This window comes from Hippopotamus amphibius, chromosome 4 (assembly GCF_030028045.1).
Source record: "Hippopotamus amphibius kiboko isolate mHipAmp2 chromosome 4, mHipAmp2.hap2, whole genome shotgun sequence".
Taxonomy (NCBI): Eukaryota; Metazoa; Chordata; class Mammalia; order Artiodactyla; family Hippopotamidae; genus Hippopotamus; species Hippopotamus amphibius.
In genome coordinates this window covers 24,012,488-24,128,423 of record NC_080189.1, presented here as the reverse complement: position 1 = coordinate 24,128,423, position 115,936 = coordinate 24,012,488, and the positions used below count along the sequence as shown (strand labels likewise).

Here is a 115,936-nt window from a genome sequence, read left to right as displayed (position 1 = left end):
CAAAGAAGTAAGCTGAGTAACTTGTTCAGGTTTGCAAGGTTAGCAAGTAACTCAGCTCGCTTCTCTGTAAATGGGGATATGTACGAATGATGCCCGCCTCATGGTGGCTGGTTGTGACAGTTAAATTCAATAATGTATGAAAAGTGCTCAGCAGTGTCCTGCATGTCTTGAGGGCTCATTAGTATTACCTGCTTGTATTTGCCCCTGCAGCCAGCCCAGCGTGTGGCCTGCCCTCTCCAGAACACTGCGTCCCTTTCCAACAGGGCCTTCACCAGCCTGGTGGTGCTTCTCCTGTCTCTTTTCCATAGCTGGAGATGCGCTGTCCCTCTGCAAGAGGCCCGTAGCCTCTTTCCTGACCCCCGAGCCCGGAACTGCAGTGAGAACGCAAGATTAAGCACGGTTGCTCTCTAGATGGCCAAGTTCCAGGTGGACCCAGGATCCCTGGGCTCACTACCCTCTTGCCCGGTCCTCTTGGTCACTCCCGAACATGCTACTGCATAGCAAAGCCTTTGCAGTGAGTTGGGAGGTAATGAGGAAGTCCCTCGAAGCTCCTTCCTACCTGAGCAAGAGTCTCTTTCTTCTTCCTGTCTTGCGCCAACCTCCACCCTTGTTGACGGCCCCTGGACAAGCTGTCAGGCCATGTCAGCCTCCCTGCCGCTTTGGAAGTGCTGCTCCTGGAGAAAGGGAGGAGGATAAGCTGAAGGAAATAGGGGAGACTGGTCCTCAGACTGGCACAGAGACCTGGGTCCTGCATGCCCACCAGCACCCTTATGGCCCCAGTCTGCCCAGCACAGGGGGCCTGGGTGGTCATCAGAGCTCCAGCTGGCTCCTGGCTTGGAAAACTGTGGAACACTGAGATTCCAGGACACGGGCCTGGTAAGAACTCCCTCCGGGCTCCCCTCTAGTGAGGCCTGACACCCCCCTTCTCTGGGAGGGCCAAGAGAACAGAGTGGTCCTCCTCTAGGAGCTCTGCGCCCCCACCGGGGTCCTTCAGCCCTCAGGGTTCTCTGCTTTCTTAACTTTCTGCCCCCAGCATCAGAAGCACAGAAGCAGCAGAGAAGCCTGGGGGGGGTGCCCCATTTAGGGCCCCCAGGCCTGACTCCTATAGAGTGGTAGCCCTGGCCCAGGGGTACCGGGCTGGCAAGAACCAAACACCTCTCCCTACAGCTCTGTTGGCTCCTGGCACCCAAGGGCTCTTTCCCCTGTGTCTACCACACACATGACATGCTCAGGCCACAAGCCCCAGCCAGACCGCCTGTTAGGAGGCCAGAGAAGGGCAGCTGGGACAACCCCTCCCATGGTGAAGTGTTGAGAGGCCACATGGGACGAACATCATGCCCCCTGCCCCCTCCCATAACCTCACACCTCAGCTACTCCAGGCCAGGCAGCGCCTCCTCTGGACTCCCAGAGCCACTTCCGGAGTCCCCTCGCATCCAGGGTGGCTCTGTCACCTTTCCATCATCCTGATGTCCAGATAAAAGCTGAGCAGAGCCCCACCGTGCTCTTGGGCTGACCCTGCCATCCTGGACACAACTGAGTCCCCCCTCTTTTCCCACCTTAGAGGGACAACAGTCCTGCCCCAGGGAGATCCCGAGCCCTGGTTCTAAGCTGCAGGGGCTTGAGATGAATCTGGCTGATAAGCCACGGGGCCCCATGCATCCCACATCAAGGGTGGGTGGTCCTCGTGCATCTGGATGGGACCCCTCTCCCTGGAGGGGACACCTATGGACTCTGGGCTTCAACAAGTCTTGTTTGGGACAAGAGAGGACACTGAAGTCCACAGCTGGTTCTTGTGGGACTGGGGTGGCCTCTGTCCCCACAAAGCAGGGGCTCAGCCTTTCCCATTGCTTGGAAGGCTGCGGTTTCCAGGTTGGACTTCCTCCTCATTCTTTTCCTACTTGTCCAAGTGCTGCATGCTCTCAATGAGTCCTCCAGACAAGGAGGAAGGAGGGAGGCCCTGGCCCAGGCCCCTTCCTTGACACAGCCCAGCAGTGGTGAGGGAAGTGGTTTAGGTGAAACACTGAGCTAAGCAGATTTTAGCAATGTCTGAATCAGACCAAGGGCAGTTGAGGGGCAGGGTGGGAAGATATGGATCTTGGCGAGAGGTATCCTGGTGTCTAGGTGGAAGATACAAGTGGGGGAAGAATCAACCAAAGGACCAATGATGGTTGCACTGAAAGGCAGGGCAGGGGTGAGGCAGCGCGGGGTCGGGGAGGATGCTAAGATACCAAGCTGAGCTAGCAGTGGAATTCCATGGCATTTATTTACAGGGGATGGTGAGAAACCGAGGCAACAGTGAAACCTCGGGATCTGAGAGTTTAAGTGAGAAAGAGGTGCAGAGATGGGCCTTTCTGAGGTGTACCTGAGGGTTCCAGGGACTGCTGGAACTGTGGGTCCCAGGTCCAGAGTAGAATTCATGGCAAAGGATGGGAACCAGATTGCAGAGAATTAGGGAGAGGAGAGGGACTGACCACGAAGGAAAAGGGAAGCAGCATTTGTTCTCAGCAGGGTCAAGGGGGCACAGAGCCAGGGCCTGGGATGGACAAGGGTGGCCACATAGCTTCCTGGGACTCAGACCATTTGAAGAGACAGAAAGAGTGCACATTTGGGGATGGGGTGGGGGGGTGGGGTGGGGACGTGAGGTCGAGAGGCATCTGTGTGAGAGTGTTGGCCAAGTGGGGGACTTCCAGCTCACACCTCAGAATGCTCTAAGGAGGTAGAATTTAGTAAGAAAGGGGAAGGAAGCCCTAGCTGTGGCATCCTAGGCATCGGTAATAATAAAGCTGCCACTTTCGTGTGTCAGGTGTGGTATGAAGTACTTTACAGACAGGAGCCAGAGTGGCCACGTAAAACCCTAAGGCAGATCGTGTGGCGCCTCTGCTCAGCCTGAGCAATGACCCACAAAGCGCCCCTACGCCAATTTTGTTACTGAAGCATTTACTGTCTAGCTCACACCATAGTATGGATGCTCCAGGAGGGCAGGGTGTTTAGACAAAGCAGACTTTGGTTCACCACTTTCTCCTGGCATGCAAGAGGCGCTCACTGAGCATTGGTTAAATTTAGGCCTCACAGTCAATCTGTGACAGTGATGTTCTCATTCACACACCACAGGCAGGAAATGGGGGTTTCAAGAGAGTCCAAGCTTTGCTCAAAGTCACACAATTCCTGAGGGGTAGAGCCAGAGTGTAACTCAGCCCTGTTGGAGTCCAGAGCCCAGCGTCTAGCCAACAAGCTCCCAGAAACAGGGGGGCATCCGAGGACCAGGCCAGCCTGGGGAAGCCCAACAGCCCAGACTGAGGGGATGGGTCTCCTGGAGGGGAGGTCCTGGGGGCAAAGCCAGCTGTCCTCTGCCCAGACCTGTGTTGAGGGGGGCAGGTCCAGAGTTGGGAGGGGGTCTTGTCCAGCTACCAGCTGGGTCTGCATCTTCTCTCCCCACCACTCACACCGGGCTTCTTTCGGTTCCCTTTGGTGATGTGGCTCCCCCACCCACACACACATATATACATACGCACGGTGGCTTCCACCCGAATCAGGCATCTCACCACACCTTCAATCTGATGCCCCAGCCAGGCGAAGGGGGGCAGGGGCTGTCTCACCATTGGGAATAAGAGGCCTGGACACACATCTCTGCTGAGGCTCCTGGGGCTGTGGAGGCCAAGTCTCCTTGTTCCCTGTGTGCCCTGGTCCCACTGCGGGGAACTGGGAGTGATCACATGGGGGTCACTGGTGTAGTCTCACTTCCCCTTTGCTTGCGCTTCACCATAAGACAACATCCGGAAGCAAGGGGACTCTTCAATTTTGGAGGAGCTCTAGTGATGCTCTCTGTCCCCACCCCCCTTCCTCCTTATGCCATGAGCGGTTCTTTGTTCAGGTTCCCCTGGTCCGGGGAAGGCAGGACCCAAGCTGAGCAGAGCCCCTGCATAGACTCTACCCCTGGAGCCTCATGCCAATGCTGTGATCTCGATAACATCACCCTCCTTTTACCACAGGGAATGACAGTCACAGGACCTACCTAATGTTGTTGAGCTTGAACGCAGCAGAGGTGGATGTAAGCTCAAGTGCAGTGCCCCTTCTTCTACACACAGCCCCTGAATGGTTCTGGACAAACTTCAGAGACCCTAAGCATGGGGGGCCTCGCCTGAGGACAGGGGATAATTGGGACGCAGCGTGCAGAATCCTAGTCTTGTGCTCCCTTAGACTGTGTGGGGCATTTAACAATAAAAGAAGGCTCTTCTTGATAACTGCTTCAGGTACATTTTCTAGTCCAACATAAAATACTTTCTATTAAACACAGTTGACCTCCAAGAAGAAAGGTTCGTATTTGGGGGGTGGACCCATTTTCAATTAAATAGCAGTTTCACTTTTAAAGAAAGATATATAAAACAATCTCCCTAGCCTCACTTTCTGCATCCACACTTTACATTTTAAAAATATAAAATGGTGAAATATTCAGCAGATGCAAATAATGAAATACATATAATTATATTTCCATTTTATATTAGGGCTACAAAAGTCAGGGAGAGGGAGCGAGATGCAGGAGAGAAGGAAAAAGACAACACATAATGAGTGATGATACAGATCAGGGGTAAAGACCAACCCAGGTTTTCCTATGGAGATGGAGACGGGAGGGCAAGGTCAAAGTTCTGATTCATCAACTAATACGCCTGTATTTGTTAAAAATACAGGCTCTAGGGACTTCCCTGGTGGCACAGTGGTTGGGAATCCGCCTGCCAATGCAGGGGACACATTTTGAGCCCTGGTCTGGGAAGATCCCACGTGCTTTGGAGTAACTAAGCCCGTGTGCCACAACTACCAAGCCTGTGCTCTAGAGCCTGTCAACCACAACTACTGAGCCCGCGTGCTGCAACTACTGAACTCCAAGCGCCTAGAGCCCATGCTCTGCAACAAGAGAAGCCATGGCAATGAGAAGCCGGCGCACCACAACGAAGAGCAGCCACCGCTCACTAGAGAAAGCCCTCGCACAGCAACAAAGACCCCACGCAGCCAATAAATAAATTAATTTTAAAAAAAGAAAAGAAAAAAATACAGGCTTTAAAGAGCAGACAGTACTTTCTAGAATGTATATATTTTAGTTTCTATCTAAAATTTAATCAATTGACATAAATTTCCTTCCTTTAAAAATATTTTTATTAACCATTACTATAGAAAATAGAAGAGTGATCCCTGAGTAGGCTGATTCTAGTGGAAATCAGACATTAAATCCTAAGTGAAAACCAGCGAAGACTAGCCTCAGAGCCCGCGAACCCGACCTAGGAAGAGAAGTCAAGGCAAGCTTTCCAGAGGAGGTGATGCTGAAACAAAATTTGAAGCCGAGCAGGATTTCCCAAGCGAAGAATGCTCCAGGAGAGGGAACAGGATGTGTGAAGGCTGAGGTCGGCGAGGGAGGCCCACCTGTGGAGCCGAAAAACATTGATAACGGCAGATGGATGGCCACGGTATCGGGAGGTGGGACAAGTGACCAAGGCGCTGACTCTGAGAGGCACTCCCCCCCCCCCCCCGAAAACGATCGGGGAGGGGGAGCTGGGGCAAGCAGGTGCCAAGGGGGCGAATTAGAAAGAAACAGAGTAGCCTGAGGATCCCTGTCTACAGGCGCGTCGTGGACGGGGATGGGGTGGGGTCTGAGTCTGGGTGCCAGCAGCTGGGCGCGGGGCGAGCCTCGGAAGCGTTCGCTGGCGGGCGAGGCGAGGGCCGGGGGCTGTCTATCCGTCTGCCCCACCGCGCTCGTACTTGGCTCAGTTGATCGCCAGTGCCTGCATACATGTGTAGCTCCGGGAGGGACAGGCCGGGAAGCTCCCGGGCCCAGCCGAGCACTGCGGCAGAGTGGGGCGGGGGACTGGGGCTGTCGAACGACTATTTTGTGCTTCCAGATTGCTGAAGGAGCCCAGGGGTCCGTCCAGGCCACCTCGCTGCCGGATGTCTCCTCCAAGGCCCTGGGCTGCAGGGGGGCCGGCCTGGCCCGAGGCTCAGCCCGGTCCCTCGGTCGCTTGGTCTGCGCGGGGACCCCAAGGTGGCTCAGCGGGCAGGGCGGGGCGGTGTCCGCGCACGGAGGCTCAGCGGCCGCGGCCCAGGGGCGGGGGCGGGTGATGCGGAAGTGCCTGGCGGGCGGGCGGGCGGGCGGACAAGCGCAGCGCCAGGAGGGCGCAGCTCGGCCCCACCGCCTGGCCCCTGCTCCAGGGCGCAGCTACGCGGGCGCACCTCAGGCAGGTAGGTCGCGGCTGCCGCGCGCTCCTCTCCGCGCCGCGGGGCACCTGCCGGCGGCGGGCGAGGGACTGGAGCGCGGCGGGCGGGCGGGAGGGGTCAGCCTCCGGCTCCTCCTGGCGCCCAAGCTCGGTGGGAGGCGGGGAGGGACGCCTAAGGCAGGGCGCGCCCCGCCGTTCCGGCGGCCTCCAAGATGCCTCCTCTGTCCTGATGAGCGTGGCGTGCCCCACACCACCAGCCTTCGTCCCTAAGGTGCCCGGGGAGCCCAGAAGAGCGGGCGGCGGAGTCAGCACTGCTGCCAGCGGCGCCAGCTCTGCTGCTCCTCTCCCTTCCTCTCGCCATCGCCAAGGATGGGCAGCGCCCGGGCGCCCGGCTTGGGCCATGGAGGGGCAAGCCCCGATTACCCCCTTCTGTGCGCTTGGATACCTCTTCCCCGGGCACCCCTAATCCTTTCCACGAAGAGAATGAAGCTTAAACGGTTCATCCTCCGTGGATCTTAAGGCCAATGGCAAGAATTCGGGCAGAGTGTGTAGGAAGATGGTGTCAGGCACAGGCGCCGGTCATCCTTCGATTCGCGGCCGAGAAAAGAAGGCACTGACCCTCCTAACAGAGAAGAACCACGGGCGCGATGCTTCTTAGACTAGTTTCTTTACGGCCTTCCCCCGAACTTAAAAACGAAACTAGAGCCTAAAAGTGGAGAGAAAGTGAGACCAGTGTGGCCGTGATGCGGGATAGGAGATGGCGAACACCTGCGCCGGCCACCGGAGCAGTTGTCTCCAAGACGCCGGAGGGGCCGGATCCGGCACTCGGGAGCGGGGGCGGGGGTGGGGGTGAGGGATGGGGAACTTTCCTGGCCTTGCCGCCACCCTGGGCACATCAGAGCGGGAAGGAGGGCGGGGGCGCCACCAGCCGTAGAAGCGGTCCAAGAGGCAGACCCTAAGCCAGCGCCCCGGGCGGGGTAGAGGGATGGTTCCGTGGGCTGGCCCAGGGAGGCACCTGCAAGGGCGGTCCCGAGGGCAGGGCCGGGCCTGGGCTCCCCAAGCGCCCAGAGCTGGGATGAGTGACCAGGACCAGTAAGGACGAGGGCGGGGCCGATGGTGGAAGCTAGAGGCCTCGGGAGGGGCAGCCGGGCCGGCTCCCAGCAAGCCAAGGGAAGCTACGGGAAACCACTCTTTTTACCTAAAGGCCCTACCTTGGGGATTTTCCCCCTGTGCCTTGGCCTTACCCCATCGTGCCCCGGAAAGGAAGCCGAGAGGAGCTCCTTCCCGCCGCATCTGCTGCCCCAGAGCCTCAGCTATTCTCAGGGTGTGGTCGATTCACCTGGAGGGAGCGGGGCTTAATGTCGCCCCGGGCACAGGGAACCCCTCGCTTTCTCCAGAAGCTTGGTGTGGAGTTTGCGAGGAGACGTCTGAATCAGACAAACTCGGGAGGTGCAAGGGTTTGCTGATCCGCCCACTCTTAGGGGCTGCAGAGCTTCCTCCCCTAGGGTCCCCACATACCCACAGTGTTCCAGGCTCCTCTGGTGGCTGGCTCCTGGGACTCCAGGAGCTGTGGCGCCTCCCCATCTCAGGAGGAGCTCCTGGGCTGCCCTTTCACCTATGGGGGCTTCCTCAGGTCCTCAGCAGGCCACACCTCCTTTGATGTTTCCATGGAAGCTGATGCATGCGCTTCTGGCTTTCCCTGCTTTCCAGGGCTCAAATCCACAAGGCTAGGTCTGCGGGCTGCAGACCTGCTCAGCTGTCAAGGAATCAGGGCAGACCCCCTGACCAGCCTGCCCTCTGATGGAATGTCAAGTCCTCCTCCCAGCAGCGGGTAGAGGGTGTAGGATGGACTTTCTCAGGACTGTGTTATAGCTTCTGGGACACCCTGCGAATCTGGGTGCCTGCTTCTATCTGGAGGGAATGTAGGGATGTGGCACAAAGGCACTGAAATGCGAAACTCCTGGCATTGGGATAGTCTGAATCAGATCTAAGCCTATCTCCGGGTGGGAGAAAGCCTCCCTGGGGAGCTGCCGCTTATCCTGGTCTTGGTGCTGTGCTGGACAGACACTCTCTTGGCCCTGGTCAGGCTTGTCATAGGAGGCCCTCTCCAGAGCCCCTCCCTGTGTTGCTTGAAGGGGCTGCACCTTGCTGCCAACAGGTCAGAGTTATACTTTCAAAACCTTTGTGTTGAAGAGCAGTGCTGTCCTGGGCCAGGCAGTGGGACTCGCCCTGACTTCCTCCTTGCCCTGGGCAGAGGAGTCGGCCTTTCTGGCTTCCCAGTTGCACCACCTTTGGCACAGCTGCGGGCCTGACCATGTGTGCAGGGTCATCTGGGAAGCTTGCCTTGCCATCTGTGTCAACAGAGCTTTCCTCTGTCCACCTTCTCTTAGCCAGAATGGCCTGCTACTGGTGACTGTCACCCCTCTGTTGCAGGACCCAGGCCTTGGGGAGGTATGAGGATTGGGTGAGGCCCTCTGATGCTGTGAGCCACAGCGTACGGTGACCACCAGCAGGCTTGGGGGTTGAGGGATGAGTTACAGGGTGAGAGATGGAGAGTTGGTCTGGGGGACCCACATGTGATTTTCTCCACATCCTTTCCCTCCCCCAGCTCACAGTGAGTCAGTTTTCCGAGTTGTCCGGTCTGGCCACTTTCATTTCCCCTGGGGCTGGGTGGAGGCTAGTGCAGAAAGGGGAACCGAGCCACCCATCTTCTGAGGCCTGGGGGCAGGGCTGGGTGCTCTCCCACCCTTCTGGTCCAAGCCCAGCGCTGGGCGCTGCTCTGAGAGGCCTGCACACGAGATTCCTTAGCAGCGTGGAGGTGGTACTTAGCTGCCACAACCCAAAAAGGTACTGGGCAGGGAATTTCAGGGGAAATTCCAAAGCAGGCCTTGCATGATGGGGGGTGTGTATGTGTGTGTGTGTGTGTCCCAGTGCAGGCCAGGAAGCCCACCAGGGCTTGTGTACTCCCAGAAGCCGTTGCGCCTTGCCACAGTCCAGCCTGTGGTTGGGTGGCGTCAGCTGTTAGAAAGTTCTTCAACCCGGGTCTAGTCCGTTTCAGTGGAAGTTGTCCTGGTATTGATTTCAACCCTAGTCTCTTTGTCACATGGTGGTACCTCTCATCCCCACCCCACTGAGTGTTCACTTCACCCACCCAGATGCCCCATTTCCTTCAGTCATTCCTTCCCTGACAGGCCTGCCCTCCTCAGATCCTCACCTGCATCACAGCCCCGGCGGCCTTCCTCTTGGGTCTGGTCTCACCCTCTTTGAGTCAGAGGAGGGTCCTGGGGAAAGCAGGGCTGGCTGGAGGAGGGGAGTCATAAACAGCTGGAGGAAAGATGCTTCCAACATCTGGCTGACATTTCTTAAGTCCTACTTTGGTTCAGTGAATGGCAGGGTGCCCAGGAGGGGGGACGGGAGGTGAGGAAGAAGAAAGAGCCGGAGGCGCTCCTGCCCTTGAAGAGGTTGCCCGCCCATCTGGAAAGGAAACAAGATGGGGAGGAGGCAGTCAAAGGCAGAGTAAGAGCCCCAAACCACTCATCTCAGTGGAGAAGAGCTCAGGGCCGCCCATGGCACTCTGGAGAGGGGCCCACCCCAGGGAGCAAGTGTTGGCACCCTTGTTCCTGGAAGCATGGCCTCTGGGAATGACCCAGGCCCACCCCAACCCTATGCCACCCTCATCACCACCACTCCCTCTCCATTACTTGTGGAGCATCTTCTGTGGTGGACAGAGGTACCAAGGAAGCAGGAGAGGCCGGGGCAGCGTGTGCCCTCTTACACGCACGCTTGCATGCCCACCTAACTCACATGTGCTCAGAAACTAGAGCCCTGGGTGGGAGGCAGCCTGATTTCTCATCGCGGCTCAGCCCTTTGTTCCTTCCTTGCTCAGCAACAGAGTCCCCTCTGAGTCTCAGGACAGGGGTCTGTGACGCCTCGGTCCTTTCTGTCTCTGACCCTGGACTCACAGGTTAAGGGCAAGGGCAAGGGCAGGGAAGAAACCACCCAGGATTGGAGCAGGGCAGGAGGGGGCTCAGGACAGTGAAGAGAAGTTTCAGTCCTGGGTCTGGAGAGGGGCTTGCAGGTGGAGGAGAGGAGGCAGGGGCTCTGTGTGGCCAGCTGGCCTCTGACCAGGGAAGCAGAGACTGTGGCCCAGGAGTGTGGCACTCACTCCAGGAGACCCTGCCTTTGTGGATCCCACAGCACAGGGCCTGCAAACATAAGGTGCTTACTAGGTGCTGCTGAATGAATGCATGGCTGGTGGGAGTAGCCAGAATCTAGAAATTGATGGCTTTAAAAGGGTAAGTTCTAGGTTTGGTGGCCGCGGTCCTTGCCAGTGATGCAGGCGGTAGATGGAGTTGGCTGATGGGATTTCTGTCAGTCAAGATGTCCAGGTCAAGAGAGGGTGGGATGCTTCATCCCTGAGGGAAACTAAGAAAGGAAGCTCTGAGGACTGGGTATGGAAACCTCCCTGACGCACAGGTTCTGCCTTTGTCTTAGCTGAGTTTCCTAGAAGGTGGTTTGGTGAGGGGGTTCTCCGGAGGAGAGGGAGGGGAGCATGGTCGGGAGGGGGGGTGGGGCAGGAAGGAAGATAAGCAAGGATGTGGACTCAGCTGGAGACCCATGAGGAGCCTGGAGCACATGTTTGCTCCACCTGAAGCAAGGGGACCAGCCTTTGGTCCCCGTACGTCCGTCACCCACTGGCTGTGGGCTGTCTCCCCAGAGTGGGAGGGTGGGCCTGGCCCTGGAGTGAGGCAGCTGAGGGCGGTTCTCTGGCAATGGGCAGCTCTGTGCTGTGCCGGCCTCACAACAGCTGGGGAATTGATGCCCCGCCTGGCACAGGGTGTCTGGGTGGGGCACCCACAGCATCTACTCGAGCTGTACATTCCCTCCTTCATTTCTCTCAAACACAAAGCCCAGATGCAGGGACCCTGTGACAGGAAAGCTGATGGTTGGAGAGGAAAACTGACTTGAGCACCTGGATGGACAGGAGTGACTCCAGCTCCCCGCCCCCCCAGCCCCCGCGCACGCTGCCCCGTGCTGGGAGGAAGGGAAAGCCCTAATGGCCCACATCCTCTGCTGCAGGGAGCGCCCAAATGCACATCTGCTGATGTGCTCCCCTCTGCTCTCTCCAGCAGACGTCTTTGCCATGAACCAGCCTCCCCCTGCTGCCCTTCCTCCGCCCCGCCGAGTGCGGCTAAAGCCCTGGCTGGTGGCCCAGGTGAACAGCTGCCAGTACCCAGGGCTTCAGTGGGTCAACGGGGAAAAGAAATTCTTTTATATCCCCTGGCGCCATGCCACGCGGCATGGTCCCAGCCAGGATGGAGATAACACCATCTTCAAGGTAAGCCCTGGACAGGGGTACCGCCTGGACCTCTCAGGCCCCCCTCTCTAGAAGAGAACTCCCTCTATATCTCAGACTGGCCACTCTCCTAACTGCCTCGCTGCAGGGGACCCCAGGCCTGGGCCAAGGGGCCGCAGGCATCATCACAGGGCACATCCTTCTAACCTGGTCCCCAGAGCAAGATGAGGACTGAGGGGCCCCCAGGAGACCTTCCTGTAACTCCTTCTCTTCCTCTTTGTTCTTGTGTCATTTTCCTTACACGTGAATGTCCAGGGTGCACGTTTGGTGTACACATACACTAAAAGAAGACCACAGAATTCCTCTGTAATCTTAATACTAGGAGGTAACTTCTATGAATATTTTTTGCTTATATTTTTAGTTTTCTGCATCTGTGTGTATATGAAGTGCAAACATGAAGTCAAACCATAGATTCCATTTTATAATCTGTATTTTTCACCCAACATCAGGACTAGCTTTCCTCTCCAACAAATGCCACAACACCTTTAGTGACCACTGAACATTCCACAGGAGGGGTTAGCACACTTTAGTCACCTAGTCCCAGTTTTTGGACACCTCAGTTTGCTTTTATGTCTCTGTGTTGAAGACCACATTGCCATGGACGCCCTCTAAACTCTCACCCTCGACACAAATGATTTTCCTTTAGGATTAGTTCCTAGAGTTAAACATTTCTGGGTCAAATGGAATGCTTATTTTCAAAGCTTTGGCTGCGTATTTCTTAGTCTTTATACTTGGTATTTACCTTTGCAAGGTTCCTTTCAAATCCATTTCTTATTTTTGAATAGGTAACATGGTCACACAGTTCAACATTTAAAAAGTGTAAAATGGTTAACAGCAAAAAGTGTCCCTGATGGGAGACTGTCCCTCAGCCACCCAACCTTCTCCTTTGGGGCAATTAGTATTATCAGTTTCTTGTTTATCCTTCCTGAGAGATGTTTTGAGCATACACAAGCAAATACGTACCTATCCTTTCCCCAACTTTTGACAAAAATTGTAGATGTTTACATACTCTTCTGCACCTCATTTCTTGAAGATTACAGCATGTCATATATCAAAAACTTCCTCTTTTTTTTTTTTTCTTGCTGCCTGGGATTCCATTCTATGGGTTGGCCATAATTTAACCAGCTCCCATTGATGGACATTTAGATTATTTGGGGTCTTTTTCTTTTATAAACAGAGCTGCAATGAGTAACTTCGTATGTGCAAACTTTTGTGTGGAAGCTTCTGCATCTGTAAAAGGATAAATACCCAGAAGTCAAATTGCTGGGTTAAAGGGCAGAAACATTTGTAATCCTGATATTAACCAAATTGCCCTCCAAAATAATACCAGGAGTTCCCTGATAGTCTAGTGGTTAGGATTCAGCGCTTTCACTGCCATGGCCTGGGTCCAATCCCTGGTCGGGGAACTGAGATGCCACAAGCCCGAGCAATGAGGTCAAAAATAATAATAATAATAATAATAATAATAATAATAATAATAATACCAACAGCTGAAGTGACTCCAACCCAAGTGCAGACACAGTTCAGAGAGCTTTATGGACATTAGCCCTGAGTCTTCACCACCACACTGTGAGGTAGGCACTGTGTTGGGGGAGATCAAAGCAAAGAGAGGCAAAGTGACATGCCCGGGCACACAGCAGATTCCGGATTCAAACCCAGGTCTGCTCCAGATCCCATGCTCTAAGCCACCATGTTACTCCATCCTGCTTAGAGGCTGTACCTATTTGCCACCTTAGGGCCAGTGAATATGATGCCTTTCAAAGCACCTAGATTTCCTTTAGCTTGTTGGAGCCCCAAGGAACTGGCCTCCTATCTCCCACCTTGCAAACTGGACACCTGGGCTCAGCCAACGTGCTAAAGGTCTCACCGCACAGCAGCAACTCCCACTGGCCAGGAGGGGCTTTGGTGAGGGGTGAGGTTCTCTGTGGTCACCTGTCTTGTCTTCCTGCCCTAGGCCTGGGCCAAGGAGACGGGAAAGTACACCGAGGGGGTGGACGAGGCCGATCCGGCCAAGTGGAAGGCCAACCTGCGCTGTGCCCTTAACAAGAGCCGTGACTTTCGCCTCTTCTATGATGGGCCCCGGGACATGCCGCCTCAGCCCTACAAGATCTATGAGGTCTGCTCCAACGGCCCCGCTCCTGCAGGTATCCTGCCTGGCCCTGTGTGGGCTGTCTAGAAGGCTGTGCAGGAAAGCCCAGGGCCCCTCCAGACAGCAGTGGTTGGGGGCATGCTGCTAGGTCATAACACCCAAGGCTCCCAGGAGTGGATCATTTACGAGGCCAGGAATGGCTTGGTATGGACCAGGCCCCCACGTTTGTCTTCCTCAACCCATCCTGGTTCTTGGCTCTTGGCTCCAGTGAATGTAGGTCGGGTGGCCCAGGGAGCAGAGTGCTGTGGGGTCGGAGGCGTCCCTAGTGATGCCCAGTGGCTGTGCAGCCCTTCACTCACTTTGTTTGGGCAGCACTGGGCAGGGGAGGAGCCACAGAAGGAGCTGCCACATGGAGTCCTGGTGGCCTTCCTCCCCCTCCCCCACTGACTCTCTTCCTGTCTTTCTTTTCTCTCCCTCGCTCTGCAGAGTCACAGCCTAGTGACGATTACACTTTGGAGGAGGAGGAGGAAGAGGAAGAGGTGAGCTCAGGGTCGCTGGGCTGATGCGGTGGGCCTTGCTAGGGTGTTTCTGCTGTCCTACTCTGCTGTAGGATTGAGCAGTTCCTTTCCTCTGGAGCCCTGCTGCTGTTTCTGCAGCTCTTCTCTGAGTTTCTTCTCTCGGGATTCTGGGGACAGGAACAAAGTCACCACCTTGAACCTCCCTGGGACTTTGTTGGTATAAAACATGCTCACACATGGTCTCACCCTCAGCAGGTGGGGCTTAGTAGATATTACCACCTGTAGAAGGTGGAAACTGGGGCACAGAGAGCTTCGTGACTTGCCTGGGATGGCAGAGCTGGGCCTGGAGGTAGGGTCTGGCCTCGCCTAAGCTGAAGACCAGGGAATTGCCTTGTGGGTCTCATTCTTTAGCATCGGATCAATTTAATAACCTGTCCACCCTTCCCTCTCTCTGACCTCCTCCCTCCTGCTTTGCCTGTGTCTTCCCTTCAGCTCCAGAGGATGTTACCAGGCCTGAGCCTCACAGGTGGGGCTGGGAGGTGGTGTGGTTGGGGGTTTAGTATAAGGAGGAGCTGCAGGTACCACAGGTACCTGGGAGGGGGCTGAAGGGAGGCTGGGGGGGCGGCCCAGGGCTGGGAGTAGGCGGGTCTGGGAGGCTGTTCCTAAAAGTGGCATTAAAGCTTTGTCCACTCCCACCTTCTGTAGAAGCAGTGCAGCCCGGCCCCGCCATGGCACCCTATTCTTTACCCAAAGAGGATGTCAAGTGGCCACCCGCTCTCCAGCCACCTGTGGTGCTGGGCCCGCCTGCTCCAGACCCCAGCCTCCTGGGCCCTGCCCCTGGCAACCCTGCTAACTTTGGGGAGCTGCTTTCTGAGGTCCTGCCGAGCTCGCAGCCTGGGCCCCTGGATAACAGCCTGCCCCCCACAGGCGAACAACTCCTGCCTGACCTGCTGATCAGCCCCCACATGCTGCCTCGTAAGGACCCACCCCACGGGTGGGCTGGGCAGGGAAAAGCAGCACAGGGAGGGTGGAGGAAGATGAAGAACAAAAGTGCCCATGCCAGTCCCTGCTTGGGTGGGGGAAGGAAGTGGGAGAGCCGGTGATGGCCTGGCTGCGGGGCAGAGAGGGCAGCCAGCCAGTGGACTGCAGGATGGGGAGGCGTGGGGCTCACGGGCGGGGTGGGTCTGCCCCTCTGCCCTGCAGTGACTGACCTGGAGATCAAGTTCCAGTACCGGGGTCGGCCACCCCGGGCCCTCACCATCAGCAACCCCCATGGCTGCCGGCTCTTCTACAGCCAGCTGGAGGCCACCCAGGAGCAGGTGGAGCTCTTTGGCCCTGTGAGCCTGGAGCAAGTGCGCTTCCCCAGCCCTGAGGACATCCCCAGCGACAAGCAGCGCTTTTATACCAATCAGCTGCTGGATGTCCTGGACCGTGGGCTCATCCTCCAGCTACAAGGCCAGGATCTGTATGCCATCCGCCTGTGCCAGTGCAAGGTATTCTGGAGTGGGCCCTGCGCCTCAGCGCATGGCTCACACCCCAACCCCATCCAGCGGGAGGTCAAGACCAAGCTCTTCAGCCTGGAGCACTTTCTCAATGGTGAGGGCCCCACATTGTGCTCTTCTTGGCCTCCTTTCACCCAGAGGCATGGTGCCAGCCTAAGGGTCTCGATCTCTATGCAGAGCTCATCCTGTTCCAGAAGGGCCAGACCAACACCCCACCACCGTTTGAGATCTTCTTCTGCTTTGGGGAGGAGTGGCCTGACCGCAAACCCCGAGAGAAGAAGCTCATCACTGTACAGGTATACCCCCACTGCCTACCCCCCAACACTGCTCTGGTTTGAATATTGGGGAATCTTTTGCCCCAGGGTGGAGGTACAGGGCTCTCTGGGTAGTGTGAACTCAGTGGTCAGAGTTAAGGACCAGTGCTGCCCACACATAAGCAGCCTTTTTATGAAGTAGAAATCGGTGCCCCTTCTTCCTGGTGGATGCAGTCCACCACCTGCCCCCTGGAGCATACCCTCACGCACAACTGGATTGGACGGCCCTGCCAAGACTCTCCCTGTCCTGTTTCCTCTTTGCCCCCTCAGGTGGTGCCTGTAGCAGCTCGGCTGCTGCTGGAGATGTTCTCAGGGGAGCTTTCTTGGTCGGCGGATAGCATCCGGCTACAGATCTCAAACCCAGACCTCAAAGACCGTATGGTGGAACAGTTCAAGGAGCTCCACCACATCTGGCAGTCCCAGCAGCAGCTGCAGCCTGTGGCCCAAGCCCCTCCTGTGCCAGGCCTCAGTGCTGGCCAGGGATCCTGGCCCATGCACCCAGTTGGCATGCAGTAACAAGGCTGCAAACAGTGATTGGCCCAGGCTCCCTGGGTGGCTGTGCGGACTGATGTGGAGGTGCGATGGCCCCAGTAGGCATCTGACGGGTGGCAGGGTCCTATCTCTGGATCTCCTGGAAGTGGATCTGAGCCACAAAGAAGAGGAAAGAGAGGCCCGTGTCCCAGGTTCTCCTCAGAAGCTGAGGGAAGCTGGAAGCCGGTTTTGCTTTGAGGACTCTGCCTTCCTGCACATGCCTCTCCTGGGCTGGCTGTGCAGGAACTGGGGGAATTCGGCCATCAGCACCAGTGAGGAGGGCAGGAACTCCCCCGACTCCAGGGGGCCTAGCTGTACAGAGAGAGTCGCCTCAGAGTGGCCCATTCTTGTGGTTGCCCCCATTTCTTCTGGCAAAAGGAGCCAGGTGTTGTGGGTCAGGTGTCCCTGGCAGGTCCTCTGCAGGGCATGGGCCTGATTTTGGGGTTCCCTAGCTTAAGCCTCACTTCCTCATCTTTCTCCCTCTAGAGAGAAAGATGAGCACTTAGCTATTATACCAGATACTTAAGGCTGCCAGCTACCTCCCTTCAGAGTCCAAGAACCTGGGGTAGAAAGTGGAATTTTATGTATTTTTGGATTAATAAATATTAAAAAACAGACTCAGCTATTATTTTCCAGTACCAGTTGCTCCCATGCTGTTCTACTAGACTGTATGTCTCAGGGCACCTGCCCTCCTGTTCTGGGGGCATCGACACAGGGAAGGCCTGCTTTCCAGGCTGATGAGTCAGGGGGCCTTCATAAGCACTCAGCTGGCTGGCTCTGCTTTCCAGGAGGAAGCTGGCTGAAGTAAGGGTGCAGACCTTTAAAATGTGTGCAAAGCCTAAAATCCTGTCCACATCAGTTTTCCCTAAGAAATGGTGAAAAAGGAAGGGCTGAATTTCAACTAATGGCCATTACAATGTTATCCTCATGTATATTCATATGCTATGAAATATATTAGGACAATGCATACAAATTCGTAGCTCACTGTTTGAATCTGGCTCATAGATGTAATTTTCTGACCGGAACAATTTTGCTCTTATCTTTTTATTATGGAAGATTTTAAACATTTGTGAAAGTAGGGAGAATGGTACGAAATTCCTATGTAGTAGCTTCAACAATTATCAATTCAATCTTTCTCATCTAAACTCCCAATCACACCCCCCACCCTGAGATTACTTTGAAGCAAATCCTAGACGTATTTCATGTATAAATAGTATGTATCTCTAAAAGACAAGCACATCCTGGAAAAAAAAAAACAACCCTGCAATATCATTGCACCTAATTAATTTCTATCAAATATCTAGCTCTTAAGAATTTAAGACAGAGAAATTTTATTCCCTTGCCATTTAATTGTGGAACAAATTGCATTTTTTGTTCTGCATTTTGTTTTTGCCTAGATGCTGCTGACTGCATCTCTTCTGTTAACGTATTTTGTCTCCTGTGCTTCCTGTAAATTGGCACCTTGATCTGGACCCTGGATTTTAGAGGCTTAACTGGATGCAGGTTTTTGTTTTGACTACCTTTGACTACAGGGTATTCCAATTGCTTCCATCTTTAGTTATTATACATAATGCTGCAGTGGACAGGCTTGTGCATATTTATGTATTTTCATATTTTTGCCAGTATATCTTTAGGATGGAGCCACAGAAATTGGATTTCTGGGCCAAAGAATAAATATGTATCTAATTTTGCTAGATACAGTATTGGCAAAATTCTGATAAATCTCTGAGTGTGGCTGTTTCCCCACAGTCTCAACAGATTATAGTGTCAACTTTGGATTTCTGCCAATCTGATACGTGAAAAATAGTTATCTCTACCATTTCTCATTAAACAAGACTGAGCATCTTTATATGGTTAAGTAACCTGTGCAGATTTTAGTGATTTTTTAAAAATAAACAAATTTAGAATAGTTTCAGATTTACATGAAAGTTGCTAAGAGTGCCTATATAACCCATACCCAGTTTCCCCAATTGTTAACATCTTACATTATACCTTACATGACTATGGAACATTTGTTACAACTAATGAAACAAAATGAATGCATCATTATTAAGCTAAATGCCATTATTTATTCAGATTTCATTAGTTTTTATCTCATACTCTTTTTCTGTTCTAGCTTCCCATCCAAATGATCACATTACATTTAGTCACCATGTCTCCCTAGCCACCACTGGTCTGACAGTTTCTAAGACTTCCCTTGTTTTTGAAGACTTGGATGGCTTTAAGGGTACATTTCAGAATGTCCCTCATTTGGGATTTATCTGCTGTGTTTCTCATGGTTTTTGTAAAGAAGACACAGAGGTAAAGCAGCATTCTCACTAGTCATATCAAGGAGATGAATTACAAAGCTTGGCAGGAACATCTGCACTAGGCGAACATCCCTGGACTGACCTCCAACACTGCAGGCAGCTCAGTGGCTGCTGAAAATCTTTCTTGGGCTTCTACCTACATTTTGATTTTTTAAAAATAAAACAAAAATGAAAGCAAACACAACAAAGGCACATCTGGCCATCATTTCCTGTAGATCTCTGTGTTGTAGCCAGTGGTGGATGAACACTACCCCCTGCCCCTGCCCCAAAACGAGAGATCTCATAAGTTCTAGAGGTTAAAGGCAGGACAATGTGTTGTCATTCACTGCTCCCAGCTACGCTCCAGTTCCACTTGGTAGCAGCCTTTGCCCTGGTGGCCTCTGCTAATCTTTAAGTTGGAATCTACAGGATACTCTTGCTCATGGCCCTGGGGATGAATACACCCCTCCAGCACCCAGCAGTTTCCCTTACTTCCTTCCTCCAGGCCCCTCCCTCCTTCCCACCAAGTTCATCCTTGTATCCAATGAAATATTCCCTTTTAATTCAAGATTCCTTCCTCTTATTCAGCTTTTCACTGACCTAAAGAACTTTTCAGTCTTTGTTGAGTAGGAGAGAATACTGACAGCTTTTCCCCATTTTTGTCAGAGGAATGTTCTCACAAGGCAACTTTCTCATTTGCTAGTAACACATCTCACAAGATCAGGCATACCTTGCTGCATAATCTTGAATGTCTAACTTCTCTGGATTTTGGCTTTCATCCTTGTAAAACGATTTAGTACCAGGGCTCCACAAGGTGGACACGTACTTCGCACTCATGAAGTGTTGATGACATTCAAAAGTTCCTATCTTATTTATCCTACATTCTCAGTTATTGATCTTTATAGAAACAGGTACATAAAAATTACAACTTTAATTTAGTACAATCTTGCTGGGAATAGCCCCAATGGGTGGTATGTGTTTTACATAATCATGACTAAAATTTCTTGGCTAAGTCAATCATGGAAATAAGGGAACAGTTCCATGGGAACTTTATGACTTAGGTAAATTCAGGTGCAAGACTCTCATTCTACTTCCACTAGACAATGTCAACCAGGAACACAATAGCTACATTAGGGTACCTGATCCCAAGCAATTTCCTTTTAACTTGAAATTTAGGTGGGTATCCTTGTTATGCCCCAAATCAACAAGACTGTTTGTAAGAACTAGTCTGAAGCAAATCTGTAACACTGAGGAGTAAGCAGAGAGAACTATTAATAAGAGTTCTGTTTTTCAAAGCTATAGCTGTGGGGAGGATGTTCTTGACACACACTAGGATATGTACTCCAAAGGCTATTTTTCAGTGGCTGGGGAGAGTTGTATTAAATCCTTCCACATGTCTTCCAGTCCCAGATACAGCTTTCTGTGATAAAAGCCAAACTCCTCAAACAGAGCAAAGTCAACTGGTCTGTTTAACCAGTCCGGTCCTAGTAAGGACCTAGGGTTGGACTAGGCTTCCAAAGTTTTATTGTTTAACCAGAAAATGAGCAGGATGGTTAGGGTAACATACTGATCCCCAGAATTTGATAATTTTACTCCAAATACTGTTCCATATTCAAGTTTTTTTTCTCCCCTTCCAATACTGCCTCTTTAAAGAATAAAACTCTAAGTACCATTGATGTTATGCCGGGAGGTTTGTTTCATGGATTCCAATTAACAGATGCAACTCTTATTAGCACAAAGCCCAACAACTATAATATACTATGATCTCATTTATATAAAACTCAAGAAAATGCAAACTAATCCACAGTGACAGAAAGCAGATGAATGGCTACTTGGGCATGGAGGAGGATGGGAAGAGGCATGAGGAAACTTTTGGGAGTAAAGTGTATGTTCACTATCTTTTCTGTGTTAATGGTTTCATGGGTGTACCCTATGTCAAAGCTTATCAACTGTGTACCTTAAACATGTGCAGCTTATTGTATGTCAATGATAACTTCATTACAGGGTTTTTTTTTTAAATAGCAAATAAATACTCAGGTTAGGAAACAATCTACTTGGGAGGCCGCTGTAAGAAGAATATGCTACATTTTGTTTAATATGCCAAGTGACCCATTCTCCTTCCCACTAAGGCCATATGAAAGGACAGAATGTAGCAGTAGGAGTTTTATGGTAAACTAGAAGAATAAAAGATGCAGAAAGAGACACTCCTCTGAAATATGAAGGGTCTGGGGCAGTAAGGGCCAGGGTCTCAATTTCACAATCTGTACTCAGACGTCTGTTAGAAAACAACTACGACTATTCACTTGGGCGGTCCAGCTGTATCATTTCAGATCTATGAAGCAGTAAAAGGAAGTAAAAACAAACACTGGTTAAATTTTAAAAATTTATTGTTTTTGTTTGTTGTTGCTGTTGATATGTTCTTGAGATGGCTACAACACCAGAAAGAACAGCGCCCTCACAGCTAATGCCTGTGCAAGGCTGCAACTCCTTTAAAACATTAGGACTTGCTTTGGGCTTACCTCTCTTGCCTCACCCCCAATGAAGCCAAATGATTTCTGCATTTTTTAATAAAATACAGTTAGTCCTGTAAACACTTTTTTCCATACTCCCACCCTCTGTTTTCCTCTCTCATGTCTATGGGTGAAAAATTAACTAAAAAAAAAAAAAGAAAAAAAAATCTTTAAAAAACTAAAACTTAGAATATATATTTATATCCCACTCAACCCTAACTTTGGCTCTTCTCTCCAAAGATGACGACAACCCAATGTAGGTGGGAAGTGGACTCAAGAGACTGAATAGGGTCAGGCTGGGGATATACCTGAATTTTGGCCCTGGCAGGTCCTAGTATTATTGATGTGACCATGATATAAAATAGTACAGGCTCCTTGCTTACTTCTCCTTGTCTGAACAACTCTAAAGGTGAGAAGAAACAGTTGGGACAGTAGGAGAAATTTCTACTCACTTTCATTAAGAGGAGGGGGAAAGGGAAAGAAGAGAGGGTGGGAGAGCAGGAAAGGACAAAACGAGAAAACCTTAAGAGATGATCCTGACCCTTTCCTTCCAATTGCAGCTATTTAATTAATTTGAATTTCCATCTTCCCTAAGTAAACGTTTTTGTTTCACAGATTTTTCTGTACTTTTATTTATCCGTGTGTGCACACGTGTTAGCATGTGTGTGTATACGTATGTGTATGTATGTGTGCGTGTCATTTGCTACCAGGAGAATGCTTCAGTTCTGGTTTCAGCTTAGTTTTCCTTTTTTTTTTTTTTCCTTTTTTATTTTCTTAAAATTATTTTTCCTTTTAGAAACAAGTTCACCAGGAAACCAGCTCACCTCCCACCACGCCGGACAGGCTGCAGCCATCTTTTCTAAACCGCGCTGATTTTCCCTCACACCCCCAAACAGGAACTCCTCAGGATGGCCTTGGAAGGCTGGAGTTTCTCCCTGTCTGGCGGGACGCCCTGGTGGCGGTGAAGGCCCCTCTGCCACAATGGAGGTTTCTGATTGTGGGACACAGGTCTGGTTTTTGTTTTCTTCCTGTCTTCTAATTTAAAAAGACATTCCTGACAAAAGAGAGAAGATAGTCAATAACTGTGGTCCAGGAGATAGCAAGCACTTCATGAAATCAACCTCAAGGCAGAAGTTTCTATACTTGCTCAGGTACCTCATTCTGGCCTCTGCTGCAAGAACTCAGTTAAAAAAAAAAAAAAAGAAGTTGGATTTTTTTAACTTGTAATTTTAAAGGAGCAACTGTTTTAATGAAATACTGTCTGTGGTGCTTTTCCAATTCTGAGTGTGCTCAGGGATAATATGTGGGGGTAAAGGATAATAAGCCAGTACGTCCACACTGCCCACTCCAAAACCAACCAGAAAACCTCTGTTTAAGTCTTTTTAAATACTGGGGCTTCATGCAAGATTTTATTTTGAAAGAAGGCTTTGCCTGCAAAAAAAAGAAAAAAACGTTTATAAGAACCACTGATTTAGACTCTACATAAAGGTGCTATGTAAAAGTATTAAGTAGAGTGGCTAAAGGTGAGGACTCTGGCACCAGAAAAGTGAACTGTGGCTCTAACAACTGATGTCACAATGACTGTGACATCAAGCAAATTATTTAGCATCTTTGAACCTCAATTTCCTCATCTGTAAAATAGAAATAATAATAGTAACTAATCCAGAGGACTAACATAGTTTTTTAATACATAATATGCTTTGTACATAATACAAAGCACTTAGAATAGTACCGGACACACAGTAAGGGCTCCAAAAATGTTAGCTATGCACGAACACCCTGCGTGTTATCAGCATTAGCTATCACAGACACTGCAAAACCTGAGGATCCCAAGTGGTATCACGACTCATTAAAGAACCAAAGTTGAGAAATAATTTCTGGTATGGTGAGGCACTGCTGAACAGCATCTTCACCCGTGGATGCATTTAATCACAAAACCACCACTGAGTGCTGCACATTCATCGAGAATTGCCTCTAGGCAGAATAAATTCTGCTTAAGACATCAAAGGGTGGGCTTATAGGAGAGCTGCCTTTCTTCTCTCAGTCAAGAAATTGGCACCTGAATCCCACCACCCAGCCCTTCCTTCCTCAGCTAAGCTTCTTGCTTTACTTCAGAATCAGGAAGCACATGGAGAAAACTGATAATTAGGAGCTGGACAAAGAGGCCAGCTGCTTTCCCATACCTCCTGCCTCGGTCAAAACCCTGGCATTTCAGTGTTAAAACTTCAAAAAATGATAAGAAGGAGCATCTTTACTCATCAAATCTGAAAAATCAGTTTTAGGAGAGCAGTGCCATGTATCATGGTCCACTTTACGTCAGCACTGTTTTCACCAAAGTAGCCAGACTGAAAAATATTTATTTGTTACCACACACACTTATCATCCTTAGAAGTATCTGTAAGGAGAAGAGGGGAGAAAATTTTTTTTTTTTTTTTTTTTTTTTAGATATTCTGCAACAGTAACTTCCTTATGGGGGTGAAAATGGCATCCAAAAGAAGCTGACAATTATTTGGCTGCCTTGACCCAAGAAAATCCGGGCTGTGCATTTCCCAGCTGTGCAGCAGTGTTAAACCGTTAAGTCCTTCCCTGACTATAGCTATAGTACTAGTCCCATGATGGGCATTAAAACCTACGCCCATCTCCAAGTACTACAGACAGCGAGGGGAAAAGCTGGGAACTATATACCACTCACCTGGGTGACAGGCACAGTGCAGGAGTGTGAGCTATCGAAACAACCTGGTGAAGTCTCGCAAGGCCCAGCAAACTTGTTTACATTCCTCAGCACTGGAAAAGAAAAGGTAGGTTGGTCCCTGACTGATGAGAAAGATATAGGATGTTGAAAAGCAACCACAACCTTGAGGTATACCGAGAACTGCCCCAGCTCTGCTCTCTCCATCATCTCTTGTCCCCGTTTTTGATCTTTCTGTAACTCAAGGGTAAATATTAACTATTGTATATGAGAATAATTATAAGCTGTGTTATCCTTAAAGAGTGGGCTTTGGAGAAAAACTGCTTAGGTCTGAATCTTGGTTTTACTATGTCCTTAAGCAAGTTGCCAATCTGCCTCAGTTTCCTCATCCATTACCTACCCCATGATGTTTTGAGGATTAAATCAGTTCCTATATGTAAAGTGCTTAGGATAATAGAAGACTGAATAAAATAGTATTTGACAAATGTAGGCTGCTACAGCAATAAAATTTGGTTATGGGACTTCCCTAGTGGTCCAGTGGTTAAGACTCCACACTTCCACTGTAGGGGTCATGGGTTCAATCCCTGGCCGAGGAACTAAGATCCCATGGCCAAAAAAAACAAACAAACAAACCAAAAAACTACAAAACTTGGTTAAAGTCCTTGACATAAATAAAAGAAAGACAGAACCCTCGAAGTAAAAAAGCAAGCATATTCACCTAAGGTGGATCATTTTAACTCTATGAGCTGAGCTAACTTAGGTAACCCTGGTTTCCTCATTCTTTTCCAAAAGCAGATTTTGTTTATAAAGCCCAGTCCAGCAAGTAAGTCTCAGTCAGTCAGCGATTTTCTAGTTGAACAGGCTGCTCAAGGTTTCCTCCTGTGGGAGGAGGAGGGAGAGGAGAGAGGAAAGGGTTAAGGCATGAAGCAAGGGAGGAGGAGGAAGCAGGTTTTGGTCTTTAGGCAAGCACTGAGATGCCTAGGTGGTATGAATAGCCCAATATTTATTTGACCCTGTTTTTTCGAAAGGCTTCCTTTGTCTAAGATTGTCACCAAGAAACCAGTTCATGCCAGCTTCATTCTTTTGTGTCAGTCTTCATAACAGTTTTTGGTAACTGAACATGAGGCTAAGCTAAAAACAGTGGAAAAGGAAGCACATCCTAATACGCTCACCCTTCTGAGGCCCTCCCTTTGGCTCAGAAAATCTCAGGGACTGCAGCCCATAGCCTAAGATTCAATGTCAGAAGAAAGCTCTCTCCTTGTAATGGTTAAACATCAGGCAGGGAAGCACTAAGAGTGATCCAACGTAAAGAAGGTAATGAGAGCTATCCGCTTCAGTGCCTACATCTGGATTTCCTGAGCTATTTAGGGTCTGAAACATCACTAAGAACTTTGATTTAGACTCCAGGACTGGATTCAATAGAAACTTTCTTCCACTCTCCCTCCATCCTAAAAATGTAAGGAAAATAAAGAAAGTCTTCTAGTTTTATTGGAATTCTGCCATTTGCTCTGTGAATTTAACATGCCTCAATAAAAGCATTACATTTCTCCAACTATTTCCAAATAAATACTGACTTTAACGAGGCAGCCTTGGTAAGCGAGGCCCCATCACTCTTGCTTCCCAATGTCATGAAGGAGGAAGACACATAACCCCAGAGAAGTCACTGTGTGGTGCATTATTATAAGGGACTAAGACAATAGGAAAGAGATAAACTTAGGATAATGCTGGAGACTCAAGATTTGTTTGCTATCTTAATGCCTTACATTTTGTTCAATTCTACCCTTCTTCAACCAAAGATCGTGGTTAAATCTGAAAAAGAAATGATAACTCCATTCTTAGCCTCTTTCATAACATGAGAAAAAGTACTGAAACCAAAATGCAAGCACAGGAGAACTGTGGTGAGACAGGGGGAAATGAGGGATGGGCCACCGTCTCTCGAATCAGCTCAGCTTCTGCTCCCAATCCTTGTCAGCAACTGCTCTGGTGTCAAGAGCTTCAGCTAAATGTTTAACTTAAAGTGTCCTTGGTGCTTAAGCCCAGAGAAATGGATTTAAAAACAAACAAACTCCTTCGGACTTCCCTGGAGGCACAATGGTTAAGAAGCTGCCTGCCAATGCAGGGGACACAGGTTCAATCCCCGGTCCAGGAAGATCCCACATGCCGTACAGCAACTAAGCCTGTGCACCAAAACTACTGAAGGCCACCCACCACAACAAAGAGCAGCGCCCCTGCTTGCCACAACTAGAGAAAAGCCCGCACGCAGCAACGAAGACCCAACATGGCAAAAACAAATCAAACAAAAAACACAACAGAACTCCTTAAAAACTAGAACTATTTTCTGTTTTCTGCCTCAGCCTTCCTGACACAAGATTTCTGGGTGGTTGTTTTTTGTGGTCTTTTTTTTTTTTTTTTAATTTAATTTTTTGGCTACGTTGGGTCTTCGTTGCTGTGCGTGGGTTTTCTCTAGCTGTGGTGGTGAGTGGGGACTACTTTTCTTTGTGGTGCCAGGCTTCTCAGAGCGGTGGCTTCTCTTGTTGCAGAGCACAGGCTCAGTAGTAGCGGCACACTGGCTTAAGCTGTTCTGCTGCATGTGGGATCTTCTTGGACCAGGGATCAAACCCACGTCCCCTGAATTGGCAGGCAGATTCTTAACCACTGTGCCACCAGGGAAGTCCCTGGGTTGTTTTTATATTCATTTATACTTATTTATTTATATTCATTCATTCAAAACTGCCACTATTTTTGTAGGTTCTATTTTCTGGCTTCTAGTCCCACCAGCCCAATCCTTCCCATACCTTAAAAAAAAAAAAAAAATCGAAGTATAGTTGATTTACAATGCTGTGTTGGTAATTCATCCCACTCCGATCCCTTTCCCCTTTGGTAATCACAAGTTTGTTTTCCATGTCTGTGAGTCTGTTTCTGTTTTGTAAATGAGTTCATTTGTGTCATATTTTAGATTCCATATATGTGATATCATATAGTATTTGTCTTTCTCTTTCTGACTTACTTAGTATGATAATTTCTAAGTCTATCCATATTGTTACAAATGGCCTTATTTCATTCTTTTTTACGGCTGAGTAGTATTCCATTGTGTATATATACCACATCTTCAACCATTCATCTGTTGATGGACATTTAGGTGGCTTCCGTGTCTTGGCTATTGTAAATAGTGCTGCTATGCACACTGGGGTGCATGTGTCTCTATGAATTATAGTTTTCTCCAGATACATGCCCAGGAGCCTTCCACTATATTTTTGAGTAATTATGGTCACGATTCCTCAAGCCCCATAATTCTAGTGGTGTGCTGAGAAATGCAGCCCTTTTCATCTGATGTGCATAACGGAGAGTAACCAAGCTCTAACTAATGACTTCAGCAAGAAGACACCCCCATACTGGCCTATTCTAGTGTCAATGCTTCCTATTCATGTCTTTTGACCTTGAGATCTTCCTGAAAGTGAAAGTCACAGAATAAATACCAAGACATGGGAAATGATGGCAAAATTTCTTCTAGACACAATTAGTGTATTTGGAAGACAAGAATGATAGTTCAGAATGAAAAATTCCAGCTTTCCTCAAGTTGGCCAACTAAAAATGCCAGGGAATTAATTAATTACCAGTACCATTTGAGAAACAGGCTTGGACGTGCTGAAATGAAACTGAACCAGTTTACCCTCCCTCCTAGGATGGCAAACAAAGCAGCATGTCGAGGCAGGAGTAACAGGGCCTTAAAATCGAAAGGGAGACTGAGTCATGCATGGAACAGAAGGTTCAAGGGCAACACACATACTAGAGAAAGAGAATTACTCACAGGAGGTGAGCAATTTCAAATCCTTTCTCTAGCACCTCCACGTTACCTCTTACTTCTGTTCATTTCCCACCATTATGTCACAGCCTACTATAGGAGGAGCTGCAAAACTTGTTTAGCGGTAAGAGATCAAGTAGGCCAGGCTGGTAATATACCTCATTTTCCCATATCACAGGACAAAGATTATAGATATGTTTGTTCAAAGCAATGCATTATTTGGGTTCATTTTCCTTGCCTCAAGATTTTCCTTACATTATGGAATGTCCGTGACTTTTATTTCACACTTATGCCATGTTTCTACCTATCATATATTAGGCTCGATGAGGAAATATGAGCTTGGTGGAGACTTATTCCAGAATGTGTGGGCGGTTGCCTTCGAGCTAAAGTAGACACGCTCTAGCTAGTTTTGCAAGTACGTAATGACATTCTGGCAGGTTCTTTTCCAAGGAGAAAGTTAACATTCACTGATCATCTACCATGTGCCAGACTGTCTTTAAATTTCCACTTGGTATTTCACAATAACCCTATGAGATAGGTATTACTAACCCTATTCTACAGAGAAATAAGCTGCAAAGTAACAGCAAATGGCAAGATTCAAATCAACAGCCTTGACTCTAAGCCCAGTCCTCCTTTGAGGGTTCTCCTCAGGCTGTCATTCGCTCACATCTAGATCTAGAGTCAATATGATCCTGCCCTTCTTATGAACAACACTAGACAAAACAGAGCAAAAGAGAAGCAAGGAGAAGCAACTGTTACACTTCTTTCGCCTGAGACAGCTTGTAGGTAGAATATTACTTCTACTGGGAAGATTCATAGTAAAAAAAGATAAAATAGTTTTTTAAGGTCATCCCAAATAAATATATGCCTACCTAGTAGAGGGGAAATCCCCTCTTTTGGCAAAATGTGTCATGAAGGCAGTCACATGCTATTTTTAAGTCATGCATGTCACTTGATCTATGACCCAAAGTCAATTACTTCTGGGACGAAGTTAGGCCGCTTAGTAAACTACAAAAAAATAGCACTCAAAGATTTGGGATTTTAACATTAACAAAATTATTGCAGACTCTGGGGAATGAGGAAGTAAACCATTTTGGAGAGAGACAAGAAATCAATTCTCAGAAAAAAAAAGATTAGCATTTAATTTTCTCTCCCTTTTAAAAACTAGGCCTGGTTTTAATTATAAAATTATATCATGCTCATGAAAAAAATGCAAATAGCACAGGTTATGAAATGAAAAGTCCTAGTTATATATCTTTTCAGAAATTTACTATTCATAATCAAGTAGCCAACATATATATATCACATATAATAGAAGAGCCTTTAAAAGTGTAAGTTGGTTCATTTACAACAGCATCAAAAAGAATAAGATACTTAAACTATAAAATGTTGCAGAAAGAAATTAAAGATACCAATAAATGGAAAAACATCTCATGTTCACAGATTGGAAAATCTAATATCATTGAAGTGTCAATATTATACAAAGTGATCAACAGAGTCAATGCAATCCCAATCAAAAATCCCAAAGACAGTTTTTTTGTGGAAATAGAAAAACCTATCCTAAAATTCATATGAACATAGTTCCCCCTGTTGTACTGGTATTCACAGTGGTCATGCAGGTTACCTTGGCAACCTGTACATTGCTTTTTTTGGCTTTTATTGTATAGTGAGTACTATAAGTTTTTTGTTTTGAGTTTTGTAACTCTGTAGCATTTTAGATAATGTCATGTTTGTACTTTGTTGTGTAGAGTAAAATGATTATGGTGAATAAACCTAGGATTAGAGTGCAAAAAAAACACCAAACAAAAAAAACACATGAAATCTCAAGGGACTCCAAACAGCCAAAATACTCTTGAAAAGAACAAAGTTGGACATCTCAATTTCCCAATTTCAAAACTTAATACAAAGCCACAATAATCAAAACAGTATGGAACTGACATAAAGACAGACACATAGACCACTGGGATAGAATACAGAGCCCAGAAATAAATCCCTTACATATATGGTCAAATGATTTTTCAATAAGGGTACCAAGACCATTCAATGGAAAAAAGGACAGTGCAGGGAAAACTGCAAAAGAATGAAGTCAGATCCTTAACATATATCACATACAAAAATTATCTCAAAATTAACCAAAGACCTAAATGTAAGACCAAAAACTATAAAATTCTCAGAAGAAAACATATAGGAAGATGTAGAATCAACCAAATGTCCATTAAAGGATGAATGGATAAATAAGATATGATATATGTGTACAATAGAGTGTTAGTTAGCCTTTAAAAGGAAGGAAATTCTGATACCTGCCACAACGTGAATGAACTTAAAGGACATTATGCTAAGTATGTCACAGAAGGACAAAAACTGTTTGATTTCACTTATATAAGGTATCTATAGAGTAGTCAAATTTAGAAAGTAGAATGATGGTTGCTAGGGGCTGGTGGGAGGGGAAATGGGGAGTTGTTGTTTAATAAGTATACTTTCAGTTTTGCAAAATGAAAAAGTTCTGGAGATTAATTCTACAACAATGTGAATGTACTTAACACTACTGAATAGTACACTTAAAAATGGTTTTTAAAAAATGGTTAAGACTAAATTTTGCATGTATTTTATTAAAATTAAAAATTAAAAAATTTTAAGTGCAAGTTGGGTTATATGAAATTTTTTTTCCCTTTATAATACATCTAATATATTTCTCTGTATCATCATATGCATTTTTTTCCTTCTTCTTCCTTTTCACCATTATCAACCTCACTGCAACAACTCATTCTTGGACCTATAAATCGTTTCACAATTGTATGAATATAAGCCATTGTCTAAAATTTAGTCAAAATTCTAAAGACTCTGGATAGAAAAAGGAATATCAGAGCAAGGTAAACACAGTTGCAAAATCCAATTTAAGTTGCTGTCGTTAATACTATCAAGGATCATAAAAGTCTCATAACTTCTGATTCAGTGACTGTATTTTAAGGAAAATAGTCAAAAGAAGGAAAGGGCTAAACATTCAATATTATCCATAATACTGAAAAAATGAAAATTAATAGAGGCACTGTAAGGAAATCCATCAACACCTTATAGCAATAAAACTGTAATTGGGAAGACTATGTAGCTATATTTTAAATGTTTATTATGTTTACAGTAAAACACACACACACACACACACACACACACACACACTCTCTCTCTCTCTTAACATTTTAACTAGGTTATAAGCAAGTGGCTTATGGGCCTAATGCATCCCAGAGAGATGTTTTGTTTGGCCTACACTTAATTAGAATTTGAATATCTTTAGCCATGGCAAAAATTTCTCAATTCACTGCAGTCTACGTCACTCTATAATATTTTACAACCAGTGCTTCACCTATTCAGACACCTGCATTCTTGAGCCCTGAATATGGATAAGAACTGGGAAGGACTTTAAAAAGATATAGACAGATTTCCTGAAGGGTAGTGGGCTGTTCAACTCACTGTTCTTTTGGAAGAAATAATGCCTCCACTTACCCATTAGGATATATATAATACATATGTACAATAAAACTGAGGCACACATGTACAGCAAGGTGGTATTTTCCCCCAGATTGGTTTCCAGTGCCAATTTGTGTAATTCAAGGCTAAACAGACACAAAACTGTGAATTTACAAAGGCACACACACAAAATACTCCTGGGTATATATGTAATTAAGGTGGTATAAGAAACAAAGATATTTTTTCTACATACCCCAGGCAGCTGTTCATCACTCACCTAGTGACTTGTTTGTGGAAATCTGTAAGTTGTTTGTGTGTCACTGTGACAGCTCCCACCGTTGTCTCCTTTGGCAAACCTTTCAAGGAATTCTCTAACCATCGACAAAAAGTCTGTTCAGAGAAGAGAGATAAACGTTTTAAAAGGAGGCAGGGCTTACTTAACTGAGATCCTACAGGTAATAACAAAAGCCCACAGGTTTTCCTCAGTAGCATTAGCTCCCCACACTTGAAAGCAAGTAAAGGAGTTAACAGAAGTACTATTTCTGGCCTTCCAACCCACTGGGGGTTGGAACAGCCTACAAAGGCATGCCTAAACTCCCTTCAAGGGGGCAGCAGGGATCATTTCAGACAGAGTCCTTCTACCTTGGAAGTGAAGCCACTTCTGGATAAAGCTATTATTCTTTTCTGTCATTAAACTTATGTAATATTTTAAATATTAAACAGCTGTCAGAAAACTCTTGAGCTTAGAGATCAAAGGAATCCAAAGCAAAAGTTCAGGTACCAGAAAGAGCAGGGACAAAAAGTATCGTAAGTAAACATTTTAAAAAGTGTACACACATATTATGAATCCAGAATCTTAAGGATTTTAAGGTCACCTCTCTCAGTAGAAGTCATAGCCAGTCAGTTCCTTTGTGATACCTGTCTGTTCTTTGGGTTAGAAAATTCTTTTTTTTGCTCCCTGATGTTGCTTTTTTCTTTCTTTTTTTTTTGGGGGGGGGGGGGGGCTCTTTTTTCTTTTTCTTTTTTTTGGCTGCACCACGTGGCATGCAGGATCTTAGTAACCTGACCAGGGATGGAACTCGTGCCCCTTGCAATGGAAGCGCAGAGTCTTAACTACTGGTCAGGGAAGTACCACTCGTTGCTCTTTAAAACAATTTATTTACATCTGAGCATAGGCACAAAAACTGTTTGCTCCCACTTCCCTTTCTCTTCAAACTTAAAAATCAGTATTCTAGAGACTTCCTCTGGGTTTTTATTGTCATTTTATTTATTAAAAATTCCTATTTAATAATAATAATGTTCGTCTTTGAGAGCACTCTAGTTTTCCTTCATGCCTTCTTTAAGCAGGATGTATGCTCTGGTCATAGTTTTCAGCTGTAAAATAACTTCCTAAATTTTTTGCATTATGTGTTTTCCCATTATGTTAATTTATGACCACAACAGACTAGAGCCAAAGTAAATATTCCACTATAAATGCTTAAAAAAAGTACTGCATAATTCTCCAAGCACTGCCTTAAAGGAAGACAACACTCAGACAAAAACAGGCAAACAGGAAGAATGAACCCTTAACTGACAAAGTTTTGGCATCCAAAACTACCCATGAGTTAACTATACTATCCTCCAAAAGAAGAACAGTAAGAAACTAAACTATATACTGTCAACTAATATTTGACAAAGGAGATGAGAATATCCAATGTAGAAATGACAGTCTTTTCAATAAGTAGTGCTGGGATAATTGTATATTCGCATGTAAACGAAAGAAACTGGACTCATATCTTTCACCACTCACAAAAAGTAACTCAAAATGGATTAAAGACTAAATGTAAGACCTGAAACCATGAAACTTCTAGAAGAATACAAAGGCCTAAAGCACTCTGACATGGGTCTTGGCAATGATTTTTTGGCTATGACATCTGAAGCACTAGCGGCAAAATAAAAACAAACAAATGAAACTACATCAAACTAAAAAGCTTCTGCACAGCAAAAGAAACCATCAACAAGGTAAAAAGACAATCCAGGAATGGGAAAGAACATTTGCAAACCATATACCTGATAAGAGGTTAGTATCTAAAATACTAACAATCCAAAGAAACAACCCAAAAGAAACAACCCACAGAAAACCTCTACCAGTCTGGCAAAAAAACAAACAGCCCAATTAAAAACTGGGCAAACGACCTCAACAAACATTTCTCTAAAGAGGATATACGAAAAGCCAACAGGTACATGAAAAAAAGCTCTACATCATTAATCATTTCGGAAATGTAAATTAAAACTATAAAGAGATATCGTTTTCACATCTGTTGGAATGGTCATGATCAAAAAGATAAGAGATAATAAATGCTGGCATGGATGTGGAGAAAATGGAATCCTTGTACACTGCTGGTGGGATTGTAAATTGGTATAGCCACTACGGAAAACAGTATGGAGGGTCCTCAAAGAATTAAATACAGCTGCAATATGATCCAGTAATTCTACTTCTGGGGATACATCCAAGGGCAATGAAAACACTAACTTGAAAAGATATCTGCACCCCATGTTCATAGGAGCATTATTTACAATAGCCAAGACACGGAAACAACCTAAGTGTCTGTGGATGGATGAATAGATAAAGAAGTAACTCAAAATGGATTAAAGACTAAATGGCTATTATTATTCAGTCATAAAAAACAAGGAAATCCTACCATTTTTGACAACATGGATGACCTTAAAGGCATTACAGTAAGTAAAATAAGTTAAAGACAAATACTGTATGATCTCACTTATATGTGGAATCTAGAAAAAGAAATCAGACTTGTGGTTACCAGAGGCAAAAAGTGGGGTAGGAGAAATTGGAAGAAGGTGATTAAAAGGTCAAACTTCCAGTTATAAGACACATAAGTACTAGGGATGTAATGCACAACATGATGACTATAGCTAACACTGCTGTATGATACACAGGAAAACTGCTAAGAAAGTAAATCCTATGAGTTCTCGTCAAAAGGAGAAAATTTTTTTCCTTCTTTTCTTTTTATTGTGTCCATATGAGAAGATGAATATTAGCTGAAACTTATACACTGATGTATGTCAATTATTCCTCAAAATATTCAAGTCAAGAGACAAAGCTGGTAGTGAAGAATCTGTGCTGAATTTTGAGAATGTATGATTAAGAATGTGCTCAAGAATGTTAAGTTTCTTCTAACTTATATTCTTAGTTACAATTTCAATCAGTCTATAGCGTACAGACAACCCAAATTTATGTAAGAGTTCCTTTACAAAAACTCAGTTTTAAGTTGGTGTTTACAGAAAACAATCACTTTTTTTAAAAAATTTTATTTTATACTGCAGTATAGTTGATTAACAATGTTGTATTAATTTCAGGTGTACAGCAAAGTGATTCAGTTATACATATACATGCATCTACTCTTTTTTCAAGTTCTTTTCCCATTTGGGTTATTACAGAATATTGAGTAGAGTTCCCTGTGCTATATAGGAGGTCCTTGTTGGTTATCTATTTTAACAATCACTTTTAAATTACTTAGCAATTCAGTGGGTACATAGTAAACTTAAGAGCACACAGGGAGAAGAATCAAGATGGCAGAGTAGGAGGACATGCGCTCACTCCCTCTTGCAAGACCACCGGAATTACAACTAACTGCTGAACAACCATCGACAGAAAGACACTGGAACTCACCAAAAAAACCCCACCCCACATCCAGAGACAAAGGAGAAGCTGCAATGAGATGGTAGGAGGGGCGCAATCGCATTAAAATCAAATCCCATAAATGCTGGGTGGGGGACTCACAAACTGGAGAACAGTTATACCGCAGAAGTCCTGAGGGTTCTGAGCCCCACATCAGGCTTCCTAACCTGGCAGTCCAGCAACAGGAGGAGGAATCCCCAGAGAATCAGACTTTGAAAGCCAGTGGGATTTGATTGTAGGACCTCCACAGGACTGGGGAAAATGGAGACTCCACTCTTGCAGGGCACATAAAAAAGTGTGCTCACCAGGACCCAGGGAGAAGGAGCAGTGATCCCATAGGAGACTGAACCAGACCTACCTGCTGGTGTTGGAGGGTTGCCTGCAGAGGTGGGGGGCAGCTGTGGCTCACCGAGGAGACAGGGGCACTGGCAGCAGGGGTTCTGAGAAGTGCTCATTGGCATGAGCCCTTCCAGAGTCCACCATTAGCTAGCTCCACCAAAAAGCCTGTAAGCTCCAGGGCTGGGTCGCCTCAGGCCAAACGACCACCAGGGTGGGAACACAGCCCCAGCCACTGGCAGACAAGCAAATTAAAGTGTCACTAAGCTCCACCCACCAAATCAGATTAAAGTTTTACTGAGGTCTACCCACCCAGCCCAACCCACCATCAGTCCCTCCCATCAGGAAGCACCCACGAGCCTCCTAGACAGCTTCCTCCACAAGAGGGCAGACAGCAGAATCAAACAGTATCAGCACTATTTCATCTTGTGGAACTGAAAATCACAGCCACAGAAAGACAGAGAGAAAATGAAAAGGCAAAAGACTTTGTTCCAGATGAAGGGACAGGATAAAACAGCAGAAAAACAACTAAATGAAGAGGAGGTAGGCACTCTTCCGGAAAAAGGATTCAGAATAATGATGGTGAAGATGATCCAGGACTTTGAAAAAAGATTGGATGCAAAGATTGAAAAGTTGCAAGAAAAGTTTACCAAAGACCTAGAAGAATTAAACAACAAACAAACAGAGATATGCAACACAATAACTGAAATGAAAAATACACTAGAAGGAACCAATAGCAAATTAACTGAGGCAGAAGGACGAATAAGTGACCTGGAAGACAGAATGGTGATAATCACGAATGTGGAAAAGAATAAAGAAAAAAGAATGAAAAGAACTGAAGACAGCCTAAGAGACCTCTGGGACAATGTTAAACGCACCAACATTCGCATTATAGGGGTCCCAGAAGGAGAAGAGGGAGAGAAAGGACCTGAGAAAATACTGAAAGAGATTATACTTGAAAACTTCCCTAACATGGGAAAGGAAACAGCTACCCAAGTCCAGGAAGCGCAGAGAGTCCCAGGCAGGATAAACCCAAGGAGAAACACACCAAGACATATAGTAGTCAAGCTGACAAAAATGAAAGACAGAGAAAAGTTATTAAAAGCAACAAGGGAAAAATGACAAATAACATACAAGGGAACTCCCATCAGGGTAACAGCTGATTTCTCAGCAGAAACTCTGCAAGCCAGAAGGGAGTAGCATGATATATTTAAAGTGATGAAAGGGAAGAATCTACAACCAAGAATACTCTACCCAGCAAGGATCTCATTCAGATTCAATGGAGAAATCAAAAGCTTTACAGACAAGCAACAGCTAAGAGAATTCAGCACCACCAAACCAGCCTTACCACAAATGCTAAAGGAACTTCTCTAAGCGGGAAACATAAGAAAAGAAAAGGACCTACAAAAACAAACCCAAAACCATTAAGAAAATGGTAATAGGAACACACATATCGATAATTACCTTGAATGTAAATGGACTAAATGCACCAACCAAAAGACACAGACTGGCTGAATGGATACAAAAACAAGACCCATATATATGCTGTCCACAAGAGATCCACTTCAGACCTAGGGACACATACAGACTGAAAGTGAGGGGATGGAAAAAGATATTCCATGCAAATGGAAATCAAAAGAAACATGGAGTAGCGATACTCATATCAGATAAAATAGACTTTAAAATACAAAATGTTACAAGAGACAAGAAAGGATACTACATAAAGATTGAGGGATCAATCCAAGAAGTGATAACAATTATAAATATCTATGCACCCAATATAGGAGTGCCTCAATACATAAGGCAAATGCTAACAACTAAGAAAGAGAAAATCGACAGTAACACAATCATAGTGGGGGACTTTAACACCCCACTTACACAATGGACAGATCATCCAGACAGAACATTAATAAGGAAACATAAGCTTTAAATGACACAATAAATCAGCTTGATTTAATAGATATCTATAGGACATTACATCCAAAAACAGCAGATTACACATTCTTCTCAAGTGCACATGGGACATTCTCCAGGATAGATCACATTTTGGGTCATAAATTAAGCCTTGGTAAATTCAAGAAAATTGAAATTGTATCAAGCATCTTTTCTGACCACAATGCTATGAGATTAGAAATCAACTACCAGAAAAAAAACTGTAAAAAACACAAACACATGGAGGCTAAACAATACGCTACTAAATAACCAACAGATCACTGAAGAAATCAAAGAGGAAATCAAAAAATACCTAGAGACAAATGACAATGAAAACACAATGATCCAAAACCTATGGGATGCAGCAAAGGCAGTTCTAAGAGGGAAGTTTATAGCGATACAATCCTACCTCAAGAAACAAGAAACATCCCAAATAAACAATCTAACCTTACACCTAAAGAAACTAGAGAAAGAAGAGCAAACAAAACCCCAAGTTAGTAGACAGAGAGAAAACATAAAGATCAGAGCAGAAATAAATGAAATAGAAACAAAGAAAACAATAGCAAAAATCAATAAAACTAAAAACTGGTTCTTTGAGAAGATAAATAAAATCAATAAACCTCTAGCAAGACTCATCAAGAAAAAGAGGGAGAGGACTCAAATCAATAAAATTAGAAATGAAACAGGAGAAGTTACAACGGACACCACAGAAATAAAAAGCACCACAAGAGATTACCACAAGCAACTATATGCCAATAAAATGGACAACCTGGATGAAATGGACGGATTCTTAGAAAAGTATAACCTTCCAAGACTGAAACAGGAAGAAATAGAAAATATGAACAGACCAATCACGAGTAATGAAATTGAAACTGTGATTAAAAATCTCCCAACAAACAAAAGTCCAGGACCAGATGGATTCACAGGTGAATTTTATCAAACATTTAGAGAAGAGCTAACACCCCGCCTTCTCAAACTCTTCCAAAAAATTGCCGAGGAAGGAACAATCCCAAACTCATTTTATGAAGCCACCATCACCCTGATACCAAAACCAGACAAAGATACTACAAAAAAAGATAACTACAGACCAATATCACTGATGAATTTAGATGCAAAAATCCTCAACAAAATACTAGCCAACAGAATCCAACAACACATTAAAACAATCATACACCATGATCAAGTGGGGTTTATCCCTGGAATGCAAGGATTCTTCAATATATGCAAATCAATCAATGTGATACATCACATTAACAAACTGAAGGATAAAAACCACATGATCATCTCAATAGATGCAGAAAAAGCTTTTGACAAAATTCAACACCCATTTATGATAAAAACTCTCCAGAAGGTGGGCATAGAGGGAACCTACCTCAACATAATAAAGGCCATATATGACAAACCCACAGCAAACCCACAGCAAACATCATTCTCAATGGTGAAAAACTGGAAGCATTCCCTCTAAGATCAGGAACAAGACAAGGATGTCCACTCTCGCCACTACTATTCAACATAGTTTTGGAAGTCCTTGCCACAGCAATCAGAGAAGAAAAAGAAATAAAAGGAATCCAAATTGGAAAAGAAGAAGTAAAACTGTCACTGCTTGCAGATGACATGATACTATACATAGAAAATCCTAAAGATGCCACCAGAAAACTACTCAAGGTAATCAATGAATTTGGTAAAGTTGCAGGATACAAAATTAACACACAGAAATCTCTTGCATTTCTATACACCAACAATGAAAGATCAGAAAGAGAAATTAAGGAAACAATCCCATTCACCATTGCAACAAAAAGAATCAAATACCTAGGAATAAACCTAACCAAGGAGGTAAAAGACCTGTACTCAGAAAACTATAAGACACTAATGAAAGAAATCAAAGATGACACAAACAGATGCAGGGACATACCATGTTCTTGGATTGGAAGAATCAACACTGTGAAAATGACTATACTACCGAAAGCAATTTACAGATTCAATGCAATCCCCGTCAAATTACCAGTGGCATTTTTCACAGAACTAGAACAAGAAATTTTACAATTTGTATGGAAACGCAAAAGACCCCGAATAGCCAAAGCAATCTTGAGAAGGAAAGACGGAGTTGGGGGAATCAGGCTTCCTGACTTCAGGCTATACTATAAGGCTACAGTGATCAAGACAGTATGATACTGGCACAAAAACAGAAATATAGATCAATGGAACAGGATAGAAAGCCAAGAGATAAACTATGGTCAACTAATCTATGACAAAGGAGGCAAGGATATACAATGGAGAAAAGGCAGTCTCTTCAATAAGTGGTGCTGGGAAAACTGGACAGCTACGTGTAAAGAATGAAATTAGAACACTTCCTAACACCATACACAAAAATAAACTCAAAATGGATAAAAGACCTAAATGTAAGGCCAGACACTATAGAACTCCTAGAGGAAAACATAGGAAGAACACTCTTCGACACAAATAACAGCAAGATCTTTTCTGATCCACCCCCTAGAATAATGGAAATAAAAACAAAAATAAATAAGTGGGACCTAATGAAACTTCAAAGCTTCTGCACAGCAAAGCAAACTATAAGCAAGACGAAAAGACAACCCTCAGAATGGGAAAAAATATTTGCAAACGAATCAACAGACAAAGGATTAATCTCCAAAATATATAAACAGTTCATCCAGCTCAATATCAAAAAAATAAACAACGCAAGCAAAAAATGGGCAGAAGACCTAAATAGGCATTTCTCCAAAGAAGACATACGGATGGCCAAGAAGCACATGAAAAGCTGCTCCTCAACATCACTAATTATTAGAGAAATGCAAATCAAAACAACAATGAGGTATCACCTCACACTGGTTAGAATGGGCATCATAAGAAAATCTACACACAGTAAATGCTGGAGAGGGTGTGAAGAAAAAGGAACGCTCTCGCATTGCTGGTGGGAACGTAAATTGATACAGCCACTATGGAAAACAGTATGGAGGTTCCTTGCAAAACTAAAAACAGAACTACCATATGACCCAGCAATCCCACTACTGGGCATATACCCAGAGAACATCACAGTTCAAAGGGACACATGCACTCCAATGTTCATTGCAGCACTATTTACAATAACCAGGATATGGAAGCAACCTAAATGTCCATCAACAGATGAATGGATAAAGAAGATGTGGTACATACATACAATGGAATATTACTCAGCTGTAAAAAGCAATGAAACTGGGACATTTGTAGAGACATGGATGGACCTAGAGACTGTCATACAGGGTGAAGTGAGTCAGAAAGAGAAAAACAAATATTGTATATTAACACATATATGTGGACTATAGAAAAATGGTACAAATCAACCGGTTTGCAAGGCAGAAACAGAGACACAGATGTAGAGAACAAACATATGGATACCAAAAGGGAAAGCGGGGAGGGTTGCGGGGGGGAACGAGTTGGGAGACTGGGATACCAAATTGTACACTCTAAATATATGCAGTTTATTGTAAAAAAATAAACAAATAAAAAGTTAAAAAAAAAAAAAGAGCACACGCTACTTGGTTTCTGTTCCTGCCCCAAACTGCCATTCTCATTTTCTTCTTTAGCACTTATCTGTATGCCTACAAACCCAAAATTTTTTGTAAAGTTAAATGCACATAATAAGTTTTTGTTACCTGGAAGCCAAGTAGATATATTAAAAAGTAAGAGTATATGGAAATTTTATTTCTCTTATCAGTGACATCCCCAGGGGCTCACAGAGTACTTTTTAGAAAAAACAAAAATACTAATGTATCAGATTGAAATGGAACAGGTGTACTGAACAATCAACAAGGGAACTATAAGTACTATTCATTCCTAAAGCACCTGAGCTAATGGAAGAATTGCAGAGCTATTTGATGAAACCAAAGTCACACAGGAGCCTCACAGAATTAAGGTTCATGGGGCTGTTTCTGAAGTAGAAACCTAGAGGAAAATGTTAGAAATCCATTACGCACCTGCCATCTACCCTACATGTGATTGTTTTTCCTTTGACCAAGCTAACGATCAAGTAATGGATATGCCTGCTAAAACAATTTACACTAATCACTGAACTCTGGAGATGAACACACAAATCTAAGACTAGGCAGAACCTTTGGCTCAGTAACATTAGAGTCCAAGAGTGAAAGTGTGCTCTTTGTGAAACTGCTGAAATTGAGGCTAAGAACTGCAATCAGTGATATAAAACAAGAGATATAACATTAAGATGTACATGGACTTAAAAGTTGTAAGATACTTATGTATCTTGATTTGGATTTTCCCGTGGTTCAAGTCAGCTTATTTTATCCAGGCTGAACTGTGTACTTTTCTGAAATACTTTTATATTAATATTAAAAATTATAAACTCCATTAAAAAAATAATTTACAGGCTATACTATATGTTACCATTATGCTCAAAACTTTCATGTAGTACACATAACCTGATTTATAATCATGTGACCCAGTACTGAAAATAGTTGGACATTACTGGATAGCCTAAAAAAAACTTGCATGCTCAGGTGATAAAAAAAACCTGGTTCAAGAACTGAAACAGGATATAAATAAATCCAAACGGGAAACAAATCCAGCTAGATAGAGACTGTGGGCTAGTTTTATATCCATACGCCTCCAAGTGCTCTGGGGCTAGATTTATTACCAAGGAACCATACACGGCTATCTAAAGTACTTGAAGTGAATTAACACTTCTTGAATAACCTGTAATACAGACATCTTTCACAAGTGAACAAATTTCCCACTGGCCAGCCAGACAGCTGAATTCAATGCATAGTATTCACTTTTGGTAATACATAAACCCTATGACAATGATACAAACATATTTTCAAGAAGTCTTTTATAGGTCCCTTCATTTAACAATTAACTTAGCAATATACCTAAATTAGGTTCCGTGAACACATAACTGGACTGGTTTCAAAGTTATAGTCAGCCTCTCAAGGAGCTATTTAGGACTGAAAGTGGGTTCCTTCTGAAAACAACCTTACCGGTCTGTCAACCTGCATGATCTCCCAGAGCACTTCAGCCACATCTGGTAGGGTGTATGGGGGGAGACAAAAGCAGCATGTGTGAAGCAGCTGGCTTACAAGTTGCTGTCCAAGCTGGTTCATCACCTGTCCAATCAATTCTTTCCGTAATTCAAAGTCTTCTTCATGCTGTAAGAAAACAGGAACAATAGGAAAATTCTAATTTCAACTTTCCAAAGAGCAAGTACTCTTTCCCGGGGAAGAAAGTATATATAACAGCTGGATTCACAAGATCCACTAAATGTTCTGTCACCAGGAAGAAAATATAAGAGTTTAGTTTCAAGGAGATGGGCATGGGCTTTAGCTGAGATTAACGGTAACCCTTAGGTTTTCCATGAATAGAACACAGAAGAGAAACAATGGTTAGAGATTAAGGGTAGCGATTTTCTTAACCCTTTTTTTCCTGTAAAAAATAATTTAAAGTATCCCTACTTCCTTTTTTAAAAAGCAACTGAAAAAAGACAACTTTTATCAGATATCTAATTTTTCTATCAAAAAAATCTTATTTTCTTCCTTCTTAGTCTCTGAATATAAGATTTCTAATATGTTGAAAACAAAACTTTTAAAGTGCCTTTCACTTCTAGTTATTTTCTTCTTTTCCCTCTCTCTTTTTACTGTCAAAATCCTTCAATAATTAGTCTACTCATATACTTGCTTACTTCTTCACTGCTCTCCCTTACATTCATTTCTACTCCACATCTAGTCCAATCTACCTTGGAAAATTTTGTGAACCACCTTACTACTCCAGCCAAAAAGGTCTCTTAAGTGTCTACTAGCATACTTAGTACTATCCAGACTTGCTCTGATTATGACTTATACCCAGTTAGATTTTCCTCCCCTTTCCAATCCATCCAAATGGCTCCACTGAGGTCCCTCCTCTTTCAGAAAGCTATTCCAACCTACTTCTTTCCAAAGAGTTTTCCCTCCTCTGATCTCATAGCAATCATGACTTATCACTTATCTGAGAATCAAATATTGCCTGGTTGCTGTTGTTTAATTCTTTTTAACTGTATCTATTTCTCTCTTCGATTAGACACCAAATGGCTTGGGAGCAGAGAGAATTTTAGACTAGTTGATAAAACTTACAACACTTAGTATAGGTTGTCTTAAATCTACTAGTTGATATTTTGGTTACTGAATGATCAACTATGGAATATGTCTACCAACACAATTCAAATAAGGAGAAGTTGGTTTTCCCCTAAGGAATGAGAAAGAGATACGAGAAGACAATGAGCTACAAAGTAGAAACACTACATTGTTTATACTTACATCATTGGCTACCCCTGTATGGATGAGGTCTCGCAGGAACCTCATGACACTACAATTGGCATCCCGGTGGTCCAGGGTAGTAGAGGCAATGGCCCACTGTAAGATAGGGATGACAACTTGGCTCCTCAGCAAGGTAACAGGGCTACGCTGAATAAACCTGGTGTGGAAAGACAAGCTAGGTATAAATGACAGGATTAGGCTATAAAAGCAGCCAGGGTAAAAGGAAAAACTATAGAGACAGTAAAAAGATCAGCTGTTGCTAGGGATTGAGGGAGTGGGGGGTAGGGGGATGAATAGGTGAGGCATGCGAGATTTTTAGGGTAGTAAAACTATTCTGTATAATACTATAATGGTGGATATATATCATTATACATTTGTCCAAACCCACAGAAAGGACACTACCAAGACAGAACTGTAATGTAAACTAGGGACTTTAAAAAATGAGTGTCAATGGAGGTTTATCAGTTCTAACAAATGGACCACTCTGGTGGGGGATGTTGACAGTAAGGGAGGTTGCGGGGGAAAGAGGGGGGAAGCTAGGGGTATATGGGAACTCTACTACCCACTCAATTCTCTCAGATCCTCTAATGTTCATAAAGAATCTCTAAGAAAAAGATAAAATATTGTTCCAATTTATTTTGCCAGGCAACCATTTGTGCAAAGAGCATCTCTAGAGATTAATTTTTCAGGGAACACACTGGGAAAACAGGTTGACAGTCCACCCAGCAATTCTCTCATACCAACTCAAAAAAAAAAAAAGTTTTTCTAACTTGTCCAAAACTAACAAAAAACAGTGTTCATTACTAACTGATCTGGTTCAAATTACTGAGCTTGGGGCTAAGAATGAATACAAATGTCAGTGTTACCAGCAAAAGGAATCTAAGCAACAAGTGGGGTGGCAGGTTAGGGGTAGAGCTGGGAAGTACAGTACCAAAGTACAGTACCAGATAACTTCTAAGGCACCTTAAAAGCCTAAGAATTTTTTACTCTGAGATATGATTATACCTAAAGGATGCTAAGCTTCTCAAGGAAAAAGTTTAAGTGAAGCATGACATCATAGTAGCATAAAATGTTAAAACTACATGGAATTCTAGAGACTGTCTAGTCAAATGTTCTTGCAAAGTTCATTTTTATTGTCTTGGGTATGTTCCCCCCCTCATGAAAGGAAATCAGTTATTTTCCCCTGTTCTCATCCAACTCTTTTTCTTCTTCTTTTTTTAAAAATTTTATTTATTTATTTTGGCTGTATTTGGTCTTCATTGCTGCCGGCGGGCTTTCTCTAGTTGCGGCAAGTGGGGGCCACTCTTCATTGCAGTGCTCGGGCTTCTCATTCTGGTGGCTTCTCTTGTTGTAGAGCACAGGCTCTAGGTATGAGGGCTTCAGCATTTGCAGCATGCAGGCACAGTAGTTGTGGCTCACGGGCTTAGCTGCTCCGCAGCACATGGGATCTTCCTGGACCAGGGATCAAACCTGTGTCCCCTGCATTGGCAGGTGGATTCTTAACCACTGTGCCACCAGGGAAGTCCCCTACTCTTCTTCATTTATGGGAATATTCTGGTTCACAATTTAACTTTGGGTTATAAATCATTAATCTACCTACTCCTCTTATCTCATTTTACAGAGAAGGAGACAGTTAAGTGTTAGGTGACAAGACCAAGCAGTGATGGGGATGAGCAATAAAAGAAAGGGTTGTTCTTCAGAAGGACTGACCTGGTGGCTAGCCTGAACAGGTCATCCACAGTGTCAGGGTGATTCTGGAGCCCATTCTGCTGTTCTAAGAGCTGAAAGGTAGGGACGCACAGTGCCTAGAACAGAAGTGATTTTAAAACAAATGCTTGTAAATAAATGTCACAGGATTCAGACTTGCTAAATATCGTAACATATACAAAGAGGGGAAGCATGGAAAAGAAAAGAAAAAGACTATGATGAGAATCAGATCAAGAAAGGGAAGCCATAAATCTTTCTCAGTTGACAAAAACAGTCTTCACATATAAAGTGCACATTTCAGAAAGGGTTGAGGGTATAGATTTCTGTTGATGAAATTGGACAGATGTCATCTCAAAGTTTCAGAAGTTTCTGAAAGTGAAGACTGCTTATATACTAGATATGGTCTGGCCCACTAAGGGAGTAACTGACGTTTTAATAATAATAACTATGAAATGTCAATTTTAAAGGGAAAGACATTTAGGGAAAAGGAGCATCATGATCTAACTCCCTTATCTATTCCCCCCCTCTGTGACTAGGAGCGGGTAAAAGCAGTGTATCACAAGCCTTTTCCAGTGCCTATTTACCCTAAGACCATCCCTGCTAAGTAAACTAGCTCACTGGCTGTTGTAGGCAAGAAATTAAAAACAGAATCATGCTTGAGCTTACAGATCCTTTATTTTCAATTCACTTGCCCACCTTCCTACCCTCCAAAAAAAGTCCTATCTCTGGAAAGTATAAATTAGACAGTAATAACTAATGACCAGTACATTTGTGTGGTCAGTCTCTCTCTCATTCTCCCAAGCAGGCCTGTCCAGTGGTAGAACAACTAGTAAGTTCTACCTCCCTACCATTAGCAAATCATCATCCCTGGGAAAGAAACATGAAGAAGCAACAGAATTAAAGACATGGTGAAGAACACACTGCTAGACCTTTAGACCCTCCAAGAAAACATACCTGGAGCATGTCTAGTAGTCCCTGCCGACAGCCCTCTTCCATGCCATACTCATCCACAAGGATACTACCAAGGTACAGGAAACAGGAATGCTGATGTACATGGTAAACATTCACCATCTGCCAAGGGAAAAACCAATTAGTTCAATTCTTTACCCCTCAAAAAGTATCAGCTTAGGTAGCTATCTGGAGGAAGAAATTCTGAGATAGATCGGTCTCTTTTCCTTAAGACAACAGAGTAAAGCTTGTTGGCAACATTTTCTAAAACATAGGGCTCAATTCTTCAATAGTTTTCAAGTACTCTATTTAGAGTTCTTTCAAGCTTTTGACCTTTCATCTTTCCAAAACAATGCTGTAGGAGAATTGTATAATATTTACTTCAAGCTGGAACCATTAAAGAATTCTTATCCAAGGCTTGTGTAATATTTGCAAAAACCCTAACAGAGTATACCTAAATTTTCCAACCTACAGGTTGCTCTCTTACTTGCATTAAAGATAATTCTTTTTTTAAAAAACCACCATAGCAGGAACAAAATATTAACAATTTTAATACAATGTAATGTAAATATTTAAATAAAATTATTTGTTAAGGATTTTTACCCTACTATCCTCCAAAATTGAGAGACCACTGTACATTCATCTATTTAAAATGCCATCACATGAGAATTCCCTGGTGGTCCAGTGGTTAGGACTCAGCACTTTTACTGCCCTGGGGGCCCTGGGTTCAATCCCTGGCTGGGGAACTAAGATCACAAGCCCCGTGGTACAGCATTAAAAAAAAAAGCCCATCACAACACACATGTATTGATCTTATTATATAAATTCAATTCTTTGAGCTTGGTGGGAGCAGAAGAGTAGAGTAACTGGCTTTTATCAGCACATACCATGAAAAGAATATAAGATGGGAGCTATGAATCTGCTCAGTGTTGTATACTCAAAACTATATGCTGTACTTAATAAGTTACACGTTGGCAAACTTTTTCTTAAAGGGCCAGATGGTAAAAGTTTTAGGCTCTGTTGGCCTTAAAATCTTTTGACTGTTTAACTTTGCCACTGTAGCACAAAAATGGCCAGTAAACTATATTTAAATGAATAAGCATGACTATCAGTAAAACTTTATTTACAAAAACAGGTGGCAGGCCCACTGGCTATAGTTTACTGACCTCAAATTTATGGGTTTTTGTCACATGTACTGACTTTAGAACACACTTCCTATATAAGATGCTACACTACGTTACTGCAATAAAAGAATAAGTCATGACAGTACCCTCCAATAGCAAAGGGCAATTAAATCATATTGTATTGGACCCAGAACGTATTGCACTGAAGGGGACACCTGACCAGAGGTAGATACAGCCTAAATGCAAACATACATTGTTGTACTCAGGGTATAGTAAATGCAGAAAATCACTAAAAATTAAAATTCTGTTAAAATATTTACCTGTACAAACTAACCAAATCTATAATTTAAGGAGGCATGGTCATGTAAGTGCCAACTGACACTGCAACAGCATGACCCTGGCTCAGGTTAAGAGCTTCTTTAAGAGTGAGGCAGAACTTGAGGGGGCATTCACTGTCAGGGTCAGCCTGATAAGATGCCCTGCCCAGGTGGAGAAAGGTCACTTCAGGTTGGGGGTGGGGGTTGGGGGTCTAGCCTGAAGCCCTGTGGTAGTTCTCCTCATGGCATGAGTGCAAAATTTGAGAAGGTACTTGCTCAGAGTCCTGCAAATGCAGGATTGGCACTTTGCCTCACCTCCATCAATTCTGTGCCCATGGCACCTCACTTGCCTAAATCTAGTGTTGGCCCTGCTGTAGAGTTAACACCAATATAAATTACTTAGTGAATTAAGTCACTAATCATAGGTGTCTCATAAAGAATATCCTAGACATGAATATGATCTCAGAGAGCCATGTATGAGTCACACCATCATAATTATGTACCAATCTTGGTGATAGAAAGAGTCAAATTTATTTCTTGACAAATAAGACTTATGTGAACAACTAACTATAGTTTAGAAAGAAGAAAATCTCTTTGGGCCAGAAATAGCAAAGTTTGACTTGCCACATTTTTAAAAAGGAAATTAATATAAAATGCTTAACATTGGTATGTAAGAGCTGAGCATTAAGGTCATTCCCATTTCCGAATTTCACACTGAAATGTGCTGCTATTTAGACTATCACTATACAGATTACAGGCTATTTGCCTTATAAATAACATACCTACCACAGGCACTACTTATCTCTTTCAAACATTTTTTAGTTTGTATGTAAGAAATACAAAAGTGTTTCATTTTATCAGCAGAGTTTCTGTTCTAAAGGCTATTTCAAAATTCTGAATACCTTACATCTTCCCTCTTGTGGAGAACTCACCTGTGTGACTAGTGGCTGCAGCAGGGCTGCAGATCCTTTGCCTACACAGCGAACAGCAAAACGGAGGCACCTGCAACAACGCTCTACAATTCGATTATCAGCCCGGTGCTTATTTAGAGTCTCAGATAAAACTGGCCATATCTGAGTCAAAAGTGAAAAGAGCACAAGAAAGAAAATAATGAACTAAGAGCTAAAAAAATGCTCCCAAGTTGGTAACAACTGATTTGGCTTTTAAATAATTTGGAAAAATCTTTCTTTATACGAACACATGTGGCCTGATTCTGGTCAGTGGGTATGTATACATGTGCTGAGGTTCCATATACTATCCATCACCAAAACCACCACTTCTCAAGGGAAGCACAATGACAATGACTCTTTACAACAGAAGAGGAGTATGTCTAACTTTACTAAAAGACAAAGAGACATATTTTCCTAAACTCTGGACTTCCTTATTTAGGATGGGAAGGAGGAGAATGAGTTACAGAGGAAGAGATATTTAAAGACAGTTTCAAGAAGTTGGAAGACCTTGAACAAAAGGACTAGAGTTAAGGAAATGGCAAGATTTGATACCATTGAATACTTAAGGATATTTCATGTTTCCCCCCTGAAGTCTGAAAAGCACTTCTCAAAACATGCCCTCTGATCCTTACATTACCCTGTCTTTAAAAGAAGTGCAAAGAAGTACATTATCAAAGAGGAAACTAACTATGATGGTTAAGTGGCTCTGTCAAAAACATTCTGCCAGTAATGATCAGGAATCCCAGCAACTCTAAGGTTAACACAGTTAGTCTCTCCCTACTTTTGGCCTTTCAGTGCATTTCCCCACAGCCTGTTTTCTTACCAAATCTAAAATCAAAAATATTTATCTGGATGGTTCTGTTCCTCTTTTCATTGATATTTAAAGCCTATCAACAAATTGAATCTTCCTATGAACCTAGTTACCCAGAGCCTTATAAGGAAAATGGAAGATCACAGGCATCCATTAGCACTTACTTCCTGTATGACTTTTTGGCATGGATGAGTCTGTCCATTTTCCACAATGGGATTGGTGTGTCTGGGGAAAGATAACGGCCCAAATTAGTGAAAGAAGAGCAATTTCAGCAAGGACCCAGACAGAGCCCTAATCCCTGTCAGCTTACTTGGTATCATTCTCACCAATTAAGGAAAACCTTAAGGAAAACCAGATAGTAAAGTTATTCTTAAGACTCAATACCTTTTCCTCCTACTCTTTTCAAACACAAGCACAGTTTAATCATCCTATCAATTTTTTTGCCGCCTTCTACTATAAGATGTAAATTCAATCTAACTCTGGGTACATGGTCTATCCTTTTCATTTTCCTTCCCTTTATAAACCTGCATATGTAGTTTCTTTCAAATTAATAAATACATTCAGGTTGTCTGAATTCACTATGAGAAACCAAGTACTGCTTCATTCCCAGCATTAAAAGGCAAAAGCTTTAAGAACTCTGGTCTACCAAAGATGTTTCTCATGGTTCTAGCTTAAACCCAATGATACACAATATGGGCCCACCCACAATACATTGAAGCCAACTATTGGTCTAGTTCTAGAATCCAGTGATATGAAGGAAAGCAGGAAAAACAAACAAACAAAAAAACAATGATTAGCTACCAACCTCTTTAAAGGAGAAAAATTCTTTAATTTCAAAAAGCTCAACAGCAACTCAATAAAAATCTAATTTTCTTTAAATCAAGGCATATGCACCTTTTGCACATTTTCTTTCATTTATTGTGAAATAAAAGTTATTATTAACAGGCTTTCAGAATGGCATGCAACCGGGCTCCCCTAATTATATAAGGAAAGCATTATACCAACTCAGAGAAAGATACATGTAGACAAAAATAACAAGCTAAAACAACACCTCAGTTTTAAATTCTTCCACATAGGTTTTTATGCAACTATTAATTGATATTCCAGTTACACCTATGGGAGTCATAAATTATATTAAGCAACTAAGAAAGGATCACTCTTTGCACAGTCACTCTCTTTGAACAGTCACTCTAATGCTTTTTTAATCATTAGGCTCCTCTTGACTTCAAAGAAAGTTTAATTTCACCTGCTCAATGAAGAGGCTTCATTATTTTTTTGTACCCATACACTATATAGCAATGATTCTGAAAGTGTGGTCCTCGGAATAAAAAATAACAGCATCTGGGAACTTATTAGAAATCTAAATTCTTGGGTCCTATCCAAGATCCAATCCATCAGATACTCTGGGAATGGGACCCAGCAAGCTGTTGCCTTGTTAATTTAAGTACTACAGGCAACTTTGATGCATGTTAAAGTTTGTGAATCACTGATCTAGAGACCAAAAGAATTAATTACATTTTAAAGGGTCTTTTGACAAAGGTCTACCAAAAATAAATTCTTAGAATTTGCCTTTGCAATTGTAATAGGAGACTAAATTAGTCTCCTGACAGAGGGAGTTTATAGGAGGTACTCAGAAGTTGGAGAAAAAAACACTTCCTTACTTCAGTACATAATGGTCTCATCTGAGCTTTTACCCCAGGGCAGGAACCTAGCATCTCCCTTCTTACCGAAATATTACTGCAAGGCGATCTAAGAACACAGTGGGATCTGAGGATATGCCGTTGCTGGGCTCCTGAGACAACAGCTGAAGAGACAGAGATATTAATACCCAGTCATTATAGCAACATACACCCCTGTACATCAACCTCTGTCTCAATCTCTGATTATTTCCTTATAACAGATTCCTCAAACTTACTCAAAATGGTCAAAACTTTTAAGTTCATATTAGCAAATTGTTTTCCTCCATCCTACTGCATCCTGGCCAACAATGCATATTAACTTTTATTATACGATCATTGTGGAGTGGAAAACAGTATCATTTCATTTTTTTTCCCATTTACTCTTACAATGATTCGATATTATAGACAATATAAAGCTTCAAAATTATTATAGCTTCATAACATATTTTAAGAAGGCAAGTTGCTGCCTTACTCTTCTTTCCTAAAATTTCTTAGATGCTTCTACTAGCATATTATTAGAGATAAACTTTAGAGTCATTTCATCAAGTTCTCCTAATAATGCCATTGGTATGTTCACTGCTATTGCACCATAAATGTAATTTGAGAAGAGCTGACATTTTTACACACTCTTCAGGAAAGATAGTAGGTTATGGTTTTGGTTGTTAACTTGAATGGTGTTTTTCCCACTGTATCTTGTAAATGGTATTTCTGATACAGTGAAAATCTACTGATTTTGGAATACTTATTTCATATTTGTAGCTACTCTGATAAACTTATTAATTTTAATAACTTCTCAGTTCATTCTCTTGGCTTTTCTAGGTAGATAAAAGACCATCTGCAAATAAAAAATTTTGTCTTTTCCTTTCTAACATATAAACATATTTGTTTCACCCCTTACTTAACTGGACTCACCTTTTTCAATGCCATAACCTGAACAGAACATAGTTCACTAAGACATTCAGTAATCTTATCCAAAGGTAATCTGGCTAGGACAAGTGCTGTCCCTGAAAGACAAAGGAAGATACAAATGAAGAAAATAAAAGCTGAATTGAGGTAATTCATTGGTCTATATCATGCAGCTAATAGAAAAGGCTGACTGGTTCCATTCTTTTAAAAAGATTAGCACTGTTTTTAAATTATAATATTTTGTTATTTATGGTTGGTTTTTTATTTGACTTAGAAGACCATAATGACTTTCACACTGACATTTACAACTGAAGTTAATATTTAATTATTTCTCCTCAGCAGCCTATTGGTTTAAAGATGTTTAAAGATGTCTTCCCACTTCCAATTCCTCAAAGACTTTTAAAATCTCTTTCACAAAGGCAATACCAAAGCTATTTTTATATAGCATAGTACAATGGTTCTCAAACTTCCCAGAGATCCAGTGGATCAAGGACAGCCTTCCTTTTTGGTAAGTACTGTAGGCAATTCTGATCATCAGAGAAGTTTGAGAAATAGGGACATGATTTTCTTTTTTGGAAGAATGAGCTGAAATTAGAGATTTAACTCTAGTTCTACCATAACAGACTCTATGAGCTGGGTAAGGCATTCTCTCAGGGCATCAGTTTCTTTACCTGCAAAAATGAGTACTTTGAACAGAAAAGTAATAGCTAAGTTCATCTTTCTTTCATTTTTAAATAGCTGCAAAAATCTCCCCTCTCCCTTTTTTCCTCAAATAAAATCTTAACTTGGAGCTCCAATAAAATAGATTGGAAAAAAAAAAAAAGAGGTAATGAGGTTAAAGTGCGGACAGAAGGCCCAGACCCTTCCTACTCAGCCTCCCTCCTGTCACAATCCCCACCAAATGCTGAAGTATCTCCCCAGCGGCCAAAAGATTACATATTATATTCAGTCCCTTCTAGGTCAAAAAGTCCTTTGACTATGCAATTTTCTCATCTGAAATTTTATTCAACAGAACAGTAATCAATCCATAAACCTTCAAATTTGAATAAAAAACTGAATGAGGGACTTCCCTGGTGGTCCAATCGTTAAGAACCCATCTTCCAGTGCAAGGGATGAGGGTTCGATTCCTGGTTGGGGAATTAAGATCCCACATGCCGAGGGGCAACTAAACCCGTCCAGCCCAACTACTGAGCCCACGTGCTCTGGAGCCCGAGCACCACAACTAGAGAGAAACCCGTGTGCCGCAACAAAGATCCTGCCTGCTGCAACAAAGATCCTGTGTGCCACAACTAAGACCTGATGCAGCCAGATTAATTAATCAATTAATTAATTAAATAGATATTTTTAAAAAAGGTCTAGGGACTTTCCTGGTGGCGCACTGGTTAAGAATCTGCCTGCCAATGCAGGGGACATGGATTCGAGCCCTGGTCTGGGAAGATCCCATATGCCACAGAGCAACTAAGCCCATGTGCCACAACTACTGAGCCCATGTGCTGCAACTACTGAAGCCCACATCCCTAAAGCCCATGCTCTGCAACAAGAGAAGCCACTACAATGAGAAGTCCAAGCACTGCAACTAAGAGTAGCACCTGCTCACCGCAACTAAAGAAAGACCACCTGCAGCAATGAAGACCCAGCTCTGCCAATAAATAAACAAATAAATAATTTTTTTAAAAGGTCTAAATCACACATACATCTCCCACATGGAGGGAGTATACTTGCTCTTTAAAAAAAGAAAAACAAAAAAACAATGATTTTTCTTGACAGCCTATAAACCATGGATGAATTAGACTTTTTTTACTTAAAACTGGGTGGGGGGGGAATCTAACAAATACAATTTCTCCTTTTAATTCATCCCTACAGAAAAGAATGTTACCAAAAAGTGTTCTATATCTAAACAATACCACTGATATGACTGGGATGCCACAATGTAAGTTAGATGTCACATTAGCATCAGGTTAAATTTCACTAGAAAATGACAAGATGGCAGCAATACCCACTAGTAGTAGTAAAGAAAATATCTGACCTGATTTAATGCCTCATTATCTATGCCTATAAAGAGAAACAACAAAAACCCATGCTTCAAAAAGAAAATCTGTCTTAAAAATGCACAGTTACATCGGCTGGTAGGGAACCTGATCATAGAAGTGAGAAAGAACAGTTAGCTGCCATATAGTAACCATCCAATCTGGACAAGGCTGTCCTGCCACTCACAGAGACATAAAAGATGCTGCACAGGTCGTATTACCCAATCTTTTATTTGACATACCCCAATAAAAGAATATCCAATCTTATATCTGACATACCAGCTGTAAGGATTTCAATACCTCATGGGACACACAAATTTGTTTTCAGAAAGTATGATTACAAAGCATTTTCTTTCTAGGAGCCACTAAACTGTCAACAATCGATTACTCATAAAATACATCTGTTCCCTCTTTTATAAGATAATCTTCCAAATATTTAAAAATAACCACTGTGTTAAAGTCTCCTCTAAGTCTTTCCCCCTAGCATTAATATCTGTAGTTCTATTACTCTGAGTTTCATCACCACCCTGGCTGTTTGCCGCTCAGTGTAAACTGATCAGTAATGGTTAAAGACCATTAAGCAACCAGAACCCTTGGCTTCTAGCTGTAGGACTGATCCAGGTACACTACCTTTAAATTTCCACTTACCTCTTTGATACAGCAATGCTTATTTGGTCTCCCTTTTTATTCTTTCCCCCAACTCAAAAGGAACTATGTTTAGTTCCAATGTGTTGTCTCTACCCAAAATCTAGGTTTGTGCTATAAATACTGTAATAAGCACTTTGAATTAGCTACATAGCCTTAAAACATTCTAAGAATACACGTACACATAATCAACACCCTCCCCTCTGAGTAAACTGCAACTGAAAAGTGGGATACAACTGATATAAGATAACCCCTAGAAGTGGCTTAGAGACTGTTCCTTCTTAATATCTTAAATACCTTTTAGCAAGCCCACAGCAGCTTCTGGAGACAACATGAAGGAATCAAGGGAACGGGCAATCTCCAGGAGTCCATTAAAGTGCTGAGCCATGTGGTCTCGGCAGACAGAGCAAATGTTATGAATGGCTTTGGCTGCAGCAGAGGCCAGAGGCTTTTCACACAGGCCTTTCATCAAATAGCCCAACACAGGGTCTAAGGAGAAAACCCATACATAAAGATTACATATTTGAAAGTCAAAGAAAACTTTTAGTTTGTTAGAACAGAGGTTTACATTCCCTTTTTATGCAAAAGAACCATTTAAAAAAAAATGAAATGTGTTTAAATCCCAGTGTTTTTACATATAAAAATGGAACTGATCCCCCTGACAGACAAGTAGTGTCAGAGAGACCTAAGTCCTATCTATTTATCTTCCATTTCTTTCCTCATGGAAATCAACTGTTGATTGTTGCTAGGGCTTCACAGAGCACGGTTTGAAAACCACTGACTCAGTATGAAACCACTGGTGGATATAACCATCTGAGTATTAAGAACAGGGTAATGTAAGAAAGATGATAAAACTCAGAGAGTACCACTATACTCAGAGATTAATCACTTTGTAAAAAACAGAAACAAAGAAACAAAAAAACAGCCTACGTTAATGAGGACAACGACAGTTATCTAAAGCTGACACTTTTATACTTACTTCTTTATAATTATAAAAGGCCCCCAAACCACAGATGGATCTTTAGCATTTCTAGAAGAATTACCTTATTATGTTTTACTTTTTACCTAACAGAAGCGTTCTAAGAAAACAGATTATAAAGGCAAATTCCTATAAAGCAAATCCTAGTTATCCTTTACCTTGCTTTATAAAAATCAGAATATTATTCTATGAAAAAACCCTAAGAAAAATTAGACCTGGTTAAAGAGTACTTTATGTGCATTACAGAGTAACCTCATACCAAACCATAAAAGAAATAATCTCTGAAAGTCCATTTAAAAGTTATCTCCATTTCTAGTCTAATGACAAAAACAATGCACCAACCCAGCATGAACCCGCTCCGTTCCACCAAAAAAAAAAAGGAAAAAAAGGCCTGTTTAGCATGGGCATCAGAACTAGAATCTAAAACCTAGTCCAAGCAACTCTGACACTATGGGCTTCAGTGATTCTCAAACTGAATATCTGTGGTTTTGACTATTCTAGAGTAAGTATGAACATCCAGCAATTTGTCCTCTGAGGCACAAATGCAAATGAGATACTACAAGGTGGTACTGAATGATAAGTCTTATTTAACAAACAGATAAACCCACTTTGTTTCTTTGTGGAAAAATGTTCAGAAAAGAATGCCAAATGTTGAGGCAGATAATTGAAGTGAAGAAATTTAAGAATTAGAAAACAGGTATTTAAAAAAATTTTTTTAATGGTATGTTGAACTTGAAAGTGGCTCAGCTATGATGTAAGCATATCTATCATATGCTCTGCATACAGAAACAATAGGAACACACATTTCTTTTAAGAGTTTCAGTCAATAAAAAAAGACCATGTGTAAAATAAAATCAAGTCGAAAGGTAGTAATAAAGATAAGCACAGCACATCAAACAATGATATTCATGAATTTGAGAATTCTTAAAATCCTTAGAATATATCAGTCTTGAATATCAGGGGGCTTAATATATATTAACCTAGATAAATTATTTATTCTCTCAATTTCCATTTCCTTATCTGTAAAATGAGGGGATTAGAAGAAATAGTTTCTAAATTTACTTTCAATTCTAAAGTTATTTTATATGATCTTCAGCTACTTTTTCAGGTCAGTAAAAGCAGCCAGAGGTTATACAACTCAACACTCTTCATTTTAGTTTGTACTTATTTAGTTTCAATAATAATTCTTAGTTTTTAAACAGAGCACGTATTTAACACTACAATACTCTGCCCTTTGCTTTAGCCTACTCGCAGCTTCCAGGTTAGAACTACAGAACGATATGATTAGCTCAAGCCTATGCCAAAGCCTAACAAAGACAAAAATACGTATGGTGAAGCAGAGTACTAGGAGCAAACTGTTTCCCTATCTAGAGATCTAATCTTTCAAAGGTCCTTTCTCCAAAGTCTGATCAAATTATTAATGTTGTATCAACTAAGCAATAACTCATATATTTATTCTCAGTGTCTAGAAACATTCTACCTATCAATAAAAGAGAAAGTAGGAAAACAAAAGCAAAAGCAAGAAAGAGAGAAAGAAATCTGAAAAATTAGAAGCAGCAGCTGCAGAGAGGAGTGTTTACACATACCAAGGAACTGAGGATTTCGATCAACCACTTCACTCATCTCTCCAACCAATTCAATGCTGGTGTATCGCACAGCTGTATGTACAGTCTCTGGAAGACGGACAACTCCTTCTAGGACCTCCACAAGTGTTGGATTGTTCTCCCTGAGTTTAGAAGGCAAGTACTCAGAGTTACCAATTTCAGAGGTTAGGTTCCAGTTAAAACACAGGCTGCAATGACACAAATCATTGCTAAAGGGTTTCTTTCTAAATAAATAACCATTTGGATAAAAGTGCTTAATATAATCTTTTTAAGCCTCAAAAAGGGGGAAAAGACAGAAATGGAAGATATGGTTTCAGTTGAGAAGCATACTGCTCCTTAATCTTCTCAATGTCAGTGAAGTGTCTAAAGACATCCTGCTATCAAATAAGGCTCTTCAAATTGGAGAGGTAGGCATTTACTATGGATCAATGTCTTCTTTTAATGAATCCATTTTATTTATTCCTATATCTGTAGTACCTAGAACAGTGCCTGGCACATAGTGGGCACTCAATAAATATTGCTGAATGGCTAAATGAATGAATAAATAATTCTCATAGACCACTTGCTATTAGTTGTTATTTTCCAAAAGATTTCTTATAGCTGGATAATGGAAACTTTAAGAACATGTAAGCATGGGTAGGCCAGCTCACTAATTAAAGAAACAGGAACACAAGCTGCAGGAATAAAGGTGCCCTGACTTAGAACATGAGGGAAAATTAAAATTACCCAAATACTTTCTATAGCTCCATGAATTTCTTTTTCCCCCTTTCCTTCTCTTTTTTTCACTCCCCAAGAATACTGGATGAAGTTCTTTAAGCAGAGTGGAGGATGCTCCCAAAGTGGTAGAACGTAATCCAGTAATGAAAGATGTTTAAAATGTAAATAAATCCTGGATTAGTGCAAGAGCACTCCCTGTTGATAAACTAAGTCTATTAAGTCCCTTATACACTTAAAAAAACTGTACTCATGCAGTTGGCTTGAAATGTGGATAAACAAAAAACAAAACAAAATTTTTCTCATTTATGCCGTATGTTTTCTGAGGGCACTAAGCTAGTTATTGAGACTCTCTATCCAACCTTTCCCATACCAACACAAGTCAGTTAGATTATTAGTGTAATAATCTTCAGACTATTACTGAAGGTTCCAAAAGATACCAAAAAGGGTTTAATAGCAAATAATATGATATGTGATTCAGGACCAGAACTTCTTAATAGAGAAAAACAAACCTACTCTATCCCCTTAGATATTCACTGGATTAGAAACAATATAAGATTTCAGTGACTAGACCCTGAAAGGCAGCTAAGAAAGAAGCACTGTACATTTTATGAATATATGCCTTAACCATCTCTCCAACCAAGGCCCTGAATAGAGAGCACAACTGCAGGCATCTGATTACAACACAGGAAAACTTGACAGATATTAGCGCCAATTTATAAACACCCCAGAACAAAGTAAATTCTGTTTTTAAGGATTCATGTTGAAATAGAATTCCTATGCTAAGCAATTAGAAATCAAATTCTAATAATTAAAATTTTCTAATGGCAGTAACAAAAATAATAATTGTCCTCTAGATTTTGCTATTCTTTTAGGTGAAATGGTACCTATGCCTTGCCTCTCTGAAACTTACAAATGATTCTCCAAGACAGGAAAAAAGAACAATATAATTAAATATTTGTAAGATAACTTATCCAAGGTCACAAAAGCAGGTGAGAGCCAAATGAGTGCCTATTCAAACGCTTTTAAGCAAGTGCCAACAATTTAACAGTCTAACAAATTTTTGATTATATCAACTCTTGTGAAAGTTGGAAAAATAAATCAGCATTCTTTTCCTTACATTGAGAACAAAATAATTTTAACTCTAGGAAATGTGGTTAAAACATGGATATCAGCGATGCATGCTACTGCAGACTAGACTCTAGAAGTCAGAAGACTAGACAGCATTATAGAAGTAAGAAGTTCTAAGAGTTTCCAAATATATCCCATGAGAAAAACGGTGTAATTTTCCTTCCTCTGATATTAAGAGTTCCCAGCAAAAGACTTATGAGACACTCACGGATCAACACTCTTTGCTATAGCAGCCATGATAAAGAGAACCGCTTCTGTCACCTCCCAGGGTGGGTTGCCTTCTTTCAGAGTAGAATATAACTAGAGAAGAAGAGGTGGATTATGGATCCATTAAAAGGAAAACAGAATTCCAAAACAAACAAAACAAAAAACCCAGTCAGTTAAAATAAATCCAGCCCCTTGTTTCTAAATGTAATTATATCTCAGAGCCAGGGAAGAACAGTATTTTCATTTTTCAAATCTTCACTAACTCTAAGTAATACTAGTTTAATATCTGAAACAAATCCATTTAGGTCCCCAAGAGTGTATCAAGATTATCATCTACCCCCACAAAATGAATATTATGGAAAAAACAAAACATATTACATGAGTGTCCTTTCCTGGTCCTCATAATAACTGATAAATACATAAACACACTTAAAAATGAGATATAATGTAAAACCTCTGCATATGCACTAGCTTTACATATCTATTATTTTAACTATTTGTCTGCATCAACACTAGTAGTACAGATTAAATTCCTAAAAAGCAGCTGTTCTGAAGCACTCATCACAAAACCACATTCAAGCAAGGGGAGAGACCAAGCACAATACTCAGAGATGTCCAGAAATTTCCCAGGGTATATCCATCAGTGGAATGTGACTGGGTGTTAGTCTAAATAAGATTTCTGTAGTCAAATAACACACTGCTAGGTAAAATAAAATTAAACAATTCTCTTGTACAACTTCACAGAGCCTTTAAATATACTATTTAAGTCATTTTCCAGTTTTAAGTGACAGTGCTGTTTTTTCTGGCAAAGAACAACTCATGAGACTGGTGTTCCACCACACACGTCTTGGACAAGACTGATAACTTATGTAAATTTGTAAATTGAGGTCTGGAGAAGAACGAGTAACTTGTTCAAAACCACACAGCCAGTGAGAAAAGAGTTGAAATCTGAGCACAGGTCAACTGCCTGTGATCTGGGGATCTCACTAAATCTGCTTTCTAAGAATCCCCAACCCTTTGTAGTTAGGTCAAGAAACATACTTTGCTTAATATAAAGAAATATAATTTTATTAACATTTTCTAGATCAGATGATGCCCCCAAATACACAAAATGCCTGGATTACCCATCCCCCCCGAAATTAGGTTAGTTAAGCATTGCTGACAAAGCATCAAAACTACTATTTCAGGATTCAGAGCATGATCCAGCAACAGGAAAACCACCTGACATTATGCTAATGTTAAGTGATATGGAATGGTGATGACTGCAGCCTTATGATGTAAAATGTTACTCACTGATTGTCAGGAAAACCATAGAACTATGATTCTTCTACTCTAGTATAGTCACCTCTGGGATGAAACTGCAAAGGAATCTAAACATAAGTGTGAACAAAGGAAATGCCAAATAACTAAAAGTTGCCAGGAGTTGATATATAATTTTTAAAGCAGAAAAACTTGTCTATTTTTCCTGGCTAGGTCCACATTCCCTATAAATATTTTGGGTGCTTTAAGGTTTATCTGTGATCTTCCATTTCAACTGAACGAGTGGAACAACTCTCACTAGCAAGAGCATAGTGTAAACCGTAACTGAACCATTCACTGCAATTGGCTTGTAAGATACTAAACAAACATAGCTACTATATGCCAGGCAGTGTGCTAGGCACCTGCATATCTATTGTCCCATTTAGCCATCGAGATTGAAGAAAAAGAGGGAACACTTAGAGAAGACAAAGAAGTGAACATAATTAAAGTGACTGGTAAAAGTGGTAATAATCTCCAAACAGGCTTACCTGAGCAAAACACTCCATAGACCCAATCAAGAAAATCAAGTCCTTCACCAGGTCTGAAACCCTCATCCGAAACTCCCCAAAGTCATCAGTCTCCTCAGGAACCCCCTCCTAAAATTTCACATCAGATAACATGTTTTAAACTAAAGCTTTCATTGAGTTTATAAAATCAAGAATAAAAGAGCCATTAAGCAGTCCAGTCCCAATGAATAAAAAGATGAATCACCTAAATCACAAAGACGTTTTACTATAGAGGGTATCCCAAACTCTTAGGTATGTCAAGTCAATACAACCTATCCTCTACCTTTACATAAGAAACTCTTTTTTTTTTTTTTTTTTCTTGAATGTCCAAGCTACATCTTGCCCTGTTGTTGGAAAAATCTGGAGTGGTGGGGATGGGAAGTGACCTAGAAGAGGTGCTAACCTAAGAGTTTGTAAGCCTATCTAGATAAGGTCTGGCTTTTTATTACTGAATAAGTCTCTGAAGCTTTATGGTTCAAGATAAACCAAAATCAACCATTATCACAATAACTAGACACAGAATAGAATATTAGACTTTAAAAAGAATTGTATATAGGTAGACAGATACATAATAAGACAGGTATAATAAAATACGTTAGAATTTAGGTAGTAGGTATACAGATATTCACTATAAGACTATTTCACCTTTGCTATATATTTGAAATTTTTCATTACAAAATACAGAGAGCATTTACATTTCATGCTTCTTCAGTTTTTCTTATTCCAACACCCTCCTGTGAGTAAACTAAGGCCTACCGTTTGTGAAATGGTTATGGGCATGTATAAGAATCTTCGACCATGAGTATCTGGGAAAAGCCCTTAGTATTATTGAGAATTGCTGATTTAGTTCAACTTCCTTGCTTTAAGATGAAAAAATTAAAGTCAAGGAATGAGAAGGAAATAACGGCTGTCTCAGATGAGGTAATGAATTATGAAGCACTATACACCTACGAGTGTAAGGAATTATCTGCAAGGGAAATGCTGCCACAGAACTAGCACAGCAAAGAAAGGGATCAAGCAAGCAGAGCCATTTAAACCAGAGCAGCCCTGCATTTTTTTTATTTGCTTATCAGGCTTCCAAGTAATATGTAGTTGAAGATAGGATTCCTCAGTTTAAAAAAAGAAGTAGTGAAAACCACTAAACTAAATCATCACTAAGGTTCTGTGGAAATACAAAATACCGTAACTCAAATAACAATGTTCACATTAACATGAAGAAAATAGACAGTTTTCCTGTCAGATTTAAGAGTAAGCAATAGAAAAAAACCCCACTCCAAGTTATAGGCTGAAGGACAGGGATATTAAACCAACCAAAAGGATGAAATAAATGCTACAAAATTTGAAGTGACTAAGCAAAGAATGAGGTTGAGGAGTTTTCCAACGGACTATTTTATAATATTTCTAGTATATTTTCCTCTAAGCAAATAGATTACTTCCATATTTTATTTTAAATTATAAAATTAGTATAAGTAATATAAAGAAAAATGTGCAGATTTGTGTGTGGTGGGGAGTCATATGTTATTTTCCACATCCTCACACAAATATTTCACTTTTGCGTTAGTTTTAATCCAACCACATATTTTATGCCATTAAAAATACATATTATAAAATTTTATATTCTCACTTTTTTCATTTAGCATACCAACTATTGTTATCTCAAGTTATTTTTGTTAATAGATTTATTTATTTTTATTTAATGGCTGCATTGGGTCTTTGTTGCTGTGCGCGGGCTTTCTGTAGTTGCCGAGAGCAGGGGCTACTCTTTGTTGCAGTGCACAGGCTTCTCATTTCGGTGGCTTCTCTTGTTGCAGAGCATGGGCTGTAGGCAAGCGGGCTTCAGTAGTTGTGGAGCATGGGCTTATTAATTGTGGCTCGTGGGCTCTAGAGCGCAGGCTCAGTAGTTGTGGCACGTGGGCTTAGTTGCTCCATGGCATGTGGGATCTTCCTGGAGCGGGGATCGAACCCGTGTCCCCTGCATTGGTGGGACGGAATCTTAACCACTATGCTACCAGGGAAGCCTTCAAGTTATTATTTTTAACTGCTGCATTATGATCCATCAAGTTGCTACATAATAACTTATGTAACTCTTCTAATACTCTTTTTTTTGGAGGGGGCAGGGGAGGCCACACCGCACAGCTTGTGGGTTCTTAGTTCCCCAACCAAGGACTGAATCTGGGCCCCCAGCAGTGAAAGCACCAAGTCCTAACCACTGGACCACCAGGGAATTTCCTCCTCTAATACTCTTGTACATGGGTTTACCATCTTTTACTTTTATACATAATGCTTTGCACATAAAATAGCTTTCTTTTTCTTCTGCAGAAAATTATTTAAGGAGAATTCCCAGAAGAATTACTGGCTCAGCAACATTGATTTCTTTCTACAGAGGCCTAGCGCTTTTCATTATACTGCTATTGACTTCTTTAGTGTAAGCTAGAGTTACAGATAACCTGCAGATTCCATTAGCTTTGTTCTCTATCTTTTCAGTTCCTTTTCAAGTTAGCACTGAAAAGAAGAAATCAAGACTTGATTAAGTAGAGAAGAAAACTTACATGATCTGGTTCCAGCTGGCAGTGGCGAGCCAAGGCATGAAGCAGCCTTTGAATGTAAGCTTTGAAGATGCCATGAATAACTTCATCATTAGTTTTGTACAAATGCTCCCCTAGTCGGTACCAAAAGTTAAAGGAAATTTCTACTACCTATCAAATTAAAAGAAAGAAAAAGATGGTTTATTTGAACCAGAAAAGAAGGTAGTTTTATTATTACTAGGGCCAATAGGAAAGAAACACTTTAAAATAAAATTAGTGGAACCAGTTAAGAAGCCACCTTTTCTCTAACAGATTTATTATTATCCTCGCAAATGATCTTCCCATGTTAGGCCCAAAACTCCATTTAGGATGACTGGCTTTTTTTGCATTCTCTGTCTAGCCCTGGGATGACTTCTCCAACAGTATAGTGGATTCTGATTTAGAGAAACATACAGAAGTGGAAGTCTCTTTAAAAGTATTTTTCTCCCAAATTCTGAAATTATTTCCTTTTATTTTTGAGATTAAAACACATCTCACTAGATAAACCATCTACAAATATCTGTACAAACCACAGTTTATCTTACATGTGGTCCTGTTTAAAGGAGTGATAATTATTAGGTAGTACAATACTTCAGCCCAAAAATGTTTTGAGTTCAACAAAATCTAGATATCCTCATGAGATTATGTCAAACAAACACACATTATCTTTCATGTGATCACAGAAAAAAGACTGAGACTCATAGGACTACTGAGCCCCTCCCTGAGAGGGGCCCTAATCCTTTCCCATCAATGATCCAAAATGGAACTATGTAAATGGAGCTCACCTAGCTTGGGAGTTCTTTCTCACTTCTTATACTATTAAGAGGAGATAAAGCTTCTTGAATAAGTGGAGGTTTTATTTTTGTTTGTTTTTTTTAATCTAGCAAACTTAAAAGAGACAGCATGTCTTAGAGATTTGGGGATAAAGAAGACTCTTTAAGTCCTTTCAATCCCATTCTCATTTCCATTCATAATTTGGAGAAAAATTTTGGATGTTAAAACTTATGGAGGCACAGTTAAGATTTGGTTTTTGGTTTTTTTTTTTAGCTATAAAGCTCCAAAGAGTAACTGAAGCTAGAGAGGGGGCCTTAGTGGAAAAGTAATAGGCTTTCTTTCTAATAGTTTCCTTCAAGCTCCTATTATACCAATCAGCCCAGCTAATTAGGAAAACAGAAAAAACTCAAAGCACCCCAAATATAATTTAAAAAAAACAAACAAAACTCAAAACAGAGGAAACTCCCCATCACATTAATTAAAAACAAAACTATAATTTCCCACAAATAAAAAGCTGGACAGGACACAATGGAAAGTACATAATATGCAACATACAACTTGGAAAATAATGGCATTAGCACAATATAAACACTACCTCATATTGAGGGTGTCCTGCACAGATAAGAAGCAGTTCCAGAGTCCGTAGGTCTCCAAGGCCTTGGCCTGGAGTACAAACAATTTTTTCAAGAAAAGTTTCACATAGTTCAGTGAAAATACGGCAGTAATTCAGAACTCTGTAAATTAAAGAGGAATGAGAACACCAAGTCAGAAATCTGGATGTTATGTGTACATACTCACAGACACAGTTAATCAAATAAATAAAAACAATCCCCAACCTAAGGGACATGTGATTCTTTGCTATGCTGTATCATGATCTCTATAACAAACATCTGTCCTTAAATCATATACTTTTATATATATAAGCAAATGACTCATAAGTTAGTTCAAATTCTCAATTATTAAGACATCAAATCACATTTGATACTTCAAAGGTCATCCCTAATTCTTAGAGCCTCATCCTTTTTAAGTGCAAAAACTTACTACTCTCCATGATCACAACCTCTCCCGCTGCGTTAGATTTGCCATTCTTGGTTCAGACGAGAAAAGCTGAGCATCTTGAGGATGCAATGTACATATTTACACAGAGCCATGAAGAATCACAAAGGATAGATGAATAAAAAGTGACTTAAAAGACTGTATGTGAACCCAGGTCTACTGCCCTTAATAATAACTTACTTGTCTAAATCTTCACGTGCCACAGCCATGTGATAGGCAGTCTCCAATGTCAGGACTCCTTGAAAAAGTTGCATGGCTAATGGCAGGTTGGTTTCCACATTCTCAATGGCGTAAAGAGCTGAGCACACGCAGTCTGAAGCAGCTTCATGTAGGTTGGATGAGGTCTTATCCTGTTGCTAGGAGGTAGCAGAAATAGGGAAGTAAGAAGTATGATCATTAAGCTACAATCCAAATAACAGGAAAGCAATTATAGTGTGTTTCTGAACATATACTTTAAATGCATAACAGCCTAACAGTCATGGCCTTCAACAAGACAACATCCATCAACCTTCCTATTTCTGACTAATTTCCTTATATGCCAAGCAAATCAGCCTTTCTGTACCTCAGTCATGGTCACATGACTCTAAAATTCATGTTTTCTCCCATACCAGTCCCTCCAAATTGAATGTCATGTGTTCCCTGCCTTATTTTAGTCTATGGAAATTTCTTCCATCTTTTTTCTGATATTCAAGTACTATCTAAACTGAAAGAGTCCAACTAGTTTCAAGGACCCATACCTAACACATCATTGTGATATTTCAGAATACTAAGGTTAAACAGAGGTTCTTAAAGCTTCTGGGGAGGAGAGGAGATGGCAACTTAGAAAGGAGCAAAAATCAGCTTATCCATCTTCTCACTAGCAATGATGCCTGCCAGTATATAAGAAAGTAAGGTCTTAGAAATTTTGAAGAAAAATATTGAACCTAGAACTCTATACCTAGCTAAGTCATAAATTAAGGATGAAATAAAAGTATTTCTCAGGAATGCATGCAAAAACTCTATATTTCCCACATATCCTTCTGAAGAAGGTATTTGACGGGGGTCTAAAAAAATGGTTAATCCAATCCAGAAGCAGAGTAAAGAGAAGTCCCAGGATGACAGCAGGGGAGCAGATCAAAGAGTAACTGATACAAATTAGAGAATATTAGAAGGTTCAAGGAGGGAGGCCTCCAGGGTTTCTATCCAGGACAGTACAGTTGGGAGGTTGGATAAATTTAGTTAAGGCATACTGGTCTTATGTGAATAATTAAAAAAACAAGGGCATTTAGAATCTCCGGGTTGGGGAGGAGGGAAGCTATAAAAGCAGAGTTGCAAAAGTACAAAGACACAAATTATTCTTTAGGTTATTCTTAGATTTAGTGGTGGTGAATTAAAAAATATTCATTGTATTACTATGTTTCAAAAGTTAAATAAATGTTTAAATTTATTCTTTTGTATATATCAAGTATTATTTTTTAAAAATATTTTTTAAAAAAGAACTACAGGAAAAAAACTATATAACAAGCTCATGGTCCAAGCATAAAGCAAACTAAAATATTTAGTTTTACATGGCATGATTTCAAACCACTGAAAGAATGTAAGAATAAGAATACATTTGACCCTGACCCTAGAAACACTTCAGTAACAGAGGACTGATCCTGACACTGGATCCGTAGAGAAGATAATATAACCCTAGCACACTACTTAGGCTTGCTTCTTACCCCAATCTCAGCTCCCAAGAGTCACCACTGTTTTAAGTTAGAAGTGTATTCCAGACTGTCCTCCATTCATATGTAATTACATTTACACACTTTTTTTTTTTTTTTTTTTTGGCACACGGGCTTAGTTGCTCTGTGGCATGTGGGATCTTCCTGGAGCTGGGATCGAACCCGTGACCTCTGCATTGGCAGGCGGATTCTTAACCACTGCACCACCTAGGAAGCCCATATTTACACACTTTTTAAACAAAAGTGGAACCTGAATTTTTTAATACTGACTACTCTTCACGTGACTTGGTGAGATGAGAGTCAAAATTACCATTATTGAGGTATGGTATCAACAGACATGGAGACAAAGACAATGGTTAGCAAAACAACAATCAGCATCCTAACTTTCCTGAATTCTAGCTACAGATACAAGAATGAACACAGAAATACACTAACAACAGTACAATACCAAAAATGTCTCCATGAAGAATGTGTTTTCCTTTTCTTTCTTTAATTCACAATGATATCAATCTAGTATCATGCTACCATCTTCGAAATAATAGTGTACCAGCATACAACCAGTATGGAAACACAGAGTTTCCATACTAACATGTGTTCATGGAAGGAAAACCATCAGGGAGAACGAGACACAATCACACCCACCACCAAAGACCTGTTTAATATTTGTGCTTGAGATATTGCTGTTTCTTGTTCTAAAAACTAGCCTTATTCTAAGCACTCACTTACTCCTATCTACCAAGACAGAGGAATGTATTACTAGGCATTATTACTTTTAAAGTTTAAGAAAGAAATGCACAAGTATATAAAAAGACATTACCTCTAATCTCAAAAACCCAAAATTCACCCTATACATCATATCCTGATGTTTCAGTAAACTACCTCCACTACAAAGATAATATTCTGATCTGTAATTGTCTCAAACACCCAACGGCCATTGTTAGAAATATACAACTTAATACTTTTAAAATAAGAAAAAGATACCAACAGCTTTTTTGTTTCTAAAATTTTAATATGTAAATCATTGATCTACACATAAGACTGCTTTCCTGTTAAATCTAACTACATTCTATTCTGAGCATTAAAACTAATATCTTGGGACTTCCCTGGTGGTGCAGTGCTTAAGAATCCGCCTGCCAATGCACGATTCGATTCCTGGTCTGGGAAGATCCCACATGCAGTAGAGTAACTAAGCCCATGCGCCACAACTACTGAGCCTGTGTGCCACAACTACTGAGGCCCACGCACCTAGAGCCCATGCTCTGCAACAAGAAGCCACCACAATGAGAAGCCTGTGCACCGCAACAAAGAGTAGCCGCTGCTCTCTGCAACTAGAGAAAGCCCGCGTGCAGCAATGAAGACCCAACGCAGCCAGTAAATAAGTAAATAAATTTATTAAAAACAAACAAACAAAAAACCAACTAATATCTTAATCTGGTACTTGGCAACAAGGAAGGGACAGTGCTGCTTTCTTAGCATACTTCCCATTTACTTCCCACACTCTCATATCCCAGAAGGGCAGTTACAGTAAGTTACTATGTGCCAGAAACAAACAAAAGCCATTTCATAAACAAAGTCATCGCTTACCAAAACTTCAAAAAGGAGAGCTAGTAACTTATTGTTAGCCATGAAGTTACTGTCTAAAACTCCTAAGTTAAACCAACTTCCCAAACAGCGAAAGACCTTCATAAGCATTTTTTCATCTGTTCCTGCTTTTTCTACACAAGTCACCTGAAAAGAAGAAAAAAAAAAAAGTTACAACAAATAATGTCAATCTTTATATTTAAAATATTATATTTAAAATATTATTACAATCACCTTACAGGTGTAATAATGAGAAGGATAACAGCTAACAGTTAATTGCCAGACTATCTCATCACTCTCAATTCATTTACTCCCTACTAAAACTGGATAGATATGTACTATTATTATCTCCATTTTCTCAACTGGGAAACTGAGGTACAGAGAGATTATAGAATGGTTCAAAGAGAGATATGTTTCAGAAACAATTATCAATATACTTCTTAGATCCCACTTCTGCATTAATGTAATCTTATCAATAGAATTGTCTTTAAAGTAACACTCATCACCTCAGCCAAGAAAAAGAATGAAATGTCCTTTGCAACAACATGGATAGACCTGGAGAGGGTATTATGCTTAGTGAAATAAGAAAGAAAAATACTATATGTTATCAATTACATGTGGAATCTAAAAAATGAAACAAACAAATGAATATAACAAAACAAACAAACTCATAGATAAGGAGAACAAACTAGTAGTTACCAGTGGGGAGAAGGGAAGAGGAGAGAGTGCAAGATAGAGGAAGGGGATTAAGAGGTATAAACTATGTATAAAATAAATAAGCAACAAGGACATATCATACAGTACAGTGAATATAGCCAATATTTTATAATAACTCTAAATGGAGTATAATCTATAAAAAATTTTGAATCACTATGTTGTACACTTGAAATTAATACTGTAAATCATATCTCAAAGAAATAATAAAAATAAATTACATATCTATACACTTGACTTTATAGAACAGAAATAAGCTAGTTATACTATAGTATATTCCTTCATGAGAAGCTAATATTTCAGCTTCAGCACTGGAATACCCTAGCAAATATACCATCCACAGAAAGTGATATTACTATAAATATGATAGTTTATGAAAGATAAAATGAAAAGTCAGACTAAAACTCACCATTGTTTCTCTTTGTAAACTGTTTTTGTGACATATACTTTCCCCAAAGTAAAGTGTAATGCAACTTTTATAGATAAAGAATGTTTAAAAATAACTTTTGCAGGCAATGGATTAGAAATATCATAATTGCCATGGCGTTTAGAAGGCATGAGGGGGGTGGTGATAGGTAATCCCTTAATGATCTGAACACTGACAACTGTACTTCCAAGTAGCCATGTTCCATCTATGTTTGCAGTATCAGGCAATAATAATTACATACTTATTAATCAGTTTGAATTACACTGAACTGAACTGAAATGAAAGAAGAAAAAAAGAAATGATTCAAGTAAGTTCATGGCAACCACATACCCACATCCACACCCACAAACACACACACTTGAATCTTCAAAGCTCTTGCTATAAACTCATTATACAATTGCTTGGCCTTTAAGCTTTCTTATGACATTTCAATTTTAATAAGGCATGATGTTTACAAATGAAAGGACTTGATTATACATTCTAACTACCGACTCAAAACTTAAGATGGAATTTTAGAAAAACCCTACATCTAAAAGTTGCTGCTCTGAAGAGAAGAATTCTGTAATTAAATCAAACACTCACCACAAAGCTTCAGAACTGAGTTGCCTTCAGTTTCTCTTTGAGAACTGTATTATTCAAGACTTTGTCTCTTAAAGTTAAGAGCTCAAATAAATGCCAGAAGAGCTCACCAGTAAAAGTATAGCAGAGGTAAATAACAAAGGAGAATAAATGAAGGGAGAAAAATATTAGAGGCCGGGCTCAGTTCAAGAGCAAGAAGAATAATATTTTTAAAATTTTCAAAGTTCAATACAACATTTAGGAATAAGTCCAATCGAATAGACCACAAAAGTATAATACCAACAAGAAAATCTGATATAATAAAACTGGTGAAGAGAACGTTGGGGAACTGAATGAAAAAGGTTCTAAGAAAAGCCTTTGGTATCTGCTATTACAGCCAAACACCTATTTTTCTTCATAACTGTGGACTAATTTTGTGCTCTAGGTTCTATAACATGACAAGCTACGTGACAGAAGTATAGATCTTATTAAGTACCACAGGATATATTTTTCAGAAAGATTTCATGATAAATCAAGCTGTCACCTGTCAATTATGATAAAGTGCTAAGTCAAGTCCAAGTGGCTAACTGCACTTGACCATCATGGCAGTAATGATGACTATAAGAACTACAGTGGCCACTGAACTTTTTTTTTTAGTTCATCTGAGTGCTTTCAAAAAGAAAATGACAAACTCGGTCCGTCAACCCAGCTCAAGTCACAGTCTGAGAACTAGAGAGCTTCCACAACAGCTCTAAATGAAGCTCTTATTTTTTGTAGCTGCAGGGCTAATATTGCTGAAACTCATATACAAAATTTAATTCTGTGGCTTGCTGAATTACAAACAACAGTTGAATTTATAAGTCTCACCAAGTATCTCATGTGAAAGTTCTGAAACTGATTAGTAAAGAATGGATTTCTGGTAATTGGAATGGAGACATCTGGTTGGACCCTAATGAAACTGATAATCCTGAAACCCCAAGTCACTCTGAGCCTACCTTACCAATAGAAGTAGCCTGCCTTCCAGTGTCTGAAACTAGCCTTCCTCAGCTTGAAAGCCCTGTAATAACCCCATCTGAGACAGACGCCTTGAAAGAGGATGCCCAAGCTCTTCAACACCTACCACAACCGTCCCCTGTACCACTCATAACTAGGGTCAAATCTCACAATGTCCTAGGGGAACAGGTACACACAGGAAGAAAAAACTTATACACCAAAAGAACTATAAAACTTTGCTTATATGTGTCTGAAGAAACCTGGGAAACATGCAGGAGTGTATTCTACAGCTGTTAGATCCCAAGGAAAGCTGGAATATAACACCAGATTAAGCCAAACTCATTGACAGGAGTGTACTTCCTTGAGATTCTGGATTTAATGAGCATATGGAGCCTCTGGAAGGTACCAATAGAATATCATAGTACAAATACCTAGGATTTTGAAACAAATCTATGCCCTCTTCTACAGTAACCATTTTCCTTTTGATAAACAGCTTCTGGCTTGCTACTGGGCCTTGGAAGGCCTACCCATAGGACATCAGGTGATCATGTGGCCTGAGCATCCCATCATGAACTAAGTATTGTTTGAACTACCTAGCCATAAGGTTGGGTGTATGTAGCAGCAACCTGCCATCAAATGAAAATGATATAAGGAGACTGAGTACAGGAAGGTCTGGAAGCTACAAAAAAGTTGCATGAGGAGGTAGCTCAGATTCCTTTGATACCACCTGTTCTTTCATTAATTCATCCCCTTCAATCCATGCCTGCAGTCTCCTGGGGTGTTCTTTACATCCAGATAACTAAGGAAGAAAAAATTCAAGCCTGGATTACAGATGGCTCTGCATAGTAGCTGTAGACAGCTACAGCATTATAGGCCCACTCAGGTGCTATAGTGAAGGCCAGTGCTAAAGGAAAACCCTCCTAGTGGGCATACCTTCAAGCAGTATGTATGGCTGTCCACCATGTCTGGAGTGAGAGATGGTGGAAACATGGATCTCCACTTATTCATGGACATTCGTCAATCATTTGGATGGATGATCAGGGATTTGGTAGAAACAGGATTGGAAGACTGGTGACAAGGAAGTCTGAGGAAGAGGTACATGAATGATATAAAATGGGCACAGACTGTGAAGATATTCCTGTCCTATGTGACTACCCACCAAAGGGCATCCATTATAAAGGAATCTCCCAACGGCAGATGGACAAAATGACAAACTCTATGATGTCAGCCTCTTTCCCTAGCCACCCAGTACTTGCTCAATGGGCTCATAAACAAAGTGGCCACAGTAGCAGGGATGGAGGCTAAACATGGGATTAACATGGATTTCCACTTACCAGGGCTTAACTGGTAAACACTACTGATGAGTGCCTAACCTGTTAACAGCAGAGACCAACACTGAGTCCCCAGTGGTACCATTCCCCATGGGGACCAGGTTCATTGATTATATTGGACTTCTATCACGGAGGAAGCAGAGATTTGTCCTCAGAGGAATAGACCCATATTCTGGATATAGATTTATCTTCCCTGCTTGTAATGCTTCTGTCAGCACTATCATTCATGGACTCACAGAATACCACACCCAACCATCACAGTATCATATCTAATCAAGAAACTCGTATCAGAGTAAAGGAAGAACAGTAATGGGCAACTTTGAGCTCTATTGGTTTGGAGATCTTGGTCCCAAAGAAGGAATGCTTCCACCAGAAAACACAAAAATAAACCCAGTGAATTGGAACATAAGACTATCACCTGGACAATTTGGGCTCCTTATGCCACTGAACCAACAGGAAAAGGGGGTTACTCTTCAGGCTGGAGTGATGGATCCCAATTACCACTGAAAAACTGTGTTGCTTCTATCTAAATCAAAGCAAGCAGTTCTAGGTCTGGAACTCAGAGGATTTTCCTGGGGACCTCTTAGTACTTCCATGCCCAAAAGATTAATGGAAAACTACAGAAGCAACAATCCACAAAGGCTCAGACTCTTGGGGAATGAAGGCTTGGGTCACTTCACAAAGTAAAGAACCCCAAGCAGCTGGCCAGGGCAGGTGTCTTAGTCCATTCAGGCTGCTAGTAACAGAACAGGTGGCCTATAAACAATAGAAATCTTTCTCACAGTTCTGGAGACTGGAAGTCTAAGATCAAGGTACCAGTGTCTGGTGAGGACCTGCTTCTTGGTTCACAAACAATTGTCTTTTTACTGTGTCTTCACATGGCATAAAAGGGAAGGGAGCTCTCTAATCCCATTCATGAGAGCTCCACTTTCATGATCTAATCATCTCCCAAAGGCCACATCTCCAATACCATCATCTTGCGGATTTGTTTTTAACATACAAATTTCAGGAGACACACACACACGCGCACACACATGAATATTCAGCCCATAGCAGCAGAGAAAAGATGAAATGACTTGGGGAAGAAGAAAGTCACAGATAGCAATTACAGCCTTGTAATCAATATATAAGTAAAGGCTGTAGTAGCTCTGCGTATTTCCTATTTGCTTGTTACACCACTGTACTGGAGTTTAAATGTGTGAAAAGAGTACATATGGAAGCTGAGTTAGTTAAATGGGAAGACTGTGGCTGTTACAGATTTACTGCCTCTCAACTCCAAATCCACCCTTTTAGATTACTCTGTAAAAATTGATCTTGGCCCTTTATTTTTTTTTTTCCTGTGCCAGCTGGCACTAACTTTTTGTTAGAAGGACATTAGAGAGAAACTGCACAAGGCAAAGGGTTTTCCCTCCTGATTCTAGTGTGCTCACTTAGCAGCCTTCTAAAGAATGTGCAGTTTCGCACTGTTGGTGGGACTGTAAGTTGGTACAGCCACTATGAAAACAATTTGGAGGTTCCTTAAAAAACTACAAATAGAATTACCATATGATCCAGTAATCCCACTACTGGGCATATACCCAAAGAAAACCATAATCCCAAAAGAAACTTGTACCATAATGTTTATTGCAGCACTATTTACAATAGCCAGGACATGGAAGCAACCTAAATGCCCATCAACAAATGAATGGATACAGAAGATGTGGCATATATATACAATGGAATATTACTCAGCTATAAAAAGGGATGAGATGGAGCTATATGTAATGAGGTGGATAGAACTACAATCTGTCATACAGAGTGAAGTAAGTCAGAAAGAGAAGGACAAATATTGTATGCTAACTCACATATACGGAATCTAAAAACGGTACTGATGAACTCAGTGACAAGAACAAGGATGCAGATACAGAGAATGGACTGGAGAACTCGAGGTATGGGAGGGGGCAGGGGGTGAAGGGGAAACTGAGACGAAGCGAGAGAGTAGCACAGACATATATATACTACCAACTGTAAAATAGTCAGTGGGAAGTTGTTGTATAACAAAGGGAGTCCAACTCGAGGATGGAAGATGCCTTAGAGGACTGGGGCGGGAAGGGTGGGGGGGACTCGAGGGGGGGGGGAGTCAAGGAAGGGAGGGAATATGGGGATATGTGTATAAAAACAGATGATTGAACCTGGTGTACCCCCCCCCCAAATAAATAAATAAATAAATAAATAAATAAATAAATAAATAAATAAATAAATAAATAAAAAGAATGTGCAGCTTCTGTTCAGCCCAAGACTCCTAGCTTCTCTGTCTTGCAGTGCACTGACCAGCAGTTTCTCTAGCAACCTCTTCCACCCCTACCAAGTTTTATAGCAAAGTGTTTCTGGCTCCTAAGGAATGTACAACTTCTTCTCCAGCACCAGATTCAGTGCCCTCAGCTTCTCCAGTGCCTACAGTGCACAGCAGCCAGCAGCTTCCCCTGGCATTCCCACACCCAGGTGATTTTGTGGCAGAGTGTCTCTAGTGAGACACCTTCCCTAACAACAAAGTTTCTAGCAAGTTTGAGAGGACAGATTTTCAGTGGCATGTCATACCACAATGACTTCTTTACCATGGCTATACCATCATCAACAGGGTCTGAATTTCAGTCCTGGGAGAAGGGTGAACTCTTCCTTCTTTGGAAACTCTTTCTCAGCCTTGGCATTAATGACTGCTCCTTGTATCTGTTTTATTTCTGTATTCTTAAGAGCTCTCTTTACCTCTTACTAGACAATCCCTCATTACCACAGATGCCTGTTACAGTTAAACATTCTTTATATTAAAAAGCCCCAACAAATTACTAGGCGGTTTCTCTCTCCTGAATGGACCCAGACTGATACTAAAAGGAACCAAGGATTCTAGATCTTGGCACAAGAATGTAACTAGTTGAATACTAGTCATCTTCTTCTGTCAGGAAGTAAAGAAGTGCTCCAGTGGCCAAACTTACAACACTTAAAGCATCAAAAGAATAACTTAAGTGGACACCCTGAATCAATGAAAATCCACGGGTCCATAATGCACATAAAGAGAAAGCCAGTGAAAAAAAATAACATTTAAGGCATCTTTAAAACAAAATCCTATGTTGGAAACAGGAAATTTAAAAATTAAGATTCATCCTGCCTTTCTAGTGGGAACTCAGAAGAATGCTTATATATATGTAGACAAAAAGACAGAATTAGCAAAACATTATTTTGCAAACCACAATGAAATTATTAAGGCAAGGATTATAAACTAGAATTTAACATTCGTACAAACTGCATTATATTACAAGGGGGAAACAAACTTCATAAATGCAAGAATCAGACTGTCATCATCCTAATCCAGTCAATGCTAGCATCACTAACGGAAGGACAACCAAAAAGTGTATCTTCTGATAAACTGTAGCATGAAGTATCTAAGATGTTTTCTAGCCAAAAATGTTTAACCTTTTAAAAAACTAATCCATCAAGCCTTTCAGTCTTTCTTACCAGGGTTCTGGGAAAGAATTAAGTCCTGCAGAAAATGATATGAATGCTTATTTTCTCAATCATCCTATGGATGGTATATAGGAGAAAATTCATTACAAACAATGGATGCCTTAGGGCATTTAAGGCTTAATTCTCTTGAGGAATTCCTACTAAGCAGGGCTGCTTTAGATATAACTTCCAATTAGAGGAATTAAAAAGAACAGAAAAACAAACTAAATGAAATAAAGACAAGGCAACAGAAAATCTAGGAGGTAAGAAGATGCTTTATAGAACTAGTCCATTCTCTTCAACAAATCAGTGTCATTTTGAAAAAGGAAGAAGAGGTACTGTGATTAAGTCATAATAACTTGATATAAGGTATGGTTCTAGACTGGATACTGATTTGGAAAAATGCTGTAAATGATATTTTAGGACCAACCCAGGAAATGTGAATAAATTTACTGAAATGGAAAGATGAAGTTGGATGACTGGAAAAGAGGGCTACAGAAGGGTAGGTAGAGCATAGTCTCATTTGGATTTTCAAAACCTGTATATATGTTCCTAGAGGATATACACTAAAGGATTAATAGTGTGATCCCAGATGGTTTGAAGGCAATTTGCTTATCTATATTTTCTTATTTTCTATTATACTATTTCTTTAAAATAAATGGTTAATTGAAAAAATATGCGTACATTTAACTTTAAAAAAGTAATTTTCCAGTGAATTGCTAACACCAAACTGAACACAATTTTAAACAAAATTTTATTTTTTCAAATATAAAGTTCTGTGATGCTGAAGTATTGAAACACATTCCTGAAAATAACCTACTATAACCACATTGTTGAGAAAATTGAGCTGGACAATAAAGACCTAAAAATGAGATGTGGGCTAGCTAATCAATTTAATACCATCTAGTAGTTCAGGAATCAGCAAAATTTTTCTATAAAGGACCACACAGTAAATATTTTAGGCTTTGCAGACCATATGGTCTCTGTGAAAACTACTCAGTTCTGCCCAAAATTATGGATATAGACAACATGTAACTAAATGCATGACTGTGTTCCAATAAGACTTTATTTACAAAAATAGGTGACCAGCCCATGGGCCATAAATTTACCCACCCCAGTCTAGAGCATTAAAATTTCCACCTAATCAAAAAGTACGTAATCATTTAACTCTTTTTTAAAGGATGGTGTAGTATTAGCTAATCTATAACTGTGATATTGCTCAAAGGTCAAGTAAAGTCCTATACCACTACCCTATCAAAAAATCTCAATTCATCCCTTAGAGAGGATCCTTTCCTTAAGTAAATTCATACACACTTCCCTTGACACAGTCCTTAATCAAGGGCCTACAATCAGTAGCATGAAGAAGTAGAACAGCAAGGGGTATGTAATCAGAAGACCTGAGTTCAAATTCTGAATTAGCAGTTGTATATTTCTAAAGTCTGTTTCTCATTCGTAAAATGGAGAGAACACCACCCTCAAAGCATTATTTAGAAGCTCAAAAAGTATAGTTTCTGAAAGTACTTTTTAACTGTTAAGTGTTATATAAACGCCACAGTATTATCATTGCCAAATTTTGCTAAGAAAGCTATTTCACAATAGTGCAACTGAATTACAAAATAACCACCAAGGCTTTTTGCCCCTAGGCAGCAACTCAGTATTTCAAACATACTCACCAATAGAGATACCACTGTACTAGAATAGAAGGCCAAATCTTCTATAATTTCTGTACGCCGGTTAGCTCCAATTCGTAAGGAACGACTATGTACTTCTTCAGGTAACACTGTAAGGATCTCCAGTAGAAAAGGCAGAGAAGTTACATCATTGCTATATCTAGGAAAGCAAAGAGGAGAGATATAAGCTATTTAAGAGTCCAAAAATACACAATCACATAAGATAACAGCCATCAGAACAACCATGACAACAAAAGTAGAATTCTCACTACTGTTAAAGGGGAGAAAAATAGATATACTTTTTTGGAAAGGTATCTAGAAATCAGAATCTTTACTTGTATAATAATCTATGACCCAGCAATTTCACTTCCAGAAATTTATCTGTCAGAAAAATCTCATACACACATGCAGATGTATATGCACTACAAGTATGTTCTTATAATAGCAAAAATATTGGGAAAATATAAAGGTCCTCCATGATTAGGATAAAAAAAGGTTGCAGATATCATGCAATGGAACATACACAGCCATTATAATGAGTAGCTATGTCATAACATGAGATGTCCACAATGTATTAAGCGATAAAAAGTATATGAAACATATTATTACATACAACTGAAAAAATACATATAGGTATATGCATATTAATATATGTGCACTAATTTATTTTAAAATACTTAAAGGGAAGTCTAGAGGGCTATACAGTCAATCACCAATAGTGTTTACTTATAAAATACAGGAATAGGAAGACGGGAAGGTATTTACTTTTTACTATGAAAGCTTCCAAACTGCTAGAATTTTTTTCAAGGTGTATGTATTAATATTATTAACAAAAATTTTCTTAAAGCAAAAAATAAATTATCCATATAGAGGTTTTAATGATACACTATAGTTCGTGGTAAAAAGGACATTCACTTTGTTCAAAAATAATTTCCTAACTAAATGCCAAGTGCAAGCAAATATCAAGATTATCTTGCCAAGACCATGAGGAAATGCTTTATTCAAAGTAGCAAGCTCCATATATCTAAAAATAATACTGTCCCTTTTATATGAAAAAAACCCCAATTAGTAAGAACATATACTCACAAGTCTCAAGTTAATATAATCTTAAACATTATGACAATATTTTTATAAAAACCACTAATATGACAGTTAGTGGGAGTGATCCACAAGGCAATGAAAGATGTAGTTAATTCAAGAAGTACGTGTATGTGTGTGCGTGTGCGCACAAACATAAATTATGAGAGTCTTTTATGTCCTACATGACATATTTCTATAGTATTTAAATTTTAAATGATTTTCTTTTAATCTAACAAAGGTTAATAATAAATAATTCTATGTTAAAAGAGTTTGGTGGAACAGTCCAAATGTCTAGCTATTGCTAACACATTTCTCTATGTAAGTTAATGGTAATTCCAAGTGCTAGCATATAGTCAATACAAGTTACTTACTTTTCCACCAATGTTTGTACACATCCCTTCCAGGAAGGCATCTGTAGGGCAAGGTCTGCTATTGCTAAAGCCAGCTGAGTAAAAAGAGAGATTAAATAAATGAATAGACAGATGAACAGAAACAGAGTTTCCATCAATATTAACTGGAAAGCAAAGAAGCTAAATTTCTTCCAAACAATATGACAGCTAAAACTGTGACACCACCCTCCTTCTCACCCCAACTATATATCATGTAAATTCTTCTGGGCTAAATACAAATTGCTGGGATTTAAAAGTTAACCTTTAAAAATGAAAAACCAAACCAAACAAAAATAACAAAAAGAAGTCAGAAATAACAGACTATAGATTTTCCTCAGAACATATCAATACTTACTTTTATTTGGCAATACCATAGAACTTCATGGACATATAAATTATACTTTGCCAAAAAGCCAAAGCTACTGACAAAGTCAGCCCTTTGACTCACTCCTCAAGTAACGGACTGCCATTTCCCTTCTCTTTTCATTTCTTATCTTGAAGCCTTATGCAAAAGCCTACTTCCTCTTCAAGGGCACTTCTATGCCAGGAAAAGAACACATGTGAGTATGTATTCAGTGAAGTTTCCAGTTTTCCTTTCTAATGTATTTCCGTATCTAAGGTAGAAAGGCCAGATGCTCTAGTTCACCATTTCATTCATGAGACTTTTACTAGCCAATCAGTCTAGAAAGGATTCTTTTTAAAAGGCAACTATGTAGACCTGCGATTCAGGACATTACTTTATCATCTACAATTTCAAATGGGGCGGGGGGGGGGGGGGGCGCATGCATATGCCTGCATGTAAAAACCTACACTCACCTCCCCCATTTTTGGGTATTCAAGTTAGTTTGATATCAAATGAATTTTAAGATGAATACAAAGATTTAAATTCTCACTTTCTACTCACTTATAAGAATAGAACAACGAGTCTGTACAGTTAACATCATTTCACAAGGCCTAGCAATGTCAATCAAAATCAATTTGATAAATCCAAATGACCTTACAAATTTTCCTAATGAGAAGCATAGGATTTACCTGTGTTACAATAACAGGTGACAAGTCTTTCAAGTTCTGGATATGGGTTAGTAATGAGTCCCGTAAAGAGGCATGAGAGTCTGTGGGGAGCTCATAAAATGAGGTCTGAATCTTCATTTTCATGGTCTGTGCAGCAAAATAGCACGATTCCACATCTTGCCGGATCTGTAACAATTGGTCTGAAATCTCCCATGCATGAACCTGAAAGCAGATCAGGCCAAAAAAAGTCTTAAAAACTACTCTGTTAAACAACATTAATGCCATACAACCTCAATACATATACAAATTTATTATACCAAAGTATATAAAAGAAAAATGTGACAAACGAAATCACCTACTAATTCAGCCAAAACTTCAAACTACAGTATATATTTATATTTACAGCCCTGCTCAACAAAATTATTACCTAAAATCTTCTGATTCTAGGAAAGCATGAGAGTTATCAATTGAATAAATAGATCTAATTTTGCTGACTAGAATTATTAATTGTGTAGTGGGGAGAGTATAAAGAAAAATGTCCCAAAAGTTTCTACTAAAACTAAAATGCCACTGTCTAGCTTCCAGCCCTAATCTATAGGTTGGATGTTTCTTCTCTTTTCCACTTAAAATAAGTTAGCTTTTGTTCACTCTAAGAAATCAGTCTGAAAGATATTTTAATATATCTATAAACAGGAGAATATATTTTATATTGGGCTCAGTAGGCCTACATTTCCATCTTTAGTGCCTGACTAAAACAGTAGAAAAACCATCTCACATACCTCAATTATTTTCTAATGTTTTTATATTTGGCAAACTGTTATATATGTTACTAAAATCATTTTCACAGGCGCATCTATGGAAATAATAAATACAACAAAAGCACAGAACTTGGTCTCTAACAGCTAGTCACAGTTATAAAATGAAGCCTTATTTTAAAAGATAACTTTGGGAACAAACTCATGCAGTATAAAGTAGGCAACGCATTAACAACTGATACATTCTAATCCAATTCTATAGCAAACTGCTCCTTCTTCAGGGGAGCAGGCTAAAATGGGCTAGTAATAATGGACTGAAAATTATTTTCAATACCAATTCAGGAACAGAGCCTACTGTAAAAGACGGATAACACAGATTTATCTACTCAATTTCTTATGAAGATAGAGCACTTCACAAGTAATACACATGATTCTTCAAGCTCTTTCCAAAGATAAATGGCAAGTCAAGGAAATGGCCTGTACAAGTTCCCAAAGTAAACTGAAAAGAGGCTCTAAAACTCAGAACGATATGTTCATTGACATAAAACTTAGCTCTAATCAAGTAATAAGTTAGTGGAAAACAAGCATGAAACATTAACTTCCTTCTAGATAAAATATATTAATTTTTTTGTACTTTTTTACCCCTAGCAAAATGTCACAAAAAAATCTTCCAAGCCACATAGTTTTTAGCCATTCATTATCTAACCAGTAACCCAAGCACATCTATGATTTAATATGCCATCAAAATATATCTTGCTCAAATTGGTATTTTAAAAAATAGCAGATATGCAGCCTTGGAATCACTATAAATGCCCTCAAAAAAACAGAGCAATTAAAGAACAAAACCAAAGCACTATGGACATTTACAACAAAACTAGGTATTATCTAGTTATCTCCAAGAATCCCCAAATATAAGTGGATGAGGACAAGCCAGTGACATCTTAAGACCCATTTCAACTTCAGTAAAAGCAGAAACAGAGGAAACAGGGTATCTAATGGATCTAAGAGCAGAGAACACCAAAAGAGTCAACAGGTATTCACTAGAAAGCACAGGGAGCCAATTTGAAGATTGTAGTTGAAGACAGAAAACATTTTGACCAATCCAAAAGCAAATGAGTAAAAGAGGCCTACGTAAGGTCTAAGGAGATGGAACAGTCTAGCCTCTATAAATTCTTGAAACTGAAAAGCGCAGGGCCCCAAACTGAGAAGCCTCTGTGAAAAGAATCCATATTATACAGGACAAGTACAGCAAAGACAAAGGGGAAAAAAGGAGAAGGTGACAAAGCTAGGAAATCTCAGAAATCAAACCACCATATCTGTAAATACTATCTGAAAAATCACAGAAAAGTGTGAGAAATAAAGCTCGCTTGTCCAATTATCAAAGAAAGGACATGGAAGCCCAGAGTACAGTGAGGTGAGACTTTAACAACGGTCTTGCAAGAACAGGTGTCTTGCATACAGGCACACACAAAATGATTACGACAACCCTTTTATTTCCTAGTCCGAAAATCCCTCCCCTGGTTCCTCACTGGCTGAGTACCACAAGGTTCACAGGCTTTCCCTAACGTTGCCTACCAATAAGGTTACAATAAGTACTTTGTTACTTTTTAATTGGAGGGCTTAGACTTCCCTCATGATGATGTGATTGTTACCATGCCTCCCTCTGTTCTGCCACTTTTGGCAGGAACTTTTGCCCCTTACTTTCTGGTAGCCTTTAGTCACGTCTGCAAACTTTACTCCATTCTTTGGAAATGAATCATCAGACATCTGTTAACTCGCACAAAAAGCAAGCTCTATGAAGTTGGAAATACTATCCTTAACATATGCCTCCTTCTAAAAGTTCAAAAAAACTAATTTCACAAAACATAAGCCATTGAGCTCAAATGTCATATATATAGTAATGGGGGGGGGGGATAATGAGCAGAATAGCACCCCTACAAGGAAAGTAGACCAGAAAAACATTTTTAAAACCAGCCTAAAGTCCAAAGGACATAGGAGCCAACTGAAAAAGCTCCCAATGGCCTAAGCTAGAAAACCTGGAGTAACAAATTATGATAGTATTGGATTATAATTCAAAAACAAAACAATATCCATGAGTCCATACTGATGTGAACAACAACTGAATAAATAACTGGGGAGCAGTTATTTGCAGGATAGAAGACATCTTTTTTAACCAAAGAGTGCTAGTTAATAAATGTGGAAGGAATGAGAGATACAGAAAATCACCACCACTAGAATACCCCAGAAATAACTGCTACAAGCAAGATTCATAGATAAATGATAAAATACAACAAACTATCTCCCCAAAATATTCACTGGTTACTGAGGTGGTTTTAACATATGCCCACAAATTCTCTAACACTTACCATTAAGAACTCAGACTATTCTGCTAGAGAGAAAACATGGAGAATCTGCTGGAGAGATAATGGAAAGAAACCTAATCCTACATGGAAAGCCATTCCTACCGGAGTGTCAGGCATGTAAGTGAAGCTATCTTAGAACCTCCAGACCAAGTTCATCCACCAAATGGATGTCTCATGGAGCAGAATCATCCATAGAGCCTTGGTCAAATTCCTCAAATTCATGACCTACAAAGTTATGAGATATAATGAAATGGTTTCTGTTTTAAGTCACTAAGTTTTGGGAGTTTGGGGGTAATTTGTTTCACAGTAGCAGATCATGAGGACAGATGCAATATTATGTGCATCCTGGTAAAAGATACCATCACCACAAGAGGATCAAATTTGCATCTCATCAGGCCTCTGGATCCAACTGGCAATCTGCAGGAAATACAAAGGAAAGCAGGACTGTGTCCTAATTATATAATCAACAAAATCAAGATTGTAGACAAACTCAACAGGTCAAATGCCCTAGATTCCTCAACAGAACAGGGAAAGCAAAAACCTACAGATTAAAAGATACTCAAAAGACCTACCTTAATTCACATTTGTTTTGTTTGGCTTTTCTGTATCTGTGTTTAAAAAATGAAATAAAACAAAACAAACAAAACTCAACACTGCCTATTAAATTAAACTAGTATGAAGTCTTTCTCCCTAGTGAAATCTGTCAACCCACCAGGTCAGCATCCTTGTGAAAAAGTTCATTGATTGTACAGGGTCATGTTGTACTTTAATTTGAATGGCAGAAACTAGAAAAAAAAATACCAATTATATCATTCTTCTTATCTGTTATTTCTGACTTAAGCATTTCTGTCTCCTTAAAATTAGAGATCTCAAAAGTGAAGGGCAGAACCAAAAGTCAAAACCAAACAAAAACACTATTTCCTTCTGTGGAACTGTTAATTTGGGTACAGGGATGCAAAGAAGATTTATGATGTTTGAATATTTTTTAACATGTCCTTTGGAACTGTCTTCAAAAATAAACATAAATTTGTAGTCCTAACATGGAAGTATCTCCAAGATATACATTCAAAAAACAAAGATGCAGATGATATAAGATCCTTCTTGTAAAAATTTAAATTACATTTTTTTTTGCAAAGCATAATGAAGTTTTTTAACATACAGGAGTTAGTTTTATGCCCTACATGCTCCCTAAACAACCTGAAGCTATAAACGTTCACAGCATTCATAAAGTGTTTCAACTTTGGTTTTACCATACTAGCTGACTTTACACCAATTTTCCAGCCAAAAACAAGTAGAAAAAATGGATTAAATATCAAAAAGAACCTGTTTGAAGACATTAGAACCACCAAGACATCTAGAACATGAGGCCACAGATTCCAGAGACAAGAAATAGAGGAGTAGAAAGTTCAGTGCAATATTTGGCTCCACCTTTCTCCTCAAGGCATCTGCCTATTTGAAAGTAGAAGAGAAAAGGCTTAAGAAGCTGAAGAGCTTTGGACAGCCTCAGAAGACTGGGGAGATGAAAAGAGGAATTCAGAGCTCTCCAAGGAAGAGAGGGCCTGGTAAACAGTCCAGATTTTCAGTTGGGACGCAGTGTAGGAAACAGGAAACGCACCTCAGAAAGGCTGAAACTTCTCAAGGACAGACCAGATGTTAGGCCACAAAATAAGTCTTAATAAACGTAGAAAGACTGAAATCATAGAAAGTATCTTTTTCCAATCAAAAATGAAATGAAACTAGAAATTAACAGAAGGAAACTGGAAAATTCACAAATATGTAAAAATTAAATATCAATTCTTAAACAACCAATGGGTCAAAGAAGAAAAATTAGAAAATATGAAAATGGAAACACAACATACCAAAACTTATAAGATGCAGTGAAAACAGTGCTAAGAGGGGAATTTATAGCTATACATACACACTTAAATTAAAAAAAGAAAAAATACCTCAAATCAACACCCTAACCTTAAGGAACTAAGGGGAAAAAAGAAAAAAAAAAGGAAAAAAAAAAAAAAACCCAAAAAACCTAAGCCTAAAGATAGTACAGAGAAGGAAATAATAAATATTAGAGCAAAGATAAACGAAATAGAACACAGGAAAACCATGATTTGATTCTTCAAAAAGATCAACAAAATTGACAAACTTTTAGCTAGATTTTAGCCAAGAAAAAAGAAATGAAACAAAGGTGGGGCTATTACTACTAATTTTATGGAAATAAAAAGGTTTATATGAAATACTATGAACTGTATACCAACAAACTGGATAATCTAGATGAAATAGACAAATTCCTAGAAACATACAACATACCAAGACTGAATCAAGAAGAAACAGAAAATCTGAATAGACTATATTATATATTACTACAATCAGTGAACAGACCGAATCAGTAATCAAAAACTTCCCAACAAAGAAAAGCCCAGGATCAGATGGCTTTACTGGTAAATTCGACCAAACATTTAAAGAAGTAACACCAATCCTTCTTAAATTCATCCCCAAAATTGAAAAGAAGCAGGAAACATTTCCTAATTCATTCTGTGAGGTCAGTATTACCCTGATACCAAAGCCCAAAATACTACAAGGAAAAACAAGAAAAAACCAAAAAAATCACACAAAACCCCTACAGACCAATACCTCTTATGAATACTGATGCAAAAAAAAAAACTTCAAAAAAATAGTAGGAAACTGAATTCAACAGTATATTAAAGAATTATACACTAAGACCAAGTGGGATTTATTTGTGAAATACAAGGGTGGCTCAACAAATAAAAATCGAACACTAACATACCACATGAACAGAATAAAGTGGGGGGAACCACAGAAATATTTCAATTGATTTAGAAAAGCATTTGACAAAATCTATAACCCTTTCATAATAAAGACACTCAACAAACTAGGTAAAGAAGGAAACTGTCTCAACATAATAAAGAGTACATATGAAAAACCCACAATGAACATCATATTCAATGTTCAAAGACTGAAAACTTTTCAAAATGCTATAAGATCAGGAACAAGACAAAGATGCCCACTTTTGCCACTTCTATTCATCACAGTACTGGAAGTTCTAGCCAGAGCAATTAGGCAAGAAGAAAAGGCATCCCAATTGAACAGGAAGAGGTAAAATGATCACTGCTCACATATAACATGATCTTATATGTAGATAACCCTCAAGATTCCCTCCAAACCTGTTAGAACTAATAAACCAATTCAGCAAAGTTGCAAAATACAAAGTCAATACCCCCAAATCAGTTGTTTTTATGCACTGACAATGAACAATCTGAAAAGACAATTAAGAAGACAACTGTATATACAACAGCTTCCAAAAAGAACAAAATACTCAAGAATAAAGCATGTTATACATTTAAAACTACAAAATACTTGTGAAAGAAATTAAAGAAGACACTAATAAATGAAAAGACATCCTAGGTTTAAGGATTAGAAAACTTACTACAGTTGTTAATACTATCCAAAGTGCTCTCTATAGATTCAATGCTATCCCTATCAAAATCCCAAGGACTTTCTTTTTTTGCAGAAATAGAAAAATTCATCAGAAAATCCATATGGACTCTCAAGGGGCCCCAAAGAGCGAAAACAACCTTGAAAAAGAACAAAATCGGAGGTTTCACATTTCTTGATTTCAAAATTTATTATGAAACCACAGCAATCAAGAGTATGGTATCAGCATAAAGACAGATATATAGACCAACGGAAAAAAACCAGAGCACCAATAAATAAATCCTCGATAATATAGCCAAATGATCTTCAACAAGGAGAAAACTACAAGATGGGGAAGGGAGCATCTCTTCACAAATACTGTTGGGAAAAGGGATATCCACAGACAAAAGAAAGAAGCAGACTCTCATTTTACACCATATACAAAAATTCACAATGGATTAAAAACCTAAATGTAAGGCCTGAAACTATAACTCCAAGAAGAAAACATGGGGGACAAGAAATTTCATGACACTGTATTTGATGATGACTTCATGGATATGACACCAAAACTACAAGAAACAAAAGCAAAAATAAAACAAATGGGACTATGGGACTACACCAAACTTTAAAACTTTTGTGCAACAAACAATCCACAGAGTGAGAAAGCAACCTATGGAATGGGAGAAAATATCTGCAAACCATAAATCTGATAAGGAGTTAATATCCAGAATATACAAAGAATTTCTACAACTCAACAACATAAAAACCAATAACCCAATTTTAAATTGGGCAAAGGGCTTGAAAAAAACATTTCTCTAAAGACAGTATAAAAATGGCCAACAAGCATAAAAAGATGCTTAACATGACTAGTCATCAGGGAAATGTAAATCAATACCACAATTAAATATCACTTCACACCTCTTAAGATGGCTACTATCAAAAAAACAGAAAGTAAGTGTTGGGGAGGATGTGGAGATATTGGAACTCTTACGCACTGTTGACAGTAATAGAGAATAGTGCAGACACTACGGAAAACAGTATGGAGGTTCCTCAAAAAATTAAAGATATATTTACCATGTGATCCAGCAACTCCAATTCTGGATATATACCCAAAAGAATTGAAAACAGCATCTCAAAAAGATATCTGCACACCCACGTTCACTGCAGCATTATTCATAAAAGCCAAGAGGTGGAAGTAAACTAAATGTCTATCAACAGATGAATGGATAAGAAAATGTGGTATATACATGCAAGGGAGTATCCATTCAGTCTTAATGGAATATCACTCAATCTTAAAAACCTGCTGCAAAGACACACATGAACCTTGAGAGCATTCTGCAAAGTGAAATAAGTCAGTCACAAATTGGCAAATCCTGCACTGATTCCATTTATATGAGGTATCTAAATAGTCAAACTCAAGGGGCTAGGAGGAGGAGGAGGTGGAGAGTTGTTCAATGGATGCAGTTTCAGTCATGCAGGATGGTGGAGGGTTCAGGGGACCCACTATACAACAAGCATGTGGTCAACAATATTGTACTGTATACCTGCAAACTGTTGGGAGGTTGAATTTCTCATTTTGTGTTTTTGCCACCAAAAAAAAAAGAAAGTTTGGTACTGGCATAAAGACAGACACAACACTACTGGAACAGAATATAGAGAGCTCAGAAATGAACCTGTGCATATATGGTCAAATAATTTTCAACAAGAACAGGACATCATATACAAAAATTAACTCAAAATGGATCAAAACTTAAATGTAAGACCTAAAACTATAAAACTCTTAGGAGAAAACATAGAGGGAAAGCTACATGGGCATTAAATTTGGCGATGATATCTTAGCTCAAAAGCACAAGCAACAGAGAATTCCCTGATGGTCCAATGGTTAGGACTCTGCACTTCCAATGCACAGGGCACGGGTTTGATCCCTGGTCAGGAAATTAGGGATCCCATATGCCATGCAGCGTGGCAAAAAAACAAAAACAAACCACACAAGCAACAAAAGTAAAAATACATAAACTGGACTACATCAAACTTTTAAACTTCTATTCATCATTAAAAGATATCAGTATGAGAAGACAACCCAAAGAATGGGAGAAAATATTTGCAAATGACATACCTGAGAAGGGGTTAATATTCAGAATATATAAAGAATACCAACAACACAACAACAACAATAAAACCAAACAACCCAATTTAAAAATTGGACTTGGAGACTGTCATACAGAGTGAAGTGAGTCAGAAAGAGAAAAACAAATACCGTATATTAACACATATATGCGGACTATAGAAAAATGGTACAAATCAACTGGTTTGCAAGGCAGAAATAGACACACAGATGTAGAGAACAAACATATGGACACCAAGTGGGGAAAGCGGGGCGGGCTGGGAGATTGGGATACCAAATTGTACGCTCTAAATATATGTAGTTTATTGTATGTTAACTGTATCTCAAAAAAAGGAAGCAGCCTCCCTGGAGGTCCAGCAGTTCAGACTCTGAGCTTCCACTGCACGGGGCACAGGTCGGTGCACTAAGATCCCACATGCCACAAGGCAGCCAAAACAAAACAAAAAAACAAGTGTTGGTGAGAATGTGGAGAAACTGTAACAATGTGTGATGCTGGTGAGAACGTAAAATAGTGCAGCCAATATGGGAAATAGCATGGAGGTTCCTCAAAAAATTAAAAATAGAATTACCATGTAATCCAGCAATTCCACATTTGGGTATATACCCAAAACAACCGAAAGCAGGGACTCAGATTTTTATCACCAATGTTCACAGCAGCAAACTTCACAATAACCAAAAATTGAAAACAACTCAAATGTTCATTGACAAAAGAATGGATAAACAAAATGTGGCATATACATACAATGGACTATTATTCAGCCTTAAAAAGGACAGAAGTTCCTTTAGATGCCATAACATGGATGAACCTTGAGAACATTATGCTTAGTAAAATAAGCTTGACACAAAAGGACAAATATTGTATGATTCCACTTACATGAGGTACCTGCAGTAGTCAAATTTATAGAGACAAAGTTAGAATTTTGGTTGCCAAGAGTTGATGGGAAGGAGAATGGGAAGCGTTACCTTTTAATGGGTACAGAGTTTTACTTGTAGAAGATAAAAAAATTCTGGAGATGGCTTGTGGTGATGGTCGTAAAACAACATGAATATACTTAATGTCACTGAATGGTACACTTTAAAATGTTTAGAATGGTAAATTTGATGTCATGCATATTTTATCGCACACACACAAAAGAAACATACACTTTAGAATCTCCTCAATCCCTTTGTAGACTAAAGGTATCTGGTCCTATCATAAAGACCTGCCAGAAGCAAAAGAAATTACCTCTAGAGAAAAACATCATTTATTATCTCTTCAACTTTTCATAAACAATATACCCGGTATCTTTCAAACAAAGGCAAAAAAGGGGGGTGAGGGGTGGAAACAGACAATAGAAAATAACTTATCTAGATAATGGAATTATCAAATGAGGATTAAAATAACTGTGATGTCTCAACCAAAATGATAAAACTTAACATCACCAATAATGGGACAACGAGATTTTAAGTGACTCTTGATGTGACTCACTGAGAACAATTTTTCATTCATGTAGTATTCTTCCAAAAACTGTTTAAGCTGAATACAATCATGAGAAAACAAGACAAATTAAAATAGAGAGTAGGTCATATTAAAAACAAAGACAAAATGGGCCTGGATTTGTTTAATGTCACTATCATAAAAGAAAAAAAAAAAAAAAAAAACAGGAAACTAAAGTGATGTAACAACTAAAAGTAATGCATTATCCTTGACTGGCTCCTGGATTAGGGAAAATAAAATTTTTTAAATGCTAGAAATCTGTAACTAAAACAACTGGGAAATCTGAATATGGACTGTGTATTAGATAGTATTATTGTACATCAATGTTAAATTTCTTTAATGTGACAATGGCTTTAGTTTAGTAGAATGTCTTTGTTCTTACAAGCTATACGTCAAAATGTCCAGGGGTACAACCATTATAAAATCTGCAATTTACTTCCAAAAGGCTCGAAAGTGAGAGAGAGAAAGCAAATGGTAAAAGGCAATTTGAGGAGAAAGGCTTATCATGAATCAGTGTTCTCTATACAATTTTTTCAAGTTACGAATTTTTCAAAATAAACAGTTGGAACAAAATAGCTGATTAACATATCCAAGAAATTAGAAGACAAATTAGAATTTGCACTAAGAAATGGAATCCAAAAAAAAAGAATCAAATGGAAATTCTAGAACTGAAAAATACAGTAACTGAAATTAAGACCTAAATGGAAGGGTTAAATAGCAAATCAGACAACTAAAGAAAATATTACTATGTTAGAAAATAGGTCAATAGAAAATAGGACCTGAAGCACAAACTCAAAAAAGAACAGAAGGTAAAGAACAGGAAGAATGCAAGTGACATATGGGATATAGTGAAAAAGTCTAACAAACATATAACTGAAATCTTAGAAGAAAAAGGAAAAAATGGGGCACTATTTCAAGATAATGGCTGTGGAATTTCCAAACTGATAAAAGACATCAAGTCACAGTTTAAGAAACTCTGTAAACCCTAAGGATAGAAAAACCAGACCTAAACAATCAAATAACACTGCTAAAAAAACTGCTGAAGACAAAAAGGAAAATCTTAAAAGGCCAGGGGAAAAAACATGTATTACCTTTAAAGGAACAATTAGACTGACAGCTGACTTGCCAAAATAAAAAGTGAGAATCAAATATCTTCAAAGTACTCAAAGAAAATAACTGCCAATTGGTTATTTATATCCAGTAAAAAAAAATCCTTCCAAAATGCAACAAGATTAAGACATTTTGAGACCAAAAGAAAAAAAAAATAAAAGGAGAGAGTTCATTACCAACAGTACAAAGAAGAAAATACTCAAGGGTGTTCTTCAAGCAGAAAGAAAACAATTCTGGATGGAAACATGGAAATCAGGAAGGAATAAAAAGTGATGGAAAGCTAAGTATGTGAGTAAATCTCTGTGAACACGGACTACACAGAGCAACAATATCATGTGGAGTTTTAAATAAATGAATCTATATACCTGAGAGGAATTCTACACCCACCTAAAATGTAGAAAGTTGAAAAGAACCTTGCTTAAGAGTTATCAGTAAGCAAAAGCAAATAAACTACAGAGTAACTTTTCTTAAATGCATCAGAAAGCTGAGGTCCCAGGACAATCAAGTAGACTGAAATTTAAAGAGACCTCTCCAAGGAGAAAGAAGGCAAGCATTGGCTCATCTGTGGCAGAACAAAGAGAGATGTGGGGCACCACACAACCAGGTAATAAAAATTCAATTAAAATTATTACCAAATTGATAAAAAAAAAAAAAGTTATATGTGTGGGCCAGTACGAACATATAAAACCCCTGGGACTCTTGGACACAAGGGGAATTCACAACCACCTACAGGCTCTTATCCACACACCTCCACCAAATACTCAGGAGAAAGAATGGGGGTAGGGCAGGAAACCAGAGAAAACCTCTTTGGTGGTACAGTCCTGAAGGACAAGGAGTACCTGCAATTACAGAAAAGACACAAAAAGCTCTCACTAGGCCCTTCTTCCCTACTCAACAAAAGCCTCAACTGGTGTGGGAGGGGCAGCAAATCATGTCACACACACACCCCCCCCAAGACAAAGGTTATGTAAAACCCATTGCTGTTGCAGTAAGGGTAAAAGAAAAAAACCTCTACCCCTAAAGGACAGGGCATAAACAGTCTTCAGCCCATAACACTATTAACAATACCAACACAGAGGTCTCCTACCACTGAAGGAAGAGCAAAAAGACTTTATCCTGCACAAGACCCCTCCAGATGCAAGGCAGAGCATGCATCCATCCTTTCTCAGTGATACTGAGAAAGGCGAGGACAGAATCACTGAGAAAGCCCCACCGATGAGTACAACGGACACTGGAACTGCTGAAGACTACCGTGGACAAGGGCAACAAGGAACATTCTTGTCCCCCCTCCCCCAAATAACCAAATGCTAAACCCATCACATTCGAACTCCTGCAAGCCAGCGATAAAGAGAAAATATTGAAGGAGGAATCCTTTTTCCTTACTACCAAGGTACCCTTGACTGTAACAGGTCAATTGTAGAACTTTATATTTTAATTATTTGGGCCTTTGTTCATCTTTTTTAATAGACTGTAAGCTCTTCAAAAGTACAGAACTACCTTAATTATTCTGCATCTCTCAAAATTCCCTGGCCATAGAGCTATTTAAACAAGTATATATTATTAAATATGAAGCAAAATGACAAGATACTATCATCTCATAAATCTATAACACCTCTTTGTTTTCCCAAACATGAAGCCCATTCTTTTATTAGGTAGCTGAGATACTTACTGGATTGGAAGTAAGCTATAAGAACAGAATCCATAATGTTTAGAAAGAGAAAGGGCAAGAGAAAACAAGTAAACCAGTTCTTTACAGATAAAGAAAACAAAGGCCCTGAAAGGATGAGACATTTTTCATTCAGAGTCCTCATTTGTAGAACTTTACTTGCCTAACCCAGATGGAGCCTTGGTTTGGTTTTGTTTTAAATATATATTTAGCTTTAGCAATAGGAAGAAGCTCAATACTTTCCTAGCCAAAATCTAAAGATTTGAGAATCTCAGAAAAATTTCAGTGCAGGGAAACTTAAAGTCTCCCCAAAATGGAGTCTTTTCTGACCTTACTTTAAAATACTACCCATTATTTCTAAAATAGGAAAAACTAAAAAGGAGAATAGCAGTTAACCCCAGGCAACTAAACCAAATATAAAATTTGCATCTTCTAATGCTCATTATGTTATCATAGTTTTTTGTTTTTTAACTAAACTAAAATATAGATGGCAGCTATATGTATTTCCCAGGACAATTCTATGAGAAATCAGTCTCAGAAAAATTCCCCTATTGCTCCTTGTGTATATGTGTCAAGTAGAACCAAAGTGAAAAAAGAACCATCTTTTCGTTTCAAGCATCCTTATTTATCTTGATGCTGCCTCACCCACTGGTCAAATGGTGCCTCTCTTTTCAAATATTTATCTTTTGGAACAAGAATAAAATATAAGTATGACCTCTAAAGAAATCTGGGAAACTTGACTATCACAATCTACCAAGTAAACTGACAGTGAAAAATTACCCAGGATGATACTGCCAGTACTATATATGAAGGGGTCATAATTTGTCCCTTTATTTTGAATTCCAGGAGGGTGTAAGAAATGTTGGCATCCAAAAACAAGTAATCCTGTTTTGATCACTGAATCATTAAGAAAATGCAACCAAATCCTGATACCTTAGACACTACAGTACATTGCTCACAGTTCTTCCCCTCTACTAAGCTGCAGAAAGAAAGGAAAAGGGATTCTTTACAAGGAGAGAATAAAGCACTTACACTTCATAGGACTTTCTAGCCACAGATGCCAGGTGCTACCCACTGAAATCCAGGCTTGGACTAAGCTCCACATTTCTGAAAGGACCATCTCAACCGAAGCCTGGGGCTCAGAGTCAGCAGGAGGAAGCTGCAGCTCCCACTAGCAGCACATTTCAAAGAGGCTGCAACAAGAGAACATTTTCCGTTTAAGCAACTAATTCCAATCTTCCATTTCACAAAGCAGTAGCAGAACAGGCCTTTATATCAGTCTTTTGAAAAGATATTTCCATGATCATGTGATGAATATGAAGCAGGCTATGGCCCAGCAATCCTTTCACTAACATACTCTAAGTCTTTCATTATACTTCACAGCAGATCCTAAAAGTACTTGCCCTTTTTCTCTTTAATGGTCATGAATGCTCCAAGACTCACTTCTACACTAACAGTTCTAAAACTGCCGAATCAACAGAAATCACTGAGCAGACCCTTAACAATGCAAGTACACACCAAGATAGGAGCCTAAGGATTCATTAGCTGCCAAGAATCAGAAGCAGATTAGAGCTGCGAGTTAATCCTATACAAAAACTCTTCAAATTAGGCAGAATTACTTAAAATACTTCACAGAAAACAGAAGAGCTCTGGCAAATAGAAAATTAGGTTCTGGAAATACAAATATTTCAATGAGACCTGAAAAGTAAGAATAAATGTGTCAGATTGCTGTACTTTTTAGAAGCATTTCAATTAGTGAATAATACACTGATTAAAGATTTATAGTATACTGGAAGGATGGGGAGGCTAGATAAGGGCACAGTAAAAAGAACTCCTAAAAGACACGGTCAATCAGACAATGCAACATTTTAGACACATGCCCTGTGACAATATGGTATAGTGCTAGAAAATCAGAATTTCCCAAATCAAGAAAAAATCATTTTCATGAGACAGGTAAAGAACAAACTAGTCTTATTAACCTGAAAGAGAGAAAGTAAATTTTTAAGTCAGTCAACTATCTTAAGTTTTTGTATCTAATCCTGTATGAAAATTTTACAAATTTAAGATAAATTGCTAGGTCTGTAACAATTTACTTAAGGTTTTCTTAAACAGCGAGGAGAGAAAATGATATGAATGGATATTAGGAAAAATATAAGCTATAGATCTCAATAGAAAACTATCACTACCTAAAACTGTTATCTTTCAAATAATTTGTTTTGCAAGATGGCCTGAAATAGAGAAACTATGATGAAATGAAACTTAGTTAGCTAATACCTTCACCACAGCAGTGATGAGTAAACAACTCCCAACTCCAAAAGCAGAGTGTAAGTGAAAGATAACCATAAAGCCCCTAGCAAGCTCCCAGAACCACAGAATACCCATGTATGCATAAACAATTTTTCTAGAAGCAAAAAAATCTCATTTATAGAGATAAGTTCAGTCAGTTTACATTTTCACAGCCATACCCATAATAACTGAATTGATAATTAAAAGGGAGATATAATTTCCCTTATGGGAGGGCAGAGATTCCTGGCTAAAAATAATTCTTTAAAACATCATAAGCTATTCAAATTCCAAGAGAAATACACACTCTTCAAGACAATATTGGAAGACTGTCATGCCCATATGTATTACTCTATCTTGATCTCAATGAAAGGAATCAGTAAGACCAAATGACTACAACACTGCACACTGTGGTCTCCTCAGTTTCTGATGAAGTCCCAGTATTTCTGGGACAAGTATTTTCAAACAATCCTGTGTCACAGTGACCTCTGTCAAATAAACTTTGGTTCAAATCCGTAGCTGTTGCTCACACATAATATGGTACTGAGGAATTTTCCAAGATTTTTATTCAACAACTATAAAGAATCCCTATCCAAATTAAAAACCCTTAGTCACCTATGCATGTGAATATTAACCTCCACAATGGCCTTGAAAAAAGCTAAATAAATCTGGATCCACAGACCAATTTGTGTTAGGAGTGACTGAACCATGCATTCCTTGATAATCAATTCACTGTGGGCCTTACTAATTATACTAGGCAGCCCTGCTTGAAAAGTAGAAAATGCCAAGCTTGAAACCATTTCATTTGAAGCAAATGGGTAGCCCATGTGAGGCTTCCTGAAAGCCAAAAATATAGAAAATGGAAATTTTTAATCACCGGTCTCTATTCCTGCCTATCTGAGCAAGTTTTATAACAACTCATATAAACCTGAAGAACGAGAGTACTATCAGACATACTAAGCATACACTAACACCATGCTGAACATTCAAGTTTTTTAACTACAGAAATACGACATGTCTAGCTTAAGGTTTAATAAAAAATACATTATAGTGTTAGAAAACTCGGAATGCTTATGTAAAAACGTACATTTTTAAGACTAGTTCTAAGTATATTCTGCTTTAGGACCATCTGTATAAATGGTATTAACTATGGCTGGGACAGAAATTACAAGTAAACAGTTAATACAGAGAAAACCTGAAAAGAAGAGTGCTATGGGCTTGGGGGGAAAAAAGTAAAAAACATAATGTAAACTCTGTTAACAGAAAATTTCTTACCAAAAGAAAAAAAATACAAATTTCATAATATTTTCATTTTGAGAAGTCTAACCAGAAAGAGGAAAATTAAATCAGTACTTTCAAGGGGTTCTGCATGCCAAACACTACAAAATTATCCCCATTAGCAGGACTGTGAACTTTCAATAAAGAAAAATAAAGTTTCTCTCTGGAACTTCACCTGTATAACTGTAAAACACTCTCTGGTAATATTTCAGCACCAGGGTACAAGCTAGGGAAATACAGGAGAGGTGACCTGAACAAGCTCAAGTTTCAAAGAATTACATTTGTTTTTAAGTTCAACAGAGCTTATGAGAATTCTCTGGTGGTCCGGTGGTTAAGACTTTGTGCTTCCACTGTAGGAGGCACGGGTTCCATCCAGGGTTAGGGAACTAAGGTCTTGTGTGGCGCAGCCAATCCCCCGCTCCTCCCCACCCCACCCCCAAAAAGAACAGAGCTTGAAATTCTTTACAACCTGTAAAATAGTATATCAGTTTCTCAAAAAAAAACACAGAATTACCATATGACCCAGCAATTCCCCTTCTGGTGATATACTCAAAAGAACTGAAAGCAGGGACTCCAACAGATACCTGTACACCCATGCTCATGACAGCATTATTCACAATAACCAAATCACGGAAGCTACCTAAGTGTGCATCAACAGATGCATGGATAAACAAAAATGCGGTACATACATTACTATTCAGCCTTAAAAAGGGATGAAATTCCAACACATTCTACAACATGGATGCACCCTGAGGACACTATGTTAAATGAAACAAGCCAGTCACAAAAGGGCAAATGCTGTATGATTCTACTTCTATGAGGTACCTAGAATAGTCAAGTTCATGGAGACAAAAAGCAGAATGATGGTTGCCAGGGGCTGTGGGGAGAGAGAAATGGGGAGTTAGTTAACTGTGTTTAATGGGTACAGATTCTCATTTTTACAAGATGAAAAAAGTTCTGGAGATGGATAGTGGTGATGGTTGCACAAAAATGTGAATGTACTTAAAGCCACTGAACTGTACACTTAAAAATGGTTAAAGTGGTAAATTTTATGCTATGTGTATTTCACCATAATTTTTAAAAAGGAATGAAACTGACTTACTCTACAACACTGATGAACCTTGAAAACATTACGCTAAGTGAAATGGGCCGGACACAAAAGGACAAATACTGTATCATTCTACTCATAAGGTAACTGGAGTAGTCAAATTCATAGAGGAAGAAAAAGTAGAATGGTGGTTACCAGGGGCTGAAGAGAGGAGGGAATGGAGAATTATTCTTTAACAGGTACCAAGTTTTAGTTTGGGAAGATGAAAAAGTTCTAGAGATGGGTGGTGGTGATGGTTGCACAACATCATGAATGTACTTAATGCCACTGAACTGTACACCTAAGAACGGTTAAAATGGAAATGTAGCAGTGCTCTGATAATTTTATATCCTGTCTCAAACCATCGACTCTGGCCCAAGGCCTGGCAAGATGAGAAATAAATTAATCCAAATACAGATGAATGCCACCAGATAATAGACTATTATGCCAACAGAAATACCATCACAAATTCTTGTTCATAAGCTCCAATAAGAGGACATGAAATGACTATATCTGCACTGTTCAAGACTTGGAATGTGGCAGTACAAATAAGGAATTGGTTTTAACTTTAATTTTAATTAACATATTTAAATAGCCACAATTGCCATCTGGGTAATGGCAATCATATTAGACAATATAGCCAGATGGGTAAACTATTCAGTAGAAAGGTCTTTGGTTTTTATCATTCACTTACATACTCCCATTTTTCAGCAATGCAAAGCATACAATATTCCTATGTTCACTGAACTTACTGACCCCATAGAATTTGTATAGGAACATTTTCTATTTTCTAGAAGGCTTGCCTTTCAAAAACATGTTTATGTTTTAAGAGTCATTTGACTGCAGGATGAGAGCAGAAGCATTAAAATATGTCTAGATTTTCAGGTAAATCACATCAATGCCTGCATTACTAGAGGAAAGCCAAAGACTCTAGGTTTTGGAACTAGGCTAAGGAATCAAGAAAGTCCAAAGAGGAAAATTACTAGGAAAGAAGTCTGAAGCTGATACTCCACGACCCATGACCTTCCTGATATATTTAGAAGAAGACAATTCTCAAGGATATGTGATAAACCAAACACTACAATGCCAACTTAGTCTATCAAAGCATGGTTCGATTCTAGCTGATTTATGCTTTTCTTTCTTTTCATCATTCTTTTTCAGTTTACAGACTGGACTACAAGACTTTTGAGATAACCTCTAACTCACAGATTGTAAAAGTAGTCTCCTTCTTATAATCTAAATTACAAACTTAGAACAAATGAGTAGCACAATTTATTACCCCTATGAAGAAATGGTCTTTCCTTCCATTGGTTTCTACACTGTCTACTAATTTTGGTTACTAGAGGTGCACAAAGCAAACAGAATACTAAGTATTCAGAACAGTCCACTGTTAATAGGCGTCCTTTAAGTTCTGTCTCAAAATAATTTTCTTTCTTTTAAAACACAATGAAGACATCAATGATAGCTGCCAAACACATAAAACAAAACCATGGCTGTAGGTTGTTTCCAAGAATTTTGGTGGAAAAAAGTTTAGAGTAATGAATGTAGATTCTTCAGAAAATGGCTATTTTATACAAATAACAGAAAAAGAGAAAAGATGCTAACTTGTAGCATGGGCTAAACCATGTCCAAATTACATCTTAGTACCAAATCTACTGTCACCAGGGGATCATCATAACTACGCTAAATGACTAAGATTAGTAAAGTATGGGGCTGAGGAAAGCAAGGATAATAATTTTTCAAAAGGTATATTATTCAAACTGGTTTTGAAACAAACCAGGCAAATTCTGTTCCTCACCAATTTCTTTTTTTTTTTGTTAATTTTCTTAGGGACTGTACAGTTTTGGATGCTACTTTATATGGTATAATTTTAGTTACTACATTTTCTGTTTTCAACTAAAGTAGCCCCCCACCCCCACCCCACACCCGAGGCTTGTGGGATCTTAATTCCCCAACCAGGGATCTAACCCAGGGCCTCCTGCAGTGAAAGCACGGGGTCCTAACCACTGGACCACCAGGGAATTCTTTACCAATTTCAAATTGAAAATTAAAACACTATGCTACTACACTAGCATGTTTTGTTACTGCTCTAAAACAGCCTTCTAGTTTAAAATGTCACTTAGTGACCACTTCAAGAAAGGCTTATTGTGTCAAAAAGTTCCTCTCCTTTTCTGTGCTCAAGTAGCTCAAAGTATAAAATGAGGGTACTAAAAACTTATAAAGATTGTTTTTTAAAAAAAGATTGGAAAGACTGAAAACAGAGCATCATAGAAGGCTAAATAATACTGTTTATTTTCAATCACCCATGGATATGTTAGAGAGAGCAAAAATAAACGAAATTCGTAGATAAAGACAAATCTGAGTCATCCAACTGCCCCTCTGGAGGTGCTACAAGCAGCTATGCATTCAAGAACATTTTTAAGAACCTGTGTCAAGCATGTGGATCATTTCTTAATCATTGTTTAGGTCCTTCAACTATGGGTATCAGATTATATAAACAACTAAAAGGATCCTACTGCCTATTGGGGGAGGCAAAACAAATTTTCAAAAAGGTTAAGAAAAAATGATAAATGCAATTGAAGTGCTTTAGGTGTTGGGGCAGGAACAGAAACGAAACGACTCAGCGGAAAAGAATCTGTTAAGACCTTAAGGAGAAAGAATTTAAGCTGGGCTTTGAAAAGATGGGTTAGTTTCATTTGAAGACAGGATTGGGAAAAAATAATAGTAAAAGCACAAAGGTAAGCAAAAACATAAAAAAATCATAAAACTAGATAAAGGCTGCATCCTCTCGCCACAAAAAAACCATTTGCTTACTCTGGCAGATACTACAGTTGTGTGGGAAGGACCCAGTAAAGAGGCAGTTTGAGGATACAAGTGAGACACAGAATAACCAAAAGATCAAGTTCCTGAGAATTCAGAAAATAAGATGTAGAGCACTAAAATCTGACAGGAGAAGCAAGTTCTACCAAATCAGAGGTGAAGGGTCAATGGTATATTGAAAGCAACAAGAATGACAGTCCCTGGGAAAAGACAAGACCTAACAAAGAAAAAGGGCCAGTCAACGGAATAAGGTTTTAATGAAATTCAAGAGCTAAGACTTCTGTATGACACAAACTGAGTGAAACATCTTTTTGCCCTCAGTTTCCTTCCAAAATCAGAGTAAAAAGTTTCCTCCCTGCACCCCCCCCACCAAAAAAAAAAAAAAAAAAAAAAAAAACAGCTGAGGGAACCCACAAAGACTGAGAACAGAAACAAGAATGATATTAACAAAACTGTGGAAACCCTCTAAGCAGGTCTGAGAAAGCTGAAATTTGCCTGGGGGCAGGGAGGGGGATGGGATAAGAATGGGGGAAGCCAAGGGGCAAACTAATTCACTTGCAAAATCCCAGTAAGGCTCAAGAATTAGAAGTACTGATGACAGGCACAGGTGGAAGAGAAAACAAAGGAATGGGTTCCAAATCTGTGTAAGCAGTTTTGTTTCCTAGATGTCTCCTTGACTGTGAGGGGCCAGGCTACTATACTATCCTCCCACTACAGAACACTCAAGGTTTACTTTGGAGGGACTGAAGTAGAGAACCTCTGGACTCTTAGACAACAGACTCACCTAAGGACAGGAGTAGCATACTGAAAACAGATTAAATACATTAAAGTTACATACTTAGTGGTGAGATTCATCCTCCAGTTCATTATTCTACCTGCCACCAGCAGCCTAGTTTATAACCTCCAGGCAGAAGACTAGAGAACTCTCAGGGTAAAAGTGGTCAAAGTAAAAAGACCAACAAAGACAATGAGAAGAGGTGAAGCTTCCCTTCTCAGTTACCTGTCAAATGAGGGAGTAATCCAAGAAAAGATCATGGGATCCAGGATTCAGTGCATCCAATACAAGAAAGAGAAGTGAATTCCCTAGGATAGTGAGATCCCAGGACAATAATTATGCAACAGACCTGGAGAACAACCAGGCCAGATTGGAGCAGGGAAATAGAGGGCTCTCCAGAGAGGTTTCTTCCCACCAAAAAAAGGAAACAGGTTACCGGTAGTGTGAACACACTAAGAGGATATTCGTACCTACTAACAGAGAGTTTGGGATGAATTACTGTAGATATATAGAAAATAAAGTAAATGTGAAAAAAAGAAAAAGATAATGATTACCACCAGAAAAAACGTTGCATAAAAAAGAAAGTATCACGGTATATATGTTTCATCAGTCACAATGTGTAATGATTTAACCAAAAATGTAGTATACTATGTTAGAGTGATAGGGTGTGAGGAAGTAGAGGGACCCTAAATGCTCATTTTCATAGGAGAAAGTCTATACATAACTGCTCTTTTTTCATCCTAAATTTTGTAAAACTATTTTCACTTGATAACTTTAGAAAGTTTTTAAAGTGTGGTTTAAATTTTTAAAATTTTAACAATAATAACTTATTAAACTAACAATAATAAATTAACTTTCAAATTTTGATTAAAATTATACAATATTTCAAAAAAGTAAAAACTATTTTAAGACATTACTTCAGATTCTTAAGCCAGCAAACTAAAAAAATTTCAATGGGTTGTGGGATCAGCGCTCAATGTGTGAGTGATCTGGGGGTAACTTTTTAACAATGACAAGATCCAAGATGTGGCTGTGTGACCAGGTGGCTTAGGAAAAAGTAAAGGAATTAAGAAGCCAAAGTGTTCGCTGAATTGTCAATCCTGATGCTGAAGTTGCCTAAAAATGATGATGTGTGACTGTGCTATTTTCCAGGTCCATGTTTCCATTCTTCTCTACCATGTTTTCTGCCCCAGTATGCTGACCTCTATAGAACAGATCAACAGCTTCCTGAGTCCCCTAGCTTAAGGTTGGGTTTGCCCAATGGGGAATCCCAGGCGGAAGTTAGAAGAATAAGGTGTGGATATTTATTCCTCCAGCTTCCTCCCTGCAAAATCACCTCATGCTGGCTACGTCCCTTCAACTGAAAACCACCACTCCTCTCAAGGCAGACAACTCCACACTTCTGTTGAGAGTCCAAGAAGTAACCACTCCTCTTATCTCTTCTGGTTTAGGGCTATTAACAGTTTGGCTACAGGTTACTACACTACCTTTTGTGGTACCACATTATATCTGCATCTTTATAAACAGCACCTTTATAAAAACAAACCCTCCTCAAATTAGCCTATTTCAACTGTGCCATCTGTTCCCGTTGCGACCCAACTGTAAATAGTGATGATAATGGCGATGGTGATGAAGTAAGGCTGTAACAGAGACTAGCGGAAAGTAAGCGACTAATACTTAAATAACAATTACAAACATATTTTGAGTTCTAGGTTTCAAGAACTTTGTTAAGCTCTTTGTAGGTATTAATTCATCTAAACATCACAAATATCCTGTGGCAAAGATTTTTTTTGTCTGGTTCATTTCCATATACCAACACTTAGCAGTTATGGTACATGGTAAACACTCAAATACTGATTTAAAATACCTACAATAAGCTGATTTAGTAGGGAAGAGCTGACTTTTGGTGTGGTGTAGCATTTCTCCTATTTTTACTTTTAAAACTTTAAGATCAGGGACATGTGGGTCCCCAGATCACAAAAACTAAACACTAAGTAAGACCACATATGAGTGATTTTCTTGTATAGCCTACAGTGAGTCTTATTCCTTTCTCTTCCCACGAGGTCATCCAGGACTTGGGTTCCCGATTTTTTTAAGTGTAATATTCAAAGTTGCAAATGTTTAAATACTTATTATGCACTCACAGCCTAGGAGATGATTCAAAAGAGCAGAGCATCTTTAAGTACTAGTTATGAGTTTTAAAAAAAAAGTGGAAGAGGAGAGGGCAAATTTTAAAATATGCTTAGGCGTATAAAATGCAAAAATAAGAAAGGTAAAGTCCTCAAGATCACCAAGTATGCATAGCCACAAAGAATCAAAGCACAGCACGGATAAGTAGAGATATTAGAGGCGAAAGCATAATACACGTCATTCAAAGAATGCACAAATACAATAGGTATAATAGATTGCAATTAACCCCCTCATTGGATGCTGACACAATTATTTGTAATAATCAAGGCAGCTATGATACCCATATCTTATAAAGAAGCTAAAAATCTGGGGAAGGCAAGGTTAGAAAACCAAAATGCAGTAAAATGAGAACTGCAAAGATTTTCTGAAACCAGAACTGATTTTTCTTTCCTTTGTATTATGTTGCACCCCAAAACACGGGAAAAACTCACGTGTATAAGGATCTAGAAACCTCAGAAGTTTCGAGAATAATGTACTCAAACTAGAGTGCAAAGCAACAAGGAACAGTGAGAGGTAAGGCTATGACTGGGAAGGAACTGACGGACATAACACCTGGACACCGAAGAGAGACGGATAAAGCATCCTTAAGTGGAGGATGGAGAAAGACTGGGATTGGATCTGAAGACAGACAAAACGGAAAAGCAAGGCCTAAGAAGCTAGCAGTAGCAAGGGTAAAACTTAGAGGACCAGATGGAAGCCACGAGCAAGAAGTATAGGGATCTACAAATCAGATTCTACGGGGTGGGGAAAGGGCCACTTCGCGACCGACCAGCGGCAACTTGTTTCCGAAAAGCGGCGTAGATGCAGCTTCGCAGCCCCACCCCGAGGCAGCAGCTCCTCCCCAAGGAGGACCTCACGAGGCCAACCGCCCGGCCGGCTCGAGCCTAGGTCCCACCCCACCCTTGCCCCGCGGCGCAGAACGGCCTCTCTCGGCCCCTCACCGAACGCTGCAGCTCCCCAAGCCAAAACGAGGCGCGCTCCTTTCCGCTGGGATCTGGGTCGTGGTAGAGCGCCTGCACAGCCTGGTACACGAGCTGCAATGTCGGCTTTGCCCCTTCCATGGTAGTAGTGGTTGTGGCGGCAGCGACGGGCTCTGGCTCTTCTCCCGAGGCTTCTCCGATTGCTCCGCCTTCGCGCTTCCTCACTGTGTCGGCCACAGCCGCTCCCTGACTGGCGCCATCTCCTCTTTGGCCGTTACCAGGGCAGAGAGGTTCCCCGTGGAAGTTACCCCCTCGGAAACAAGAGGTTAGACCGTATTCAAGTTCCTGGTTGTTTTTCCGATTTTCCCACTAGACTCCAGACTTCTGAGTCCAGACGCCAGTGTTCGCCTCTTGGCCCGCTGACTTGTCCTCAGAGAGCTGTCCCGGCACCACACAGACCACGCAGCATACCTCAAGCAGCGTTTACCCGGGCCGGAAGCGGCAGCACCGAAACCTTTGGCACACTTCCGCCTGGTGCAGTGCAAATGGCCTCCTTCCCGGCACGCCTCCTCTTGTCTCCCCGCCCCCTCCCGGAAGTGACCGTACCGGGCGAGGAACCGGGAAGAAGTGATTCTCCACGTTTCTTGCGTTGGACTGGAGCTCTGGGACCTTCGTGACTCCCACATCTGTGCAGCTCTCCTCTCCTTGGCAATGGATCTGAGGTCGTACCTCCGCCTCCCGACTTCTCCATCCCTCTCCAGGGAATCCTTTCGGAACTCCGTGGACAAAGCGCATCCATTCAACCATCTGTGGAGTGTCCACTGTACTGAAAATCCAAAGATGATTTAAGACAGGATTTGTATGCTGACTCTAATGGAGGAGACAGACGTAATCAAATAACTATTGTGCAAATCTGAAAAATGTGCCACGTTGAAATAAATACAAAATGTCTAGTGTCCCCTTTCCACTAAGTTCTTACACTCAAAAAGGTATTTCATTCTGTTGCTCAAGACACTCCGACTCCAGAGTATTTGCACAAACACATGGAATTGTGTTTTCGTGTATGCCTTTCTTTCCGAATCAAACATAAGTGGTGTAACAATTCTCAATCCACAAAAGAAAATAGAAATCTTGGAATCTGTACTGTGGAGAAAATTTCCAAACACTGCTGTTTCTCCTTTGCCATAATAAATAACTGCCACCATTTGGTGAATTTTTGCAATGTGTAAAGTCTTATTTAATCCTTTTAACAATTATACAAACTAAATCCCCATTTTAAGGAATAAGAGATAGGTAATGTAATCTGCCCAAGGTTACAAATTTCTTAAATGAAAATTAGGATTTGAATCCAAATGAGTTTAGCTCCAAATCCTGTTAAATTTTACAGTCCCTACCATTCTGCGTACTAGTTTATTTCTGAATTGTTATTGTCAAGGGATTTTTAACTACCAACATCACAATGAAAACAGTGTTACTGTACGTAGTTGATATAATTTCTGACAAAAAGAAAGAAATTTGATATTTTGATTACCTAATTCATCCATTCATTAAAAATTTAGTAAGACCACCTTGGTCTCTGCCCTCATGGAGTTTACAGTCCAAATGCAAAGAAAGACAGGTAAGTCAATACAATTTAAAAGGTCTATGAATATCCACAAGTAAAAAAATGATGTTGGATCTACCTTGCACCATATACAATGTGCGTATGTAAGAGCTAAAACTATGAAACTCTTAAAAGAAAACAGGATTATATCTTCATGACCTTGGATTAGACTATGGTTTCTTAGATATGGCACCAAAAGCACAATTATCAAAAGGAAAAATAGATAAATTGGACTTCTTCAAAACTAAAAACGTGTGTGTCAAAGAACACTATAAAGAAAGTGAAATGACAACCCACAAAATGAGAGGAAAATGTTTGTAAATCAAATATCTGATAAAGGATCTGCATCCAGAATATATAAAGAACTCTTACAATTCAGCAATGAAAAGACAAGATAGGGGTTGGTCGCTTGAAAGACTAATTATGTGATTAGAGGGTTGCAACTCTGGGCCAGATTGAGTGTAATCACTTAACACTGATATAATCATCTGTGCCTGGTAATGAAACCCAGATCAAAACTCTGGACTTTGAAGTTCAGTAGAGATTTCTGGTTGATGAACACGTTGATATGCCAGAAGGATGACATACCCTGACTCCACCAAGTGAGGGTATGGGAGTTCTGTCATCTTCCAGACCTTGCCCTATGTATAGCCTTTTAAATAAAACTTTAATTATAAGTATAGCACTTAGATGCCTGGAGACATAAATAATCCAGGCACAGCAATAGAAGTTTGGTGAGCTTGGGGAATGGGATCTGTTTAGTGTCATGTGAAGAGAAACAAGATTGGGAGAGGAGGGCAGAGCCCAGGCTAGAAAGGGTCTTGGAGACTAGCCCAGGGAGTTTGGAATTTCTCCTTTAAGCTTTTTTTCTTCAAACGGCAGATCATAACCCATTACTGATTCATAAAAGCAGCTCGATGGGTTGCAACAAGCATTTAAAAAATAATAGAAGAGAAGACAAAATATCAGAGTGCTTCTCATGAGTGAAAAAAGCACTGCTTCAGCTATACAAGTGTCTGTGTGCACATGTACGTACAGGTGTGCATGCATCCTAGAAACAGCTACACTTGGAACATAATGAGTTTGAATCAGGGGTGATGTGACATCTAAATTCCCATCCCTCTACCTCCTTTCTCCAAAACATTTCTTCTGAGAATCACCCCCCTCTTTCAGAGTTCTTCCGGGGGCAGGGGCTCCATCTGAATCATCTCTGGAACCTCAAGAAAGGCACACGGGAATCCAACTGTCTTGCATCAAATCTGCCTGGACTGTGTGACTTTAGGCAGATGCTTTAACCTTCCTCTGAGTCTGTGTGCTCATTTCTAACATAGGATCAACATAGACTCACCTTGCAGGCACTTTAAGTGGTTGAATGAGTGCATGCGTAAGTGGTGTTATGGATTGAACTGTGTCAAGAAGAGACGCTAAAGTCCGAACCCCAAGCACCTCAGAATGTGATCTTTTTTGGAAAAAGAATCACTGAATATATAATTAGTTGAGATGAAGTCATTCTGAAGTATGACTGGTATCCTTATAAAACAATGGCCAAGTGAAGAGAGGCAAACACAGGGAGGACACCATGTGATGACAAAGGCAGAGTTTGGAATTACACAGCTGCAAGCCAAGCAACCCCAAAGACTGCTGCAAACCACCAGAAGCTGAGGCAAGGAGGGATTCCCCTAGAGGTTTCAGAGGGAACATGGCCCCGCTGACACCCTGATTTTGGATCTAGCTTGCAGAGCTGTAAGACAATACATTTCTGTTCGTGTAAGCCACCCAGCTTGTGATACTTTGGTATGGCAGTCCTAGGAAACTCATCGAAGGGGCTCAACACAGTGCCTGGCATATAGCAGGCACTCAACACACGCTAATGCTGTTGTTGTTATTGCAAGAACAGGTGTCTAGGGATTCTTAGTTTGGCAGGAGATGGTGGTGACAAACAAGCTACTTGGAAACATCACCACTCTCATCCTCCCATTCCTGCAGCCATTGAGTTTTTAAATGCATCTTTATTGGAATATAAAAAAAAAATAAGTGTAGCACTTAACTGAGTTCTGTGAGTTATTCTAGCAGATTATCAAACCTGTGGGGGCAGTGAGAACCCCTGAATTTGTAGCCAGTTGGTCAGTAGTGCACTTGGCCTGGGGACCCCTGAAGTAAGGCTGACATCTGAAATGAGGGCAGTCTTGAGAAGGACTGAGCCCTTAAGCCTGTGGAGTCTGATACTAACTCCAGGTAGTGTCAGAATTGACTTGCCCTTCACCCCATTGGAGTAGAAGCAGAACAGGTAAGATGTTCATGAAATCTGTAATTTAGTTTAACAGACATAAGCCCTTCCCCTCCAAAAGAGAGGAAGCAAATATGTTAACAATTATTAAATACAGGGGATAGGTAATTGAGGTCACTATAGCCTTCTCTCTACTTCTCTGTTTCAAATTTCCCAAATTAAAAAAAAAAAAGTTGAAACTGGAAAAAAGGTATGCTAATTTTTATGTATTGACATAAAAAGATGTCAGAAAATATTGGAAGAGGAAAGGTTATGTATGACTCAGCATGTGAAAATACTCATTAAGAGGAAATTATATCTATGTTTCTACATAGGGAGAGAGTTGTCTGGAAGGATTTTCAACAAAATGTTAACAAAGGTTATTTCCAGTGATGGGATTCTGAGTGGTTTCTACTTTCTCTTTTTGTCTATGTTTCTCCACAGCATTTATCACCACTTGACATGTTCCATATTTTTATTATGTTGTGGCTTAACTCCCCCCATCAACATGCAGGCTATACATCAGTGCCGTATCCCCAGTGCTTTGAATGGTGCCTGGCATATGGCAGGCCCACAATAAATATTTGTTAAATGCATTAATAATGTTTCTATGATTTGAATTTTTCTTTATGATGATTATTTTCGCTTTAACAAATACATTTCTATCACAAACAACACAGCTTTTTTTTCGAAACAGTGACACGATACACTCGAAGTCATGATCATCAGGAGCCAGTGCTGACTGAGTTTTGGTGGCTGTTTGCCCAAAGGCTGCAGAGCACGGACCTCTCCTGGACCAACTTCACCCCATAGGGCACGTATCCTGTACCATATTCCTCCATCTGCACAACCTGAGACAGCCATAAACCCAACACGGAATAAACCTCTTCAGTTAAACCCACATTCGGGGCTCACGTGCTCAGGACATCACCTGCCTTTGTCTGGTTCTCCAGCTCAGAACTGCCCTCAGTCGTGGCCAGCTTTTCCCACAATTTCACTTGCAAAGCAAATTCACACTGGTGAGAAGGGCTGGGAGAGGAGGATGGGAAATAGAGATCCTGAATTTCTACGGACTAAGGAGGGCACAAATTCACTGTCCACAGTCAAAAGGAGCCTTGTTTAAAGGTGGATGCTCTGAGGGACAGTTCTGATATACCAGAGTGGGAAAACACTGAGTAGGTTTGAATTTTTCTGAACATTAACAAAGTGAAGTTGATTTCAGAAAGAAAAAAAAAACACTGTACAGAGAATCCAGGGGCGATGGTAGAGGGAAAACATGCACAGTTCAGTAAAGGTCCACCAAGCTGCCCCTGATTCCTTCTCCTTAATCCCTCACAAAGTCTTCCTTTCCCTGTTGAACTCTTCTCTTTGGAAGCCAGACATAGAGGAGGGGAAAAGTAGCTTTCTCCCAACAAGACTAATTTTTATAAGTCATATTACATCCACAGTTTATTGACTTTTAGTCCAGTTTTACTTCAGGGTTTTAAGCAGTACATTGGGGCTGGTATGATATGGGTCAAACTGTCATCCAACCAGGCTGACAGAAGATTACACTTCCCTCACAAATGCCAGAAGGCTCCACTTGGCTGTAGGTAGAAAATAAATAACTCTCTCTTGCAGAAAGAGGGCTGTCCTAAAAATTAGATCCCCTGGTGCCCGTCCTAGCACCACCTCTTTCTAACCATGTGACCCTAGCCAAGTAACTACCTTCATAAGCTGGATTGCCCTGCCAAAAGGAACATGATACCCACCCATCCAACACACAGGGAGGACCAAGTAAGATCACGTGAAAGTGCCTTGGAATTGGCTCATTGTAAACAACTATAAAGTAATTACCATTTTACAAAAATATGGAGTCAAACTGTCACTTCTGCTCTTATTGAGATACTGAGAAATCACAAATTTTTCCCCCAAACCAACAGGCTTTTCAAATCCAGGGGGAACAGTGTATTTAATGAGCTACCTAGGCAGTAAACAAGCCAAAGGCTTGGCTACTCCACCAGCCAAGTACCAGTAAACACTGTCACACCTGTCACACTGCTCACATCTCCCTGCTTCCTGGGGACAAAGTGCTTACCAGCTGGCTCTTGCTTCTGGAAGAATTTAGATATTTGGATCCATTTATGACTCTCACCTTCCCTGCCACTCTGCTTAGTAGGCACTGAGCATACACCTGCTCTGGTTCCATGCTGCTGGATCCAGACTCCAGGGCCTCTTTCCATGAACACACCCAACACCCTCATCATGGTCCCCCAGCCTTCTAAATCTCTCTACAGCCTCAGACATCGCAACTTCCCTCTTCCCCCAGTGCCCCAATACTCAACCTTCCAAGACTTCAACTTCCGTGGCTCATGCCTCCCTGATGTCACTCTGATTCTCAACGGTGCCTATACCCAGCTGCACATTTCACATCACCGGTGGGGGAGGGGTCCTTTAAACAGCACCAGTGCCTGGGTACCTCCCTAGACCAGTTAAATCAGAAACCCTGGGGCTAGGTCTGGGCCTCCAATCTTGGTACCTGAAAGCTCCAGGTGATTCTAATGTGCACCTAGGTTGCTGGCTGTGCCTTCATTTTGTCACAGAAGGGTTTCTCAGCGGGAGAGCTACGGGCATTTGGGGCAGGACGATTGTTCCTGTGCAAGTCTGTCTCAGCATTGTGGCGCGTCAGTGGTACAACCCAGTCACGGCGACAACCAAAAATGCACCAACCTCTCCAAATGCCCCCACTTGGGAATCTCACCAACTCCTTTTCCTTTTGTTGCCCTCTCCCCCACCCCCCCAAAGTGTAAGCCCTTCTGTTTCCACCCCGCCCTTCAATTCTCAGGTGACCAGTTGCTCTAGTTTGCTCAGCACCCAGGGGTTTCCCAGGACATGAGGCTTTCAGTGCTAAAACTAGGAAAGTCCCAGGCAAACCACAATGGTTAGTCACCCTAGATGTTCTTCTCTTGCCTCCCATGAGAGATACCCATTGCTTTTTCTGCCTCCCTCACCTCTTTTCTGAGAGCTGGCCCTTCCCACCCCCAACTTTCCTCCATTCAAGGATGACCCTGGAAACAACCTTGAAGAGGTTGCTGACACAAACTGGGCCACCTGAGTTCCTCCCCTAGAACTTGCAATTGAAACTGGATGCTAGTCTCAATTTGGCGAGTGCTCCAAAAGAAATTTAAATTTGGAAATTGTTGGTGGCCATTTCCTACCATGAAGACTACGGTGAGGTGTGAGGGAGGGTGGGCAGTGCGGAAAATCTGTCTGTAGCAACAGAGGGAGCATGTTGCTACACAGGGAGATGAAACACGTGCAGAGGTGAGGCAGAGGCTTCCTGGCTTCCCAACGGTGCTCAAGTGATTCTCACACTTGAGCCTGCATCAGCACCCATCATGTGGAGGGGTCCTTAAAACGCTGTTTTCTGGGCCCCACCTGCAGAGTTTGTGATTCAGTAGCTCTGCATGTGGCCCAAGGGGCTGCGGTTCTAAGGCTCTCCCAGGTGGTGTCCATGCTGCAAATTAGATTATGTGAGGACCCCTCCTCTGGGCCAGAGTTCCAGGGTCTTTGAGGGCCCAGCAGGCTCAGCCCCAGCGTAAGGTTACATGAGTTTGTATCTTTCTAATAAATCCACCCCCCATCGTTTTTTTCTTAAACAGCTTTATGGAGATATAATTCATGTAGAGTATAATTCACCCAAAGGGTCCATTTCAATGATTTTTAGTAGATTCACAGGTATGTACAGCTATCACCAATTTTAGGACAATTTTCATCACCTCAAAAGAAACCCCATCCGCTTTCATTATCACTCCTCTCCCCATGCCCTCCTCTCTCCACCCCAGCCCTAAGCAACCACGAATCTATGTTCTCTACACATAGATTTCCCTATTGTGTGCGTTTCATATGAATGGAATTATATACTAGGTAGCCTTCTCTAACTGACTTCTTTCACTTGGCGTGATGTTTTCAAGATTTATCTACACTATAGAATGGATCAATACTTCATTGCTATTCAGACCCTTTGCTCATTTTAAATTGGGTTATCTTTTTTATTATTGAGTTATAACAGTTCTTTATATGTACTAGATACAAGTCTCTTATCCAATATGATTTGCAAATATTTTCTCCCATTCTGTAGGTTGCCTTTTTACTTTCTTGATGGTGTGTGCTAAATGCCCTCTCGAAATTCCTATGTTGAAATCGTAAAGCCCAATGTGGTGGTATTAGGATATGGGGCCATTGGGAGGTGCTTAGGTCATGAGAGTGGAACCGTCATGAGTGAATTATGCTGTTATAAAAGAGACCCCCATAGAGTTCCCTAGTCCCTTCTGCCATGTGAGGACACAATGGGAAGTCTGCAACCCAGAGAAGGGCCCTCTCCCAACCATGCTGGCACCCTGATCTCAGATTTCCAGCCTCCAGAACAGGGAGAAACAAATTTCTGTTGTTTATAAGCTGCTTAGTCTGTGGTATTTTGTTATAGCAGCCCGAACGAAGTGTCCTTTGAAGCACACAATTTGTAAATTTCAATAAAGTCCAATTTATCTATTTGTTATTTTTGCTTCTCATGCCTTTGGTGTCATTTCTAGGAATCCTTTGCCAAATCCAAGGTCATGAAGATTTACCCCTATGTTCTCTTCTAAGCGTTTTATAGTTTTATATCTTATATCCTGTATGATCAGGCCACCCAAGATGGCTGTTCTCTTGCTCTCTGTACATCCCCTGCTAGACCACTCCCTGCCTCACCTACACCTTCCCTCTTAATCATAGAGCCTAATCAGTAAATACCTATGTACTTGCTCTTGTCCCCAACTAGTGATTGTTCTAATCTTTAGATCAGAACTATCTCCGCTATGAGAGTTTATCAAAACGGCAGTGAGGGGGCTCGCCCCTCTGCTGGTTTCCTGGCAACAGATGAGCCAACCCGACATTAATTCCCCCTGTAATTGGTAACTTCCCTCTTCCCCGGTAGTGAAAACCACTACCATGTCCTGCAAGCCATTTGCTGCACATGGTGGGGTGTCACTCCAGGACCTTGCTTCAGACATGTTAGCTCCCCACTCCATTAAACCCTTGATCTCTCTGTCACTGACTCCTAGCTCTTTCTTCAGTCTTGAAGCTTGGCAAGTACAGGGCTTGCAGGCCTGAGAGGTACAGCCCAACACATCCATTTTTTAGTTAATTTCCGTATGTGGTGTTAGAACTTCGTTCTTTTGCGTGTGAATATATACTTTTTCCAGCACCATTTGTTGAAAAGATGATTCTTTCTCTATTAAATGGTCTTGGCACCCTTGTTGAAAATCAGTTGCCCATAGGACGTCCCTGGTGGTGCACTGGTTAAGAATTCGCCTGCCAATGCAGGGGACACGGGTTCAGTCCCCGGGTCGAGAAGATCCCACATGCCACGGAGCAACTAAGCCAGTGCGCCACAACAACTGAGCCAGAGACGCCACCGCGATGAGAAGCCCGTGCACCACAACAAAGAGTAGCCCCCACTCTCCACAACTAGGAAAAGCCCACACCCAGCAACAAAGGTTGCATGCAGCCGGAAAAAAAAGAAAATCAGTAGCCCATAGAAGTATGGGTTTATTTCTGGACTCTCAGTTCTATTCCTTGGATCTATATGTCTATCCTTGTGCCAGTACCACACTGTCTTGATTATCATTGTCTTGTTTTATTTATTTATTTATTTGCCATGCTGTGCAGCTTGCAGGATCTTAGTTCCCAGACCAGGGATTGAACTTGCACCCTTGGCAGTGAAAGTGAAGAGTCTAACCACTGGACCACCAGAGAATTCCCACCATTGCCTTATTTTATTTTATTTTATTTTATTTTAATTAATTAATTTATTTATTTATTTATTTATTTTTGGCTGTGTTGGGTCTTTGTCACTGCATGCAGGGTTTCTCTGGTTGTGGTGAGTGGGGGCTACTCTTCTTTGCAGTGCGCGGGCTCCTCATTGCAGTGGCTTCTCTTGTTGTGGAGCACAGGCTTTAGGTGTGTGAGCTTCAGTAGTTGTGGCACACAGGCTCAGTAGTTGTGGCTCATAGGCTATAGAGTGCAGGCTCAGTGGTTGTGGTGCACCGGCTTAGTTGCTCCATGGCATGTGGTATCTTCCCAAAGCAGGGATCGAATCCATGTCCCCTGCATTGGTAGGCAGATTCTTAACCACTACACCACTAGAGAAGTCCCAATTGCCTTATTTTAAATTTTGAAATTGGGAAGTGTGAGTTCTCCTACTTTCTTCTTCTTTTTTAAGATTGTTTTTGCTATTCTGGGTACCTTAAAATTCAGTATAAATTTTAGAAACAGCTTATCCATTTCTACAAAGAAGTCAGTTGGGACACTATAGAGATTACATGGATTCAGTAGATCAGTTCGAGGAGTATTGCCGTTGTAACAATGCTAACTTCCAATCCATGAACATGGGATGTTTTTCCAATTATTTAGATCTTTAATTTCTCTCAACAGTGTTTGTAGTTTTCAGAGTGTAAGTTTTGCACTACTTTTGTTAAGTTTATTCCTATTCTTATAAATAAAATTGTTTTTTAATTTTATTTTTGGATTGTTCACTGTAAGTAATTAGAAATACAGTTGATTTTGTATATTGATCTTGTATCCTGCAAACTTGCTAAATTCATTTATTAGTTCTAATAATTTTTTAGTGTTTTTTTTAGGATTTTCTACATACAAGATTATATCATCTGCAAATAGACATAGTTTTACTTCTTCCTTCCCAATTGGGATGCTTTTATTTCTTTGTCTGGCATCTATGCCAATGTAACAAATAAATGGTAAGGATCTAAGAAAGCCCATTTCCCACCTGGATGAAAGAAGGAAAAGGCTCAGCACTGAACCCATGTATTATTTAGGAAAAACCAAAAGAGTTTAGTTTTGGAGAATGGAGGGAATAAGAAGTGTCCATCGAACTGAGAAGGTATCCTGAGACCAAAAAACGAGGCAGGTGGCTCTGTATAATCAATGAATCAGCGTATCATAGGGTAACTTACTCACAGGGTGGGATCGGGCAGATAACGATCCAGAAGCATTCACGGCTGCACTCCGCACCACCAAGAGGCCACTGGGACAATTTTGTAATTAACCTAGGGTTATAGGGTTTGGAAATAGAAAGTGCATTCCTAAGCCAAGATTTCCGAGTAGGCAACTAGTCTCTTGGGCACCGGGAATACGGCAGTGAAAGTTTTCATCATTGTTTGGGGACTAACAGAGCATAGAGGCCACATAGGCCTAACGATCATTAAACAATATCTATTACTACAAAGCCCTTGATGACAGAGAAGAGTTTCGTATACAGTACAGCCCTAGGTAGAGTCAGTGGAAGAATAGGAGGAACTGAATGGGCCCAAGATGGCATCAGTTATGCTAACAGCCATACAGTTTAGGGATGGATA

At 40.5% G+C, this 115,936-nt stretch overlaps 3 protein-coding genes across 9 annotated transcripts; 1 reads left to right on the top strand and 2 right to left on the bottom strand.

Annotated features, from left to right (window-relative positions):
* Positions 1-4,507: 4,507 nt before the first annotated feature.
* LOC130851136 (MAGE-like protein 2) lies at positions 4,508-9,670 on the bottom strand. Of its 3 annotated transcripts, XR_009053129.1 has the most exons (3): positions 9,415-9,670; positions 7,719-7,956; positions 4,508-6,906 (listed from the first exon to the last, which is right to left on the bottom strand). XR_009053129.1 is itself a non-coding variant. In XM_057731019.1 (2 exons), the coding sequence occupies exon 2, from the start codon at positions 6,600-6,602 to the stop codon at positions 6,072-6,074; it is 531 nt and encodes a 176-aa protein (XP_057587002.1). In that variant the 5' UTR covers positions 6,603-6,906; positions 7,445-7,513; the 3' UTR covers positions 4,508-6,071. The 3 variants fall into 3 exon arrangements, 1 of the variants encoding a protein (XP_057587002.1); XR_009053128.1 differs by having other exon boundaries at positions 7,719-9,670; XM_057731019.1 differs by lacking the exons at positions 7,719-7,956; positions 9,415-9,670 and adding an exon at positions 7,445-7,513.
* On the top strand, positions 6,127-17,333 carry IRF5 (interferon regulatory factor 5). 2 transcript variants are annotated; one of them, XM_057731014.1, is made up of 9 exons: positions 6,127-6,225; positions 11,330-11,538; positions 13,511-13,700; positions 14,132-14,184; positions 14,656-14,689; positions 14,869-15,138; positions 15,367-15,759; positions 15,843-15,961; positions 16,250-17,333. In XM_057731014.1, exons 2-9 carry the CDS (start codon positions 11,344-11,346, stop codon positions 16,493-16,495), a joined length of 1,500 nt encoding a protein of 499 aa, XP_057586997.1. In that variant the 5' UTR covers positions 6,127-6,225; positions 11,330-11,343; the 3' UTR covers positions 16,496-17,333. The 2 variants fall into 2 exon arrangements, with proteins under 2 accessions (XP_057586997.1, XP_057586998.1); XM_057731015.1 differs by having other exon boundaries at positions 6,133-6,225; positions 11,333-11,538.
* Positions 17,334-22,044: 4,711 nt separating this feature from the next.
* Positions 22,045-105,194, bottom strand: TNPO3 (transportin 3). Of its 4 annotated transcripts, none has more exons than XM_057731257.1 (24): positions 104,695-105,194; positions 80,414-80,614; positions 79,364-79,437; positions 77,916-78,072; positions 68,746-68,889; positions 65,636-65,811; positions 64,995-65,133; positions 63,611-63,757; positions 61,044-61,151; positions 59,258-59,349; positions 57,187-57,326; positions 54,919-55,110; positions 51,956-52,047; positions 51,092-51,168; positions 49,529-49,589; positions 48,536-48,676; positions 46,169-46,285; positions 45,218-45,312; positions 43,508-43,664; positions 42,200-42,367; positions 31,539-31,651; positions 24,716-24,876; positions 24,001-24,092; positions 22,045-22,362 (listed from the first exon to the last, which is right to left on the bottom strand). In XM_057731257.1, the coding sequence occupies exons 1-22, from the start codon at positions 104,812-104,814 to the stop codon at positions 24,864-24,866; spliced, it is 2,724 nt and encodes a 907-aa protein (XP_057587240.1). In that variant the 5' UTR covers positions 104,815-105,194; the 3' UTR covers positions 22,045-22,362; positions 24,001-24,092; positions 24,716-24,863. The 4 variants fall into 4 exon arrangements, with proteins under 4 accessions (XP_057587240.1, XP_057587241.1, XP_057587238.1 ...); XM_057731258.1 differs by lacking the exon at positions 24,716-24,876 and adding an exon at positions 94,353-94,513 and having other exon boundaries at positions 104,695-104,819; XM_057731255.1 differs by lacking the exon at positions 24,716-24,876 and having other exon boundaries at positions 104,695-105,193.
* Between the last annotated feature and the right edge of the window lie 10,742 nt (positions 105,195-115,936).

Coding starts and splice junctions, on each gene's coding strand:
- LOC130851136 (XM_057731019.1), bottom strand. CDS start 6,602: ATGGCCCAAGCCGGGCGCCCGGGCGCTGCCCATCCTTGGCGATGGCGA.
- TNPO3 (XM_057731256.1), bottom strand. CDS start 104,814: ATGGAAGGGGCAAAGCCGACATTGCAGCTCGTGTACCAGGCTGTGCAG. Junction 61,152..63,610: donor GCCAGCTGGAACCAGATCAT/GTAAGTTTTCTT, acceptor GTGAAATTTTAG/GAGGGGGTTCCTGAGGAGAC. Junction 45,313..46,168: donor GACTACTAGACATGCTCCAG/GTATGTTTTCTT, acceptor CTTCTGTTCTAG/GCACTGTGCGTCCCTACCTT.
- IRF5 (XM_057731014.1), top strand. CDS start 11,344: ATGAACCAGCCTCCCCCTGCTGCCCTTCCTCCGCCCCGCCGAGTGCGG. Junction 11,539..13,510: donor GAGATAACACCATCTTCAAG/GTAAGCCCTGGA, acceptor TTCCTGCCCTAG/GCCTGGGCCAAGGAGACGGG. Junction 14,185..14,655: donor AGGAGGAGGAAGAGGAAGAG/GTGAGCTCAGGG, acceptor TCTTCCCTTCAG/CTCCAGAGGATGTTACCAGG.